General features: G+C 43.0%; 1 protein-coding gene across 1 annotated transcript; it reads right to left on the bottom strand.

Moving 5' to 3' along the window:
- Positions 1-8,863: 8,863 nt before the first annotated feature.
- On the bottom strand, positions 8,864-111,501 carry LOC115457648 (stimulated by retinoic acid gene 6 protein-like). Its single transcript, XM_030187175.1, has 18 exons — positions 111,426-111,501; positions 99,298-99,391; positions 92,841-92,938; positions 82,357-82,496; positions 75,426-75,546; positions 74,211-74,259; positions 66,912-67,040; positions 65,905-65,975; positions 61,048-61,162; positions 56,365-56,485; positions 41,342-41,417; positions 33,011-33,080; positions 32,730-32,778; positions 24,663-24,780; positions 24,302-24,421; positions 15,748-15,911; positions 11,395-11,532; positions 8,864-10,016 (listed from the first exon to the last, which is right to left on the bottom strand). Coding segments are annotated over exons 1-18 (1,905 nt in total). The 5' UTR covers positions 111,428-111,501; the 3' UTR covers positions 8,864-9,786.
- Positions 111,502-127,483: the final 15,982 nt, after the last annotated feature.

The following is a 127,483-nucleotide window of genomic DNA, read 5'->3' as shown; positions in this document are numbered from 1 at the left end:
AACTCAAAGCTCATATAGCTATTCTTATCCAAACAATTGTACTTGTGCATCCAAACTCCTGAGAACTTCTTCATAATCCATAAAGAGAAACATGCAACCGTTCTTCAACTTGTTGCTGTTAGATATCTACTGATTCATGCTGGTTTCTTCTTATTATAGCAGTGTAACCACACTATGACCCTACACGCACGTAATTCCTAAAAACTGCTGTAAGAGAAATTGTTGTATGAGTGCGTGTTTGTGTGATAGAATTGGGTCATAGTGGGCCTCTTGTGTAATAACCTCCTGTGGGTGTACCAGGAACCACTCAAAACAGTTCATAATGAGCTCTCGAATGTGGAGCTGCCAAATTACCCAGTATTAGGAGGGAGAAGTTTTGGCCAATCCTGGTTCTGAATTTATACCTCAAAACAACATATTATTTATAGTCCCTGATTCTACCCATTGAAATGCAGGGAATATCACTGAAGACCCATCTTTTTAAAAAGGCATACCATATAGAATAACAATTATAAATGTATACATCTCCCACATTTTTACTCAGATCTATTTTTATAATATCTGCTTGCTTTAAACTCTAATACGTTATTCAACATCTCTATGTAACAATAAGTGATTACGTTCTAATCTATCACCACCAAGAACGATTTATTGTAAGCCACATTGAGCCTGCAAGGAGGTGGGATAATGTGGGATACAAATGCAATAAATAAATAATAAATAAATACTACATCTCTTTCTCTGCACATATCCAACAGCCTGCTAAAACCTGTCATTTCTTTCTCTATAATATCACCAAAATTCATCTCTTATTTCTGAGCACACTACCAAAACTTATCCACACACTTATCACCTCATGCTTAGACTATTCCAATTTGCTTCTCACAGATCTCCCATTAGACCTCTCCTCAAGTCACTTCATTAGTTCCTATCCATTTCCGCCTACAGTTCAAACTCATCATATTAACGTACATATTAACAGCTCCTCAGTACTTCTCCACTCTTACCTTTCCCTACACACCTCCTGGGAACTCCTCATTGGATAAATCTCTCTTATCTGTACCCGTCTCCTCCACTACAAACGCCAGACTCCATTCCTTTTATCTTGCTGTACCATACCACTGGAATAGACTTCCTGAGTCAAACACATCAAGCTGTATTCAAATCTGTGCTAAAAGCCCATCTTTTGAGTCTGTTTTTAGCGCCTTACTCCTATTCACTTGTTCAGTACCCATGGAGGTTTTTTTTTTGTCATTCCCACAATAAGTAATTCTCTAATTCCTTATTGTCCTGTTTGTTTTCATTAGATTGTAAGTAAGCTCTGTCGAGCAGGGACTGTCTCTTACATGTTCAGTGTACAGCAATGTAGTAGCACTTTAGAAATGATGAAGTTGTAATAGTAGTATGATAGACTTGTCAGAAAGCCAGAACTAGCCTTAAATCTCCCTCTTGGAACTGAGGCCAAGATGCACTAAAGTCGTCATTAGAGCCGTTCCGTACCAAATTCCATAGTGAATCGGTATGCATCAAGGAAAGGGAATGCAAATGAGCTACTCGTTGTAGCTCACTTGCATTCTCTATTCCATCGTAAAACAGTCGGCCAATCGGCCGGTCGAGCATGCGCAGAGCAGCAAAGCGTTATGCTGGCTGCTCTGTGCATGCCAAATACGCCTTTGCCTCCCAAAGATCCCGCGCCGCTCACCGCACTCCCGCTGCAATAATAAAAACAAAAGTGCAGTTGAGGCCGGCCATAGAGAAAAGGCGTCCGTTTAATAAAGAACGTCTTTTTTGGCCGTGCTTCACTCAGCTGAGAGACCAGGAAGTCTCTGAGCTGATCACAGCGCGTTTAGCTTGGTTAACCGCGCTGTGATTGGCTCAGAGACTTCCTGGTCTCTCAGCTGTGAAGCACTGCCAAAAAAGACGTTTTTATTATTAAAAAAGGGGGGAATGGCCGGCCATTAAAAAAAAACCACGTCCATTTTGGCCCCTTGCAATAATAAAAATGTCTTTTCTGGCAGTGCTTCACTCAGCTCAGATACCAGGAAGTCTCTGAGTCAATCACAACGCGTTTAGCTCGGCTAAACGCGCTGTGATTGGCTCAGAGACTTCCTGGTCTCCCAGCTGTGAAACACTACAAAAAAAAAAAACATTTTTATTATTGCAAGGGGGGAATGACGGCCAAAATGGACGTTTTTTTTGGATGGCCAGCCATTCTGGCCGTCATTCCCCCTTTTTAATAATAAAAACGTCTTTTTTGGCAGAGCTTCACAGCTGAGAGACCAGGAAGTCTCTGAGCCAATCACAGTGCATTTAGCCGAGCTAAACGCACTGTGATTGGCTCAGAGACTTCCAGGTTTCTCAGTTGAGTGAAGTACGGCCAAAAAAGACGTTATTATTGCGGAGATGAATGATGGCGAAAACAGACGCCTTTTCTCGGTAGCCGGCCTCAACTGCACTTTTTTTAATATTGCGGCGGGGGGGGGGGGGGGGGGGAGGGGAAAGATGGCGAAAACGGACGCCTTTTTCCGATGGCCGGCCTCAACTGCACTTTTTTTTATTTTTGTGGCAGGGTGCGGAATGATTTTTATAGCGTTTTTTCATCAGTTTTCGATCCCGCACAGCCCCAACGAGAGGTACAGACCTCTTGTTACAGTTTCCAGTGTTAAGGCAATCAGAAAAGCTTAGTGCATCTCATTACAATAGGGTTTCTACACAATTTGCTCATCTGCATTCCGTTTTTGTCGTAAAATGGCTTTTAGTGCATGCCAGGGTTTACTACTTGTTCGTTAATGGCTCATTAATGGTTCGTTATTGGCTCGTTAGGTTTAATGCATCTGGCCCTGAGTAACTGTGCAGTTCTACTTAAGCTTCTACAGGCAAAGTAGTGTGATTGCTATTCTAAACGGGGATGAAAAGGGGTGGGGTGAAACGGTGGCACCGTAGAACGCTTGAAAGTTAAGTGTTGGCTTTTTTTCTGTTTATTGGAAGAGTTAATATGGTTCACACAAGTCTATATAGTTGAACTTTATGAAAGTGTATTTATATAAAACGAAAAAAAAAAACGGAGTTTTCAGCCCATTGATAGAAATTAAACACTGGTTTTCAACAATTAACCGTGTCTCACTAAAGGTTACAGTCCTTTAGTTTCTGAGGGCTTTTCTCCATAAACAAAAAAAGATTTTGCTCAGGGTTTTGAATATTATTTGCTCATGTCTACATTGTTTAAGTATTAGATTACCTTATATTTACATCCGTATTTGCTGCATTTTGATATATTGTCGTGCTTTGATAACAACCTCAGAAGTTTAGACCAAGGACAGTGCCGGCCAGACTTCTACAGTCTGTGCTCTTAAAATGGCAAGGACAAATCAAGGTCTTATGTATGAGCTTATCCTGTTGGGCAGACTGGATGGACCATACAGATCTCTATCTACCATCATCTACTATGTTACTATTTAAGCCCAGAGGCAGGGCAGAAATACTGAAGCCTGACCTGGTCTGGTTCCTGCTGGACCAATTAAAAAAAAAAGGAACTAAGGTTACTAGAAGTACAAGACAGAGCTAGGAGTGGGCTGGCTAGTTCCAGTGTCCCAAGAGACAGAATAGGTCCTTCTGGAAGACAGGTGCTCTCCTACTCAAAGGTCATTGGCTCAAGGCTGGATCATGACTGTCCTTTAGGGTTAAAAACAATATGAAATAATGCCCACTTAAATTTCCCATGTTGATGCTTTGAATCTTTACAGTCCCTGGCTCTTGTTCCATCTGCTGTGTTTCCACTATGAAAGCACTGGTCATAATAGAGGGGATTCAGTATATGGCACCTATAAAATCCACATGGAAAACAATTTCACCTAAGTGTATTCTATAAGTGGTACCTAGATTTAGGTGCGGTATATAGAATATGTTTAGTTGATACCTCATAATGCCTAAAGCTATGTGTGACCATTTACAGCAATGAAAACGTGGTATAAATCCTGGCATGTAGATTTAGGCGCAAAGGGCCATATCTACATGTGTAAATTTCAGAACTCCCAAGAAATGCCCATTTCCCCGCCCATAACCATGACCTTTTTGTCTGCACGTGTTAGAAGTTAGGAGCAGTGCGTTACAGACATATGCTTAGTGAGTGTCATAAATTTGAATTATTGCCAATTAGTGCTCATTATTGCTTGTTAAGTGCTATTATCGACACTAATTAGCTTGTTAGCCAAATAAGTTACACACGTTGTTATAGAATCTGCCTGGAGTTTGCTGTGGATCTCTAGAAGAGGGGATTCTATATATGGTGCCTACGAAATCCATGTGGAAAACATTTTCGCTAAGCGTATACTATAAGTGGTGCCTAGATTTAGGCTCAGTATATAGAATACGCTTAGTTGATATCATAGTGCCTAAAGCTATGCACCTCCATTTACACCAACGAAAACATGATGTAAATCCCAGCACGTAGATTTAGGCGCAGAAGACTATATTCTATAATTACACATGTAAATTTCAGAACGCCCATGAAACACCCATTTCCCTACCCATAACCGCACCCCTTTTTGTCTGCGCTTAGTAAGTTGTGCGTGCAAAATTCTAATTGGTGACTGGACATGCAATCTAGTCTCAGCAAATAAATAAACAATAGTTGATTTTGCACGCAATCTCAGCTGATATTGGATGTTTAGGTTACTTTTATGGAAGAAGGATGAGTTGTTTCCTAATTCTAAAAGAGTCTTTCCTAATGTCTTCAATATATGGGAGAGAAGAAAGAAATCATTTTGTGCAATGAGATTCAAAATATTTCAGTTGGGAGCACAGTTCTGCCTTAACACTTTCTGTGTAAATGGGTGATGAAATATTGTGTGGCACATTTTCTATAAACCCTCACAATTAGCATCCAACATCTGCAATAAATATCAGTTTTTGGTACCTAGATAAGTGTTTGCCGCTCCATTACTTTTTCTTCAGTTTTGCTTGTTTCTTTGAAGTCTGTTTCTTGAAATGTTTAATTGGAATTTCATAACCTTATCTGTGGATGATTTCTTTTTTTTCTATTTTTATGGTAATTATATGTTTTGTTCTTTTAGGAATAAGATGTATTTTTCTTGTGCATACAATTAAAATTTGTAAATAAAATAAAATTTTAAAGTATACTAAAGTGGAAGGATTATCAAGAACAAGTTTAAACATTAGGAGGTGTTTTCCCCGTCTTTTAGAAAATTCCCTGATGTATGAGAAAATATGTACACTCTAAACCCCTGCCCCCCTTCTACAAAGCCGTTTTGTAAAAGAGGAAGTGTGGGGTACCTGAGCTATCAAACACATTTTTCAAATACCTACACAGTAGGTTAATTCTTAAATGTATTTTTAAAAAATGTATTTGCCCAATTGCCTGTCATTGTTTTTCACAATGCCGTGACTCGGATTCGAGCCGACTCAGTTGCTGCAGCCACAACACAGAGTACTAACCACTATACGATCACAGCAAGGTACTTGCACTTTGAGTCTACGTTTCACCACTATGGTATTTCAATTCGAGCAGCATGTTGATGTCATCATTACTATTACAAGGTAGCTGAAGTGTTCTGTTCTTCTGCGCATGGCCAGATGTGGGGCGGAGGCGGCAGTGGCGTAGCCATGGGTGGGCCCGGGTGGGCCCAGGCCCACCCACTTTGGGTTCAGGCCCACCCAGTAGCAGCACACCTATGAAGTGTCTGGCAGGGATCCCTAATCCCCAACAGCTGAAAATTCCCAACAACTGTCCTTCCTGCATACTAGCCTTTCCTCTAATGTATTTCTGCCTATCCAGAAACAGGAAGTTGCATCAGAGGGAAGGCTATGAAGCCAACATAAGTGTGTATTAGTTGCTGCTTGCTGCCAGTGAAAATCTGCTGTTTAAAAGGTATGGGGGGAGGAGGATGTTTGAGAGACCATATGGCATGCAGGCGAGAGAGGGAGAGACCAAATCACTTGTGGGACAGGACGGAGTTCTTCTGCCCACCCATCTTGGGCCCAGGCCAAAATTGGGTGTCTGGCTATGCCCCTGAGTGGCGGAGCCAGTAGCTAAGGCAGACCTGGAGGAGGTACAAGGATATAGTCATGGTGCGCTCTGAAGCTATACACTTATTCATTCCCCAAACGCACACATATTATGGTACCGGGCGTTCTCTTCGTACTCATGTCCCCGTTACCGGAGTTCTTTCATGTTTTGCGGATCCTGCACCTCCCGAGTCCTGCCTCCTTCTATGGGCTTTGGGCTATAGTGGCACTGCCTCTTAGTGCTGGGGAAGGGGTCATTACTGTGCATCTCGAGTGGTTCCTGCTGGCTGGGAGTGGAACTGGCAGTGCAGGGACAGACACTTTCAGGTTCAGCGAAAGCTCAACCTGCCCTGAATAAAAAAAACCCTAACTCGGAAAATTGCCGCAGATTTCCAGAGGGTGAATGGCTATGCAGAACCTAAAAGTACTACCCCTGTATGCGGCTATCAGCAATTCTCCTTGGGGAGAATATCCGTGAGAAGGAGTATGTGTGAGAAACTATGGAGGAGGGAAGGAGTGTGCCATAATCAGAGGATTGGGGGGGGGGGGGGGGGGGGGGGGGAGGGGAGGGGACTGCATTTGGCATTTGTTACATGCTCCTTGTCTGGTGTTTCAGCATAGGTGGTGAGTGTACCATGTGAGGAGGAAGCTGACGGTGTGGAGGAGGGAAGGAATGTATATGTGTGTTTGCTCTATCAGAAGATTTAGCGGTGCAGCAAGGAAAAAGATACAGTAAAAACAATGCCAGCTAGATTCTCGAGGAGTTAATTTGCAGAACCATTCTGCCTCATTCATTACAGTATGGAGAAGACTCACAAAACCAAAATACCTCAGTTGCTCCCTGACTCAGGAGATGGACTACAGGCAACTCAGTGCAATGTTTCTGGCAGAAGGTGTAAAACAACGTTTTGAAAACATATTACATCATGGGCTCCCAAACACTGCATGCATGCTTTCAACCCATTAACAGTGTGAAAACAGAGTTCTTAATAAATGCATGTAACACTTTATTTAAAGATGTGTAAAGGAACTATTTAGTCGGCTAAGTGCCAGCACAAGCAGTTATATACTGTAAATACATATATTCAAGTGTAACTATCCATACAGGTAGCAGTACTGAAAATACATATTGTGTGCTGACCACTCCAGCATATATATTTAGTTTAGGTTCCTGTTTAGCAAGTCAGAAACTATTCAAATAGTGGCTGAATATTGCCTCAATCCTGATAATTTTGTATTCTAACCTCACCGCTCCCCAAAGCCGGCCCCTTTTTATACAGATTGAGTGACCCTTTACTATCAGATATATGGCCCAGTACTATGTGTGTACATGTTGTAAATAGTTAAGTTATATATTCACCAGTTGCCAGTGATTATATAACTTATTTGCAATGTTATCTGATATATTTGAAATTTGATAGTACCTGTGCCAAAACAGTGACCACAGGAATGCAATGGTAAGGCTCCTTGATCACTTATTAAAACACACATTGAAATTCAACTTCAGATCAGAGATTGTATTACATGCCTGAGTATGTGTGCATGTAAGGTATGTGCCAGTTGGGTTTGAGGGTGGGGATGGCATGTGAGAGGGATATGGAGCTCCCTCTAGATGGGAGACAGGGAAAAACACCTCCAGGAGCTGACGTATGTGACATTGTGAAGGGCTTAATCAGCTTGTCTAATAACAAGAGATTTTGTTTCATTGAGCCTAAACCCTCTCAGTGTTTCTCTGGCAACATTCATGGTGCCTGGCTTACAAGTTTACAGGTAAGAGCTTCTGCTGAGAGGGAAGGATAAGCCAGTGAGATGCCTGTCAGGGACAAAGGACCTCTCAGAATTTGCATAAAAACCAGGTATTGCCCATCAATTTGCCATGTGCAAGAATGTGAAAGCTGTATAGATGGCACAACAGCATTTGCAACATACTTTGTCTAGTGTTTCAGCTTAGGTGGTGACTGTGTGTGTGTACACGCTACTCAAGGGGGTGGGGAAAGAATAATGTTGGTATTGATACCCATGTGCCTTAGTAAGAATGGGTGTTTCCTATTTAGAGGGGCACTGATGATGCCTGTGTGTCTTTAATGTGAATAGGTCTCCCTTGTTTAATGATAAAGGGGAAAGGGAAATGGGACTTGATATACCACCTTTCTGAGGTTTTTTGCAACTACATTCAAAGCAGTTTATGAATATTCAGGTACTTATTTTGTACCAGGGGCAATGGAGGGTTAATGGAGGGTTAAGTGACTTGCCCAGAGTCACAAGGAGCTGCAGTGGGAATTGAACTCAGTTCCCCAGGATCAAATTCCACTGCACTAACCACTAGGTTACTCCTCCACTAGGCTACTCCTCCACTAGCAACATTTCATGTAGAAGCCTGCCCTTGCAGATCAGCAATGCGGCAGCGCAGGCTTCTCTTTCTGTGAGTCTGACATCCTGCACGTACAAAGAAAAGAACACAGCGAAGGTGACAAGATGGATGACGCCAAACAAACTTCTACTGGACTCAGAAAAAAGTTCACGTGCAGGACGTCAGACTCACAGAAACAGAAGCCTGCGCAGCCGCGTTGCTGATCTGCAAGGGCAGGCTTCTACATGGAATGTTGCTAGTGGAATAGCAACATTCCATGTAGAATCTCAAATAGTAGCAACAGAATCTCCAATAGTAGCAACATTCCATCTAGAATCTCATATAGGGAAAGGGAAATGGGACTTGATATACCACCTTTCTGTGGTTTTTGCAACTACATTCAAAGCGGTTTACATATATTCAGATACTTATTTTGTATGGGGGCAATGGAGGGTTAAGTAACTTGTCCAGAGTCACAAGGAGCTGCAGTGGGAATTGAACTTGGTTCCCCAGGATCAGAGTCCACTGCACTAACCACTAGGCTACTCCTCCACTCCTGATGAAGCCCCTGTGTCTGTAATGTGAATGGGTGTTTCCTGTTTAATGTTAGAGGGGTGGCAGCTATTTTTTGTTTGTTTAGTTTTTGGGGGTTGTTTTTTTTTTTTTTTTGCTTCTCTGCTGTTTTAGTTTTGTTGACTGTAGTTGTGGTCTTTAATGGCCAGCTCTTGTTTTTTTTATTTCTGTTGCTTCAATAAAAATTAAGTGTAAATATAAATTGTTGTTGAACTTATTTTGGAGTAAAGAAGGCTCTAAGAGCATACAATTCAGTGATACCTTGATTGCATTGCTCTAAAATGACCTGTATCATTGGTGGGGCCTCGAAAATTCAAGTCTCCCCTCCCCTTGAAACAAACCCAAAAAGCCTGTTTTCAGGTCCCCTAGGAGCTACTGGATAGTAATATTGATCATTTCCCATTGGTTATGCTGCCTGCACACACATGCTGGTCCCAGGGAGATTTACAGAAGATGTGAGAAACCGTCCTATATTAATTTGTAAATATCCAGTATGAAAGCAGAAAATATAGCCCCCCCCCCCCCCCCCCCCCCCCCCCAAATCAAGAACATTTTCTTTATTGGGCATATTTTGCTTTGCCCTTGACTTTTCTAAAATGCCTTTCTCTGGCTGGCACATCCTGTCACAATCGCTGAATTGGGCCTTGTTGCAGTTCCTGTCTGGTAAAGGTATCTCTTTGTGGAATCTGATTGTTGGTCCCAGCAAAAACTCTTTCGTGTAATGTTTATTCCTTGTTTGGACCCTTATTATGTTTGTTGAAAATGTCTGGAAAATAAGCACAGATCGTCTTTATGAATGTAAATGCTGGCTTCATCGCAAGTATCCCTAGGTTTCAGGTTCATTGACCTTGTCTGTCTTCTGCTCCTGTTCCTGGTGTATCTGATCCCCAGTGCTTCCTATTTCTGGAGTGCACTGTGGACATGATCTGACGTTCTAGTGCATCCCGGCCTATGGGGAACAAGCTGTTGTGTTGCTTCCGGTCCATGATGAGCTGGGGGTTCTTGAGCAGCGTGTAAATCAGCTGCCATTTTGCTGTGCATCGCTGCTTTCTGCCCACCTGCAGAGAATCTACAGCAAAGATGCAATGAGTACAGGGAACAACCAACACCATCTAGAAATCCCAAAGTAGAGCAGGCCTAGGGTATCTGACACCCTAGGTAAACCCTCAGCCATGTGCCACCTCCACCCAATCCAGCATTTCCCCTTCCCAATCCATAGTCTAGCATCTCCCTCACCCCTCCTCACTGTGGCTAGTATCTTTCCTCCCTCTTTCCTTCCCTTTGGTGCTGCCACCACCCTTCCTCCATCCTTTGCTATTTGGCCAAGCTGGAAGCAGCATATCACAAATTTTATGAACATCTATGTGCACTAGTGGCATAGCCAAACTTAGTATTTTGGGAGTGCCCAGAGTTAACTTGGATGGGCCCTTCACACCCCCCCCCCCCCCCCCCCAGTAGATATATAAAATACAGGTTTTTACAAATCTTCCCTTCAGCTCCCCCCTCCCAATCCAGCATCTCTCCCTCTCTCCCCAGTCCTCTGCCTGTGAACCGACATCTCCTCCTGTCTCTGAATCCCCCTTGCCAGTGTATCGTAGAGGTGTCTCTGGCAGCTACAGTAATTCATTTTTGCTTCTTGCCCTGGCCCACATGTTTCCCTGTACTAGGTTCTGCCAGTGAGGAAACAGGAAGTGATGTCAGCGAGAGTGAGATGTGGCAGAGGGAAGCCTGCGGGGCCAGCCCAGGCGGCAAAAATAAATCAATGTGGCTGCCTCTAAGTTACACTAGGGAGGGGGTTCATAGACAGGGGCAGATACCATGCTGCTGGTGGAGGAGAAGGAGGGAAAGGAATGTGGTGTCACCATTGGGTGGGCCTGTGCCCACCTGTAGCTACATCACATATGCACTCAAGCCCTGCTATGTCCCATTCCCTCTGCTGCAAATTTCATGTCAGAGAGCGCAAGACACAGCAGGGCTTGAGAGTGTGTGAGTGCTCAAAGGCCGGACCCACTCTGACAGCATCTTTCTGCGCTGCTGTCCTGCTGCATCAGTTCTGCACTGTTCCCTCCTCAAAGTCTGCCTGGTGGTAGGACTGGTCTTGACCTAAAGATTTTCAGGCCATTAAGATGGGGACAGACAGTGTGCTACTGGACAACACAATCCTGAATGAGAGGAGGGAAGGGTATCTGGCCTTGTAACTGTTGACTTTTTACAGTACCACACTGTAGAAGACCTGAGCTTGGATACACTGTCTGTAGAGTTTGGGTGTACTGTGTGTTGATATGGGGAAGGATGTCACATTCTTACATCGTACTTAATACCCTAATGGGATGATTGTGGAATGAATTATTGTCTCCTGGGGAGACTTTGCATCCTCCTAGCCTGGAAAATTAGGTTTTCTGAACTCTGCCTTTTACAGGCCTCACAGATGGAAGTTTATTTAGTACCTGCAGGTGTGGTTGCCTCTGACATATTATGTTGCCTCTTGACATCCCTTTCCTGTATCAGAAGGTGGCAGAATACCAGTACTACAGGGTGAGTCTGGTGTAGGTCCACCCGAAGCATCCCAATCCATGTGCAGTAACCTATGAGAAGGATAGGAAAAAGCGAGAGAGAGAGAGAGAGAGAGGAAAGGCACATTAGAAGGATAAACAGGTTTAGGATGAGAGAAAAATGGATAACAATAATAACATACACAAAGGAATATTTTCAAATCACTTAGATTTACAAAGTTATGGAACTTTGTAAGTCTAAGTGCTTTGAAAATGAGCCTCATAGACACAAAGCAGTAATACACTAACGACCAATATATACAATAACACAATGGTCAGACTCAAGCAAAAATAAAAATACTAAGCACTCATACGAAAATTCAAAAATAATAATACAGTACATTTGTGCATGCTTCCACTGCGCTAAGACATCCACACTCTGATGTATCAGACTTATCCAACTGCACTTCCTACCTTTAGTGCCCTGCTATGCACGTATCAAATCTTAACAGTCTGCGCAATGTGATGCCAATCTGTTGTCCTACTTTTCCTGACATTGCTGTAATATATGGGATCAGCATATAACTGAGAGGGTCAAAGTACACAACACAAGCAGTTAAGAAAGCAGCACAAAGGGCTCTCTAGATTGGAACAAATGTACTTTATTAATGACCCGACACATGCCGTGTTTCGGCATCACATACGCCTGTATCAGGGATCAGTCCACCAAGCACTACAGCTTTGGCACAATACAGTTTTAACAGTCCGCTCAAAGAAGTATTCCACTTGTGACTGTCTGGAGAATCCCTGTGCATGACTGCAGGCTATTTACCTTTTCATGTTTTGTTATAGGGAAGCATATTTTGTTCTCCCTCTAGCTGCCCCTGATGCATCCTAATAGGCGAAACATGGCCAAGTCGGGCATTGTTTTTATTATGTATCAAAGCTTCCACTTCTACCATTGCTTTGTGTGTTTTTGGTGGTCTGTTGCCCACAGTCACACTCATTATCAATTCATGATTAAATCAACAATGAATGTGATATTATATACTTTATCATGAGTCCTTCTGTGGCGTTGCTGGGACATAAACCGTAGAAGTCCGCTTGGCTCTATCCTTATGTTCCACCTACTGGAGTTGCTGTCAAAGCCCACTCCAGCCTATCCAAATCCGTCTTGTCATTTGCAGGACCCAGACCATAAAAGTCTGCCCAGCACTGTCCTCGGTTCTGGCTACCGAAGTTGCCATTGAAGCCTTTTCCATCTTATCCTAAACCAGATTGCCATATGCAAACACAGACCTACAAAGTCTGCCTGGCACTGGCCTTAGCTCTTCACAGCTAGAGTAGCCCTCAAATGTCACTCACACATCCACCCCCTGCAGCCATTTAGTTTTTTTGTTTGTTTGTTTTCTACCATCTCTTTTCTAAATAGAGTTCCTCTGTTTTCAACCTACGCCTTTTTGAATTCTGTTACTGTTTTTGTCTGTACCACCTTCTTCGGGACGGCATTCCAGGCATCAACCACCCTCTCTGTGAAAAACAATTTCCTGACGTTACTCCTAAGTCTTCCACCCCGCAACCTCATCTTATGTCCTGTAGTTTTATCGTTTCCCCTTCTCGGGAAGAGATTTGTTTCTATATTAATGTATTTCAAGTATTTAAACATCTGTATCATATCTCCCCTGTCTTTTCTTTCCTCTAGGCCAGTGATGGCGAACCTTTCAGAGACCGAGTGCCCAAACAGCAACCCAAAATCTAATTATTTATCGCAAAGTGCCATTCCCCCTCCCCCTCCCTGTCCCCCCTCTCTCTCATCCCTCCGAGTTCCAGGATCCCCTTTCCCTCCAAGTTCAAAAGGATCCCCCCTCCCTCTGAGTTCCACAGGGTCCCCTCTCCCTCCCAGTTCCAGGGCCAGAGTCCCCCCTCCCCTCTCCCTTCCTCCCACCCAGTTCCAGACAAAAGCTTTTGCTGAGCAGCCCGCCCTCCCTCCGTCCAAGTACCAAGGCCTCCCTCTGAAATTTAAGTCATACCTGGTCGGGGTTAAGGTGGCGTCGGCAGCAGTAGCAGTAGTGAAAAGCGTGCTGACTCGGCGCGCCTTCAGCCTTCCCTTCTGTCTCTCAAACTCTGTGGTCCCGCCCTTGCGGAAATAGGAAATGAGGGCAGGACCACAGAGCTTGAGAGACAGAAGGGAAGGCTGAAGGCGCGCCAAGTCAGCACGCTTTTCACTACTGCTGCTGCTGCCGACGCCGCCTTAACCCCGACCAGGTATGACTTTTAAATTTCGGAGGTGGGCCCTGGTGCTCGGAGGGTGGGGGGGCTGGAACTGGCTGAGGCGACGGTGTGCGTGCCAACAGAGAGGGCTCTGCATGCCCTCTCTGGCACGCGTACCATAGGTTCGCCATCACTGCTCTAGGCTATATATTCAAGTCTTCCAGTCTCTTCTCAAACGTCTTATGGCGCAAGCCCCATATAATTTTTGTCGCCTTCTTCTGGACCGTTTCTAGTCTTTTTACATCCTTAGCAAGATACGGCCTCCAAAACTGAACACAAAACTCCAGGAGGGGCTTCACCAGCTACTTTTACAGGGGCATGAACACCTCCTTTCTTCTGCTGGTTACTCCTCTCTTGATGCAGCCTAGCATCCTTCTCTCTACAGCTACCACTTTGTCACACTGCTTTTTTTGCTTTAAGGTTCTTGGACACCATCATCCCAAGGTCTCTCTCCTCGTCTGTGCATATTAGCCTCTCACCTCCTAGGATATACAGCTCTCTTGAGTTTCTACTCCCCAAATGTATCACTTTGTACTTTTTTTGTATTAAATTTTAATTGCCAAACATTAGACCATTCTTCTAACTTTTGTAGATCCCTTTCAGGCTTATTTTCGAAAGAGAAGGGCGCCCATCTTTCGACACAAATCAGGAGATGGGTGCCCTTCTCCCAGGGTCGCCCAAATCAGCATAATCAAAAGCCAATTTTGGGTGCCCTCAACTGTTTTCCATTGCGGGGACGACCAAAGTTCCTGGGGGCGTATCGGAAGTATAGCGAAGGCGGGACTTGGGCGTGCTTAACACATGGGCGTGCTCGGCCGATAATGGAAAAAAGAAGGGCGTCCCTGATGAGCACTTGGCCGACTTTACTTGGTCCATTTTTTCTTGCGACCAAGCCTCAAAACAAATGCCTTAACTGACCAGATGACCACCGGAGGGAATCGGGGATGACCTACCTTTACTCCCCCAGTGGTCACTAACCCCCTCCCACCCTCAAAAAAACTTTAAAAATATTTTTTGCCAGCCTCAAATGTCATACCCAGCTCCCTGACAGCAGTATGCAGGTCCCTGGAGCAGTTTTAGTGGGTACTACAGTGCACTTCAGGCAGGCGGACCCAGGCCCATCCTTCCCCTACCTGTTACACTTGTGGTGGTAAATGTGAGCCCTTCAAAATCCACCAGAAACCCACTGTACCCACATGTAGGTGCCCCCTTCACCCCTTAGGGCTATGGTAGTGTTGTACAGTTGTGGGTAGTGGGTTTTGGGGGGGCTCAGCACCCAAGGTAAGGGAGCTATGCATCTGGGAGCAATTTCTAAAGTCCACTGCAGTGCCCCCTAGGGTGCCCGGTTGGTGTCCTGGCATGTCAGGGGGACCAGTGCACTACAAATGCTGGCTCCTCCCATGACCAAAGGGCTTGCATTTGGTCGTTTCTGAGATGGGCGTCCTCGGTTTCCATTATCACCGAAAACCGGGGATGACCATCTCTAAGGTCGACCTAAATGTTGAGGTTTGGGTTGTCCCTGACCGTATTATCTAAACAAAAGATGGACGCCCATGTTGTTTCGATAATACTGGTTTCCCCGCCCCTTCGCCGGGACGTCCTGTGAGAACGTCCTCAGGAAAACTTGGGCGCCCCGTTCGATTATGCCCCGCCACGTGATTCTACGTTTATCTTAACAACTTATTTTCCACTTCTTTATGATTGCTATGATTTCATTAACCCTATGTTCCTTGCTTTGTTATTTATAATTGTCGTAAGCCATATAGAGCTGAATTGTTATTTGGATTGTGTGGAATATAAATATTAATAAATGAAAGCACTTGAATGGTTTTCATAAGCTTAGGAACATCTTTTGGTACATTTTCTTCAAAAAGTAAATAGTATAATAGTGTTCTGGATATGAATCCAAGGTCTCTTAAGGTGTTGGGTTAAAATGAGAAAATCAGCATTCCTGGTGAATAAATGCAACAGCTGAGGGGTCCCAGTCATACCATTAAAAAGTTAATATGGGGAAACTTGCTCTTTCCGGATACTTACCCATATCTATGCGCTCATATCCTCTGGGAAAAAGGGACCTGTCAATTTTTGCCAATAACCAGCTGCCCAGAAGAAGGCTGATAATCAGTCGAAGCAGACAGACGCCGAAACCAAGGATTACCGAATAGAACATAAAGAAATAGCTGAAGTTGTGGAAGGCTCGCCTGAAAATCAGCGAGAATAAAAAGTGTGAGGGCTTCAGTGCACTCTGTGAAAGTTCTGAGCATGTTCCTAAAAACCAAGGGGAAGGATGTGCATGTGGTAAGTGCTTTCTGTTTGGGCAATCTTATGTGAATAGAGATTGCATACATTGAACTCACATAACCGAAACCTCCAAATTAATCCATGCTAAGTGGATTTACATGCCTTAAAACACTTTTACACACTTAAGGGTAAATTCTATAAGTGTCGCCTAAAAATCGGTGCTGAAAATTTTACATGCTGAGTGCTATTCTATAAAGGATACACGCCTAATTGGAGGCGCTGACAATGACGCTTGCTAAAAGCAGATGTAAATGCTGGTGTCTAAGGGTTTTTTTTACAAAGCTGCGCTGAAAAATGGCTTGCGGTAGTGTAGGCGCCAGGGGCATAGCCAGACTTCGGCGGGAGGGGGGGTCCAGAGCCCGAGGTGAGGGGGCACATTTTAGCCCCCCCACGCCGCCGCCAACCCCCGCCATTGCCGACCTCCCCCCACCGCCACCATCACCAACTTTGAACCCCCGACGACGACCCTCTCGACCCCCCTCCCGCCACCAACCCTCCCCCACCGTCGCCTACCTTTGCTGGCGAGGGACCCCAACCCCTGCCAGCCGAGGTCCTCTTCTTCCTTCGTTCTGTTTCTGAGTTGACGTCCTCACATTGTACATGCAGGACGTCAGACTCACAGAAACAAAATGAAGCCTTGCAGATCGCAAGGCTTCATTCTGTTTCTGTTCGGTTTCTGAGTCTGACGTCCGACGTCAGACTCAGAAACAGAACGAAGGAAGAAGAGGACCTCGGCTGGCGGGGGTTGGGGTCCCCCGCAGCAAAGGTAGGCGACGGCGGGGGAGGGTTGGCGGTGGGAGGGGGGTCGAGAGGGTCGTCGGCAGGGGGTCCAGGGCCAAATTTACGGGGGCCCAGGCCCCCGTAGCCCCACTTAGCTGCGCCCCTGGTAGGTGCATGTTGTGGGCGTGCACTGATCCATTTTTCAGCGTGCCTGTAAAATGGACGTGCGGCAAAATCAAAATTGGTGTGCGTCCATTTTGGGTCTGAGACCTTACCGCCAGCCATTGACTTAGCGGTAAAGACTCACGCGGTAACCTGGCAGTAATGACCTACGCATATCAAATTATTTTTCAGACGCGCGTATCGGACATGCGCCAAAATGACATTACTGCAAGAGCCACGCGGTAGCCGTGCGGCAACTCCATTTTTACGCATGTTGGGCGTGCATAGACGCTTAGTAAAAGGGCCCCTAAATTAGGCTTAGTTCAGCTGAATTCTGCATGCACATAAAATGTTGGAATTCCCTCGGATGCACCATCCCAATATATGCATGCAGATCTATATAGAATACGATCTGTATGTAAATCCTAATTAAGGCTAGTTAATGCAATAATTGGTTGTTAGCAGACAAATTGTTGGCGTTGATTGACTTGTTAATCAATTAAATTATGTGTGTAAATTGGTTATGAACGCTGATTTGCACTTGAAACTTTAGTCGCCATTTCTAGAACCAGGGAATTAGTCACATTCTACAGGCCATATTGAAAATGAACACAACAATGTCCTTACAGTGGCCAAAAAAAAAAAAAAATCTGAAAATGATCTCAACACAAACCACATTTTTTTTCATGTACATCCCTAAAAGAGAGGGCTGAAATCATCTGCAGAATACAAATAGTGGCAGAACACTGAGTTTATCTGACTACTGTCTAAAAGGGAATATTTGGCCCTCATTTGGGCCATTTTGAAAAACTCACTGTGAGATTCTGCAGAAATGGGAAACTAAGGGGTCCTTTTACTAAGGTGTGCTGAAAAATTGCCTGTGGTAGTGTAGGCGCATGTTTTTGGCGTGCGCAGATCCATTTTTCAGCGTACCTGGAAAAATGCCTTTTTAAAATGTTTGCCGAAAATGGACGTGTGGCAAAATCAAAACTGGCACGCATCCATTTTGGGTCTGAGACCTTACCACCAGCCATTGACCTAGCAGTAAAGTCTCAGGCGGTAATGACCTACGCACATCAAATGCTACTTGGTGCACATCCGATACGCGCGTCCAAAAATAAAAATTATTTTTTTGTACACACGTATCCAATGCGCACCAAAACTGAAATCACGCAAGAGCCATGCAGTAGCTGGGCAGTAACTCCATTTTGGCGTGCATTGGGCGTACGTAGACGCTTATGCAGCTTAGTAAAAGGGCCCCTAAAACTCCAGTTTTACATCGGTTTCATCCACAGAAAAATAACCATGTCTGACATGTTTAAGTTTGCTCCTGTCTGGTGTTCAGGAACAAAGAGACAAAGGGCACGTGATAATCCTTCCTACCAGAACAAAAATGAGTATAAACTGTAGAACATGAATAAATTAATCAAAATTTTTGACAAATGCCAGCTTAAAAAATCTTATGTGTTTGAGCATTGACAACAGCTGGTGCATGTGTCTCTTGGGTGCTGTTTTAGCTGACTGATGCATGATTTACTGAGACTGCGGTTCTCCTTATTGTCTTGTGTATTAATGAAATCCGCCCCTGACCGCTTCATAGCAGACCTCACATCCCACATAAACTACATGCTTCAGCAAGGTCTCTTCCCTAAGGAAAATGGCAATATCCTATTCACTCCGATACCAAAAGACACCAAGAAAAAAACCAAATGAAATCACTAACTACCGTCCAGTAGCATCTATCCCGTTGGTGGTCAAACTGATGGAAAGCATGGTAGGAAACAACTTACAGATTATATAAACAAATTCTCAATATTACACGAATCAGTCAGGTTTTCGCCCCCTCCACAACACAGAAACAGTAGTACTCACTCTCCTAGCCAAATTCAAGCAGGAAATAGCAATAGGCAAAAACATCCTCCTCCTCCAATTCGGCATGTCTAGTGCATTCGACATGGTAAACCATAATATATTAATAAGATTACTAGATAAGTTCGGGATTGGTGGAAACATACTTAGCTGGATCAAGGGTTTCCTAACCACAAGAACATATCAAGTAAAATCAAACTCGAACATATATCATCACCGTGGAAAGCAGACTGCGGAGTACCACAAGGATCGCCGCTATCACTGATCCTCTTCAACCTAATGATGACCCCAATAGCTAAGTCCTTATCCAAACAAGGCCTTAACCCTTTCATCTATGCAGACGATGTCACAATATTCATTCCTTACAAATCTAAACTCACGGAAATCACCAACGAAATCAAGATCAGCTTGAACATCATGGACTCCTGGGCAAATGCATTTCAACTAAAACTAAACAAAGAAAAAAAACACACTGTCTCATCCTCTCATCCCTACACAGCGCAGATAACCTTACAATTATCAACACCACAGATTACACCCTCCCTATCTCAGACAGCCTGAAAATCCTCGGCATTACAATGGACCGCAACTTAACACTAGAGAGCCAAGTGACATCCACAACAAAGAAAATGTTCCACTCAATGTGGAAACTCAGATGTGTGAAACAATTCTTCCTGAGGGGAACATTTCGCAACCTGATACAATCAATGGTACTAAGCCATGTAGACTACTGCAATGGAATTTATGCGGGATGCAAACCTTAAAGAAACTTCAGACTGCTCAAAACACGGCAGCTAGGCTTATCTTCAGAAAAACGTGATTTGAAAGTGCAAAACCCCTTCGCGAAAAACTACACTGGCTCCCAATCAAAGAACGCATTGCTTTCAAAACCTGCACTCTGGTTCACAAAATTATCTACAGTGAAGCTCCAGGATACATGACAGACTTGATCGACCTACCAACTAGAAACACATCCGAATGAACACGAACGTACCTAAATCTGCACTACCCAAGCTGCAAAGGACTCAAATACAAATCAACTTACGCGTCCAGTTTTTCCTACATAAGCACACAACTGTGGAACACATTACCAAAAGCCTTGAAAACTACGAACGACAACCTAAACTTCCGGAAAACACTAAAAACTAACCTGTTTAACAAGGCATACCCTACCGATCCAACATAAATGCCTGATCTCTGCAACACAACAAAACTAAAGAACGTAATGGACATAACACAACTCTTCCGTTGTATGATTCCCTAGTGTGGCTGTGCCACATGAATTTTTTCTTACCACAACATCACTTTGTATTTGTTTACACCGGAGTCTGTAACGCCTCTCCGGTACTATGTAAGCCACATTGAGCCTACAAATAGGTGGGAAAATGTGGGATATAAATATAACAAATAAATAAATAAAGGTTGTTCTTGCATTGTTTTTTGCATTTCAACAAACGTTTTGACCCTAAAGGAACGCAAATAGCTGAAACATGGTCCATGTTCGGTCTGAATAGTTCATGCAACTTTCATTGGAGAATAAACTATTTTTATCTTGAAGATATTGGACTTATTTTTATTTCTTGGAACTGTTTTCTTCCACTCTGTGCTTGTCTGTTTGATTACTCCTTTTTTTGTGTAAAGCTTTTGTACTCGCATGTCACAGATCCTTGTAGATAAAATTTGGAAGAATGTTTACCAATATCTTGGCCTACTGTGAATATTCTCTTTAAAAACATGTTGTTTCTCATTACCCATTGGACACTAGCCCTCCTTATATATTGAAAACAGCTCCTAATTTTAAGAGTTTACTCTTTTGTTGGTTGCAATCAACAATGGCAGCTGGAAGTTTTTTTTCACATTTGGATGAAATTATAATTACCCCTATTATAAAGAATAATAAAGAATCAAAACAAACTATCTCTAATTATAGACCTATTGCTTCGATCCCCCTTTTTAAATTAAACTATTGGAAGGTTTGGTAGCCATGCAACTTACAGATTGATACCAGTTTTTATATCTTGCATCCCTCCCAGTTTGGATTTAGGTCCACTTTTAGTACTGAGACAGTTCTTTGTTCTTTGTTAGGTAATGCTCATCAGCTATTAAGTGACAGCAAAAAAGCTCTACTTTTGCAGCTAGACCTCTGAAGCGCATTTGATTTAGTTGACTGAGAGATTTTATTAAATATGTGTATAATGGGTTATGTCTATAATTGGTTTAAAGGATTTCTTATGCAACGCTCTTATAGAGTTAAGAGAGGATAAGTTTTCAGAGCAATGGTCCAACGTGTGTGGGTTTCCTCAAGGTTCCCCTTTATCTCCTACCCTTTTTAACGTTTACGTACACCCTTTAGGATTCTGTTTAGAGAAATTGAGCATTTATTTTTATAGTTATGTGAATGATATCACATTATTAATTCCTGTCAATTCTAAAGTTTCTGCATGCTTATATTTAATTCATAATATCTTTGACATTTTGGAAAATTGGATGACAGTTATATATCAGGCTTTGTTTGCTGTTGCTCCATTCAATCTGAAACATATGTTGACTATTTACCATCCAAGACGTGAATTACGGTCAGAGGCTGCTATGACACTTTCAACTGATATAGTAACTCAACTTTGGTATGCAGAAACATGTGCTACTGCCTCTATTCCTGCAGGGATAATGCTGTGGAATGCGCTGCTAGGTCAGCTTTGGTAATGTAGTAGTGTAACACAGTTTAGAAAATTGTTGAAGACAAAATTGTTTGTCATGGCTTTTTATTTTTAATTTGAAGACTGAATTCTTATTATGATCTGTTTTGTTTTGTTTTATGTTCTGTTTGTCCTGTTTGTCTGTCCTAATTAGATTGTAAGCTCTGTCAAGCAGGGACTGTCTCTTCATGTTCAAGTGTACAGTGCTGCGTACGTCTAGTAGCACTATAGAAATGATAAGTAGTAGTAGTAGTAGTAGTAGTAGTATATGAATAAAGTGAATGTTCTTTTGTAAACCACCTAGTTTAGATGGTATAGAAATTTTGTAAATAAATGAGACAGCATAAATTTAGACTGAATATGGAGAAGATGAAATTTATGCTTATTAGTAATACTATTAGTGCTGAGGAGAATAGTGTAACAATTAATAATACTAGATTCAATTTCTCTTCCTTGGTTACAGTACTGGAGGTACTCCTTAATACACCTTTAAACATTGCAATCACAGGTTAATAATCTGATACAGAAAGTATTTTATGTTATGCATAATCTTCGACACCTAAGAAAGTACTTTGAATCTGATCACAATAGCTTTGTAAGATTTGCCTGACTTATGCAATTTTAGCTATACATTGTTTAAGTTTGCTGTAGGTTTGTTAAGTTTTGTATTTCCTGGTGACTGTCTGGCTTCTTGGTTTTGTAATCCACGTAGAACCACAAAGTTAACTGCAGAGTAAAATTTTTATTATTATTATTAATCAAAAGCAGTCAAATATGCTGAAAGTAGTCCTGATCTCAAGTAAAATAAGCACACAGTACATCTCAACATTCAATAATCCTTTCAATGACATGAAAATCACATATCTTAGAAAGTGAAATTAACCTCTTCTCTTGATATGGAATATCTCTGATGCCACAACTGATAGTGTTTGACAATCTCATAGGTTTGATCATTTAGGAGAACTCTTTTGGGGAATATATTTACATTGCTCTTGTTTAGGGTTATCTTTGATAAATTCCCTACACTGCAGCATCCCCAGCCAACTTGTGAGCCTACCACTGTCATCGAGTTACTGGGCTCTTTTGTCTTTTAAAACATAGCTGTTTTGAGCACATCTATATTTCTACCTATATGAGTTTTATGGATGCAGGCAGAGCAATTAAGTTGCAATGAGGGTAGCCAATGTTACTCAGATTTTTAAGAAGGGTTCCAGAGGAGATCCGGGAAATTATAGACCGGTGAGTCTGACGTCGGTGCCGGGCAAGATGGTGGAGGCTATTATTAAGAATAAAATTGCAGAGCATATACAAAAACATGGACTGATGAGACAAAGTCAGCACGGATTTAGTGAAGGGAAGTCTTGCCTCACCAATCTAATGCATTTTTTTGAGGGGGTAAGCAAACATGTGGACAATGGGGAGCCGGTTGATATTGTATATCTGGATTTTCAGAAGGCGTTTGACAAAGTGCCGCACGAAAGACTCCTGAAGAAACTGCAGAGTCATGGAATCGGAGGTAGGGTATTATTATGGATTAAGAACTGGTTGAAAGATAGGAAGCAGAGAGTAGGATTGCGTGGCCAGTATTCTCAGTGGAGGAGGGTAGTTAGTGGGGTCCCGCAGGGGTCTGTGCTGGGTCCGTTGCTTTTTAATGTATTTATAAATGACCTAGAGATGGGAATAACTAGTGAGGTAATTAAATTCGCCGATGACACAAAATTATTCAGGGTCGTCAAGTCGCAGGAGGAATGTGAACGATTACAGGAGGACCTTGCGAGACTGGGAGAATGGGCGTGCAAGTGGCAGATGAAGTTCAATGTTGACAAGTGCAAAGTGATGCATGTGGGTAAGAGGAACCCGAATTATAGCTACGTCTTGCAAGGTTCCGCGTTAGGAGTTACGGATCAAGAAAGGGATCTGGGTGTCGTCGTCGATGATACACTGAAACCTTCTGCTCAGTGTGCTGCTGCGGCTAGGAAAGCGAATAGAATGTTGGGTGTTATTAGGAAGGGTATGGAGTCCAGGTGTGCGGATGTTATAATGCCGTTGTATCGCTCCATGGTGCGACCGCACCTGGAGTATTGTGTTCAGTACTGGTCTCCGTATCTCAAAAAAGATATAGTAGAATTGGAAAAGGTACAGCGAAGGGCGACGAAAATGATAGTGGGGATGGGACGACTTTCCTATGAAGAGAGGCTGAGAAGGCTAGGGCTTTTCAGCTTGGAGAAGAGACGGCTGAGGGGAGATATGATAGAAGTGTATAAAATAATGAGTGGAATGGATCGGGTGGATGTGAAGCGATTGTTCACGCTATCCAAAAATAATAGGACTAGAGGGCATGAGTTGAAGCTACAGTGTGGTAAATTTAAAACGAATCGGAGAAAATTTTTCTTCACCCAACGTGTAATTAGACTCTGGAATTCGTTGCTGGAGAACGTGGTACGGGCGGTTAGCTTGACGGAGTTTAAAAAGGGGTTAGATAGATTCCTAAAGGACAAGTCCATAGACCGCTATTAAATGGACTTGGAAAAATTCCGCATTTTTAGGTATAACTTGTCTGGAATGTTTTTACGTTTGGGGAGCGTGCCAGGTGCCCTTGACCTGGATTGGCCACTGTCGGTGACAGGATGCTGGGCTAGATGGACCTTTGGTCTTTCCCAGTATGGCACTACTTATGTACTTATGTACTTATGAGTTATCATTTGAAGGTTTTTTCAGTTAAGAGATAAGAAGACCAGAGCAGTTTGTTAAAGTATTTAAATAATGCACTTCCTGGAGAACCAACCAGATTGCAGATCATAACAGATTCCTAACTCCGCCCATAAGTCCCTGATGCAACTCACCTGTTGTTTATTGCTAAAGGCTTGTTACGGTCACTGGGAGAAATTTTATCTTGCAGAAAGATGAACTGGGCAGCCAGCACTTGCACAACTATAACTAATACCATCAGTACTATTCCAAGTCTAAAAAGGGGGAGAGAAAGATTCAGTAAATAATCAGATTGATCACACCTACCACTCTCTGTGCCAAGAATAGGACAGAAAGGAACAACACACCAGGGAACACAGACATGTTTGTTTTTTGCAGTATAAATCCTCTAAGAGCCTCACATCAAAGTTTTAACAAGATTAAGTCTTGACTACCACCAGCATTAAGAAGATAAAACAATAAAGTCTAGTAAATGGGTGCCTTCGTCTTACTCACAAAGTGTAACCAAAGCCCTGGAGCACCTGCATGCCCTTCCCTTGTTTTATTGGAAGCACAAACCAGAAGGTGATTAGGAGGCCGACCAGGAAGTGCAGAATGTGGAGCACTAGGTATCCTGTGGGAAAAGAGCACAGGCGTGAAGTTAGGGCTTTATCAAATATGTATTGCATTTCTTGTTTAAACTGGGCTAGTTTTCCTAATGAGTTTAATTTTTCACATTAGACCTGATCTGCAGGACTTCTTTTGCTATTTTCCATGAGACTTTCACGCCAAGGAGCAGGGAGGAACTGGATGTAGATAGAGTAGGGGCGAAGGTTTAGAGGGTGAACAACAGTAGAGACTGAGCTGTCCACAGTTGGGAGAAGAAAACTACAATCAAGCTAGTTGGTGAGGAGGGCGACCTTTGAGCTTTTGTAGAAAAAAAAGAAACCGGAGCTGAAATTCTATTAAAGAAAGCTGAAAACAACGTGAGCCCAGATTTCCTCAACATTAATCAAAAAGAAGCGAGTTGGAAGCTGCCAGCCAGGAGCCATGAGTTTTTCAACTCACTTCCCACCTTTTCTGAATTTACTCATTATTCCAAGAACCCATGCATTTAGGGGATCTTTTACTAAGGCACACTAGCATTTTTAGCGTGCACTAAAAATAGGTGTGCGCTAAATGCTAGAGACACCAATGTATTCCTATGGGCATCTCTAGCGTTTAGCGCACATTAAAAATGCTAGCTTGCCTTAGTAAAAGAGCTCCTTAGTCTTAAAGGCTCATGAAGTCCCCAGGAGGGTGGGTGAGTATCAGTGGTGTGCTGGTAAATTTTTAACAATGAACTCTCTCTCCAGGCCTAGCCAGCCCTGCAATTTCTTTTGGGGGGGGGGGAGGACTGGGGGGACAATGCATTCCCCTCTCCCCCCCCATGTAGGCACGCTAGACATACCTTTCCTGGCATGCTCCTCAGAGCAGGAAACAAGCTACGGAGAGTGGCGGCAGTCTATTTATTTTGCTGATGGGGCTTGGCATCCCTGCCAGCAGAGTAAAAGGGAGTTCAGGAGGGGACCCGAGCCCAAATTTCGGGAGCCAGTTGTTAAAGTAGCCATGGGGGGCCTACTTTAACAACCAGCTCTCACAATTCTTAAAAACTTAACAAATGGCTCTTGTGAGCCGGTGTAAGCCAGCTCCTGCACATCACTGTTGAGTATACACCTATGAAAGCCTTGGAGGTTGCCTTGTAGTTTTGAGGTCCCAGGAAGCCTACCTGGAGGTAACTAGACAGAAACTTTTACAGAATACTAGCTTAGTGCACATTTCATGCCTGCCAAAGGCGTAAAAACAAATGACATCACAAACTATCGTCCAGTAGCATCCATCCCCACTGGTAGTCAAACTAATGGAAGGCTTGGTAACCAAACAACTTAATCACTACATAAACAAATTCACAATACTACACAAATCACAATCTAGCACAAACATATCATCACCTTGGCAACCAGAATGCGGAGTACCGCAAGGATCACCACTATCACCGATCCTTTTCAACCTCATGATGACCCCATTAGCCAAGTCCTTAGCCAACCAAGGCCTTAACCCATTCATATTTGCTGATGACGTCACAATATATATCCCCTACAAACACAACCTGGCAGAAATCACCAGTGAAATCAAGCTCAGTCTGAACACATTGAGGCTTATTTTCAAAGCACTTAGCCTCCCAAAGTTCCATAGAAACATATGGAACTTAGCCTCCCAAAGTGCTTTGAAAATATGCCTCATTGTCTCATAATTTCATCCCAATATAACACATATAAACCCACAAACATAAACACCCCAGGTTACACCCTTCCTATTGCAGTCAGTCTGAAAATCCTTGGAGTAACAATTGACCAGAATCTCTCACTAGAGAATCAAGCGAAATCCACCGTAAAGAAAATGTTCCACTCAATGTGGAAACTTAAATGTGTGAAACCATTCTTTCTGAGGGAAATATTTTGCAACTTGATACAATCAATGGCACTGAGCCATGCAGACTACTGCAATGGAATCTACGCGGGCTGTAAAGAGCAAATTATAAAGAAACTCCAGACCGCTCAAAACACAGCAGCCAGGCTAATATTTGGAAAATCACGTTTTGAAAGCGCCAAACCCCTCCGAGAAAAACTGCACTGACTCCCAATCAAAGAACGTATTACTTTCAAAATCTGCTCCATGGTCCTTAAAATTATCTACGGCGAAGCCCCAGGATACATGAAAGATCTCATAGACCTGCCAACCAGAAACACAACAAGATCAGCTCGACCATATCTTAATCTCCACTACCCAAACATCAAAGGACTCAAATACAAAACAACATATGCATCCAGCTTCTCCTATTTAAGCGCACAACTATGGAACGCACTGCCAAAAACAGTAAAAACAACGTACGACCACCTAATGTTCTGGAAAAAACTAAAGACGAACCTGTTCCAAAAGGCATACCCCACCGACCCAACCTAAGAACCAGAATACCTGCTACACAACAATACCAAGAACGTAACGGACTCATCCCAACTCTCCCTCTTCCAACCTAATGTTTCCCCCAATATAGCTACCATATATGAACCATATTCTACCACAATCACACCTTGTACTTGTGCACACTTTGTATTTGTTCAGACCGGAACTGGCGAACGCCGCTATGGTACTATGTAAGCCACATTGAGCCTGCAAATAGGTGGGAAAATGGGGGATACAAATGTAACAAATAAATAAATGCTGGCACCCAACTGATGGCAGTCAGACATGCAAATGAAGGAGTTCTATAAAATCCCACCTAATTACTGGGAACACCTCTGACTCACCCATGCCCCTCCCATGTCCACGCCCCCTTTGGAGTTGTGTACTATGAAATTTAGGTGTGTATGTTATAGAATAGGACATAGGGCTGAGCCACGTATAACTCCTAATTACTGCCAATTATAAGGCCCTTTTACTAAAAGGTTGCTAATGCGGATGCGGACGGTAGTTCTGCCCCCACTGCACGCTATTTCTGCCACTAAGGAAATTTGTTCCATATTTTTTACTGGAGCAGTTACCCGGTGGTAATCGGGCAGTGCCACTTGCTGCCAGGTTAGTGTGGGAGACCTTACTTCCACTTCAATGGGTGGCAGTAAGTGTTCCCCCCCGAAATGGCTGTGCAACAAGTGCAAACTTACCACACAGACATTTCTTTTTTGCACCTTTTTTACCCGCTGCAGTAAAAGGGGATTCTGTGCATGGCAAAAACACACTGTCACTAGTGCAGGGCTCCTTTTACCACAGCTTAGCAAAAGGACTCCTAAGTGCTTGTTAACACCAGTGAATGATTGTTAGCACATAATTGGCTAATTAGTTTACTATGGGTCTGGGATCAAGAATTTGGGGGTTAATGCCTGTTATTGACATGGTGTAAGTGGGTGCACCAATGTTTGCACACTGTGAAAAGGGTCCACTGCTTCCCAGCAAGGTGGAGCCGTCTACCAGCCATTTTTCCAGATCTCACCACAATTGCAGACAGTGGCTAGGTCAAATGATTTTTATTATCAAGCCAATAACAGCTGTCACAAACTTCAGTACATAGGTTATCCCCAAACAAACAGGTTCCAACCACATAGGTTCCCAGTAAAGCAGTTAAATAAATCATGCTTCCAATAAAGCAGGTGAATAAAGCAGGCTTCCAAATAAGTCAGGCTTCCAATAAAGCAGGTAAAGGAAGCAGGTTTCCAAATACATCAGGCTTCCAATGAAGCAGGTTTCCAAATACATCAGGCTTTCAATAAAGCAGGTAACTAAAGCAGGTTTCCAAATACATCAGGCTTCCAATAAAGCAGGTTACTCTCACCTCCAACACCCTTCCAAACCCTCAGGAGCTGGCCATCCCTGCCTTGGAACTCTCCCACTCCATAGAGGCTTCTCCCCCCCTCCTGGGATTCCTCCCCCATCTGATCTACCCCCACCCTCCATATAATCCATCCAATCATCTTCTTCCCTCTCCATGGGCCCCTTTCTATTCCAGCTGGGCAGCATGGTATATTGATTGCGTATCCAGGGGAACTGAGCTTCTTCCCTCCGCCTCCGCCTAGTGGGTGACAAAATTATAGGCTCAGCCTGGCTATCCCCCCCGGCTCCCTCTGCTGGAGCTGGGAGTCCATTCCCTTGTCTCCAGACTACTCTCTGCCTCCCTCCTTGTAATGGCTTCTGGTACTTGTATTTCAGGGTCTAACTGCTTCATCCTAGCCGCCCTGGCAGTAGCCTTGTCACAACACTTACATTAGTGTTCTATAATGGTGCCCAGATGATGTTATAGAATTCGTGCTTAACACACTGCATTTTGGTGCCTAAATTTTGGTACATTTTATAGAACTGACCCTATATATGTTTTATAATATGGATAGTGCACACTGAAATTTTTTGTGTCACTTTGGATAGAAAATGACAAAATGATATAACACATGTTGTTAATGTTTTCATAGCATTTTTCACCCTAGTAATGGGAGTCTGTGGGAGTTGTTTTTATACTTTTTCCTGTGATGTTTTTATGATGTTCATTACAAGTTTCTTTGACAAATCTGGCCTTCTGCTTAGTGATGGGGAAAGAGGATGAAAGCTGGTTTAAAAAAGTTACTCATCATGCAATCATTTGGCTGTTTTCTGCCCTCTGGTGTCCTTTTAGGAGTACTGGTGACTTAACAACTGGGATTATTTCCAACACAACAACTGGTCCAAAATACAGCAGCCCAAATGAGTACTAAGTCAAGGCATTATGAAAGAATTAGGCCAGTTTTAAAACCCTTATATTGGTCTCTGCTAAAATTTCAATATTAGTTTAAGATTTTTCAATTAATGCTCAAAATTATAAGTGCAATGCTTCTATTTGATTTAAACAACCAATTTGGTTACTGTAGATAAATGTATCATCTTAGATCTGTAGAAGACTGTCTTACAAAAATTCCTCCATGGTCAGAAGTTAGATTAGCTGGCATTTGGAACAAGATTTTTTCAATAGTAATATGCACCAGCAAAAATGTTGGTTTGTTTTCAGCTCTTTTTCCCCCTGATATTAAGAATTTTGTGGTTCATTTCACACATTTGTTTCAATCTTTTAAGATTTTAACACACACTAATCTATTGTAAACACATTAAAACATAGGTTAATGTGCATTAAATTGATTTTACACACACTAATCCCCTCATTCAATAACAGATCACCTAAAGTTAGGTGGTGAATATTGTAGGTTACATGCTAAAGTGCCACATTTAGGTATGAACATTTACACCTTCTATTGGCATGGCAATGGCATAAGCTAGTGTGTCAAAATGTAGGCTTGTAGGGGTTGATATTTGAAGCAATTTAATCAACTAGAAATGGCTTCTGGACAGTTAAATTGCTTATTCAGGGCAGTCATATTCAGCGTCACTTAACCAGAAAATGCTGCTGAACTTAGTAACATAGCAGATGACGACAGATAAAGACCTGTACGGTCCATCCAGTCTGCCCAACAAGATAAACTCATTACATAAGGTATGATGTGATACTTCATATTTATATCTGATCTTGATTTGTCCTTGCCATTTTTAGGGCATAGACCTTAGAAGTCTGCCCGGCACTGGCCTTGTTCTAAAATTGCTGAAGTTGTCGTCAAAGCCCCTGAAAAGCTCCACTCCAGCCCATCTAAATCTATTCAGCCTCGATCAGTGCACAGACTGTAGCGCCCAACTCAAAACCTACTATTGTAGGGGGTGCCCCGGGGTGGAGTCCGCACTTGGCCAGCACTTACCCGGCCAAGGTGACCGCATAAATAGGACCACATAAAAGTCAGTCTTATCTTTATGCGGTTCACCATAGCCGGTTAAGTGCTGAATATGGCAACTGGCTATGGTTTCACTGGCTTTGTATACCTAGAAGTTCAATGCCAGAGCCCAGATGTGACCTGGCATTGAATTTCCGAGGATAATGCTGGCAGCGGTCAGTAAAATGCTGATCACTGCTGGTTGAATAGCCTGAACTAGATAAAATCCAACTCACTATACTGGACTACCAAAGACTGCTCTACCACGAATGAACTTTAACGCAATACCACCCTATCTGTAATTCCAATAATGAACTCTTTATAACTGACTGTTTAATCTACTACACGTCAATCATGTTCTAATGTAATACCATGTGTATCTCTCACTCCGGAAATGGCGATCGCCATGACGGAATACTGTAAGCCACATTGAGCCTGCAAATAGGTGGGAAAATGTGGGATACAAATGCAATAATTAATACATAAATAATAATAAACGCCAACTTAAGGGGGTCTTTTACAAAGCCATGCTAGCATTTTTAGCTCGCGGTAAACGTTGAGAGGCCCATTATATTCCTATGGGCATCTCAGCGTTTACCGCCAGCTGATTTTTTACCGTGAGCTAAAAACGCTAGCACAGCTTTGTAAAAGGGTCCCCCCCCCAGCTAGTATTCTAGAATTGAATCTGGGTGCCCAGATGCTGTTAGAGAATTAGCGCATAGCACACTATTGCTGGGGTTTACTAAGCTGCTAGTGTGTCTGGCTATGTGCTAGTGCCGACACAGCCCATTCACTTTGAATGGGCTGTTTCGGCAGTGCCGCATGGAAACCGCTAATGCGGCTTAGTAAACAGACCCCTATATTTTGGTACCTAAATTTTGGCATGCTTTATAGAATTGTCCCCTAAATGTTTTAAGGCCAGCTAGCAAACCAAATGCACAGTAAAGAATGGGAATCCCTATTTTTCATTTAATGGAGCTACGTTATGGACAGAGCTCCATAAATATGCTCATTTTTCCAAGACGCTTTTGTCCTTGTAGGAAGTCCTTAAGACCATACTATGTCAGCAAGCTTTTGCATAGTTTTAACAGCTTGTATTCCTGGGCCATACTTACCCCTCCTGTTTACTAACCCACGTGGCAATACCGACACAGCCCATTCAAAGTGAATGGGTTGTGTCAGCATTAGTGAACGGCAGCCACTGGCTTAGTAAACAGGTTAGAGAGCTCTTTTAGATTATTTCCAAGTTTGGCATAACAGGAGATATTGGTAAAGTTTAAAGTGAGAATACCAGCTGTTAATGTGATGGATGTTTTTACTCAATATAGGCTGAGGGGTCATTTTTTCCCCATGATTTTCTTATAAATCATTAGACTTTAATATCATTCTTTAATTTATGTTGTTTTGCTTTTCAATTTCTGATTTAATTTATTCTATTATATTGATTTTTGTTACCAATGCTTGTTATATTGTCTGTATTATTTTGCTGTTTTGTTGCTGTTTGATACTGTGTATGCAGACCTTGAGCATTGCTAAAATGGAAAGATGCTTTAAACAGAAATTGGTCAGGATGATGATGATTGACTTATTCATAAACATTTTTGAGCTTAAGATGATGAACAGTCTTTTTATTAACACAGAATGAAAACAAAAGTCCTTTTCAATTAAGGCCCAAACTTTTATTTTATTTTATTAATTAGCATTTTTAACGGGCAGTTTATATTCCCAGTTTGGTCATATTCAAGTGGCATAAACATGTTCTTGGTCTCAGCCAAAGACCAAGAAAAAAATTGTTTTGAACTAAGGTGTGCTGAAAAATGACTTGCGGTAGTGTAGGCGTGGGTTTTGGGCGAACACCGATCCATTTTTCAATGCCTGTAAAAAAAGGTCTTTTAAAAATTTTTGCCGAAAATGGATGTGTAGCAAAATCGAAATTGCCGCACTTCCATTTTCCTCCAGCCATTGACCTAGAGGTAAAGTCTCACATGGTAACTGGGCAGTAATGACCTACGTGCATCAAATGCCACTTGGCGCGCATCCAATGCACACGTTCGAAAATAAAAATTATTTTTCAGCCGCACACATCGGATGCATGACCAAAATGAAATTACCGCAAGAGCCACGTGGTAGCTGGTTGGTAACTCCATTTTGGCGCATGTTGGGTGCGTGTAGACGCTTACGTGGCTTAGCAAAAGGGTCCCTTAGACATTGCTTCTAATCCAAGAGAGTTTTTCTATATGTACTAGTTACATGAAGGCTTTTAACTTACCCCACAGCAAATATGCAATTTGATTCCCAGTGTAACGGATGCTGGCTGCCTGAAAAACATAGGGTTCAAATGTTGTTGAAGGTCTCAGGCAGTTCTACTTTTCAATATAATCAAACTATGCAGATTGGCCCAATCATTAATATAAATGAGATCATGCATGCAAATCTACTGTATCTCATGGATATTCATCAGGGTTTTGATGGAAAACCAGAGCAGTGTGCAGGAAAAAGGACTGCAATTTAGGTTGCTCATCCCAGGAAGTTCCTTAAGATGTTTCTCACCAGTACAGCAGGAGACCTTTTCAAAGGAATGAACTTCATCTTGCCTTCAAAGAGCGCTCTTATTTGTTCCCTAAAAGCCCGACACAAGGAATACACAAAGGGTATACAGATTCATTAAGCAAAGCAGTTTTTAAATTTCTCTCCATCTCTTTAAGGACAAGTCTATAACTGCGCCTGCAGTTACGCATGCTATGTGTGGGTAACTGCAGGAAAAGTGCCCCTTAGACAAGGAGTCATTCACTTAGGCAGAGAGGGACATTGGCATGTCCTACTTATGCATGAGTAGGTTGCTTGCTGTACTTAGGTGAGCCCACTTATGCCTGCCATTGACCTGCTGTAAACCTAATCCATATGCCGATGTGGGTTATGCTAGTATTCTATAATGGGATCTGGGTGCCCAGATGCCATTATAGAATAGATACTCCTCCCTCTGTCTTGGGGTGCCCAAACTAAGGTGCCAAATTCTAGAATTGCCTCCTTTATATTTTAGTCAGTATTGATTTTAAGCTGCCTTGGTGCATGGTGAAGGAAGGTACATCAAGGTTTAAATAAATATAAACCATAAATATGCAATTCATAGTTTTTCATCCTGAGGCTGATCGCTTCACCATGGCTACGTCTGTCACGTGCTTGCAAATAGTACTTCTGGAGCAACCCTTGAATGTTGGCAGTGCTGTAAGAGACCCAGGCGGTAGAGCAGGGGTCCTAAAATCCTGTCCTTGAGGTCCAGAACATAGCCTGGCTTTCAGGATTTCCACAATGAATAGGTATGAAATCTGTTTGTATGCAATGGAAGAAGTGAATGCAAATAGATCTCATATATATTCATTGTGGAAATCCTGAAAACCAGGCTGGGTTCTGGACCTCGAGGACTGGATTTGAGGACCCCTGCTATAGGGGATGTACAAAAGAGTCTCTTCACCTGAAGATGAAAGCTAGAGCTCTGACTAAGCTGTAAAATGGTGAATGTCAGAATCTTCTGTGGAGAAAGTGGTATTTTGTCACTGCAAAAGTGACATTACCCAGAACAAATTGTAGCCAAAGGTTTTTACAGAACCAAAGGAAGTCTTTTTATTCAATTTTCCTCTTATGGGATGTGATATATTGAAAAAGGCCTGGATTAGTTAATATAAATGGGCTATTTTAACCATGAGAGGAAATGAAAGTTGTTGAAACTGTTTCTGTTTGGAGATATTCTAAATCCTGGAAGGAGTAAAAATATATTTAGGTTTGAGTGCACAGGGAGGTGAGTAAAAGGCATGCATGTACCACAGTGAATAGCCCCTTGTGGGCAGAATGGAAGAAGTTAAATGTGTGTCTATGGTGGTGATTCTGTGTCCTGCACAATTTGAATACCTTTCTATGAGTCATAACAAAAACCCCATTTTAACACCAGAAATGTTACATTTTATGAGAGCTGTTCTTCATCGAATCCCAAACCACACGAGATATTCACTATCCGGAGTCCAAGAACATAGCTTGAATTGAGTTCATTCTACTAAAAAAATCCAAACAAACCAGCCAACATTTCACTAATACATCTAATAATTAATAGACTAACCCGGAGGTTTGTAGAGTTCATGGTACCTCTTTCCTACGTCTCTGCACTGGTGTAGTGCTTTCTGCCTATGACAATCTGTTTGAGCAGTAAATGAAGGAATTATAAAGATCTCCTATAGCAGTGCTTTCCAAACTATATTGGGGTTGTGACCTGGGCAGTCACACCATAGGGTGTCATTAGTCTGCCACCCAGGGATCAAATGCTTTCTATAGCTTTGGGAATTGGAGTCACAGACACAGAAAAAAAGTATTTATTTCCCAAACTTTCTATACCGCTCTAACCCTTTATAGAACAGCTTGTGGAAGTTGGAAGGGAACGGGAACTTGATATGCCACCTTTCTGTGTTTAGGATGAAAGTGGTTTATATACAGGTACTTATTTTGAACCTGGAGCAATGGAAGATTAAGGGGCCCTTTTACTAAGCCACGTAAGCGTCTATGTGTGCCCAATGCATGCCTAAATGGAGATACCGCCCGACTATCACGTGGCTCTTGTGGTAATTTAATTTTTGGCGCGTGTCCAATACGTGTATCCGAAAAATATTTTTTATTTTCAGGCACGCATAATGGATGCGCACAGGTCATTAATGCCCAGTTACTGCATGAGTCTTTACCGCTAGGTCAATGGTAAGATCTCAGACCCAAAATGGATGCGCGGCAATTTTCATTTTGCTGCATGTTCATTTTTGGCAAAAATTTTAAAAAGGCATTTTTTACAGATGCACTGAAAATTGGATTGCTGCGTGCCCACACTACGCAAGCCATTTTTCAGCATGCACTGTGACTTGCCCAGAGTCACAAGGCACTGTAGTGAGAATTGAACCCAGTTCCCCAGGATCAAAGCCAGCTGCACTAACCACTAGGCTACTCCTCCACAGTGCATACTGCTGATTCCTGTACCCAACTCTGGGTGCTAGACTTACACCTGCTGAAAACTGGTGTAAATCCTAGCGCTCAAGTTGGGTGCACTGACCCATTATTCTATAACACTGCTCACAGCTTTCTGGAAAGCCCATGCCCCACCTATACCCTTCCTATGGCCATACCCACTTTTGAATTGTGCACTATGGGATTTAGGTGCCAAGCTTTATAGAATATATCCAAATTTTACAATGATTCCCAAGCACACTTTAAACTCATTAATAGCTCAAGAGTATGGTGAGTGTTGTGAAGGATCTTCAGACTTTGTGCCTCTTAATTGCTAAACTTGAGTTTTTCAAGCAATCAGATGCAAATCCTCATTGATCCATTAACACGTGAAAGAGCTTTTTTCCCAAAAAAATATTTTTCTTTCATGATTATTTTTATTACTTTTTAACCTCAATTTTTCAACTGTCTCCTGTTCCATTGCCACTAGGAACTGATTCTTATCTCGTACAAACTAATGTTAAATATTAAACTTATTCAGCTACTTAGCTGGCAACTGGCAGCAAAATGTAAGCACAGGAACCTCAAGCTTTATAGAACAGCACACAGCCAGATGCACATGCAAATCCTAAGTGGTGCCAGTTATCGTCATTAATCAGGTGTTAGCGTCCAGTTATTGATGGTAAATAGCTCATTAGCTAATTAAGTTGCATGTGCATCTTGGAAGTGCACCATATATAAAATCCAGGAGTAAGCGATTTCATCACTGACCTGCGGGGTACCACAAGGATCGATACTGTCTCCTATTCTGTTCAATATCTACCTCAAGCCACTAGCTGAGCTGATTCGGTCAATGGACACTCAGTTCTACATCTATACGGATGATGTGCAGCTACTCATACTCATACTGACTTACCTACAGCCTTGAATAAACTGATTACCTGTCTAACAAGAATTCAAGAATGGGCTAAACACAACAAACTTTGCCTGAACCCAAGTAAAACCAAGTTTCTCTGGGTCCCTAACACAAGTGGATACACACCTGACATCAAAATCTCTTTTGGAAAGTATGAACTCCTCCTCAAATCACAAGTCAGGAACCTTGGAATACAGTTAGATTCAACATTTACTCTGATTCCCCAAATACAAGCAACCTTCAAAAGCTGCTTCTACTATTTGTGACAGCTACACTGCCTCTCTCCTTACATCGAGAAGGTAAATCTTATCCCAGTTGTGCATGCCATATCATCAAGACTGGATTACTGCAATGCACTATACAATGGTCTGACTACGAAGGGCCTGCACCAGCTCCAGTTGATTCAGAATGCAGCAGCAAGACTCATAGAAGATTGCAAGCGATGTGACCACATCACATCATTTACACAAAAACGTCTTTGGCTACCAGTACAATACAAGGCTAAATTTAAAACTGATCTTCATGGCCCTGAAAAGAAATGGCCTTGAGTACCTGAAGAATAGGATGATCCTCTACACACCGCCAAGGACGCTAAGGTCCCCCCAAGGACTATCACTAACCACACAATCTCCAAAAGACATTACATGATGTGATACCTGCAAGCGAGCCTTCTCCGGAGTAGCTCCCACACTCTGGAATACACTGCCTGAAAGGCTCCGCTTAAGACAAGACTATCTCTACTTCAGGAAGCAGGTGAAAGCTTGGCTCTTCAACCAGGCCTTTAATGGAAGAAGTAACTAACTTGTTAGTCGTACTCACACACACACACACACACACACGCACACACACACACACACACACACACAAGGAGTGACTGGGGCTGCACATACTACAGCAGGACATGTTTATCCACTTCTACCCTAGCTGAGATAATATTTAACCATCTCTCTGACCTCATGTGCAACTTTCTTTAAATCAGTCACCTTACTTTCTAACTCTTCTTACTCTCTTATCTACCTATATATTTCATCTTTGCTTTACTCTTCACTATCAATTAAAATGTTCTATTACATACTGTGTTGACATTGTAAGTAGTATACCTTGCCATACATGCGAGACTGAAAGATAATGAGAATGGTTATGTGGAAAGTGAGGAGGATAAGGCGAATGTGTGCTAAACAATTACTTCTCTTCAGTGTTCATGGAGGAAAACCCTGGTGAAGGACCGCAGTTGGCTGCTGAAGGAATATTTGCGAATGAAGTCGATACTGCACCATATACGGAAGAAAGAGTTTATAAACAACTGGAGAATCTAAAAGTGGACAAAGCTATGGGGCTGAATGGGATACATACCAGGATACTGAGGGAGGTCCTAGCGGGACCTCTTAAAGATCTATTTAATAGATCTTTAGAGATGGGAGAGGTTCCATGAGATTGGAGACGAGCGAATGTGGTCCCTCTTCACAAAAGTGGAGACAGGGAGAAGTGGGAAACTACAGACCGCTAAGTTTCACATCGATGGTAGGAAAATAATGGAATCACTGCTGAAACAAAGGATAGTTAACTTTCTAGAAGACAACAGGTTACAAGACCTGAGGCAACATGGCTTTACCAAAGGAAAGTCCTGCCAAACGAATCCCATTGACTTCTTTGACTGGGTGACAAAAGAATTGGATGAAGTCCGTGCGCTAGATGTAATCTACTTGGATTTCAGCAAAGCCTTTCATACGGCCCCCCACAGAAGACTCGTGAATAAGCTGAAAGGGCTGAATTTAGGACTGAAAGTGGTGAACTGGATAGAAAACTGGTTGACCCGCAGGTGGCAGAGGGAGGTGGTAAATGGAATCCGCTCGGAGGAAAGGATGGCGAGCAGTGGGGTTCCTCAGGGGTCGGTGATGGGGGCCCATTTTGTTTAATATATTTGTGAGAGATATTGCTGAAGGATTGGAAGGAAATGTTTGCCTTTTTGCGGATGACACAAAGATAGCCAATAGAGTGGATACCCTGGAGGGAGTAGAAAACAATGAGAAGGGATCTCCGAAAGTTAGAATAATGGTCGAGGGTCTGGCAGTTAAAATTTAATGAAAATCTAAACACAGCCTCACACTAGCTATGTATATAAGATATTTGACACACTGTTATCACCCCGTCAGGCATCCAACATACAATGCGTGGGCCCGGCAGACCATCATCTGGCTTGAAAAAAACTCCATACCACTTGCTACCACTAAGGTTGTAATCCTTCTAAGTGTGGGTAGATGCGGAGTATCTAACTCCCTTCAACACAGAATTTCTTTAGATCAATTATTTGCTGTCCTACTAATACAGTCACTATCATATATATAATCAGTCTTCTCAGCCTTGGTGTTCCCGCCAGAAACCACCTAGCCAGATGATGGTGCGCCGGGCCCACGCCTTATAGTCCGCAGTGTCAGGCTGGCTGGGTGGAGTTACTGAGGCTTTTTTCTCCACCATTGTATGTTGGATGTGTGACGGGGTGATAACAGTGTGAGTGTCAAATATCTTATATACATAGCTAGTGTGAGGCTGTGCTTAGATTTTCATTTATCACCTATGCTTGAGTGGACTATTAGTCATTAGACAGTTAAAATTTAATGCCAAGAAGTGCAGAGTGATGCATTTGGGGTGTAGAATCCCAAAAGAGAGATACTGAATAGGAGGGGAGAGATTAGTAAGCTCGACTCAGGAGAGAGACCTTGGGGTGTTGGTGTCAGAGGATATGAAGGTGAAGAAACAATGTGACAAGGCGACAGCCGCGGCTAGAAGGATTCTAGGCTGCATAGAGAGGGGTATAACCAGCAGAAGAAAGGAGGTGTTGATGCCCCTCTACAAGTGAGGCCCCCACTTGGAGTATTGTGTTCAGTTTTGGAGGCCGTATCTGGCTAAAGATGTAAAAAGACTGGAAGCGGTGCAAAGAAAAGCTACAAAAATGGTATGGGATTTGCATTGCAAACCGTATGAGGAGAGACTTGCTGAGCTGAACATGTATACCTTGGAGGAAAGGAGAAAAAGGGGTGACATGATACAGACATTCAAATATTTGAAAGGTATTAATCCGCATACGAACCTTTTCCGGAGACGGGAAGGTGGTAGAACTAGAGGACATGAATTGAGGTTGAGGGGGGACAGACTCAGGAGTAATGTCAGGAAGTATTTTTTCACTGAGAGGGTGGTGGATACATGGAATGCCCTCCCGCGGGAGGTGGTGGAGATGAAAACGGTAATGGAATTCAAACATGTGTGGGATAAACACAAAGGAATCCTGTTTGGAAGGAATGGATCTATGGAATCCTAGCGGACATTGGGAGGCGACGCCAGTATTTGGAGAATAAAACTGGTGCAGGGCGGACTTCTACGGTCTGTGCCCTTAGAAAGGCAGGGACAAATAAAGTATTACGTACCATGTAAAATGAGTTTATCTTGTTGGGCAGACTGGATGGACCATTCAGGTCTTTATCTGCTGTCATTTACTATGTTAGTCAAGTTACTTTGTATTGTTATTGGAATACTTTTACTGCTGTAATTGCCTATTGCTCATGTTTGATCTATTCTTACTGTACACTGCCTTGAGTGAATTCCTTCAAAAAGGCAGTAAATAAATCCTAATAAATAAATAAATAAATAAATAAAATAAATGTTATAGAATAGACCCTCACACAAACAGCAGAAGAATCCCAAACAATCTAAACAGGAAAACAAAAAACAAATTGGGGAATGACCAGTCAAATACCAGCACAAGGGCAATCATTTATTAAAGATAAAACAGACTCGATGCAGTCCTGAGCATTTTGGTGCTAGTGCACCTGCTTCAGGAGCCAAAACAATTCAATCCAGTTGACGTTATAAAGTAAACATTCAAGTATCCAAAAAAGGACTGTGAATGTAACAACATCAACTTGCTAGACCGGTAGTCGATTGGAAACAACAAGTAAACCCAAATGGCATAGTCAACGACACAACTACTACTACTACTACTATTTAGCAGGCACTTTACAGAACAGACCCTAGGACTTATATGCATAATTTATAATTAGTGGTGCCAATCATGCCCATAAGTGCTATTATTCTATACGTGTACAATTATAGAATTGCCCTTTTTACATTTTGCATATACTGGACTGGATATGACTTCATTTGTGTGAGTAGAGAATGTCTGAGGAGAGACAGAGTGATGGGCAACTACCAGGAAAAGTGTTCAGTGCACCCAGGGCTTTGGAATGAGTTAGTGCTCCCCCTCGCCCCCCCCCCCCCCCCCCGCCCGTCAGAAGCTAAAAAGTAATTCCTCGAGATGTTGTAGTTTATTTTATTATTATAATCCGCTTAGAACTTTTTAGTATTAAAAGAATATAAATGTTATGCTATGTCCTCTACACCTGCAGAGGCTGATGGTGTCTCAGCTCATGTGAAGTAGTTTTCCACAAACTGCTTTATTCTGCCTAGATGTGTGTTTGGGTTGGGGGAGTGGTAATGTTACCTTTATTGTGTCCCTCCCCAGATGACTTACTAGATGTCCTCCCATCACTACTTTCCAATCCCTTTCCCTACTGGCCAGGGCCTGGTATATCATCTCCATAAGTCACCCACCCCACACCCAGTGAGTCCCCATTGGAACAGAACATTCAGCCATGATGCTCCAGGCTAGCACCACCATCTAGCCTAGTGGTTAGTGCAGTGGACTTTGATCCTGGGGAACTGAGTTCAATTCCCACTGCAGCTCCTTGTGACTCTGGGCAAGTCACTTAACCCTCCATTGCCCCTGGTACAAAATAAGTACCTGAATATATGTAAACCGCTTTGAATGTAGTTGCAAAAAACCTCAGAAAGGCAGTATATCAAGTCCCATTTCCCATTCCCATCTATGGTCACGTTGCCAGATAATTTTATTATTTTAGAAAGCAATGCGGGGAGTATCTCTATATTCCATTAAAGACACACTACAATAAGTAGAGCTGACAGTTCAAGGTTACCTATAACAGGCCAGTAGATGAAAGACATAGATCACACTAAGAAGCACAGCAGGGAATGTGGAGTAAAACCAGGTCTCTGTGGAAAGACAGAAAGGGAGATAAAGAGTGATGGGATGGGAGTGCATGGAAAACAGCTGCACACCTTACCCCACCCCCAGCTTTCCACACGTACAATCTTTTCTGTTGCCTCTTCCTGGTTACTAGGAGCCAATGTATATTGGTTTGCTCTGGTTTGCTGAATGAAATACACCCAATCTGACCCACAAGAGCATAAGAGCATACAGAATAAGTGCCATAAGAATAGCCATATTGGGTCAGACCGATGGTCCAACAAGGGCCAATCCAGGTCACAAGTACCTGGCAGAATCCCAAAGGGTAGCAAGATTCCAGAATCCCAGAGAGTAGCAAGATTCCGGAATCCCACAGAGTAGCAAGATTCCATGCAGGGTCAGGTCAGTGGTTCATCGAATGCAGCATCCGATCTCTGACAATGCCTAGTCTAGGTTACTTCAGTATGTAGGAGACCTCTTCTCTATTGTTCATGGTGATTTCTAGCCCTGCTTAGGTAATAAGTGTTAATACATCTATCCTCCGAAAACTTCTCCCAGTTATGCTAGTAACTTTCAGCACATCCTCTGGCATCAAATTCACAGCTTCACTGTGCGTTGATACAAATTTTTTCTTAGATTTGTTTTATATGCTATCAGTTAGTTTCTTGGACACCTGGTGTAACCCCCCACCCCTTGATATTGATTCTATGGTGATCAGCGTTTTCTTAAACACCATTGCGGTCGGTAAAAAAAAATCAATCTGGATATTCAGCAATAGTATCCAGATAGTGGCTGTCGCTGAGTAGCTGGACTTGGTTCTGACCAGTTGTGCTATCCGGTTGGTGGATATTCAGACTGCTAACCGTATAGCTATGTGATTAAAGTTAGGACAACCATTTTTGCTACACCCATGGACTGCCCCTGCACTATCTGGATAGTGCCAAGACAATCAGAAAAAATAATTCAGCAGCATTAGCTGGCTAGTGCTATTGAATATCCTTCTCCCTGGCACTTATCTGGATAGGAGCCACTAATACCCAGATAAATGCCTTTGAATTTGACCATATATCTATATCTATATATATATTGGGGGTCAATGTTCAAAGGCATATATATATAGTCAAGTACTATTTGAATATGTGTCCAGTCAAATGCCCGCTTTAATTATGTACTCAGTAATCACAATATTATATACTGCAATATATATATATTTGGATACTACTATGGTTATTATAATTATATGGTTATTATAATTATTCACCCATATGAGGTATCTTCAACCATCAGAGGCGGTACTCCGTTTACTGGCGGTACACTATTATCAGTTTTCATATGGTGAATAGTTCCCATCTTTCTCGTCATTGGTCGTGATATAGAATGCCTATACATATTTCTTGTTGTTTAATGTTCTTAAATAAATTCCTTTAAATACCATTTACTTATAGAAAAAATATATCTTTACTTATCTTTTAACTGATCCTGATATCTTATCAGGCTAGATATCGGGGCTGCATACTGACACGTGTTTCGCTTATTCAGCTTTGTCAAGGTATGCCCCTAAAAAGAGAAAACTAGATCAGTAGAAAATCAGAAACAACAAAGACTGTCTTATCATCCATTATGAGTTAGTTCGATAGTCTGTTACCTTTATGTCTCAAAAAAGAGTACCTGATCCTTCAACCCCTTCAGCCAAGATGGCCGCGCTGTCTAACTCACAGTTTTTAAAGCCGAGGTCACATGGCACCACCAGCCAATCACAGGACTTGTCAAATCAGAGACATCCATTCAATCTCCCTATTAAGCTCATTGGGTTTGAGTGAATTAAGTTTGAAAATCCAGTTTTGCTTCTTATAGTTAAGAGTCTTTTGATAAACATATCCTTTGTGCAAGATACTACTCAAATGCTACGTATTGGATCAACCTATTGTTATGGCTAACCTGGATGTGTCTGTGTTGTATATAAATATTCTGCAAGAATCAGCTTTGTTCCTTATTGAAAAAGTATTGAATAAATGTAGCATGCCATCTAGACTCCCGACCGCATTGCTAATGGATATGGCTACATTGGTTATTTGAAGAAACTATTTCTGGTTTGAAGAAACCTTTTATGAACAAATCCACGGCGTGGCTATGGATAAAACGGTTGCCACTGCCATGGCAACTCTATACATGGCCGAATTTGAAGAGAATAAGTTATATGGATCAATTCAATTTGAGAATGTTTGCTTTTGGAAGCGCTATTTGGATGATATCTTCTTTCTATGGAAAAGCATGGAAGACCAACTATTACAGTTTGTCCAATGGTTAAATCAATTAGATTCTAATTTACAATTTAAATTACATTATTCCATTAAGTTTTTGGATCTCCAGATCCAAAAGAGACCTGATAGTTTCTTTATTACGTTGTAGAGGAAAGCTGTAGATCGTAACAACTATTTGAGATTTCATAGTTTTCATCCATATAAACTTAAAGCAAGCCTCCCAATAAGTCAATTCTTGCGTCTCTGTAGGATATGTTCCACGACAGATGAGTTCAAAATTGAAGCAAAAAAATTGACAAAGCGATTTTTACAGCGGGGATATCCAATGAAAATAATTAAGAAAGCATATTTACGTGCTTGGTATGCACAAAGATCACTTCTATTACAATATAAACGACCAGCCAAAATTGATAAATTAATCTTTGTCATGCCCTATTCTCAAGCTTCAGGTTTTGTAACTAGGGCTATTCATGAACATTGGCATGTGCTTCAATTAGATCTTTGTTTTTCTGATCACTTGATTATAGCTGTACAACATCGTAAAACTATAGGAAAGATGATTAAAAATAAAACTCAAAATATGATAAAGACACTAGATGCAAAACACAGTTACTGTGGTTCATGCCAATGGTGTGGTTTGACTATGGAAGGGGACAGCTGGATTGATCCACATACACACTATAAAATTCAAGCTTATAGGAACACTAATTGCGTTACTAGAAACGTAGTGTATATAATTCAATGCCCTTGTGACAAAATTTATGTAGGGAGAAGCAGTAGACCTATTAAAATTCGACTAACAGAGCATAAATCAAAGATCTCTACACAAGCGGATGAAGCTCCACTGAAGCTCCCAATCTCCTTATGACTACTCCTCAATCTTTTCCTCTCCATCCTTCCCACTCCTTTCCCTCCCAATCTCTTTTCCTTTGCTCATCCTATATTTGTTTTACCTCTCCATGTTCAATTTACATATCCTTATAAAAACCCTTATTACTATGTTTATTACAACTTGTAATACTCTCCTTCAAGACTTTGTAATTCTATTTGCTATGTAAGCCACACTGAACCTGCAATGTCTGGGAAAGCGCGGGGTACAAATGTAATAAATAAATAAATAAATAAAATCATACCATAGCCGATATGTGCAAGGAGAATTATAGATTCAATCGTAAAAGGGAGGGAGGGAGGTAATTTAGAGCAGACTCTTAACTATAAGGAGCAAAACTGGATTTTCAAACTTAATTTAGTTGAACCCAATGGGTCTAATAGAGAGATTGAATGGATGTCTTTGATTTGACAAGTCCTATGATTGGCTGGTGGTGCCATGTGATCTCAGCTTTAAAAACTGTGAGTTAGACACTATGGCCATCTTGGCTGAAGGATCAGGCACTCTTTCTTGAGGCATAAAGGTAACAGACTATCAAATTAACTCATAATGGATGATAAGACAGTCTTTGTTGTGTCTGATTTTCTACTGATCTAGTTTTCTTTTTTTAGGGGCATACCTTGATAAAGCTGAATAAGCGAAACACCTGTCAGTATGCAGCCCCAATATCTAGCCTGATAAGATATCAAGATCAGTTAAAAGATAAGTAAAGATACATTTTTTCTATAAGTGAATGGTATTTAAAGGAATTTATTTAAGAAAGTTAAACAACAAGAAATATGTATAGGTATTCTATACCATGACCAATGAAAGGTGGGAACTATTCACCATATGAAAACTGATAACGGTGTACTGCCAGTAAATGGAGTACCGCCTCCGATGGTCTGAAGATACCTCATATGTGTGAATAATTATAATAACCATAATAGTAATAAAAAATATATATATTGCAGTCTATTTGAATATATAACCATCTCCTAACCTGTTCCACAGGAGCCTAATGTTTAGAGCAGCAGGATGGGAACTAGTAGGTCCAAGTTCAAATCCCATGATAGCTCCTTATGGCCTTGGGCAAGCCATTTAATTCTCTTCTGGAAGCACCCCCCTACCTATGTTGGGGCACATCTGAATCTGGAATCTGTTCATCTCTCCTGATTTCATAAACGTCTAGTCATTGCTTCCCCAAGCTGAAGAGATCCCTCACCTGTTTGGCTTATTCTCATAGAGAAGCTGTTTCATCCCCTTTATCATCTTTATTGCACTATTTAAAGAATTTTTAAAATAGTTTTGCAATATAATTTTTGTGAGAGGGCAACAAAAAGAGCCCACAATACTCACAGTGTTGTCAAACCATAGGTCTTCTTGGAATCTAGTTAAGTTTTGCTATAGTGCACAGTTGGGGTGAAGTGATCCTTAGTTATTTCAGTCCCATTGGTGACATAGAGGGGCATAACCAAACGGCACCGGCCAAATAGATGGCCAGCCATCTATTTGGCCGGTGCCGCAAAAAGCAGTCCCGAACCGTATTATCGAAAAAGATGGCTGGCCATCTTTCGTTTCGATAATACGGTTGGGGCCCGCCAAATGTCAAAGGTTTGAGATGGCCGGCATTGGGTTTTGCCCATAATGGAAACTAATGCCGGCGATCTCAAACCCTGCCAAATCCATGGGTCATGGGAGGAGCCAGCATTTGTAGTGCACTGGTCCCCCTGACATGCCAGGACACCAACCGGGCTCCCTAGGGAGCACTTCTAAAAATTCAAAAAATATATATAACTAGCTCCCAAGTGCATAGCTCCCTTACCTTGGGTGCTGAGCCCCCCAAATCCCCCCCAAACCCACTCCCCACAACTCTATACCATTACCATAGCCCTTATGGGTGAAGGGGGGCACCTACATGTGGGTACAGTGGGTTTTTGGGGGGGGGGTTTGGAGGGCTCCCATTTACCACCACAAGTGTAACAGGTGGGGGGGGATGGGCCTGGGTCCACCTGCCTGAAGTGCACTGCACCCACTAAAAACTGCTCCAGGGACCTGCATACTGCTGTCAGGGAGCTGGGTATGACATTTCAGGCTGGCATAGAGGCTGGCAAAAAAGTTTTTTTTGGGGTGGGAGGGGGTTGGTGACCACTGGGGGAGTAAGGGGAGGTGATCCATGATTCCCTCCGGTGGTCATCTGGTCAATTGGGGCACTTTTTTGAGACTTGGTCCTAAAAAAAATGGACCAAGTGAAGCTGGCGAAATGCTCGTCAGAGCCGGCCATCTTTTTTCCATTATCGGCCGAAGCCAACCATCTGATAACCACGCCCCCATCCCGCCTCCCATACCCTTCCGAAACGCCCCCTTTAACTTTGGCTGGCTCTGCGACGGAAAGCAGTTGGAGCTGGTCAAAATCAGCTTTCCTTTATACCGATTTGGCCAGGTTCAGGAGATGGCCAGCCATCTCCCGATTTGTGTCAGAAGATGGCCGGCGATCTCTTTCGAAAATAAGCTGGATAGTCCAACATGGAGCCAGCTGACTTGAGGTTGGCACCATTTTTGATTACAGGACGGGCAGGGCAGGAGTGACTTGGGATTGCTTAAGCGGCCCCTATCCTTTGGACTGTACTACTATGTGATAAGAGGTGTGTGTATGTGTGTGTGTGTGGGGGGGGGGGGGGGGGGGGGAGCTGAAGGTGCAAGCCAGTGGGGATGGGATTTTTTTAAATGTTTTGTGGGTGGCTTTAATTGGTGTGGGATAGAGTTGGCTGCCAGCTTTTAGGTAGTGTTGTAAAAAGCATGGACTAAAATGTTTCAATGTCCACTAGTGATAAATCTGCATTATTATAAAAAAAAGATCTCATAAATTAATTCAAACTTATACTCAAAATTTCTCAATAATTATACAGATAGAAACAAATGCTTCTATTTCTAATAATGTTTAATGTGCTCATAAATTTTTGAAAGGACTGTCATAGACCGAAAGGTCCAAAAATGTCCACAAGGCAACTAATCATCTCACTTTTATTATTATTAATTTTTTTGTGCCATAATGTGCAAATAGATAAAACTTGAACTTAAATGAACTTTCTTTGCCAAAATTGTTTTGTAATAATGCAGTGCCACAGCTTTTCCCATATATAATACAGTGGTTTTACTCCCATTGTTATGTGATAGTATTTCCTGCACTAGTGATAAATAACAGACACTAAGACACCCCCGCCCCCCACCACACATACACACCCTGAAATAGACCAGATTTAAAAAAAAAAAAAAAAGGTCCAATAAATAAAAGTGATAACATTGAGAAGAAAAAAAAAATAAGAATTTCTTGCCCAGACACTGCTAATATCAATCATGCCTCGCTTAAGAATGAGCCCATCATACTTTCCCATTGCTTCCTTTGAACTGCGGATATGCAGTGGATGTGCATGGCAACATAACTGGAATATAATGATGGGATTCTCATTAGGTGATCAATTTCAGACACCCAAACTGGTCCCTAGTGAACGAGTGCACATCACATCCACACACCATGTAAAACAGCAGATAGGGAACAAGGAAAGAGTGAAGAGATTCTGTCTCAAGGTTCAGATAGCATTGTTCTGTTTTGGTTCACATCAGCAGAACCTCCTGACAAAACTGCCAATTCTAACCATCATAAGAGGGCAGTTTCCAAAAGCCATTTACCTTAGTTAATGTGCTCTGCAAACATTGCCTGCTATCCCTAAGGCTCACAGTGAGCCAAGGTATTCCCAGGGGTTGGAACTACAAGAACATTCATAGGTTATAGTTAGAAAAGGAGCCACAGAAAAAGGAGATTCCACAGCAAATGGTGAAAGGGGATTCTAAAACTTCAAATTATGTTGGAGACAATGTAATCGAGTAAGAACATGTGGTTGACTTGTCCCAATATTCAATATTTTTGGAAACAAGTCCTCGTGATTCTCTCACAGATTACTAATATACCTATAACTAATTCTGCATTAGGAATGCCGTTGGGAGAAGATCCTGAGTGGATAATACTGAAGAACTATAAAAGATTGATTTCTGGTATGTTATTGGCAGCAAGAAGTATAATTGCAAGATACTGGGAAAGGCTGACTCCTCCTTCTGTTACATAATGGTTTTGTAAAGTATGGGGAGTTGTGAATCTGGAGCAAATTACATATGAACTCCAGGATCGCAGGCATGTTTTTGATGCAGACTGGGCCCCTTTCTTCCGCTATATAAAAAATTCTAAATTTTAATAAGACTTGAGTTGATGGTACTATTTTTCTCCAAACAAAGGGGTCCTTTTACTAAGGTACGCTGAAAAATGGTTTGCGGTAGTGTTAGGCGCGTGCTGATCCATTTTTCAATGCGCCTGTAAAAAAGGACTCTTTTAAAATTTTTGCCAAAAATGGATGTGCATCAAAATCAAAATTGCCGCACATCCATTTTGGGTCTGTGACCTTACCGCCATTCATTGACCTAGCAATAAAGTCTCATGCGGTAACCGGGCGGTAATGACCTACGCGCGTCAAATGCCACTCGGAGCATATCCGAAAATAAAAAATTATTTTTCGGCAGTGCATATCGGGCGTGCGCCAAAACTTAAATTACTACAAGAGCCACGCAGTAACCAGGCGGCAACTCCATTTTGGCACGTGTTGAGCATGCGTAGACACTTACGTAGCTTAGTAAAAGGGCCCCAATGTTACTCTTCTTGCGTATTTATAATTTTGTGCAGAGTCTGGGAACATTTAGTGGTCCTTTTACAAAGGTACGGTAAAAAGTGGCCTGTGGTAGTGTGGGTGCGTGAAATTGCCACACACTGAGGCCACTTGTTTCTGTGGCTGGAATTTCCATTATTTTAAATGGAAGTTGTAAATGGCCGTGTGCTAAAAAAAATATTGGTGCATGGCAATTTACTGCCTGAGCCCTTACCGCCACCTATTTAGAAGGTGGTAGGGGCTCACCTGCTAACCTGGTGGTAATCAGACAGCACATGGCAATGACTGATTATTGCCAGGCACGCCTATACTGCGCCCCCATGCTAGAAAATAGAAAAATATTTTATGGCATGGGAAACGCCACGCGGCAAACACAAAACCACCGCAGGGTGCCTGGGTTCACCCCACAGTGGCGCTATTTTACCATGTGCTACATGAATGTTAGCCCTACTGTGGCTTAGTAAAAGGGCCCCTTAGAGATGTTATTGGTGTAGAGAGGGCGGGAAGGAGTTATTGTAGTTTAAATAGATGACAATGTAGTCCTTAAGATTTTTTTTTTTAATTTCTTGGAATTGAAGATTTGTTTGTCTTATGGATGCTTTAACATTATTTAATATATATTTATAGTTGCATCTCTGTTTTAAGATTATTGTTCCTGTTCCCAATACTATTGGGCAATATAACGCTAATTTTTAAAAAGGGTACTGGGGCGATTCAGGAAACTGCAGCCTGGTGAACCTCACCTCAGTGCTGGGTAAAATGGTAGAAACTATTATAAAGAACAAAAATACCCTTTTACTAAACCACATTAAGCACTAATCCACACTTAACACAGGGAAAAAAGGTTTCCTGCAAAACACATTAAAGCATTTTGTGGTAAAATGCTTGTCAGTACGCATTAATTGTTAATTATTTATTTTTTTGGTAATTTTTTGGGAGGGGGGTGTGTCATGGGCAGGGAAGCATTATCCAGCTAGTCATAGGAGCCAACCTTTCAAAATTATTGGGGGTGCTAAGCCCAATGGAAATAATCCCTTCCTGGACACATACAAGGAATTTTTCCAATATTGGGGGTGCTGAAGCACCCATAGCACCCACAGAGTCGGCTCCAATGCAGCTAGTGCGTTTGCATTAGTGCATGCTAACTAGCTAACATGGATTTAACACTGGAACACTTCCTGCCTCCTAGATAGAAGGTGATATGAGCTCCTGCATTAATATTTTACTGGTACCGTACACTAATTTGAACATTAGAATGCGACCAAAAAAAAATATATTAAAAAGCCTGTAATTATGCTGCGCTGAATCTGGCCTTAGTATACGAGAAAGTCCCATGTTAAATGTGCTAAAGCCAGAGTCTAGCATGGTTTAGTAGAAAAGGTCCCTGAAATTACTGAACAAATAGATAGTCATGGTTTAATAGGACAAAACCAAAATGGATTTAGCCAAGGGAAGGCTTACCTCACCAAATTGCTAAATTTTTTGAAGGCGTGGATAAAGGTGAGTAAGTTGGTATTGTATGTCTATATTTTCAGAAAGCATTTGACAAAGTCTCTCATGAGAGACACCTGAAGAAATTTAGAAAATCATGGAAGAGGAGGCAGTGTCCTCTTGTGGACTGGGAACTGGTTAAAGGATAGGAAACAGAGAGGAGATTAAAAGGTCAATGTTCTCAAGAGAGAAAAGTAAATAATGGAGTATCACAGGGATCTGTACTGGGACTAGTGCTTGTTAACATCTTTATAAATCAAATTTGCAGATGATGCAAATTTATTCAAAGTTGCTACAACACAAGTGGATTAAGAGCAATTACAGGACGGCCTTGTGAAACTAGGAGACTGGGCCTCTAAATGGCACATAAAATTTAATGTGGACAAGTGCAAAGTGCGGAAAGAGTAATCTAAATTATAACCACATGATACTAGATTCCATGTTGGGCATCACCATCCATGAAAGTGATCTGGGAATCACTGTGGATGATAGTTGAAATCTTTTGCTCAGTGTGAAGGGAATGGGATTTGATATACTGCCTCTCTGCGGCTACATTCAAAGCAGTTTATATAGTACATACAGGTACTTATTTTGTACTTGGGGCAATAGAGGGTTAGGTGATTTGCCCAGGGTCACAAAGAGCTACAGTGGGAATCAAACCCAGTTCCCTCAGGATCAAAGTCTGCTGCACTAACCACTAGGGTACTCCTCTAAGCAATAGAGAATAAAACAAATAATATAATATCTCTGTACTGCTCTACGGTGCCTCTGCACCTTGTGTAATGTTTGTAATTCTAGTCACCACATTTCAATACAGATATAGCGGGATGGTACAGAGAATGGTGTTCAAAATGGTAACGGAGATTGAATAACTCCTCTATGAGGAAAGGCTAAAGAGATGGCTGAGGGGAGATATGGCAGAGGTCTAGAAAATCCTGATTGGTACAGAAGGACAAACAGGAATCAATTGGTACATTACATCTAGGCTTTCACATTACATCTAGGCTTCTATCTCGCTACCTCCTTTCAGTTCTAAGAGGGTTCCATACCAAGAAAGACCGAACATATTTCTGGGAAATTGTAAAACTCAGATAAGAAAAAACTAAGTACAAATTTTCTGAATAAGTTTTTATATACTTCCTAAAAGAAAGATATGACTGTGATATAAAGAACATTCCAGCAACATCTTTCCATAATCAGGCCCCTTGAACAGCTAAAGATTTCTCAAAAACTGCTAATCTTTTCTTTCCTTTAATGGATGGAAATGTAAGGAAGTTATCAGCATTACATCTCTGAGCTCTATATGAAGATGCAAACTAAAAATGAACAAGCATATAGGTGCCCTTTTGCTAAGCTGCGTAGGTGCCTACTCGCACCCAACGCACGTCAATTTGGAGTTATCACCCGGCTGCCACGTGACCCGAGTGGTAATTTTGTTTTTTATGTGCGTCTGCTACGCACGCTGGAAAATCATTTTTATTTTCTGGCATGTGGCGGAAATCAGGCGGTAATCAGCATTCTATGCATGTAGATGATTACTGCACGGTTACCGTGTGAGACCTTGCTGCTAAGTCAATGGGTGGCGGTAAGGTCTCAGATCCAAAATGGATGCGCGCCAATTTTTATTTTGCCGCACATAAAGTTTTGGCAAAATGTTTTAAAAAAGGTCTTTTTTACAGGTGCGCTGAAAAATGGATCTGTGCATGCCTAAAACATGCGCGTACACTAGCGCAGCCTATTTTTCAGCGCACCTTAGTAAAAGGACCCCATAGTTAGGAATCTGCCCTTGTAGCACTTTAAAGAGGAAACAAGCCAACTTAAATGAAACTTTTGCTGCAATAGGCAACCAGTGAAGCTTAATATAGAAAGAAGAAACACTATCAAACTTTGACAAACCAAATATCAGTCTAATTGCCATATTCTGTACTGTTTGTAGCCTTCTTAATGAACCCTTGGAACAGCGCAAGTAAATCGGATTACAACAATCAAGAGATGGTAACAGTAAAGAATGTACCAGTCGCTCATATTGATTAAATTCAAAAAATCTCGTAATAATACGAAGCTTCTTCATCAAGAAGAAACACTTTTTAACTACAAATTTAACTTGTGATTCTAATGAAATAGTACAATCAATTTGAACCCCCTGAATTTTAATAACTGAAGAAAGTAGAAAATCAACTTGTTGACTGTTTCACAAAGTACAAAGACCAGTGGACATGCCATGAAGTTACTAAGTACTGAATTTAAAATTACTAAGAGAAAGTATTTTTTCACTCATCTCATAATTAAGCTCTGGAATTTGTTGCTGGAGGATGTAGTACAAGCTGTTAGTGTAGCTGGATTTATAAAAGGTTTGGGTAAGTTCCTGGTATAAAAATCCATAAACTGTTACTATGGTAGACCTGGGGAAAGCCACTGCTTATCTCTGGGTGTCGATAGCATGGAATCTTGCTGCTTTTTAGGATTCTGTCACTGGCAGACGCAGGATACTGGGCTTGATGAACATTTGATCTGACCCAATAAGGCAATTCTTATGTTCTTATGAGAAGGTGGGGCAGGGGGGAAAAGAGAAGGAAAGGAAAGAGGGATGCTTCAGTATAGACATATTTTGCATATTCAGTTAGTAGTAATTCTTGTCCAAGGAGTAATGCACTACCTTCTCTTACATGAGCACTCAGTTATGGAATGCATTACCTACAGACTTGAAAGCAATCAACGAAACAACTATCTTTCAAAAATCTCTGAAAACATTCTTCTTCAATAAGGCCTACAATGAGAGCCTATTACCTCACTAAGTCACCTCACCAACCCACTCAATTATGAACGCCCACCTTCTATAAATACCCTAATCACTCTCTTCCTTCTTCTCTCTTCCCTTCCTTGATTGCTTCACATTACTAACTGTATCTGATATCCTGGAATAACAATGTTAACAAATCTATGTAAGCCACATTGAGCCTGCAAATAGGTGGGGGAATGTGGGATACAAATGCAATAAATAATAATAATAATAGTTAATATTAGCCTTGGGAGCAGCAAGGAACACAGGGTTGGATTGAGAATTTCGGTGCTCAAAGGTGAAGTTCTCCTCCATGGCCCCCTTCTGATTCTTCTCCTTCCTGCCCTTCCATGGAATCCCCAGGTTACCTCCCTCCTGTACCCCTTATGCCCACTTCCTGGGCCCTCCTGTCCCCTATTTTAGCTGGTCCAGAGTACATGAATAGCAGCAATAGGAGGGAAAGTCAGCACAAGGTCTGGGAGGGGTGTGGGGGGGGAGGGGAGTTCACAAGCTTTGTGGTGGCACCTCTCCTTGGATAGATTTCCATGGTAACAGGAACCATATGGAAGGAGGAGGCTGGGTTAATACACAACCTGTATACAGGGGGAGAGGAGGGGAGACCATGGTAGGGGGGGGGGGGGGAGAAAGACAGAGAGAGCAGTGAGCCAGTAAGACCTTCTTGTAGCTTAACAGAACATTTGGCTGAAAGCCAGGAAAACCAGAGGTCAAATCCCACTGATGCTCTTTGTGATCTTGTGCAAGTCACTAAACCCTCTACTGCCTAAATAGAAACTTAGGGATCAATATTCAACCTGTGGCAATAAGGCGCTAACACCACATAAAACACTTAGTATTCAATGCCAGGCCTAATCCTGGCACCAGCACTGAATAACAGAGCCATGCCTGCCCCGGAAGTTATCTAGATGTCAGCCAATATTCAGACCTGTACCAAGATAAAGTTGGGACAGCTTTTTTGCTGTCCTAAATTTATCTGGGCACTTACCCGATTAGCAGACCGAAAATCACCACTAACTGGATAACTCCTGGTTCCACCCACAGGGTGAGGCAAAAAAAAAAAAAAAGTACCCCCCCCCCCCCTACACTTTTTTTGCAGTTTTCTCAGCAGCCACTTAGAATTTCAATGAGAAATTTTATATATTTATTTGTTTATTTAGATTTTGCTCACACCTTTTTCAGTAGTAGCTCAAGGTGAGTTACATTCAGGTACATTGGATATTTCTCTGTCCCATACTTATTTAGTCATCATACATATGTCTTTCTATTAAACAACATTTAATTATCTTAAGCTATGTTGATGTTACTGACATTTTAGTGTTACTAGCTAGTGATTTTTTTGCATTAAAAATGTTCAAGCTAAAACACAGCAAAATAACTTTATTCAATGAATAATATGCCAGAATTTTGCGTCAGTGTGAATGTTTAGAGTGTCCATCCCCAGCTTCAACACAGGCCTTCAGTCACTTTGGGAAGTTCTTAACAGCCTTGTCGATTGTTCCCTGTGATAGGCTGTCCCAGCTTATCTGCAGCGCTCACTTGACTTGGTGATTGCGGTTTTAGGTGGACCTTGTGATAGGCTCCCAACATTGTTCTCCAGACAAAAGTCTACATCACTGTGACATCATTAACAAAAAGCTGATACCCCCCTTTTTTTTTTTTCCAAATAATGGTAATGTTACAGTGCAAGCATTTTTGAATGCACGAAAATTGTTGGGTTAAGCTAAAAAGTCTGTAACTTTGCCATGTTTAAAGATAATCTCATTCCTCTCAGCACATAAACATGGATAGTAGCAACAAATAAAGCTGTAAAATTTCATGTTGAAATTCCAAGTGGTTCCTGAGACCACAGCAAAAAACTCAAGGGGCGGGGGGTTACTCTTTTTGCCTTACCCTGTAGACTCTGCTCCTGGACTGTCCCAGAACTACCTAGATAGTACCGCAGTGGTCTGCCCAGATTTTGAGCAATAGTATCCATTTATGTGCCACTGAAAATCTGAGGATTACTCAGTTGTCTCTAGCTGAATACTGGCCTTTTCAATTGTGAGCCTTCTGGGGACAGAGAAATACCCAATGTGTCTGAGTATAACTTGCCTTGAGCTACCACTGACAAAAGTGTGAGCTACATTCAAATCCTTCTTTCTTGGTAATTTTCAAGCCCCCTCTCTATAGGTGCCCCAGTTAGTCACCTTGCTGAACCCCCCCCCCCCCAACATGTGATGCAGTTTTGCCATCTCTCCATGCATTGAAAGTACAGAACTTATTTGGCGCCTTCAGAATTTCACACTGCAGGCTGGTGGCTTGGCTATATTATCTGGGTTTGATATTCAGCCAGCAGACTCAGTGTTTTCCTAACCACAGCCAGCATATATGCCTAGAATTTCAATGCCAAGCCATGTCTGGACTCTGACATTGAATTTCCAGGTTTATGGAGCCACTGAAACCATAGGTGGGAAAATGTGGGATAAAAATGCAATAAATAAATAAATAACTGATTAAGTTTGACAATCAGCATTTAACTGGCAATGGTGAATTGCATAAAGGTAGGACTTTTATGTGGTCTTATTTATGCAGCTACATTGGCCGGTTAAGTGCTGAATATTGGCACTTAACCAGCCAAGTGCTGACTGTGCCCCAGAATGCCCCCAAAATACCTGGTTTTGAGTTTGGCACCAATCGGTTAAGTGTCACTTAAAATAAGTGGTTAGCCCAGAATAATCAATTTAACCAGCCAGGACCCTTTCTGGCCGGTTAAATCACTTTGAATATCAATCCCCTCTATGTATAAATCTGGGCTTGCCTGGATGAAGAATTGTCAAATACTGAAGACGCTTGAACTCTGACCTTTCAGAATGAATAAAATCTTGTTGGTGTTGTTAATATATGATACATTCACAGTGTTCAGAATCCAGGAATCTAATATCTTCATAGCTTTAGGTGAGAGGTAAAAATCTGCCAGGATGAACTGTAAAGTAATAATAGGGTTAATGGTGAAAGCAAAAGGAAGGGTTCGTTCAAGATAGAGAGAAGGAATAAGGAAGATACAGACCATTACCAGTAATGGGAACAGGGGCGGAGAAGTAAGGGGAAAGACACAGTTACCAGAGATCAAAGCATGTAGACCAAAGTGAAGGGAAGGATAGCAAAGCTTATAACTTTTTGAGACCTGCTTACCTGAGTTGGGTGGTGAGATGAGGGTGGGGGAGGGGAGGTTGAGAAGTTATACATACCATCTCTCTGCCTCTTTCTTCCTCCCCCATGGAACTGTATCCTGCTTAATTAATATTCTCTATCAGACTACAAAATGCTCTTGCCTCCTTTCCTATGGGTTTTTGGTTGTTTGATTTTGTTTCTGTCTTTCTCTGATCTCCTTTTTCTTCTCCCTCTTTATCTTTTGTTCAGTAGTAAATATTTTAGCCTTCTTTCTTTCTTTCTTTCTTTCTTTCTTTCTTTCTTTCTTTCTTTCTTTCTTTCTTTCTTTCTTTCTTTCTTTCTTTCTCCTCTTCACATTCTTCCTGCCTGCTCGCCTTTCCCCGTTCCCCTCCTTTCTCCAGCATTCTTCATCTCCGTCCTTTCATATTATGCCCCTGGATTCTTTCATCACCATCACCTACATATACATTCCAGGGTTCTCTCTCATGTCCCTCCCCCATCCTCAGTTCACTCTTCCTCTTTCTCTCTTTCAATATAGGACCTTTCCCTCCCCTCTCCTTTCTAGTCTTTTCTCCCCAGCACTTGGTTTCTTTACCATTTTCCATCTCTTATCCACTGCCTGCCTCTGCTTTCCTCTGACCTTTATTGTCACATCTTTCACCTATTTGTCTCTTCCTTTACTAATTTCTTTCTTTCTCCCATCCCACACTCTTGATGTCTCCCTCTCTCTCTTCTTGCTCTCCCCATTCTCTCTCTCTCCCCATTCTCTCTCACTCTCTCTCCCCCCATTATCTCTCTCTCTCTCTCTCATTTCTCACAGTGGAAATGGGTCGTCATTAGAGCTGCCAACTGGCTGTATTTTTCAGGACCAACAGAGGGGACTCCTAGTTTCTGATGAGGACTTCCCTGAGTACCTCATAGAGAAAGGCAGTCACAGCCTCCTTAGGAGAAGATGTGTAGTCCTGGACCTTGAGCATCCTGGCCCTGGGCTCATTCTCCACTTCCAAAGGAATTGGAATGGCATCAGTCATTTCCTTTACAAAAGATGGAAATTAAAGGTTCTCCAGAGGAGACTTTTTCCTTTCAGGTGGAGCAGGGGCGTATCTGCGTGGGGCCACAGGGGCCTGGGCCCCCGCAGATTTTGCCCCGGACCCCCCTACCACCGTTAACCCTCCCTCCCTCCCCCGCCTACCGCCGTCACCTACCCCCGAGGTCCGCTTCCTCCTGCCGGCTTTTTAAAATATTGCTTCAGCTGGCGGGGGACCCCAACCCCCCGCCAGCTCAGCCGCGGTCTTCTTTAACTTCTTCATCCTTGTCGTGCTGAAAGCTGCATGCATCCTTAGTTCCAGTTGGACGGAGTCTGACTGCTGCGACGTCAGACTCCGTCCAACTGGAACTAAGGATGCATGCAGCTTTCAGCACGACGAGGATGAAGAAGTTAAAGAAGACCGCGGCTGAGCTGGCGGGGGGTTGGGGTTCCCCGCCAGCTGAAGCAATATTTTAAAAAGCCGGCAGGAGGAAGCGGACCTCGGGGGTAGGTGACGGCGGTAGGCGGGAGAGGGAGGGAGGGTTAACGGCGGTAGGGGGGGGGTTGACGGCGGTAGGGGGGCTATAATGTGCCCCCTCACTCTAGCCCCTGCCCCCCCTACCGCCGAACCTCAGATACGCCCCTGAGGTGGAGGCGAGGGTTCAGAGGGAATTCCATAGGACTCATCAGAGGAAAAGTACCTTGGATCTTCTTCTGAATCCCATGAGTGTTCTCTTCGGTGTCAGACAATACCTCCCAATGGAAGCATCGAGACCGAACCTGCCTGAATGTGGAGGAACACATTCTCAAGAGTGGCGTTGAGAAGTCGGCTCCCACCTCAGCTCTGACAAAGCTTCCTCCACTGATGTCGAGGATATGCCAGCTTGGGTGGCAGTCGACACTGGGGCCGCATGTGGCATCAATGTTGGAGGCTCCACTGCAGGCTGGGGACGCAACGGGAAGAAGGGTAGGTGCACATACCCCTGATGCTGATGCACACCGTTGCATGAAGAATCTAGCAGCTCAGGGAGCAAGGCCTGGATGCACTCGAGGGCCAGTACTGGGAAAAGCTGGGGTCCCAGCTCAGTTACAGGTTGCAGAACTGCCAGGGTCATATAGGAGCAGGGCTTTGGCTGCTGGGACACCGATGCATTGGCATCTCCTGTATGGAGGAGGAGTGGTCCTCTCAATACTGACACTTCTCAGGTGCCGAATCCTTCAACGCCTTGGAGCTCCTGGTACCATGCGTCGAGGGCGACCGATGATGATGCTTCTTGGCCTTTCTCCGAAGCGTATCACCGAGGGATGTCGGATCCACACTTCACCTCGGGGTTGGAACCGATGATGGACATTCCCATGGGCTCTGCACAGTAGGAGACCTTGAGGCAGGTGGAGACCCACTCAATGTTTCACTGCTCCTAGTGTCTAAGGGTCTAGCAGCAGCCATGCTTACCAACGCTCCTGATGCTGACGTAATGATCGACGTCGATGCCAAAGCCACCGACTTCAATGCCGATGCCAACACCACGACCTCAATGCTAATGGCAACATCAAGGAACCGTACTTGGTTCCAAAAATCCTCTCTTGTTGAGCCACTCTGGAAACCTGGGTCCTCTTCTTCATGCGAAGACAGAAAATACAGTTAGTAGGGCTATGGTTGGGCCCAAGACACTGCAGACACAAAAAATGTGTGTCTTTCCCAGAGATTGTCCAATTGCACTGGGTACAGTGCTTGAAGCCACTGGGAACCTTCGTGGACATGGAAGGAAAAACTTCCTCAACTAAATTAAACAAAGCAATGGGGCCTGAAAAAGGGGCAAAAAAAAAAAGGAAAGTTCCCGGCCAAAGTGAAGGCCTAAAAGCAGCCTGATGATGATGGAAAATAAAGGAAACTTAAACCCAGGCAAAATCACAAAAACTTAAAGGAAAAATAAAAGGATGAAGGTTCCACAACAGGAACACATTTAAGGAGAAAAAATAAACAAAAAAGTAGCTCTCTAGGACCGAGCGATGTGAGGAGACGGTAAGAAAACATGCCCTCTCCCTACCACAGTAGAAAAAGAACTGAGGAAACCGCATTCTCGAAGTGGGTGGGAAGACATTTGCCCTCGTTAGACTTTGGTACATTCCGGACTGGGCGATATGGGTTGGCTTCACCCACTTGTGAGAAAAAGAACTTGTGAGAATTATAAACCTGCTTGTCCTTGAAGAATCAGTGTTTCAAAAACTGTAACTAGTTCTTTTTTCACACTCTTCAGCCTGTGAAGGTGAATCTTTGCTTTTTCCCATGCATTGCCTTCGAAAAAGGGGGTTACACTAAAAAACAAAACTACAGCTTCATACATACAGAAGGGTAAAAGCAGGATCACATCAGTCTACCCGAAGAATCTGGAGACAGTGGGCATCTGTCATCATCATCATAGGGATCCACTCCCTACTTTCAGCTGGGCGATGACCATGGCTTCATACCAGCTTGCTCTTTCTTGGCTCACCCTATCAGTCAGCAAATCAAATATTTTGCTGACACGAGCAATGGTTTCATGCCACCAGACATCTGACTGACTTATGCGCAGAGCAAGCAGGGAAGGAGCAACGTGCATGGGTTGGATGCAGATAGGGCAATCACGTTATTTGGATTAGGGCAACCATGTTATTTGGATTTCTTTAGAGAGCAGCAGCCCTCCTTTGTCTTGCCACTTTCCATGCCGGGATATCCTGTCTCCTCATTCCTATCACAGCAGTGTGCTGAGTCCAGGAACAGACAAGTAGGGGAAAAAGTGATGGAGAGGGGAAAAAGGAGATATAGAGGTTTGTGGCAGGCACCAAAATGATTCATACAAATCTGACTGAAAGCCCAGCTTTCCCTGCCTCTGTACCCCACTGCATACACCACCCTAGAATAGAACTCATATGCTACGTGTGGGAAGGATACAGTTACTGAGTGTGCTAGCAGACATTTGTGATTACGTACATTATAGAGTCACGCAAAAAAGAGCACAGTGGGCCTCCAAGAGTGGGTTGACTGCCAAACTTTATTGAAAGACCCAACACGAGCTGTGTTTCAGTGGAACGCCTGTATCAGGGGTCAATGTAGCTGTATGAGAGATAGAAAACTCACCCTACACTTTGTCACCTCAATACAGAGCCCTGGCAGCGGTTTTGTTCCTAATATTGAGAGCATTAGCTACATTGACTCCTGATGCACGCGTTCCACTGAAACACAGCCCATTCCAAGTCCTTCAATAAAGTTTGGCTGTCAATGCACTCTTGGAGTCCCATTGTGCTCTTTTTGCTTGGCTTCATTTACTGTGCTTTGGTTTTCCTCTCTCCTGTTGCTGTGTACTTACATTATATAAGCAGATGAGGCATAACACAGCTGTTATAATCATCCTTAGGGGAAACTTGAAGTTGGGATCCCAGTTGTAGATTCTTTGAAGGATGTTTAATTTTTTCGCATCATCTCTATAAATAATAATAATAATAATAAAGTCCTCCCACAATCATACCAGTGAATTATATATTCTACATTTGGAGAGCTCTTCTCTGATCAACCCATCTTATTAACTGTAACTTCCTTATCTGGTATATGTATACCTACAAAATGCTGTCAAATGAAACACCCCTGTTTAAGGCTTTGGGAGAGAGAACTGCTGAAAGGAGGGGGGGGGAGGTAAATTGTGTCTTTATGCTTGGGCAGACTAGATGGACCATTCAGGTCTTTATCTGCCGTCACTTACTATGTTACTATCTAGTTCCCTGTGTTCCTTTCCATACTCATAAACCTCATAATTCCATATAGTGCATTAAAAGTTAGGTGCTAATTAGCACTCAAACTGAAATTAAGTGCCAAAATGGGGTGCAACAGCATTAGGTGACTAACCAGCTTATTTTCGAAAGAGAAGGCCGGCCATCTTCCGACACAAATCGGGAGACGGCCGGCCATCTCTCAAGGCCGGCGAAATCAGTATAATCGAAAGCCAATTTTGGCCGGCCTCAACTGCAGTCCGTTGCGGAGCCGGCCAAACTTCAAGGGGGAATTTCGGCAGGGTACACAAGGCGGGACGGGGGCGGGACGGAGGCATGGTACGAGATGGCTGGCTTCGCCTGATAATGGAAAAAAGAAAGCCGGCCCTGATGAGCATTTGGCCGACTTTACTTGGTCCCCTTTTTTTCAGGTCCAAGTCCCAAAAAAGTGCCCAAACTGACCAGATGACCACTGGAGGGAATCGGGGATGACCTCCCCTGACTCCCCCCATGGTCACTAACCCCCTCCCACCCTCAAAAAAAACAACTTGAAAAACTTTTTTTGCCAGCCTCTATGCCAGCCTCAAATGTCATACCCAGCTCCCTGACAGCAGTATGCAGGTTCCTGGAGCAGTTTTTAGTGAGTGCAGTGCACTTCAGGCAGGTGGACCCAGGCCCACCCCCCCTACTTGTTACACTTGTGGTGGTAAATGGGAGCCCTCCAACCCCCCCCCCCCAAAACCCATTGTACCCACATGTAGGTGCCCCCCTTCACCCATAAGGGCTATGGTATGGTGTAGAGTTGTGGGAAGTGGGTTTTTTTCGGGGGATTTGGGGGGTTCAGCACACAAGGTAAGGGAGCTATGCAACTGGGAGCTATTTTAATGGGTTTTTTTAATATTTAGAAGTGCCCCCTAGGGTGCCCGGTTGGTGTCCTGGCATGTCAGGAGGACCTGTGCACTACAAATGCTGGCTCCTCCCATGACCAAATGCCTTGAATTTGGCCGGGTTTGAGATGGCCGGCCTCGGTTTCCATTATCAGCAAAAACCGAGGCTGGCCATTTCAAACCCGGCCATCTCCGACATTTGGCTGGCCCCAACCATATAATCGAAACGAAAGATGGCTGGCCATCTCGTTCGAAAATATGGTTGGCCCCGCCCCTTCGTTGCGCCGTCCTTGGAGATGGGTGCCCTTAGAGATGGCCGGCCCCATTTGAAAATGCCCCTCCACGTAATTTTTGAAAGGCAGAATTTGGACATTTTACACTTCAGTTTGTCCAAATAGCAAGAGGGTATGTTGGAGGCATGTTTTGGGCAGACTAGGATGGGCCCTAAATTAGGACATCTTTCAACAATAATGGAATGGGAAGAAAGTCCAAGTCAAAAAAGAAGGACATTTTTATCTAGACCTGCTTCAGTGGCATCCAGGATACAAAATGGTGCTCTGAGTGATCAGCTGACCACTGGAGGGATGACAGCATAACCTCTCCTTCATCTCCCAGTGGTTACTGACCCCCTCCCATCCCCCTAAGAGATGAAAGTGACAGTGAATACCAGGCTGTATGACAACTTCAGTTATTATGACCATTCCTCGTAGAGCAATAAGCAAGTGTAAGAAGTAACCTTAGTGTTCAGTACAGTGGACTCTGAACAACGGGACCCAGGTGTAACTTCCACCTTAACTCTTTTATTTCTGTACAGGCCCTCCTGGAACATAGAAATACCTACTGTACCTGAATTTATAAGATACCTGCAAGCGTGATGGGTATTGTAGTGGTGTACCTTAAGGTACAGTAGGTTTTTATTTGTTCCTGGAAGGCTCACAATGACATATAAAGGAATTAAGGTAATATTTGTACCTGAGTCTCATTGTTTACAGTCCACTGCGCTGACCACTAGGCTGCCCCTCTGCTCTGCAGGGACGTCTGTGTGGCCGCTTTACAAGTACAAATGATGCCAGACAGATGTCTTTGTGCCTGCCGGATTGTTGTTATTATCAACTATTATTGGTTGTTTTATATATATATATATATCTATATCTATATCTATATATATATATATATATATATATAGATATAGATATAGATATATATACATACCAGTAAAAAAGGCCTGTTTTGGTATGAAATGAAACAGGCACTAGCAAGGTTATCCCTCTCTCCCTCCCTCGCTCTCTCCCTCTGTCCCCTCCAAGTCCCATGGCCCCCTTTCTTCCCTTCCGATTTCCAGGCCCTCCCTCCCTCCCTCTCTCTCTCTCCCTCCCTCTGTCTCCTTCCCTCTGTCCCTCCCCCGAGTTCCAGTCCCCCCTCCTCTCTGTCTCACAGACACGTCCTTGCGATGCCTCCAACCGCGGCCTCCCCTCCCCGACACTGGCCCCGCCTATCCCCCTACGTGCACGTCACCCCCCCTCCAAAATCACCAACCCCCCTCTGCTACCCTCCCCCCTCTTACCGGGGTCCCGGCGGCAGCAGTGAAGAGCCTCGCGAGTCTGCTGCCTTCCCTTCTCTTCGCTGTCAGCTCTGACTCTGGTCTCGCCCTCATTTCCTGTTTCTGCAAGGGAGGGACCAGAGTCAGAGCTGAGAGCGAAGAGAAGGCAGCAGACTCGCGAGGCTCTTCACTGCTGCTGCCAGGATCCCGGTAAGAGGGGGGGGGGGGGGGGGAGGGTAGCAGAGGGGGGTTGGTGATTTTGGAGGGGGGGGGGGCGACATGCACGTAGGGATGTCTCTGCCCACTCCCGCTGTTCTTCAACGTGCGTCTCTCACTGGGATCGTAACCCCCTGCTGACGTCAGGCAAGCAGGGTTCTACTGCTGGCCAGTGACATCAACAGGTGGTTACGATCCCAGTGAGACACTTTAGAACGTTCACATAGCAAATTATTATATTAGATATTAGATACACACACACACATCTAGTAGCACTATATAAATGATTAATAGTAGTAGTAACACATAGACAGCAGCAGATAAAGACCTGTACAGTCCATCCAGTCTGCCCAACAATATAAACTCATTACATATGGTATGAAGTGTTACATGATAGAGGGCACAATCTGCATAAATCCAGCATTGTCCAAGGATCCAGTCATTTCACAGCATAAATATCTTTTATCATGACAGGGGTCAAGTAGTCAATGGTGCTATGAACTGTTGCCTAACAGAGGATCTGGGGTTTTTCTTGCCCCATACTGATGATCCATAAACAGTTTCATTTCTCTTCGATTTGCATAAGGCATGTGCTGCACTGAGCCTCCTTCATCTTCATATCACAGGGTGTGTTCAGCCAATCTGGTTGCTACAATGACTGTCACATTCTACCTCTTATATCCTGCAGAGTTATGTACTATACATGGACATGGAAAGGAATTGTACAATTTTCAGTCATACGGTATTGCATATCCTGATCCACTCTAAGGGATAAAAGCATAAGCACCAACATTTCACAATAACCCTGCCCTGGACACAGTGAAGAAACTTTTTCAATACTTGAGCAGACCTGACAAGTCTCCTGCATTCAGCGGGAGACTCCTGTTTTCACGTTCATCTCCTGCATGCTCGCTGAGGAGCAAAGAACTTCCGCTCAGCAACCTCCCCCTTTATCGGCAGCAGGAGATGCCACATCATCTCCTGCTGCGTGGTACCAGTCTTACAATAAGAGCTGAAAAATCTCATAGTTTCTATTGCATTCATATCATATGACTAATATAAATTTTTACATTTATTTTACCAACCTATTTAATCACATATACATTATTCATCATACATTTACATGTTTATTCCAACTAACATACATATCTAAAACCAACTCAAATGATGTCCACCATTTTCTCTTTTCCTCGAGAAAGTTCCAGTTACAGCTGCACTGATTATACACACCAAACCACGTGTGTATATAAACTAGAAAAGTCTTGTAACCACAAGTATAACTCTTGTTAAGGCTCTGCTTTGTAATTTTTCCTCTTTTGACAGCATGAACTTTGTATTTTTTTTGCACTTTGGTACCATCTTTACCTATTTTTGTGTTGTTGAAATTACTCAGTGTTGTCTTCCGTAAAGTTGATTTGTTTTGGAACACCCAGCATGCAGAAACCTTTATTGGAAGACTGTGAGTTTGATCCCCTTGGGACTCACAGCTTATCCCACTCCCCCTAAAACAGGGCTTCTTAACCCAGCCCTTGGGACTCACCCAGCCAGTCATGTTTTCAGGATAGCCACAATAAATATAGATGAGATAGATTTGCATTCACTGCTGCCACTGTATGCAAATCTTTCTCATGCATATTCATTATGGCTATCTTGAAAACCTGGCTGGCTGGATGTGTCCTGAGGACTGGATTAAAAAATCTTGGCCTAAAAGAATTTTAATCTGGGGCTGTTAGAAACTAGATGTTTTTTCACAGTACGCAAATATGGCCCAAAACCAATACAGGGAGCAGGTGCTTTTACAAATAGAATAAACGTACCTGTCACATTTCCTTCGCAGCAACAGTTTGACATGGTTAAACTGATGACCTATTAAGAAAGGTTCTTCCTCCTAGAACGTGATTTAAAAGAATAAAATGTTGGGTGACATGGTGAGGGCTTGGTTTATTAAGCTTCCTCTCCCCCCCCCCCCCCCAATTGACATAGAGAAAACTTTTGGGAAATCAGCTTCTAAGTTACTATGACTGTGATAACATCCCAGAGGATCTGATGGCAGTGGTAGGGGGAAGTATCCAGGTCTAGGAGCAGGGCCGGTCCTAAGGTCTCTGCCGCCCCCCTGCAGACTATGAGTTGGTGCCCCCCCCCCCAGCGTGCCCCGCCCCCCCAGCATCTCCTTTCTCTCTTCTCCCACCCTGCCCCTGTCCAGCAATTCTCCTTCGCTCCCATCCCCCGCCGCCCTTGGTGCTTTAAATCTTTAATTTACCTCCATTCCAGCAGCCACGTCATTTGAAAGCCTTGCCCTGTCTCTAGCCTTCCCTCCCTTCGTGAGTTCGTTCTGCAGTCCCGCCCTCGAGGAAATGACATCAGAAGGCGGGACTGCGGAACGAACTCACGAAGAGAGGGAAGGCTAGAGATGGGGCAGGGCTTTCAAATGATGCAGCTGCTGGAACGGAGGTAAATTAAAGATTTAAAGCACCAAGGGCGGCGTGGTATGGCGGCACAGCACCGCAACAGCGCCCTTGAAGGCAGGCGTCCCCCCTGCGGCGCTTACCCCACTTACCGGGTTTGACCGGCCCTGTCTAGGAGGAAAAGGAATTGTTATTATATGGTAATCTCCCTGAAATGTGATTCCAGTTTTTCTTCATTGATTTTGTCTTTTCTTTTCTTTTTATTATTAGTATTCAAGGAAAGGCTCTATAGTCAATGAACTAAAGTGAACCTGAATGGTTCTGTGTCTACAAGGACTGGAGATTGACACTGACATTAGAAGCAGCTAAGAAGGCGTATGATACATTTCATGGTGTCTCTTTTCTGGCAGTGCACGTACCTCAATATGTTCTGCTCGCTGACATGCTACCATAAATTTTACAAACATATGTATGAAGCGTCCCATCAAAAACAAACAGCAGAGCAGAGATGGCAGGGGCATCAGTTTGTCAAAGGTCATCCATGAATCCTGGGAAAGGTGAAAAGGCAGATAATGTGAGAAGCACAGAAATCAGTATTTCCTGACTTTTATCTCATAAATGCAAGGAAAGTTCATGAATGGTAACTAGAGATTGAAGGGCTCAGGGTGCTAAGAAACAAAGGCACACAACCTCAAAAGTAGAAATTATTTTAAAAATCCTGTGTACTGATACTTGTGTATTGTTTCGGGTTGTCCTGCAACCTGTGTGGGGGAGCTCCCTGAATTTTCTGTGGCACAAAATGCAGGGATCACCCAGCCAGCATGATTTAACCAGGGGGTGGGGACAACCTCTCCTGTCTGGTTAAATCATTTAAAATATTGGCTTATTATATTTTATTAAATAGAAGTATGCGTGGAGGCAGGAAGGGTGAAGATGGGTACCAGTTTTGAGGAACTAAAGAGTGGAGGAGGGAGGACAAGAACCTGCTGAAAATCTCCCTATTAAAAGTTACTCCCCTTTAGCAGCTCTGGCAATGCACGGAATTTGGTATGTTCAAAACTAAGCATGTTATTTTTTAGATTTTTATTTACGGGACCATTTGTGTCAATATTTTCATCAGTTTCCGGAGGATGGGGCTTTGTGTGTCTGCACTCCATCGAGAACTATGTAAATTGTATGTGGCCAACAATTTTACTGCTCTACAAACCCGCTGGTGTACTCATCTGGGTATCCCTGTAGAAGATTTAGATTTGCTTAAGAGAATTCCAGAAATTTCAGTTAATGCAGAACTTTGGGAATGTCAATATTTTTCCCCAAGAACAGGCTTATAAATCAAGAAGGGAAAATACGCCAATATATCTTAAATGCTCCTAGGGAAGAACGCGGGAAGAGTGGGAGAAAAAGTTAGTCGGAGACCCTCGGAGGAGGAGTACCTATGAAGGAACTGAGAAATCCAGCAAGGAATTATTTTTTTCATGCTTTTTGGCCCTGCCCCACAGTGAAAACTTTTTGGCATGCCCTGGCGCACTATTTGGAGGGTTTGTTGGCCTACCAGATTGTTCTTTCACCAGTGGGATTTCTTTTGGACAAATATAAAGTGTTCAGGCTACTCCGTCAGATATCGTATGTCAATGTGATGTCTGGAACTCTCCTTGCATTTTTACCAAAGGTAAATCGTGCCAAACAAATCTCATTGAATTCTTTCACTGGGTGACCGGAGAATTGAGAATTGAATCAAGGACATGCTATAGATGTAATCTACTTCGCCTTCAGCAAAGCTTTCGACACGGTTCCCCACAGGAGGCTCTTGAATAAACTTGACAGACTAAAGATAGCACCCATAGTGGTGAACTGGATTAGGAACTGGTTGACGGACAGACGCCATAGGGTGGTGGTTAATGGAATTCACTCTGATGAGGAAAAGGTGAGTAGTGGAGTGCCTCAGGGATCGGTGCTGGGGCCGATTCTGCTCAATATATTTGTGAATGATATTGCCGAAGGGTTAGAAGGTAAAGTTTGACTTTTTGCGGATGATACCAAGATTTGTAACAGAGTGGACACCCAGGAGGGAGTGGAAAACATGAAAAAGGATCTGCAGAAGCTAGAAGCATGGTCTAATGTTTGGCAATTAGCACTGGTGGTTAGGAGGCAGGGCTAGTGGTTGGGAGGCGGGGCTAGTGCTGGGCAGACTTCTACAGTCTGTGCCCTGAAAATGTCAGATACAAATCAAGGTCAGGTATACATATAAAGTATCACATATGAGTTTATCTTGTTGGGCAGACTGGATGGACCATGCAGGTCTTTTTCTGCCATCACTTACTATGTTACCATGTTACTATGTAATGCACAAGGCCGGAGTATCGGGGAAGAAGGTTATACTTAGAGTTTGGACTACCTCAGAGGTGCCTTCTTTTTGGGCCTGGCGTAATCAACTTCATGCGTTGGTGCAAGTTAATAAACAGATTTAAACAAATTGTGCATTGTTGAAGAATAGTAAGAAGAACAAAAAACACTTAAAAAGAATTACAGGGATCCAAACCAGATAGAATTATAAAATAATTAAGGCAATAACAGCCCGATGATCAAAGGTAAATGCTGATGCTAAAGGCCGCTAGCACTGAACTAGCGCCTACACTTAGTTTCACACCCATGATCATTGGGCAAACAGTGCCAGTACCCCTCAATACCGCAGAGCTCATTTAATTAGATTTAAATGAGCTCTGCTCTGATCGTAGGGGCAGAATAGCGCTTTAACCCTATGCCAGTTCAGAACTGGAGTTAGGGTTAAGGCTCTGTTCCTGCCCCCACCAGTCAGAGCCTGTCAGCCTGGGCTGTCACCGTGTCCAATTGGACCCTCAGACCCCCATCATCACTTCATTCCTGGTGGCCTAGTGCCCCTGACCCCCCTGCCCCGATACATGGCAAAGAGGGCTGAAGGTCTGGTGGATCTCCAGCCCCCCCCCCTCACACCCAAAAAACTATCCCTGGTGACCCAAGTGGTCTGCCAACACAACCCCCCCACCCGCCCTGGTGGTCTAGCGTCCAACATCCCCCCATACTTCCATAATGGAGGAGGGAGTAGCACACTCCCTCCTCTTCCAGCATAGCCTTCAAAATAGCAACACCCTCCCCCCCCCCCCCCCCCCCCCCGAGGGATGGACATTCATTTGCAATGATATCGGAAATATCAATGACATATTCCATGCCATTTGCATGTCATTTTCCAACTGAGCAGAAAAAACATGAAAGGGGACGGGACTTGATATACTGCCTTCCTGTGTTTTTTTTTTTTTTTTTTGCAACTACATTCAAAGTGGTTTACATAGTATATACAGTTATTTATTTGTACCTGGGGCAATGGACTTGCCCAGAGTCATAAGGATCTGCAGTGAGAATTGAACCCAGTTACCCAGGATCAAAGGCCACTACACTAACCACTAGGCTACTCCTCCACTCCATGAAAATTAATGATTTATCATTTGCCAATAATAGTGCACACTCTTTCAACAGAATGTACACTCTTTGCAAAGAGGGCACCCATTGAGCATGTGCAAACCACCTCGCTTGCATGCACAGAGTGCACTCTTTCTGAATGAGAGTGCCCTCTTTGCACATAGGGGCCCTTTTACTAAGGCATGGCAGTCCTAACGCGGTCCTACCAAGCGCTCAAAGGACACTTCTGTGGGACATGCTGAGGCACTCCATGGTAGTTTTCCTCTCAGCGTGTGCTAATCCCACACTAAGTACATAAGTAATGCCACACTGGGAAAATACCAAGGGTCCATCGAGCCCAGCATCCTGTCCACGACAGTGGCCAATCCAGGCTAAGGGCACCTGGCAAACTTCCCAAACGTACAAACATTCTATACATGTTATTCCTGGAATTGTGGATTTTTCCCAAGTCCATTTAGTAGTGGTTTATGGACTTGTCCTTTAGGAAACCGTCTAACCCCTTTTTAAACTCTGCTAAGCTAACCGCCTTCACCACGTTCTCCGGCAACGAATTCCAGAGTTTAATTATGCGTTGGGTGAAGAAATATTTTCTCTGATTTGTTTTAAATTTACTACACTGTAGTTTCACTAGAAAATACTTTTAATTTTCCAGCATGGGAGGCATGCCCATGGGCAGAGAGGAGGTGTGCCTGTACTAATTGGGTAGCACGGGCACAATACCGTATGCTACCTGATTAACACAGGAGTAGCACAGGAGTCCTTACCGCCTCCTATATATGTGGCGGTAAGGGCTCCCAAAGGTAATGACCACACGCTAATGGGGAAATTAACGTATTGCCATAACAAAAAAAATATGACGTGATGACCATTTTACCGCCACACTAAAAGTGGTCTCAGAATGTGGAAAATCCATGCGCTGACACCACACCAGCCGCTTTTTAGTGAGGCTTGGTAGAAGGACCCCATAGTGCGCTCTCTTTCAAAAGAGTGTACAGTCAATGAGTTTGCACCTGTGATGAAAAAATGGCCAGACAAAACCAAAGAAAATAAACATTCCTGGAAACAATATGAGAAGTGATACGAAACAAACCATTTTCTGGCTGCACATCCTTAATCTAGTCCTTTAATAAGCAACAGTGCACTTTCAAGGATAACACAAATAAAGAGGCTCCTGTCAGCAACATCTTAGCTCTTAACAACAGAAATTATCTTCTTGTCATTTGGGTATCATATGAAATGCTAAGAAACACAAGATCTTATAACTCAGAAATAATACATCTCTGGCTTAAAAAAAATCTTTAAAAGCTATTTCCTGTTTGTGTCTAATGCAAATTATACAATCAGAATAAAAGATTTCACAGCCTCATCCCCGATCAAGAAAGCCAGTCAAACTAAGACTATGGGCTCCTGGTGGCAGAGCAGGTGGTGGGAGGCGGGGCTGGTGGTTGGGAGGCGGGGCTAGTGCAGGGCTGACTTCTACGGTCTGTGCCCTGAAAATGGCAGATATCAAGGTAAGGTATACACAAAAAGTAGCACATATGAGTTTATCTTGTTGGGCAGACTGGATGGACCGTGCAGGTCTTTTTCTGCCCTCATCTACTATGTTACTATTCAGCTTATTTTCGAAGGAGATCGCCGGCCATCTTCCGACACAAATCGGGAGATGGCCGGCGATCTCCTGAACCCAGCCAAATCGGTATAATCAAAAGCCGATTTTGGCCGGCTTCAACTGCTTTCCATCACGAAGCCAGCCAAACTTCAAGAGGGTGTGTCAGTAGGGTAGTGAAGGCGGGATGGGAGGGACGGGGCGTGGTCAAGAGATGGCCGGCTTCGCCCAATAATGGAAAAAAGAAAGTCGGCCCTGACGAGCATTTCATCAGCTTCACTTGGTCCCTTTTTTTTCAGGACCAAGCTTCAAAAAGGTGCCCCAACTGACCACCGGAGGAAATCGGGGATGACCTCCCCTTACTCCCCCAGTGGTCACCAACCCCCTCCCACCCAAAAAAATATATTTTTGTGCCAGCCTCTATGCCAGCCTCAAATGTCATACCCAGCTCCCTGACAGCAGTATGCAGGTCTCTAGAGCAGTATTTAGTGGGTGTAGTGCACTTCAGGCAGGTGGACCCAGGCCCATCCCCCCCCCCACCTGTTACACTTGTGGTGGTAAATGTTAAGCCCTCCAAGACCCACTGTACCCACATGTAGGTTTCCCCCTTCATCCCTAAGGGCTATGGTAGTGGTGTACAGTTGTGGGGAGTGGGGTTTGGGGGGGATTTGGGGGGCTCAGCACACAAGGTAAGGGAGCTATGCATCTGGGAGCTATTTTTGAAGTCCACTGCAGTGCCCCCTAGGGTGCCCGGTTGGTGTCCTGGCATGTCAGGGGGACCACTGCACTACAAATGCTGGCTCCTCCCACGACCAAATACCTTGGATTTGGCCGGGTTTGAGATCGCTGGCATTAGTTTCCATTATCGGCGAAAACCGATGCCGGCCATCTCAAACCCAGCCATCTCTGACATTTGGCCAGCCCCAACCGTATTATCGAAACGAAAGATAGGCGGCCATCTTTTTCGATAATACGGTTCGGGACTGCTCTTTGCGGCGTCGGCCATATAGATGGCCGGCGCCATTCAATTATGCTCCTCCACGTTACTAAGCTACAGTAAGCACTAGCACGTGCTTAACTGCAGTTGAAAAGGGCTTTTTGCCTTATACACTAAGGCATCTCATAGTAATTTTGCTATGTGCACAAGCAAACTGTGCGCTAAAAAATTATTTTTAGTGTTCTGCAGAAGGGGCAGAGAGTGGGTGTTTCTGCGTTAATCAGCATATCTGCATTACCATGTGCTGATTTGTGCAGGATTATCGCACAAGTTCTTACAGCCTACAAAACAGGTGTAAGTGCTCCTGCACTATTTTTTTTGTTATTGGCCAGATGCGAATGGCAACATTAGCGTGGTGATTTGATTTTGTGAGACAGCCTTCACCCGAGTCTCTGAGGAAAGTTCTAGACTAAAACTCACGGCGTCGGTCGTTTTGAAGTGGGGGAGTCAGGCATGATCTCTACTTGTAGAGTTTGGTTTTCCATGGTACCTTAGGAGTTCTTAAAGTCTGCGGACACCGGGCTCACAAGTTAAATACTTTTTTCATATTCTTATCACTTTGCATTGAGTTTCTATTAATATGTGTGATTATGGTTTAGAAGGTTTAATGGCAGTCATACATCTTGCAAATTAATGTTCGTAATTGCACTTTCACTCCATTGGCAGAGAGCGGCCCAATGAAAGAAATGCATTATTTCACCTTTTAGCGGTCATTAGACTTGACTGCCACGTTGGTGATAAAAAAATCTGAGGTCGCTCCTCCACCACTTTACATGTACATATATAGTGTCTTCTTCTGGTTTTGTTTGATAAACATTAGTGCATGGCTATTAATTCAGAAAATGGAAGATTGGCCATTTTCTAGCTGCACTAAAAAATGACCTTAGTGTGCAAGAAAAACCTGTGTAAGGGTGTAGCTTAGGAAAAGGAGCTTTATGGAAAGGTGTCCTTCAGAGAATTGCCTCCTTTGTGTTTTAAGTGCTACTACTACTACTATTTAGCATTTCTATAGCGCTACAAGGCATACGCAGCGCTGCACAAACATAGAAGAAAGACAGTCCCAAGTGCTCTACAGTTGCTGTATTTTTGCAGTTTTTCAGGCATCTGCTCTTAAATTCTTTCATACCCAGCCTGGGGGCATCCCTGACCCAGTAAGAAGAGGCCAGGGCTACAGACACAAATTCCTGTATAACCCCAGCCCCACCCCAAGGAACACCTCCCCTCAATTTGTGTAAAGTCGCACATCTTCATAATGGCAATTAATAAAGCCCAATTACATAATTAAATAAAAATACCCAATAAATACAAAATACATACATAAATCCCAATAAATCCCACTCAATAAATAAATAAGCAAATACATAAAGAAGCATACAGACTATCTGCATGTTAATTTAAAGTGCATATCAGAAATGCAATTTCTACACATATATTTAGGTTTATGTTTATTTGCAAACTTGATATTCAAGACACACATCAAGGCAATTCATAAAGTTAACCCATAAAGAATTAATTATCAAAACTCTTCTCTATACATCATTATTATATTTCAAAATGTGTCATATGATGAGTCACACTGCCTTGATTCTTGTGAAATACATTTTCCTGTTACTCAAGGAGACAACAATAGTCCCATGGTAGATTGAGTTCTATAGTACTTACAGATGAATTCTTCGGACACTGAAAGAGATCCACAACCTGCACACAGAACCTGGAACAAGAACAACCCACACAGCTTTCAAATCAGTCTTAATGTGACAGGAAGCATTGCGTGCACCAAAAATGTAGAGGCAATACTATTCATATGGGACTAAATTCAGTAAGGGGCCTTTTTTATTAAGCCGTGGAAAAAGGTGGCCTGCGGTAGTGTGAGTGAGTGCCATCGGTGTGCGCTGGGCTATTTTTTACCGCAGCTGGGAAAACAGGCTTTTTCAATGGGGCAGTAGATGGCCGTGCACTAAATTTAAAAGCAGCGAGTGGCTATTTACTACCTGAGCCCTTAACGCCACCCACTGACCTAGTGGTAAGGGCTCATGCGCTACTCGCGTGATAATCATGCAGCGCATGCCAATGTGGCTGCCCTGTCAGTTACAGTGGGGAATGCTCCCATAGTACATTATTTTCTACCAACTTTGGAATTACCTCTGGGTACCTGCACTACCCCGGCAGCACTACCGATTCTGTGCACGCTACCCATGCATTAGCCCTACCGCAGCTTAGAGAAAGGGCCCCTAAATGACACCAAAATGTGGGTGCAGAAAAAAATGCCCGCTGAGCAGTATTCTATAAATGGTGCTCCGAGTTGGCCAATATCTGAAGCTGAAGAGCTTCAAGTCTAGTTAAGTTTATTCTTTAGCTTCAGATATTGTTCACACAAGTGACTTTTGCTGAATTAGTGTCCAGAATATTCTTTGAACAATTTGTTATCAAGAGATGCTCCGAGTTGGCCGCCATTTATAGAATAGCGCATAGCACTGGGTTCCACGCTCAACTTTGGGTGCGAGGATTTACAGCAAACGAAACCTAAGTTAGGCGCGGATCCCCCAAATTCTATAATCCTGCGTGCACTTTTAATGAACACCTCTAACCTGCCCATGTCCCTCCCATTTCCTTTTCTGTTGCATGCTGAAAAAGTTACGTGTGCATCTTTACAGAATAAAGCAAGATGCAGACGTAAATCCAAATTGTTGCCCATTAGCGCCCATAATTGATTGTTAGCGCTCATTTGGAGCTAATAAGCTTATTACTCAATTAAAATTGTGCACACAAATTGATTGCATGCCCAAAATTGCACACACAATTTTAACAGCCATTTATAGAATTTGGGGGATAATAACTATCAACGGTGAAAAAGAAAAAAAACCCAATTCAAATTACCAGCTGAGGGCATACAGAAAGCCAAGAACCGAGCCAATAAGCTTGTGAGTGGTCGCAAGACAGGCAAAGAAGGGGTAATAATCCATTCCAACTTCCAGAGCAGAGAGCAGGTACACAAACACTGAGGAATAAGAAGGAGAACTTCAGGAACAAGAACTGCCTTTACTGACTTATTTGTAAAAGAAAATACATGAAATCAGCACAAATGGGGCAATTCTATAAATTGCCATTTGCTTAATGCCAATTCTATAATGGCATCTTGGCACCAAAATTCAAACTAATATAAAGTCAGCATTGGCATGCCCATATTTAGGTGTGCCCTTTTACACCATATCAATGGCAAGTGTAAGTGAATGTGGTAAAGGCGGTTAGCTTAGCAGGGTTTAAAAAGGGTCTGGGCGACTTCCTAAAGGAAAAGTCCATAGACCATTATTAAATTGACTTGGGGGAAATCCACTGCTTATTTCTGGGATAAGCAACATAAAATGTATTGAGCTTTGTTAGGATCTTCTCAGGTATTTTTGACCTGAATTGGCCATTGTTGGAAACAGGATGCTGGGCTTGATGGACCTTTGGTCTGTCCCAGTGTGGCAATACTTATGTACTTAATTCATAGTATTCCATAAACTATACATGTAACTGGGAAACACACCCAAAGCCTGGTCATGCTCCACCCATATTTGTGCCCTTCTTGCAGTTAGGCACCTTATAGAATTGCACCTACTAATATGGCTAATCATTTCTATAGTGCTGCTAGACATACATGACACTGTATACATTATATGCAGGTACTTTATCTGTCCCTAAGGGGCTCACAATCTAGGTTTTGTATGTGGGACAATGGAGGATTAAGTGACTTGCCCAAGGCAACAAGGAGTTGCAGTGGGAATTGAACCCAGGTTGCCAGGATCAAGGCCTGCTGCTAGACTACTCCTCCTCTCCTCCACCTACTGCACATAGGCCCCTGTCAATTAATGGTGCCTTTGATGCATGTAAATGGCACCAGTTTATAGAATCGTCCTGTATTTATTTATTTATGACATTTATATCCCACACTTTCCCGCCCATGGGCAGGCTCAATGTGGCTTACATTAGTTCAAAAAGGCTAACAGCAGTATAGAAAGACACATCAATCTAGTAATAAACAAACAGACACATTAAGGGCGAGGCAGTCAGTGGGGAGAGACAGAGGGAGAGAAGAGGGAGAGAGAGCGGTGGTAAGGAATGCAATACGGTCACATAAAATTCTATTAACTTTGTATTTCAAATTACTATGTAAGCTACATTGAGCCTGCATTATGTGGGAAAGCGTGGGGTACACATGTAATAATAATAACAACAGTAACAGGTCAGAAAACACTAGGGCAGTGCGGGGCTACAGCGTAAGCTTTCCTGAATAAAGCGATCTTCAATGATATTCTGAAAGCCTGTTGTTCGGAGGTAGCTTTAACTGAGTTGGGCAAACCATTCCACAAACGTGCGCTGATGAGGGGAAAGGTAGATGTGTGGCTGGTTTTATACTTGAGGCCACTACACGAGGGGTAGTGGAGATGTAAGTAGGATCGGGAAGATTTGCACAAATTCCTCGGTGGTAAAATGATAAGATTATCCATATAAGCTGGAGCTTCGTCGTAAAGGATTTTGTGCACCAGGGCACAAATTTTAAATGTTATACGATCCTTAACAGGTAACCACTGCAGTTTTTCACGTAATGGTCTGGAGCTGACGAACTTCGATTTACCATAGATCAATCTTGCAGCGGTGTTCTGGGCAGTCTGTAATTTTTAAAGAAGTAGTTCCATACACCCTGCATAGATACCATTGCAGTAATCAAGATGGCTCAGAACAAGAGACCACACTAAATTGCAGAATACTTCTCTAGGGAAAAAAGGTTTTATATGTTTCAATTTCCCAAGAGAGAAGAATACCTTTTTGACAGCTGCATTAGTGTGTTCTACCAGAGTTAGATTTCTGTCAAGTATTACTCCTAGAATTTTCAGAGACGCAGAGATTGGCAGGTCAAACCCAGGTGCAGTTAAGGTGGTAGGATTGTACTTGGTGTAAAGTGGTGTGAGTAGAAGGCAATGGGTTTTCTCTGTGTTGAGCTTCAATTTAAAGGAGTTCGCCCATGCACGTACAGTTTGTAATTCAAGACAGATGGTGGCAGATATATGATTTGAGCTCTAGCAGGTTCACCTCATTTATGCCTTGTTTGCTGGGATGGGTTTCAGGCCTAGAGAGGAGATACTGCTGGGATTTTGATCTATTAATGCTTTTTCACTGGTGCACCCTGAAAAATCTTCCCCTATATAAGAATCAGGTCCTACATTTGAAAGAAATTGCACATGCTTCCATTTTGAAAATTATGTTAAGGAATTCATGTAAGCACAAGGAATTACTATTGTATTGGCAAAGTTTTGTGCAAACAGTGATAAAAACCAATTCTCTTTTCAGTGCTGTGATATTGAGTAAGTCTCTACTTTGCAAAATCCGTGTGCTATGTAAATAGCCAAATATTTGCAGATTATGAGTTTGTAACAATTTTTCTCTTGCTTTGGAAAAGATGTTTACAGTAGGCTGAGTTGGTGGATTGTTGGTTCTCTGCTGTGGAGATTTACTCCTGCACATAACTTTGCCCTGTACAGGCCTTAGATCTATAAGGAAACCAAGTAACCCCCCCCCCCCCCCCCCCGTATTGCCTCATTAGGTGGAGGCACATGTTTATTTATTTTATTTATATATTAAGATTTATTTACTGCCTTTTTGAAGGAAATCACTCAAGGTGGTGTACAATAAGAATAAATCAAACATGAGCAATAGGCAATTACAGCAACTAAATATTCAAATAACAATACAAAGTATAGCATAGTATACTACTTACAATGTCAACACAATACATAATAGAACGCCTCTGGAGGAAATCTCACACCCTTACTGACTTCATTCACTTCAAATTCATGCTATCCTCCTTCCAATCCTCCCTATTCCTCGCTAAGCAGGACTATTACATCCAATTGACTAATTCCCTCAGCTCTAACCCTCGTCGTCTCTTCGCCACCCTCAACTCCCTCCTCAAAGTGCCCTCTGCTCCCACCCCCCCCCCTTCACTCTCTTCTCAATCTCTGGCCCACTACTTCCGTGACAAGGTCCAGAAGATCAACCTCGAATTCACCACTAATCCTTCTCCTCCTCTTCAGCCTATAACCCACTCTCTCATCCAACCTACCCAGGCCTCCTTCTCCTCCTCTTTTCCTGCTATCACCAAAGAGGAAACCGCCCATCTCCTCTCCTCCTCGAAAGCCACCACCTGTTCCTCTGACCCCATCCCCACTAACCTACTTAACACCTTCACTCCTACCATCACCCCCACCATCTGTCATATCCTCAACCTCTCTCTCTCCACTGCAACTGTCCCGGACACCTTCAAGCATGCTGTGGTCACTCCACTCCTCAAAAAACCATCACTTGACCCTACCTGGCCCTCCAACTACTTCCCCATTTCCCTCCTACCCTTCCTCTCCAAGATACTTGAACGCGCTATTCACAGCCGCTGCATTGATTTTCTCTCCTCTCATGCCATCCTCGATCCGCTTCAATCCGGCTTTCGCCCCCTACACTCGACAGAAACGGCACTATCTAAAGTCTGCAATGACCTATTCCTCGCCAAATCCAAAGGTCACTACTCCATCCTCATCCTCCTCGACCTCTCCGCCGCTTTTGACACTGTCAATCACAACCTACTTCTTGACACACTGTCCTCCCTTGGGTTCCAGGGCTCTGTCCTCTCCTGGTTCTCCTCTTATCTCTCCCATCGTACCTTCAGAGTACACTCTCATGGTTCGTCCTCCTCCCCTATCCCGCTCTCTGTTGGAGTTCCTCAGGAATCTGTCCTTGGGCCCCTTCTTTTTTCAATGTACACCTCTTCCTTAGGCTCCCTGATCTCTTCTCATGGTTTCCACTATCATCTTTATGCTGACGACACCCAGCTTTATCTCTCCACACCAGAAATCACTGCGGATACCCAGGCCAAAGTCTCGGCCTGCTTATCCGACATTGCTGCCTGGATGTCCAACCGCCACCTGAAACTGAATATGTCTAAGACTGAACTTATTGTTTTCCCACCCAAACCCACTTCTCCTTTCCCTCCACTCTCTATCTCAGTTGATAACACCCTCATCGTCCCCGTCTCATCTGCCCGCAACCTCAGTGTCATCTTCGACTCCTCCCTCTCCTTCTCTGCGCATATCCAGCAGATAGCCAAGACCTGTCGCTTCTTCCTCTATAACATTAGCAAAATTCGCCCCTTCCTCTCCGAGCACACCACCCGAACTCTCATCCACTCTCTCATTACCTCTCGCCTTGACTACTGCAACCTACTCCTCACCGGCCTCCCACTTAGCCATCTATCCCCCCTTCAGTCCATCCAGAACTCTGCCGGATGTCTTATCTTCCACCTTAACCGATATACTCATATCACCCCACTCCTCAAGTCACTCCACTGGCTCCCAATCAGATACCGCATACAGTTCAAGCTTCTCTTACTCACCTACAAATGCACTCGATCTGCGGCCCCTCCTTACCTCTCTACCCTCATCTCCCCTTACGTCCCTACCCGTAACCTCCGCTCTCAAGACAAATCCCTCCTTTCAGTACCCTTCTCCACCACCTCCAACTCCAGGCTCCGCCCTTTCTGTCTCGCCTCACCCCATGCCTGGAACAAACTCCCTGAGCCCATACGCCGTGCCCCCTCCCTACCCATCTTCAAATCAATGCTCAAAGCCCACCTCTTCAATGTCGCCTTCGGCACCTAATCACTACACCTCTTCTCAGGAAATCCAGACTGCCCCAACTTGACATTTCGTCCTTTAGATTGTAAGCTCTTTTGAGCAGGGACCGTCCTTAACTGTTAATTTGTACAGCGCTGCGTAACCCTAGTAGCGCTCTAGAAACGTTAAGTAGTAGTAGTAATTGACAGTGAAGAGTATAAGCAAAGATGGAACATATAGATAGGTAAGAGAATAAGAAGAGTTAGAAAGTAAGGTGACTAATTTAAGAAAACGTGCACATGAGGTTAGAAAGATGGTTAAATTTTATATCAGCTAGGTAGGAGTTGATAAGCATGTCCTGCTGCAGTATGTGCAGCCCAAGTAGAGATAGTCTTGTGTTAAGCGGAGCCTTTCAGGCAGTGCATTCCAGAGTGTGGGGGCTACTCTGGAGAAGACTCGCTTGCGGGTATCATATCATGTAATGTGACAACAAGTAAGAGTAGGTATGGAGTGCGTTACAGCTATGCCAGGTAGTTGAAGATTAATGAAAAAGGAAAGCTCAGAATGTTGTGGGGCTCTGAGTTTGGGTCCAATGATTCCAGGAGAAGACCTCTAAATTCTTCAAGGAGTAAGGACAATTGTGGAGGGATACCATGGGGAATCTCAAAGCTATTCAAAAAGAGAAGAAGCGTAGCAGGCTCCTTAATCTGCCAGGGGTTGTTTTTCTAGCAGTTTGTAGAAGTGGAAGGGACACAAGGGATCAAGATGGATCTCTGGAAACTATGAAGAAATGTTTACCAAGGTTAAACTACAACAAGACATAGTACTGTTGATGTTTGAAACAAGTGAAAAAAAAAAAAAGAAGTGCTTTGCAAATTTTCAGGTGAGAAGAGAAATTACACAGCTTGGATTTGAAGAGATTACAATACAAGGGGAGTCTAAGGAGAGAGATCCCTGGAATAACCTGAAGGGGTATCTGAAGTCAAGGGAGGCATCTGATTTATTCAAGTAACTTTGCCATTAAAGACTGACCGAATCTAGCTTTATTTTGGTTACAGTGCCGAAACTGGTCCAAAATCCTTTTTCTGCCTGGTTTCGGTTTCGGCCAAAACTGATCATGTGTTTTCAGTGGAAGCTGAATTTGTGCTTTATCCTGTTTATTTCCCTCCCTCCCCCTCCAAACAAGTTACCTTTCCCCTGCCCACCTACAGGGGCCCCCCCTTGGGTCTATTTTACAATCCCTGACGTTCTAGGGGTATAGCCAGCGCAGGAGTTATCCCCAGTCACTCCTGTCCATGCTGGCTCTGCTCTCAAAATGGCTGCCATGACCTCTAGTGGCAATTGGCAGCCATTTTGAGAGTAGAGCTGACATGGGTAAGAGTGACTGGGGATCACCCCTGCCCTGACTACACCACTAGACCACAAGGGATTGTAAGGTAGTCTGGGGGGGTGGGGGGTGGAGAGAGAGAGAGCTACTCTTTGCATTCTTTTTATTTGTGTAATGTGATTGTAAGTAATGCAGTTATGATCTTTCATGGTAGTTTATACAGTAAATACAGTGCTCCAAATAAATGCTTTTGATACAAAAGTTTAGCAGGAATTTAAGTCTGTAGATTTGGGATGGAAAGCTCCTTAGGAATTAAAGTCTCTATATAGATATGACATCAGCAGTCACTCCAAATGTCAAAGTCAGCCATTGTAAAAGCACTGTAGCTTTTAGATTCAGTTTTCATTAGCTGAGGTCCATGTGTGCGGAGGCTATTTTGATTGGAGGTAAAATATGGTCTTTCATTATTTAAATTATTATATATATTCTGGCTTGGATACTAATTGGGTGATTCTAAAGAATTTCCAGGCTCTGTTGGGAGCTCTTGAGGAGCATCACACAGGTGCATTTGCAGCTGTGATTCTCCTGCTAACATTTATGTGGTCACAGTTATACCAGCCGTAGACCTGGTGTAACTGCAGTCAAATAAATGCAGAAGGGACATGCATAACTTACAGTCTTCTGTGTAACTGGAACCTGCCCATGCTCTGCCTATTTATTTATTTACAGGCAGAGGAGGAACAACAGAAAAAAATTAAACATAAAAAAAAGATTAGATCCTTTGGCATTGTAACCTTTAAACCTCTTTTAAGGAATGGAGAATAGTTTGGTATCATACCTTTGCCCCAGGCTGGAATATCAAAGTTAAAGTAGTTGGAATACTCATCGAAGAAAAGCAGAAACATTGTACTAGCTGTTGCCCCCCAGGCCGCTCCGTAAGACCAGCGATTGGAGTAGCTGCTCAGAAAGTTGACTGGCCTGCAACAATAAAATTTAAAGTGTAACAGTTTGAGTAGCATAGCTGATCTAATTTCAGCAGCATACATAGAAGGTCACATACATTACACATGTGACACATGCACTGGCCTTGCTCTCACACTCACATGACAAAGGGCTCGCCTCTCATGCATTTTCAGCCGTCATTGCAGTGCTGCAGTAGTAAAGTGACTGGGGCACCGAAGAGAGAATGAGATCTCTTGCTACTCATCAGTGGCGATCAGGCAGTAGGGTCCCTCCCCTCTCTTCCCCAGCACCTCTTCCAAGCAAACTCTGCCCCCCCTCCCAAAGAACCACACATGTCTGAAACCTCATCAGCTACAAGGGTAGCAATGTCAGCAGGAAGCAGGGGACCTTTCAGCTTAAGCCAGTGGTTCTCAAACCTGACCTGGGGGACCTCCAGCAAGTCAGATTTTTAGGATATCCCTAATGAATATGCATAATACACAATATAGGGCTGTTCTCTCATATATTAGTCAATATCATTCCACACATTAATACTATGACTAATTTTCAAACATGTTCAAACATTTTTTAGTACAAATATCTAACACTTTATTCCAATATTTAAAATCTCACATAAGTATTAACCATATGATCCTATCCTGAATTATATACCTCGATAAAAATTCCCCCAGTCAATAATTGAAGCAGTTGCTCTCATATGCACTCTCATATGCACTGTCCAAATCAAACAGAAAGTCCTTCCTCAAGAGCATTAGTTACCAATGAAGTCTTTTCTTTTTACCTAAGGCTGGAAGTTAATAGCAGTTAACTATGCGATTAACGCATTAATCACCAATCATGATTTAAAAAAAAACTAACAGCGATTAAAGAATTGAATCTGCTGCAGCATCTCCTGTCTCCTCCAAACATCTCTTCTGCACTTTTCCATTCCCAACCCTTGTCCTCAGCATGATCCAGCATCTTTCCCTCAAACCAGGATTCAACTCTCCTTGAATAAATCTTTGTTAGAACTTCTAGAAGGAATTCCTTCTGCTCCAACTTAAGACATCTTCACACAAATCACTTTGATTTGGACAGTGCATATGAGAACAACTGCTTCAATTATTGACTTTGTGGTAATTTTTATCAGGGTATGTAATCCAAGGTAGGATGGTAAGGTAGGGTGGTATGGTTAATACCTATGTGAGATTTTATATTGGACTAAAGTGTTAGATATCAGTATTAAAAAATGTTTGTACATGTTTGAAAATTACTCATAGTATTAATGTAATAAATACGTATGAGAGATTTGCATGCTTGTCTTCTCCATTATATACAAATATCTCTCATGCATATTCATTAGGGATATCCTGAAAACTCAACTGTCTGGTGGTTGCCCAGGACAAGTTTGAGAACCACTGGCCTAGATCATGCTGGAGACCTGCCCTGTTCCTACCCACTCCAGAACAGGTAGTCTGCATCAGAGTGGGTGGAGACACTATAGGCTTCCAGCCTGACCTAGGTTGAAAGATCCTGCACTATCTTTTTGACAACTACTCCTGGCATGATTTCTGGCAAGATAGGGGAACTGCAGGGAAGAAAAAATGGGACAAGGTAGACTGCAGCAGCAATGGGAGGGGTGAAGGAAGGAGAAAGAAAGAAAGAAAGAAAGAAAGAAAGAAGGGAGAAGGAAGATGATAGGCCACTGAGATGACAGATCACTGTGTTGGAGAAGAAGGGGCTGGGATACATTGAGGTAGATTCAGGACTGCAGGGGGAGGAAGAAGTGGGAGAAGGGAGATCGTGGGCTATGGGAATAGAGGGAATGGAGAGGAAATTATGCTTACTAGGAGAGGGAAGACAAAAAAAGAGATGCTAGACTTGGGGATAGGTGCTAGACTTTGGGGGAGGGGGAACAGAAAAAGAAATGTCAGGAGAAAGGAGAAGAGAGAAAATAGCATTGCAAGGGGGGAGTGAACATAGAGAGGGGAAATACTTGCACATGAGTATAACAGGCAAATCTTTCCACATTTATACACCAAATGCATCGCATGAAAAACCTCTTTCATTGGCATTCAATCTCACTCATTGGAGGGTACATTGCAGTCTTTGGATTGGACCACCCTTGACATCTCTGTTACAGCTATGTATAAGCAAATAATATGAGTGTTACTATGTATGTGAATTTGTTATAAATTAGTTATGTATTAGGGATGTGCCCAGGGCAAAAAGCTTCGCTTTGTTTTCAGTTCACAAAGCCTTTTTTTTCCCTCTGATTTTCAGCCTTTTTTTCAGTTCATTTTATACATTCGTTTTAAGCAACAATCGTTCAATGCTTACCATAACATATTGTGCATTAATTCACAGGTTAATGTGCACTGAATCAATTCTACACTTGCTAAAAGTTTTAAGGTACACTAATGATTAATATGCTGTGATAAATTCACATACAGGATAGTTGGGTTAAGGCAGTTTCAGTCTGAACTACAAGTCCCAGAAGGCATTGCAGGCAAGGAGCCAGGGGGTGAGATGAGAAACCCGGACTGGACTCCTAGCTGCAATGGGGGAGGACATGGGTGTAGGCTAACAGGAGGTGTAGATTGGCTGCCACTAGGGGGAAAGAAAGCTAGGAAACCCTGTGTGCAGGAGCTCCTCATTAGGCTAATGCTCAACTCAGCTGGTATGGGTGTGTAGAGAAGCTAATGAGTGGAGAATGATTGGTTATGAAGGCAGAAGCCAGGGATTGATTAGGCAGGTGGGAAGGAGACCCAGGAGAGCAGCAGTGGAGAGAAACAGGAGAGAGAAGCAGTTGCAGGCTGAAAACCCTTGGGCAGGGAGGTCCCTAAAGTATTTGCAGGCTGAAATTCCTTGGGTGAGAGGAAGTCCCAAAGGTATTGAATTCACTGTGAAGCTGATGCAGGGGAAAACCCTTGGGTAGAAGAAGTCCCTAAAATATTGAACTCTCCTGAAGGTAGAAAATGCTGCTTGGTGACTGAACTGTGATGATGAATGGAAAGAACTGTTTGTCTTGGGAATTGAATTACTGTTTATTGTGCACTGGATAAAGAGCCCAGACTGGAGCCTATAAGCCTGTATTGAATCCTGGTATGTGCTATGCTGCTGTGGGAACTGTGTACTAGAAACCTGCATGGAATAAAGTCCTTGAGTTTGAAGTTACTGATGGATATCTGTTTCTTCATTGTACCGGGAGCCTGTGGTTAGAGGAGATTGTTCTATCCCTGGCTGCACAAGAGAGGTACCTGGTTATAATGCGTACTGGTGAATGCATATCTGCATTTTGTGTTATGTTTGTTATTCATTATGTATGTGAATTTGTGCCACCCCAAGAATTATTAATAGAGCAGGTAAATACATTTTTTGAAATTATATAGATGGATAGATATAGATATAAAACACCATTGTGTATAAGAAAATATACTATAGCAATAGTATTGTTTATTAGTAACTACTATGGTACTTATTTTAGAAGCTCTATTTGTGATTTGGACATTTGAAAATCAGCATTTAAACATCCATATTGCATGGATGTCCAAACACCAACTTTATAAATCCAGTATATGGACGTCTAACACTGCAGTATATCCATATGGCAAGGGGGAGTGGTCTGGGCATGTTTGGGTGGAGGGAGAGGGCAAAATATGGCTGTCCAGCTCTGATTACAGAAGGGGAAGGGTTGCCCATGTTCAGAAAGATGGATGTCTGCATTTAGACCTAGTACTTGATACATCCAGGTTACAGAAGGGTGCTCTGATTGAGCAGTTCTCCACTGAATGGTAGGTAGTTTTCTGTCCCTGGACTGCTCACAATTTGTATGCTCATTGTAAAAGAGCGCACCTAATTTTATCCGTGGGAGAAAGGACCATCAATTTTACAAACTGAAACTTCCTTTATGAACAGGGCAAAATGTATTAATGTCTAAGTCAGTGGCATCAGTGGTATACATACCTCCTGTCAGATCCAACCTCCACCTTAAAATCCTCTCTGCTGCAGTTTTCACCTGGGCAGCGGCATTGGCACTTATAGGCTGCCTGCCATCTGCACCAGGACTTCCTCTCTGAACTGTCTTGCCCCTTCTGACACAACTTCCTAGTTTGTGAAGGGCAGGATGGTTCAGGGATGAAGTCTTGGTGCAGGCCACAGTCAGCCTATGAGTGCTGCAGTTATGCCCAGGTGCAGACTGCAGCAGAGGATTTTAAGGTGGGGGCGACAGTGAGGGGGTGGCAAAGGGTAGCGGATGGAGATGCATCCACCATAAAAAAAAAATCCTAGCTGCACCACTGGTACATGTGGCAGCAGAGGAATATCCATTTTGAGGAAAATCCATTTTATAAAATTGCCACTACAGCTTTTTCACAAATCTTCCTCAGGAGGAACCACCATCAAATTTGTTCTACACCTCCAGTGGCTGCATGCCGGACTGAAACTCCCTTAGGGCTGAGCCACAGATGCCCTAAGAGAGTTTCAATCCGGCATGCAGCCACTGGAGGTGTAGAACAAATTTGATGGTGGTTTCTCCTGAGGAAGATTTGTGAAATGCGGTCCTGCATTGAGGAGCCGGCATAACAACATGAAACAGATATGGTGGACTGTTGAGTTAGTCACCGAGCACACAGCACCTGTATTGTGATGCATACTAATGACTGGAGGTGGCGTATTTGAACAGCCAACGGAGGTTTAACGGACATACAGAGTTTGTCCATGAAGAACAGTCATCCAGCGTTTATGTGGAAACATTTTCACTGCGTCCATGCGGAAGGCGTGGCGTTTGTAGGAAAAGGACCATTTAGCTGGCAGGACTGAGTTTTGATTATTTGAGTATGATATAATGTATAAGCATGGCAAAACATATGCACAATACGAAACTGTATAAGTATGCAGTTTAAAATGTAAAATCAACTGTTTTGTATTTAAATTAAATACAGGTGTGCAAGGTGAGCGGAGGAGTGAATGTGTGAGGTTTTAATAGTAGGCAGCAGTGCTAGTGAGGTTAGCGGGCATTGCAATATAACAAAATGTTTTTGTGATAAAGAAAAAATACTGGAGTCTTTGTGTAGTTGGCATAATAGGACTTGCATTACTGATTTCATTGGGCTGGATCAGACACTACAAATCCCACAGTGCTTTGGGATATACCTTCAGAACTAGAACTGGCCAAAAAGTCTGAAACTGGGTAACTTGGCATCTCTGCCAAAGGCTAGAGCTTGTTAGCCAATCAAAGGGCTAGAATCTAATGGTAGTTCTGCCCCCTTTTTTCCCCTCACTATGCTTTATTATTCTGACACTTCCCCTTTTTTATTATTTTATTATTTTTAGAGTGTAAACTGCCTAGATGGCAACGTGGTGGAAGGGATAAAAAGTGTGTAATAAGCTTGGAAACTCAGTCATTGGACAGAGTAACAGCTTAGCTAATTAACAAATCGCTGGTAAACAGAAGAGTAATAAATACTGAAAGAATAACTGTCCAATCATCAAGAACTACAATATTTTCATAAAAATACAGTAATATTAGGAACAAGCATCGAGAGTGCTGGAGAAGCAGGGCCGCTGATAGGGGGCAGGGGGGGGGGGGGGACAAAATTCCCTGGGCCCCCTGCATTGAAATCATCACAGAACCTCACCTGTCACCTTTGTGACTGAAAGCGCAGCAGCGGCAGATTGGATTTGCCTCCTTTCAGGCCTTCCCTCCCTGTGTTCCACCCTAGTCTGATGTAACTTCCGCGAGGGCAGGACACAGGGAGGGAAGGTCCGAAGGGAGGCAAATCCGATCTGCTGCTGCTCTTTCAGTCACGGATGTGGCAGGTGAGGAGCTGGGATGATTTCAATGCAGAGGGCCCGGCCCGGTGGCGGACAGAGGGGGCGGGTGGTGACTGCAGCACGGCGGCCCGGGGGGGGGGGGGGGGGGTGACGACGACCTCGGGGGCAGTCTTGCCCTGGGCCCGGCCCAGTCTCTCAGCAGTCCTGTGGAGAAGTGTAGGAAAATCCCTTGGGGGACAGATTACCTAGATAGCAGGTGATTGTATAGGCTTTTATTTCTAATTGGGGGGGGGGGGGGGCCTGCAAAGCTATTGCTGAATAGTGCTGTTGACTTAGCTATCTCCTTTTACCACCATGTTGCCTTTTCACTCTCTCCTTTCCCCCTGCTATTTTATTTCCCTTCTCCTTCTGTTTTTAATATGTAAACCGTGGTGATGCTTATGTCAAGGTCAATGGTGGTATATCAAGTGTGATAACTAAAATTAATTATATATATCTTTTATTGTCATCCACTGAGAATCGTAGATATTGCAGGCTGTACATGTTTTAAATAAGTAAATAAAGCTGGTGGTCCTGAAGGATCTGAAGTAGAGATTGAGAAGGACCTGCCAAAAAAATGAGTAGACCATTGCACCAATGTCACTTTGCACAAATGGAGGTAGCTCAGTGATTATATGAGGGCTGGACTGACAGTGATCTGGTCCCTCATGCAATAAGGGTCATGGGCCCCTAACTACCTATCAAAAGTGATGATGAGGCTCATTTTCAAAGCACTTAGACTTACACAGTTCCATAGGTTACTATGGGGCTCAATTTCAAAAGAGAAAAGTGTCCAAAAAGTGTCATAAAGCACCATTTGGATGGATTTCTTGTCTAAACGTCCAAATCAGTATTTTTGAAACGTGTTTTGCAGATGTTAATCTTTGCATTTCATCTGCAGTGCATCCAAATCACAAGGGGGTGTGTCAGGATCTTTCAAAAGGGAGATTAGGGTTGGCTTAGGCTGTGCCTAACACTTGGATGTTTTACAGCCATAATGGAACAAAACGAAAATGCCTAGGGTAAAATCTTCAAAGTTTTGGTCTAGATCTGTTTTCAGAAAGAATAAGGCACAAAAAGGTGCCCCAAATTACTAGATGACCACGGGAAGGAATCAGGAATAACCTTCCCCTTACTCCAGTGATCAGTGACCCTTTCCCACCCCCCACCCCAAAATGTGAATAAAAATAGTACATACCATCCTCTATGATAGCCTCAGATGTTATAGCCAGGTCCATTAGAGCAGCATGCAGGTCCCTGAAGTAGTGTAGTGGTCAGTGCAGTGCACTGTAGACAGATGGTCCCAGGCTCGTACCTCTCCTACCAGTTACACTTGTGGTGAAAAATGTGAGCCCTCCAAAACTCACCAGAAACCCACTGTACCCATAAGGGTGTCCCACTCACCCATAAGGGCTATTGCAGTGGTGTACAATTGTGTACAGTAGGTTTTGGGTGGGTTTTGGAGGGCTCAGCAGACAAGGTAAGAGAGCAATGGTGAGATGTGTACCTGGGAGCTTTTATATGAAGTCCACAGCAGTGTCCCCTAGGGTGCCCTGTTGCTCTCCTGGGATGTCTGAGAGACCAGTCTGCTAAAAATGCTGGCCCCTCCTACATTCCAATGGCTTGATTCTCTACATTTTGAACTTGTTTTTGTTGTTTTTTTTTTTTTTAAATGACCTTAAAAGATAAACACACAGAGCACAAAACCTTGTTACAAATGGTATTTTCGAAAAAAAAAGACATTTTGCTTTTTTGAAAATGGCTAATTTGCTCTTCAGATTTGGGACATTTTGCACAAAATGTCCAAAGTCCGACTTAGACGTGATATCAAAAATTTCCCTCCAGGTAACTTTATAAGTCTAAGTACTTTGAAAATATGGCTTTGAATTATATGGAAGCTAGGGGAGAGTGGGTCACCTACTGCTGTGGGCCCTCAGGTACTTCCCTATTGTTCCAATGGGGGAGGAGGAGTAGCCTAATGGTTAGTGCAGTAGGCTTTGATCCTGGCAACCTGGGCTTGATTCCCTCTGCAGTTCATTGTGATCTTAGATCGTGAGCCCCCAGGGACAGAGAAAGTACCTGTTCATAATGTGTGCAGTGCTGCGTTCATCTAGTAGCACTTTACAAATTACTAGCAGTAGTAGTATGATCAGTCCACCCCTGGATTATATCAAAGTGTAAGTTAAAATAGTGGCTGTAAATATAGGGCTGGATTTAATGACTCAAAATGTTATGAGATGATCTCCAGTTATTTTTATTATATTTTTAGACATTTTTATGGAATTTTGCTTTGGTTAGTATTTTTAGGATTGTTTCTTTGTGAACAAGGAAAATCAACAAAGTAGAGCATCCTTTCAGTGTTATATTTCAGCATAGCAGCCTGTGTACTAAAGTGTGTTAACAGTTTTGAAAGTACTAATGTGGGTAAAAAGTGCTATTAGCACACAGAAAGCTAGTTGATGCACAGTAATAATGCTTTTAATGTATGCCAACCAGTCTGTGAGAGCAGATACGCAAAAAACTATGCTAATAGAAATGTCCTAGTGGTGGAGTGATGTAATTACAATTGAAATTTAGATGAAATTTGTCATGGGCACTGGCCTGCCACTTGAACTCGCACAACTCAGGGAATTCACAAAAATAATAACAGTTCTAATTTTATTATTTTTGTGAATTCCCTGACTGGTGTGAGCTCAAGTGGAGACTCAGTGTCCTTTGACAAATTTCATCTAAAATTCCATAAATTGTAATTACATCACTCCACCACTAGGGCATTTTTAACCTAAAAAGAAGACGATGCAAAACTATGCAAAACAGCTTGTTAGTTGCTAGTGCAATGAAAAGGTGCACTCATAAAAATGCTTCTTAACTATTTCTTGGTGGGTGCTCTTAAGTTTTTGTGATACTGTCCGTATAGGTATCATTTGCATGGCATTAACACTGACCTTGAGTATGTGCATTACTGGCTGATGCTCGTGCACTTTAGTACATTAAGCATCACATTCTCTGTCTCACCATTTATAAAAGGGTTGACTTTGGATTTGACACTAGTTAGTTATGAGCCATTAGCATCAGCTTTTAATTACAATGTAGTAATAAGAAATATCAAATGAAGAAAAATGATTGCTGGCAAAAAGTTTCCACTCAAAATCAATAGATAGTGATCAATTGCAGCTTACTAATCTAGTCAGGGAATCTGTATGAGCAGTTCTTAATTATTCATCATATCTTACTGATCTTATCCATTAACGGAAAGAAAAAGAGCCTCAGTTGTTGCTGAAACCAAAACAGCATTCATAGGAACTGCATGGTTAGGCGTTCTCAGCTCAGCTGCATTTAATCATTGGCTCCAAAAACCCTCCTTATCAGATATATAGACTTTTTTCTCTTTTTATTTATGATTTTTATTATTTATCAAAGTTTTTCATCCAAAATTTAAAACTCCTTATTTTTTTGATTTCCTGAACAAATCTAGTGGATCTAGTCAAACATTCACATATTTCTCAATCATTTACAATTTTTCACTCGTTGAACATCAGAGAGAATAAGAGAGACTTATCTTGTTATTGGACTGTCCCAAGGGGAGCCCGTTTCACATCCGCTTCTTCAGGGGAAGTCCTCAGTTAGTCTCATTCTCAGTAGCACCGCTCTCTATTCGGCTGAGCAGTATGAATGGAGAGCGGTGCTACTGAGAATGAGACTAATTGAGGACCTCCCCCTGAAGAAGTGGATGTGAACGGGCTCCCGTTGGTACAGTCCATTAACAACATAAGTCTGTCTCTGATGCTCAACGAGTGAAAAATTGTAAATGATTGACAAATACGTGAATGTTAAATTTTGGATGAAAAATGTTTTGATAAAAAAATATAAATCATAAATAAAGAGTCTATATATTTGATATGGAGGTTTTTTTGAGCCGATGATTAAATGCAGCTGAGCTGAGAATGCCTAAACATGCAATTCCTATGAACGCTGTTTTTGGTTTCAGCAACAACTGAGGCTCTTTTTCCTTCCATTAATAGATAAGAACATTAAAATATGATGAATAATTAAGAAATGCTCATACTGATTCCCTGAACAGACTAGTAAACTGGGATTGACCACTATCTATTGATTTTGAATGTAGTAATAAGAAAATACACAGACTGATTCTATAAATTGGTGACTCAGTTTAGGCGCCCCAACACCATAGGCTTAACTTCAATTCTATAACAGCATCTTGGTATCAAGATTCCGTTATAGAATACTAGCATAATATTGGCATTGGTGTGCTAATATTTAGGCATGCTCTCTTATGCCATGTTAATGGCAGGCTTAAGTTGGCAAACCTAAGTGTGTCAAGAGACACACAAGTTATAGTTTTCTATAAATTATAACAGAGAGACCACCTCTCCATGCTCTGTCCAGTTAGGCTCTACGACATTTTGGCGTTAACATAGAGAAGCACCTAGTACCTTTCAATTAATAGTACCTTTGATGCCTGTAGGTGGTGCATACCTCTAGGCACCAGTGTATAGGCTTGCCCCAATAGTGTGCTCTGATTGTATGTCTGAGAGGAGTACTTACACCGTGATACCAAACCTTTGCTCCAGGGGGAGCTTGTCGTCAATCTTGTGTGGCCGAGTTCGCCTTTGTAAATATGACAGCAAGAGAGTTATGAGAACCTGATAAAAGACAAAGACTTTTTGTTAATATGTACTGTCATCGCAATAAGATGACATTCTGAGCTATCTGACTGGTTTATTGAACTCTATGCAATGCCCATGATAACTGTTTCTTTGAAAATAACACTTCAAGGACCCTTTAAAGCCCCTAAAATAAAAATATGTAGATTACAATAGCAGAAATCCTCCCTGAAGAGGGCTTTACTGGGTTAGACTATCCAAGGTTAAGCTCCTCCTTAACTACTAGTAAACTCCCTGCCCATAAAGATTATGGCACAAGCAGTGAACAATATTGTGTAAATAAAAAATCATTACATGTGTGGGACCAGCCTTCTGAGTCATCTTTCAGTCTTATATGACTGTAAATGTCAGTGCCAGAATGTGTGGTTTTCTTAGAGCATGATAGTGACAAATAGACAACACAGTTAACATTTAAGCAACAGGGTTCAGCAAGGTCTACATTGTTAGGAATGATTAACGTACCTTGGGAGTATTATAATTAGATCTTCTATTCTAGGTGTTTATAAATGATAAACTCAGTTATTTTCCAGCTAATTAGGGATTAATTGTGAGTACAAAAATTGGTGTTTACCAGTGTTTTTCTGCCACAGGGACTATTGTTTTGTACTTTTTCTAGTGTAATCAAATTGTAAATGCAGAAAAGGCACGTAAATGATACAAGACAAACCAGCGGAAGAATGAGAGAGGACTAGGGGAAATTATATTTTTCCAGTGTTTATCCAATAAACACCTACATATTTTAGGGCCTCTTTAACCAAACCACACTAGTAAGTCTCACGTGGCAAAATGCCAATGAAGCCCACTGAAAGTGAATGGGCTTTGTTGGCATTACTGTGCCAGGAATTGCTGGCACATTTTTGGTAAAAGAGGCCCTTAAAGTTTTTGCACCGGGGTATTTATCAATTAAAACATAAAAGCAGAAGCCCTAATTATAAGTAGACTGCAGACAGCACTTAGGGGTCCTTTTACTAAGCTGTGGTAAAAAGTGGCCTTAGTGTGCTTTTCCTGTGCGCTAAGGCCATTTGTACTGCAGCCAGAGCAAGTGAAGATACTTACCTGTAGCAGGTATTCTCCGAGGACAGCAGGCTTCATATTCTCACGTGTGGGTGATGCCGATCCACATCGCCTGGTCAACGTGAATCGGCGTCATCCACATGTGAGAATATGCAAGCCTGCTTGACCTCGGAGAAAGCGAAGATACTTACTTGTAGCAGGCTTCATATTCTCACATGTGGGTGGATGCCGATCCTCATCACCCAGGCAATGCAGATCGGTGTCACCCACATGTGAGAATATACAAGCCAGCTTGTTCTCGGAGAATGGCAATTTTCCGACTTAATGGCCATGTGCTAATGTTGCCTTTAATGGGTGGCCATTACCAAAAATTAGTGTGTGAGCACTTATCAACACCCACTTTGTAGGCATTAAGAGCTCACATGCTAATCCCATATTAATCAGTTAGCGTGCAGTAATGTGGCTGTGCTAACTGCTTCGCACTGTCACGCCCCCCTCCGAGTAAAATAAAGAACAATTTTTTAGTATGTGGTTTGCGCATGCACTTTGGGCTTTTACTGCAGGACACCTCAGCACATCCCGTGGTAAATCCTTATAAGCTGCAGTAAGCACGCACTAGCGCTTATTGCAGCGTATTAAAAGGAGCCCTAAGTATTACTGGACTAGATTCACCCTAAGTCAGGGGTTCTCAACTCAGTCCTTGAGACACACCTAGACAGTCGGTTTTCCAGGATACCCACAATGAATATGCATGAGATAAATGTGCATACCATGGAGGTAGGGCATGCACATCTTTCTCATGCATATTCAGTGTCGTTATGCTCATATTAGCCCTCTCCTCAAATCACTTCACTGGCTTCCTATCTGTTTCCGCATACAGTTCAAACCAGGGGCATATCTGCGTGGGGCCACAGGGGCCTGGGCCCCCGCAGATTTCGCCCTGGACCCCCCTACCTTTGCTGGCGGGGGACCCCAACCCCCCACCAGCCGACGTCTGATTCCTCCTGCCTTTAAAAATATTCCTTCAGCTGGCGGGGTCTTCTGTTCTTCGTCCTCTGTGGCGTGCTGTTCATTCAAAGAGCTGCAATCCAGTTTCGGAGTCTGACGTCGCTGCACGTTGTACGTGCAGGACGTCAGACTTACAGTGCAGTGACGTCAGACTCCGAAACTGGATTGCAGCTCTTTGAATGAACAGCACGCCACGGAGGACGAAGAAGACTCCGCCAGCTGAAGGAATATTTTTAAAGGCAGGAGGAAGTGGACGTCAGCTGGCGGGGGGTTGGGGTCCCCCGCCAGCAAAGCTAGGTGACGGCGTCAGGGGGGTCGGTAATGGCAGCAGCGGGGGGGGGGGGGGGCTATAATGTGCCCCCTCACTCTGGCCCTGGCCCCCCCTACCGCCGAACCTCAGATACGCCCCTGGTTCAAACTCCTCTTATTGACCTATAAGTGTATTCACTCTGCAGCTTCTCAGTACCTCTCCACTCTCATCTCTCCCTACATTCCTCCCCGGGAACTCCATTCACTGGGTAAATCTCTCTTACCTGCACCCTTCTCCTCCACTGCTAACTCCAGACTCCGTTCCTTTTATCTTGCTGCATCATATGCCTGGAATAGACTTCCTGAGCCGGTACGTCAAGCTCCATCTCTGGCCGTCTTCAAATCTAAGCTAAAAGCCCACCTTTTTTGATGCTGCTTTTAACTCCTAACCCTTATTCACTTTGTTCAGAACCCTTATTTTATCATCCTCACTTTAATATTCCCTTATCTCTTGTTCTGTCTGTCCTAATTAGATTGTAAGCTCTGTCGAGCAGGGACTGTCTCATGTTCAAGTGTACAGTGCTGCGTACATCTAGTAGCGCTTTAGAAATAAGTAGTAGTAGTATCATCCTGAAAACCCAACTGGCTAGGTGTGTCCTGAGGACTGGGTTGTGAAGCTCTGCCCTAAATATATATGATTGCTTGACAAATAAAGGGGATCCTTCCACTAAGCTGCAGTAAGCATTGAGGGGCCCTTTTATAAAGTGCCGGTAAGCCCAATGCAGGCTTACCGTTCGCTAAAAGGGAAGTACCGCCGGCCTACCTTAGCAGCCCAGCGGTAGTTCTCTCCCCCCAGCGTATGCTGCAAAAAATTTACATTTTTGTAGCACCAGTGTGTACCTGGCGGTAATCGGGCAGTGCTGCACGCTGCCCGGTTACCACTGAGTTAGAGCAGGAGCCCTTACTGCCACCTCAATAGGTGGTGGTAAGTGCCCCCCCCCCCCCCCCCACTGAAATGGCCACACAACCATTTCTTTAAGAAAAGGGAAACCTGCCCTTTTACCCACTGCAGTAAAAGGGGGCCTTGGCATGCATCAAAAACACATGCTGATGCCAGCACAGCCCCATTTTGCCGCAGCTTCGTAAAAGGACCCCTAAGTGTGTTTACTGTAGAAAAAATGGCTTCCCATTGGGGTACACTCAGGCATCTCATGGTAAGATTTGGATGTGCATGCACTAAAAACTAAAATGTATATTTTAGCACTCTACGCAGGTCTGGATCAGAGAGTGGGTGTGGTTCTGTGCTAATCAGTTAGCTGTAACTAATTAACATGTGCTTAATGTATAAGCCCTTACCACCTACATAATGAGTTGAAGTACTGACTCACACACTAATGGGAAAATAACACATGGACATTAATACTAAAGACAGAAAACATGTCATTTTACCCCTGCGGTAAAAGTGGCCTTAGTGAGCGGGAATGACCCACATATGGGCCTCTAGTGGCATCCCTAGCTTGGTTGCCACCCAGGGAGAAGCAACCCCCCTCCTCCAGATGCATCCCCCCACCCTCTCTCCCTCCTCCTCCTCTGAGCTAGGGGGCACGCTGAGCAGTCGCATGGCTGTCAACTCTGCCAGTCCCCTGCCCCCTCTCATGTCAACTTCCTGTTCCGGAGCAGGGAACCAGCAGAGTCAACAGTCGTGCCGCTGCTCATCACACTCCCTTGCTGCCTGCACCTGGGGCAGACCGCCAACACTGCCCCACCTTTGGTACCCCACTAGGGCAGTCTAAGGCCACTTTTTACTGTAATTTGGTAAAAGGAAGGAGAAACTAGCACAATACCTGAACAATGTCAAGTCAGTATTGTTTCCTGACTAAAGACCTGGAAGGTTAAATTACTGCCAATGATTGACTCAGAGAGGTCAGGACTGCCATCAGATCTTTAATATGTGAATAGCACTTTCCTGTTTATTCCCAATCTCTCTTCTTTGCTTTAGAACATCCTTAGGCAGCCTCATTTTTACAATTTATACATGAGCTCACTTGGACAAATTCCCCTGAATCCAGGCAAGCTTATGTTGTCATATGCTGATATTTTTGTATTGGTCCCTATTGGTCAGGATGTAGGCCTTACCTCTTCTATTATTGATAATTGTATTAGGAGAATTAGTGATGATTGGTCAACCTCTGTACAACTTAAATTGTTTATAAGACCAGAATTATATGGTTTACTCTTAATCCATCTAGCATCCCTTAATCTATTCTAAATTGTGATGGATTTTTACTTAGGGCCTCTCTTATATCGTAAGTAGAGAGGTGTGGTAGCCGTGTTAGTCCACCCTTAAAGGTTATCAATAGAAATCAAACAAAATAAAACATGGAAAAGAAAATAAGATCAGAATTGTAAGTGGTAGCCAAAGGATTTGCTTATTTCCGATCTGACGAAGAAAGGCAACCTTCGAAAGCTAATCAAGAAATGTATTATGTCCAATAAAAAGGTATCATCTTATTTTCTTTTCCATGTTTGATTTCTATTGATGGCCTCTTTTACCAAACTGCACTAGCAATTCCCATTGGCAATGGCAACAAAGCCCACTCAGCTTGAATGGGCTTTGTCAGCATTGCCATATGGAAATCGCTAGTGCAGTTTGGTAAAAAAGGCCCTTAATGTTGAAAAGTTTGGGGGATGCTTTTGGATTCTTCTCTCACCACGTAACCCCAGATTAACAGTCTGGTTCGGAAAGTTTATTTTAAGATGAAGCAATTGTGCTTATTGCGCTCTTAGCTTCTGAGGGACCATTTCAGAATCATTGCATAGCTCTCAATTATAGCCGTACTCAATTATGGTAGTTCTTTATATTTAGGTATAACTTCTAAGCTGATGTACCAAATTCAATTGATTCAACATTCAACTGCTAGACTGATTTTTAGTTGAAACAATTTTTATTGAACATATCACAGACAGAGAAATGCATGCCAAAAACAATACACAGACTGTGTTCAATATTTTTGTATTCCTTCCATCTTTAATTCCCCCCCCCCTCCATCTAGAACCATTTTAACGTATCAAACTCAATAATATATTAATAACCTGTACCTAATGCATACTACCAATATCATTCCTTCCCTGTCATCGAGAAACTACCTCCCTACCCCCCTCCCTCACATTTTGCCTGAGTAACCTCCAACTCCCAAATTCAAGGAACATCGATCTCATTTATTTAGCTTGAGTTGCTGGAGTAGAACTAGCCAATGCAGTAAGTTTATTGAGAATATAACTTCTAGCTTTAGGAGACATTACATTAAGATATCCTATCCATGTTAAATAAAAGTTGTTTTGTCTTTTGAAATTGAGCAAAGAATCCTGGAGTTCCATCAGAAGTAAGGCATGAAAGCGATTACGCCATTGCCAAAAAGAGGGGGCCCGCTCCAGAGTCCAATTTACCAGGATACATTTCATACCAACCAGATATGCCTTATGAGCAAGTGCACTCTGATGAACTGTTCCTCCCTCTACCGGGGTTTGACATCCCAATAGAATACATGGCCACCATGTGACTCCTCTGTTGAGAGAGCTGCATTAGTTGCTGGTACAGGCTCAGATTTATTTCAAGGTATTATGCCCAGTTTTTAAGATCTTGGAAGGCACTTGCCCAGAGGGTTTATCTCAACTGGTGAAAATATTAAATTCCAATACAACTTCTAGGAGTTGCAATCAATTGCATTTGGTTTATCCTATGGTAAAGCAAGAGATTTAAGGCTTTATTTTCTCATTCTTTATTGTTTTTAGCAGTCCGATTTTGGAACAATTTACCTATGGAATTATATTTAATAAGATTTTATTATTCTTTTCATAAAGTTCTGAAAACCCATTTGTTTACTGAGTTAGGTAAGATATGATGTTTGTTTTAGTCAACTGGTTATCTGTTTTTTAAATTCCTGGTGCCTGTATCAGTATTTCTTTAATTATTGTATTCTCGCCTAGAATCTCAAATTGAGGGAGTTGGCGGGTGATTAACATAAAACACACATCAAAACATAACATAACATAACACTGCTGCTTACCGCAGGAATGAGAGCAAAATGGACAAACAGATCCATTTGGATGAATGTTGTACAGTTTTCCTTTCTCTGTCCATCTGTCACATTTGATGTAAACCTTGAGAGGCAAAGAACAGGCCATGAGTGAGACAGCCACCCTCCTCTGGCTCTGCTTTTCATATATAGCAGGGGCATAGCCAGACAGACCTCAACATTTGGGGAGGGGTCCAGAGCCCAAAGGGGGGGGGGCACTGTTTCACTAAAACCGAGCATGCACACAATGTGAGGGGAAGCAGGGCAGGCAATGCGCAGAGAACAGCACTAAAGAGAGGCTTCAGCTGGCAGGGTTGGGAAGTGGGGTCCCTCGCCAGTCAAACCAGAGGCCCCCGGATCCAATTTGGTGGGGCCCAGGCCCCCCATAGCTCTGCCACTGATGTATAAACTATTGTAGGGGCACAGTACTGAATTGTTGCAGCTCTGTCAAATTAGTTTAAATGATCCCCATCTGAAGAGCTGGCACCTTGCTATTTTAATTCAAGCCTTCTTGTTACCTGTTTTGGGTCTATTGCTCTGTTTGACTAGACTATATGCTCCATTGTCCCCCGGATTCTATATAAGGTGCAGCGAGTAGCGCACGTTAAATTGTGTATGTGGCTAATTTGTGTGCGCTACTCAATTGAGTAATGAGCCAATCGGTGATTAATTGGTTGATAACAACCAATAATCATCACTGATTAACAATAATTGGAATTTATGTGCGCTTCTTTTTGTTGTATTCTAAAAAGAGGCACATGCAAATTCCAACACGTGTAGCTGAAAAGGGGGCATGGCCAGGCAGGAGTGTGGACATGTTGAAGGCATTACTTAAATTTACACGTGCTGTTACAGAATTCAGGGGAATGCGCCTCAGGGGCGTACCCAGACTTCGGCGGGAGGGGGGTCCAGAGCCTGAGGTGAGGGAGCACATTTTAGCCCCCCCGGCACCGCCAACCCCCCTGTCACCAACTTTAACCCCCCCCCCCCCGCCATTGCCGAACGCCCCCTGCCACCAACTTTGACCCCCTCCCGTCGCCAACCCGCCGTCACCTACCTTTGCTGGCGGGGGACCCCAACCCCTGCCAGCCGAGGCCTCTTCTTCCCAATCCCGCTTAAGGCTTCGTTCTAGTCTGATGTCCTGCACATTGTACGTGCAGGACGTCAGATTCGCAGAAACAGAACGAAGCCAGGTTTTCAGTGGCGTAAATGGCCACACCTAAATGTAGGCTCATTCTCTGGTCCTATGCGCTATTCTGTACACCACACTTAAATTTAGGCATGCTATATAGAATAGTGCTAGGTGCGCCATATAGAATAGCATCTAGATTTTAGGCGCCATTTACAGAATCTGGCTCACATGTGTCTGTAAAGCACTATGGGTTCATTTTACTAAGCTATGGGGAGCACTAACATGTGCTTACCACAGCTTAAAAGGACTTACCATAGAATATGCTGAGGTGTCCTGCGGTAAAATTCCAATGTGCTCATGCAAGCCACGCGCTAAACAATATTTCTGAATTTTTCTCAGAGGGGGCTTGTCTGGGGGTGGAATGTGGGTGTGACAGCCATTAACTGGGAATATATAAAATCAGCCATATCTGGCTATGTTAAAAATGGCCTTAGCATGTGGGAACGACCTATGAAGGGCACGCTAAGGCCACTTTTATCGCAGCTTAGTAAAAGGACACCTATATAGTGCTACAAGAATATTAGAACATAAGAATAGTCATACTGGATCAGACTAATGTTTCCAACCGTGGCCAAGCCAGGTCACAAGTACCTGGCAGAATCCCAAAGAGTAGCAAGATTCCATGTTACCAATCCCAGGGCAAGTAGGGACTTCCCCCCATGTCTATCTCAATTGCAGATTATGGACATTTCTTCCAGGAACTTGTCCAAATCTTTTTTAAACCCAGATATGCTAACTACAGTTACCACATCCTCTAGTAAAGAGATGCTCAGTTGCCCACTGCCAGGGTGGAGACCTTATGGGCAAAACCTGGTTTTGAACTTACATCCCAATTCAATGTGGGATTGGTAGGGCCTCATCCTGCCCACTGAAATCAATGCTTTAATTCCCATAATGCAATGCTTCTCAACCCAGTCCTCAGGGCACACTCAGCCAGTCAGATTTTCAGGATATCCACAGTGAATATGCATGAGATAGGTGGAGGGGCATAATCGAACGGAAACGCCTATCTCCATGGGCGTTTATCTCCGAGAACGGGTCTGTGAAGGGGCGGGCCGAACCGTATTTTCAAAAAAATGGACGTTTTTGAGCTGGGCGTTTGTTTTTCTTTAGCGATAATGGAAACTAAAAATGCCCAGCTCAAAAACGTCCTAATCCGAGTCATTTGGTCGTGGGAGGGGCCAGGATTGGTAGTACACTCGCCCCCCTGATATGCCAGGACACCAACTGGGCACCCTAGGTCAGTGCAGTGGACTTCAGAAAAAGCTCCCACATGCATAGCTCCCTTACCACGGGTGCTGAGCTCCCAAACCCACTACCCACAAATGTACAACACTACCATAGCTCTTAGGGGTGAAGGGGGCACCTACATGTGGGTACAGTGGGTTTTGGAGGCCTCCCATTTACCAGCACAAGTGTTATAGGTAGGGGGGGATGGGCCTGGGTCCACCTGGCTGAAGTGCACTGCGGTACCCACTAAAAGTGCTCCAGGGACCTGCATACACGCAGGCCTCTAGGACTTGTTACTGCTGTATAACATTGGCACACCAGTTTACACCTGAAGACTAATCTCTCCGAAAACGTCCTTTATTGGACTAAGCATGCTTACTCACAGTTAACTGCAGATCAGAGGTTGTGCCCCACCACTGGCAACGAGTCTCCCTGGTAGTGAGATTAGCAGTAGGTCAGAGCTGGCAGAATGCTGTACAATGCCCTCTTTCAGCCACATTCAAGGTAAGAGGTAAGTTCTCTAACGTGGCTAACACATGGAAGGGATCTAAAACTGGCTTACAAAAATGGCCACTACCTCATGGACTATCGGAAACACAACAGGGCACACTCTGACCCAGTAGGCAGGGGGAAAAGCACCATGGGAGAAGAGCCTACCAACTACCAACATCGTGAGACTGTAACACAAGCTAATGAAATCATGGAGCCCAATACCCTACACCCACCACAATGCAATGCTGATGTGACCCTGTAGTGCACCCGAGAGCCACATCTGACCCAGGGAAAGGCTGTGACAGGATCAAACATATTCTGCTGTCATGGAGGTGGGTACGGCATTTGAGGCTGGCATAGAAGCTGGAAAAAGTTTTTAAAGTGGGTTTTTTTTGGTGGGAGGGGGTTAGTGACCACTGGGGGAGTCCGGGGAGGTCATCCTCGATTCCCTCCAGTGGTCATCTGGGCAGTTGGGGCACTTTTTTGGGACTTCGTGAAAAAAAAGGGGTCCAAAAAAAGTGACCCAAAATCACGGTAAAAACGCCTTTTTTTTTTTCCGATTATCAGCTAAAGACGCCCATCTCTCCTCGGCTGATAACCACGCCCCAGTCCCGCCTCTGACACCCCCCCCCCTGTCAACTTTATTCGTTTCCGCGACGGAGTGCAGTTGGAAACGCCCAAAATCGGCTTTCGATTATACTGATTTGGACGCCTTTGCGAGAAAAACGCCCATCTCCCGATTTGGGTCGAAATATAGGCATTTTTCTCTTTCGAAAATAAGCAGGATTGCATACCAAGAAGACAGTGCATGCATATCTACCTCATATTTAGTCATTGTAGATATCCCGGAAACCCGACTGGCTAGGTATTTCCCCCTATGAATGGGTTGAAAACCACTGCCATAATGCACATTTTAGGCTTCTGAGATCCAGCCTCTCTTCTTTTTTGTCTTCTTCTATTCCAGTGTTTCTGTGCTGTCTCTTTGAGGCATACCTAGCCAGTTGGGTTTCCAGGATTACCAAAACTGAATATTCATGAGAGAAATCTGCATATATAGTTTAAACGATAAACTGAAATGAAATGGTGCAGGCCCATAGATGAAGACTACTGAAAGGGGGTAGGGTGGAACTTTGTTTGTTCTGTTTATTTTTCTTATTTAATTTTTTATTTTGACTTGTTTTCATTTCTTAAAAATATAACAATCCAAAACAAACATCAAATAAAATCACAGAAATGGGCAAACAAAATTAAATGAAAAAAAAAAAAAAAACCTTAACAGTATTAATGGTAAGGATGGAATTGTGAGAGACAAAGGGAGAGTAGACGCTTCCATGACCTCAAAAAGTTCCCTAATATTTTGTCATCTCTGAAAATCAATCAATTCTGATGAAAAATATTGTGAGCAAAATAGATATTTTAGTGCAATTCTTCAAAAGAAAATAGTTTAGTGGTTCCTAAACCAGGTCCTGGAGGCACCCTAACCAATCAGGTTTTCAGTATATCCACAATGAATATTCATGAGAGAGATTTGCATGCAGTGGAGGCAGTGCATGCATATCTCGCTCATGAATATTTATTCTGGATGTCCTGAAAACCTGACTAGCTGGGGTGCCTCCAGAACCAGGTTTGGGAAGATAGTTGAATGTCCTGTGAGCAGCAAACCTCACTTGCAGGAAAAATGAGAGTGGTCTACGCCAGAACTTCCCAAACTGTGGGTTGGAATCCCAAATGGGGTTACAAAACCTGTATTTGGGGTCCCAACATGGATGGGTTCTCCTTAGATACATCATTATTCTATACTTCTGGGGGGGGGGGGGGGGGTCTCACACAAAATATTTGGCTACGATCATGGGGTGACAGTCACAAAAAGATTAACAATTCTTTTCTTGGTCTTCAAAGTTAAACCCAGATCTCCTCCCTTTTTGGCAAGGTTACTGACCCCATATGCCATATGTTCCTCTACACATCTTTTGTTCACCCCATCAACAATTATTGGTCATACTATCATTCCGGCACGTCAGATATAACATTACATGTGAGTCCATTTTTCCAGTTGTGGGTCCCACCCTATGGAATGCATTACCTCTTTATCTCGGGTCACAGGCTTCTTTATCTCAGGTCACAGGCCTCCCTGACTAAATTCACAACAGATCTTAAAACATATCGCATATCTTTCTGAGGATGCCTTTATACTACTCTAGGACTATCCTGAGACTGGGCCTGTCAGGCAGTTTAGACCTACTTCCCTTCTCTGTCACCAGCTAATACCCATCTTTCTATCAAATAATAGAGTTCTGTTTCCTTCCTCCCCGTACTATTCTTCCCCTCTCATAATTTCCTTTCTTCTAGCTCTTCCCTATTTTAGTATTGTAAAGCACAGATATTTATTTATTTATTTATTTTTTGATGTGTGGGATAACAAGCCTTTAATAAACCTGAAACCTTTCAATGCTCAGATGAACATAGTCTCTGTGTGCAATGCAGCCAGCATTTATATGTGAACACACATAGTAATGTTAAAATGGGAGATGGTATGAAACTTTTAACACATGCTGATATCATTTTACTGGTTTCGGCAAATGGTTCTAGAGAGAATTTGATTTATATGATCAAACAAGGTACAGAAGAAATAAAGCAGTGGTCTTTTTCAGTTAGATTAAAACTCAATATAAATAAAACCATAATCTTATGGTTTAGTATGAGCAAAGCTAAGATTCCCAGTCATGTTTCTTGTTTGGATGGTTCTTTGTTGTCGTTTGACAGAAAGTCAAGAATATTAGAGATTATTTTGGATTCCTCTATGTTGATGAATGCCCAAGTTAAACATTTGTTTCCGAAAGTTATTTTTAAGTTAAAACAATAAAGATTAGTTGTTCATTTTATTTCAAGCCATTTTAAGGTACTCGTACAGTTATTTTTTGTCTCAATTAGAATATTGCAATTCTATGTATGCTAGAATTACAAAAAACAGTTGACTTCAGATGCTCCCAAAATACAGTGGCTAGACTTATATTTCATAAAGTTAAATATGATCCTGTATCCCCTCTGTTCATTGAGTTTCATTGGCTTCCATTAAGAGTGAGGATAATTTTTAAATTATGTTGTTTTGTTTTTAAAATATTAGACAGTAACTGTCCTTTGGAGCTGGCCTCATTATGCTAAGAACTGGAAAAACGCAATGTAGTTGCACTTAATTATCTTATCTTGACTTGAAGGCTCCTTCTTTTAGAGAGATTAAATTTAGAAGTGTTAGAGAAAGGTCTATGAAATGGTGAGATTTTGGAATGCACTTCCAGTAAATTGGAGAGCACTTCCATCATATATTTTGTTTCAAAAACAATTGAAACCTCATTTGTTCTCTGAATTTTTATTATAGAGTTGGACTGAGGGAAGGTGTTATTATAGTATCTGTTATTGGTATTTTATTGAATATTCTATTAACCTGCTTTGAACCTGTACTCGGGGAGAGTAGCGGGTTACAAGTGTCCATCATCATTATCTTCACCTTCTGAATTGCATTAGGGAGATACAGATCAAGATGGTAGATGTGAATTAGTCAGGTTTAAGGCAGCGAATATTGAAATATGGCATTAGCCTAGAAAAAAGAAGGGTGTAGCTTCCATGCATATTGGCTGCACTTGTGTTTTCTTATGTAACAATGATACTGTGGCTTTCCCTGAAACACATAGTTACAAGTTACAACCTTAAAAGAAGAAAATTCTCTCTTAATTGAAAAATCTTTTCTTTTTTTTTTAAATGCTTTATTAGCTTTTAACAAACATAATACTCTTTTATGAGTGTCAATACACAGAAAAATTATTCAAAATATGAAAATACAACTTATTCCTCCATTTCCACTTACTATCGTCCACAACATTACTTCAGGTAAATGATCCAAGATAAGGAAAAAAATATTCTTACTTACAATTAAGCAATCTCAAAACGGTAAATCAAAAGAAGCGTCTATCTCAGGTGGTTGCCTCAAGCCTGCTTACAGTATTGCATATGGGACTAGACCTGTACTCTAATCTCTTCTTTGCTTATTAGAAATTCTTCCAGCTGTTTTGGGTCAAAGAATTGATATTGTTTAGATTGAAATATCACTCTACAGATGCAGGGAAACCTCAGAAGAAAGTCAGCTCCCACTGCTACTGTTCTAGACCGCAGCAGTAGGAACCTCTTACGCCTCCGTGTTTCCCTGGAGAGATCTGGAAAAAACTCTTATCTTTGAACCCAAAAAATCTGAATCTAAATGCCTTAACGAAAGTTTGAGTACTGCATCTCTATCAATTTCTAAAGCAAATGTTACAAGTAAGGTTGTTCTCTGTGTAATTACTTCAAGAGATGTTTCTAGAAATGTAGTCAAATTCATTGCCCCCTGTACAGGTAAATTTTCAGATGATTTAACATCCAACTGAAGGTAAAAGGCTCTAGTTATTGGGGGCAATGATGTCTCTTGCATTCCTAGCATCTCAACTAAAAATTTTTTAACCATTTGAATAGGAGAAATCAAAGGCGATCTGGGAAAATTTATAAATCGAAGAGTCAATCTTTTGGACTGATTCTCCAAATACTCAAGTCGTCTTGAAGTGAAGTTTTTCTCCTTAATTGAAATCTGTTCAAAAAGTTCAAGTTTTCCAGTTCTTTCAGTCAGCCTTTTGACTTCCAAGGCCTGAGAGTCATTAATTTGAAATTGATTTAATGCAGTCTCAGATAATGCTCTAATTGTCTCCGTATTCCGAGAAATCAGAGTTTGTAAAGCAGTTTGAGTGGTAAAAATCAAGTCCCAAAGTGACTCAAGCGTCACTACAGCATGTTTCACTATCTTCCCCATTAAAAAGTCCGGTTGAGGGGCTTTAACAGCCTGTTCCAAAATACTCACTATTTTTGACAAAACTCCATGAGTTGTTGTTTGTTCCGACTCTCCCAGGCTGTCAGCTCCAGTTCTTCTCTCCTGTATGCTCCCTCCCTGAACATTCTGCATACCAGTTCGGTCCGAGTCATCAGGGCTCACAGGAAGAGTTTCCCTTCCGGGTCGGGGTGGCGCTGCACGCTCGACAGGGCTCAGGGAAGCCCCGTCCATACTGCTGTTTAACGTTGAAACGCTGACTCCGGCAGAAGGAGACTATGCCGCCATGGGACCAGGAGCAATACGAAACTGATCCAACGTCGTCTGTTGGAGCCTGGGCACTCCGCTTGGGACAAGGGGAGCCTCCCGAAACTTGCCTCTCCTTTTCCCCATCACTCAGATAGGTAAGGTGCTCGTTTCAGCGAAAGTCGGTACAGCCTCGTAAACGCGTCTGTTGCCGCTTCTTACACCGCCGCCATCTTGGATCGCTCTCCCTTCAGGTGCTGCTCTCCCCCAGGCTCTCAAAATATTGTCTTTATACCTTTTTGATTGAAATGTCCTACTTGCTCATAGTTTAATACACACATTAGTCATTGCCATGTTTGATAATGCGACTATGGCCAGAGTTTAACTTGTAGACAGAAAGGAAGTGGAACTGTGGAACCTAGGGAGGGGCAGGTGGGCCTTGGGCAGAGAGGAACTGCAGATGAGGGGATGGATTAGGAGTACAGTGACTCTGCTTTGCTCCACTCTCATCCCCTCTCCTCCTATTACCTGCAGGCAGCCTGTTGCTCTGAAGTCTGAAAGGAAGTGGTGGAAGTGAGTTCCAGGCTGTTCACCCAGAAATTAAGCTCTTGCTTTAAAACAGATTTGATGTGCAAGATTAGCTTACTTTGACAGAATTCTTTCCCGGTGACTGCACATAAAGTGCCTGTGCCTCTTACAGAATTATCTTTTGATATGTCTGGCTGACTAAGGGCATTGGAGCCTGCAGGGAATCCAGTTTTCTCTGTGCATGGCACAGTTTGCTGCTGGTCTGCTGATAATGTAGCTGATGGTTTTCTTTTGTATGTGTGCCTTACATTAAGCATGGATTGCTGTTCCCAGCTGGGTGAGGCGTGGATGGGGGTACCTCCACTGTTCCCTCTAAGCTGAGCAGGAGTCCTCCAACTGTATTGCTACCACTGGGGGGCGTTGCTTCAATATTGTGTTTTCAATTACTAGGAACAGGCAGGTTCCCTGGAGTCCTGCAGAGCTTCCCTGTCCCTCACTATTGAAAATGTGGTAGTGAAACAGCACCCCCCACTTGCAGGACTGTAGGTGCAGGACCCCCGCTCAGCATAGAAGGAACAGCGGACACCTCTTCCGAGGATGCAATGTTACCTGGCAGCCTGACGTGTGTGAAACAGTCTTAGCAGCATGGGAGCTGATAACACAGACTGCTCTGTTACTGGTATGTAAATCAGGGGAATATCACCTTGAACTCACCCTACTCTTATCTTTCATTAACACATATATTAATAAATTGCAGCCTAGGATTTCTTTTGGAATCTAATTTATCATTTAAAGCTCAGGTTCATGCTGTTGTTCAGAACTCCTTTTATTTATATATTTGTGTGTGTGTGTGTGTATATATATATATATATATATATATATACCACCTGCAAGCCTGAAAGCTATTGAAGTGGTATATATTGCCTTTAGTTTAAGCACCCATTTATTTATCCCAACTGATCCTGTACTATGCATCTTGTCTCCATCTACATATTGGTATTTGGCCCCTCATCTATATGGTAGCTGTATTGTAGAAAAGCATTAGTATCATAGCAATGTTATTTGAATGTTCTTTTAGTGTGCTTATTAGATGTTCCATCACTATTATGTTTATATCATATTATTTCTCTGGTATTTGAATTTCAGTGCTGTTAAATGTGTATATTTTTGATCCTGTTTCATGGTAATCCTATTATTAGGTTTTGATTTGCTGTTTTGTTTACCTCATTCATTTATGCTTGTTCTTGTTCATTTTACTATTGTTATACTGTTAACAAGATTGTAAGTTTGATATTAAACTATACCTACTGTACACCACCTTGTGTGAATCTCTTCATGAAGGCGGTTAATAAATTCCAATAAATTAAATAAATAAATATATTCAGATACAGGAGCTATTTTTCTGTCTCTGGAGGGTTCACAATCTGAGTTCGTACCTGAGGCAATGGAGGGTTAAGGGGGAGGGGGGATTTGTAAATCATGCTCAAAAATGGGCACTTGAAAAGATCAGCACTAAGCTGTATTTTATATGGGCATATGCACTCTTTATAGAATAGCACTTAGCACTGGTTCACATGCCCAACTCTGGACGCCAGACTTCTACCTGCTGAAACCTGGTGTAAATCTCGGCACCCAAGCTGGGTGGAGAAACCCAATATTCTATAACACTGCACACAACGTTTTGGAATGCCCTTGCCCCTCCCATGGCCACGTCTCCTTTTGGGTAGAACGCTATGGAATTTAGGTGCCCAGCATTATAGAGTCACAGTTACTTTACCCCAGCAAGCAGTCTTAAAGTATAAATCTCTGATGTCATCAAACTTGTGATTATATTCACATTTTAACAGTTATATATATAATTTAAAAGAAAAGGATTGCCAGATATCACAATGCAATTGCTGCCAAAAACAACTTCTTAGTGCAGCGTTGCATACTCCTCACGGTTCCACAATTTTTTTAATGAATATTTTTATATCAAAAATTGAAAAGCCACATAGCTTAGAAAGCTGCATTATAGAATAGCATACAGCCAGATGTACATGCAAATCCTAATTGGCGCTAATTAATGTCAATAATTATTGATGGCTCCCAAATCTGGACACCATATATAGAATCTGAGGATAAGAAACTTGCCCAAGAAGTGAGCAGCCACAAGTAATTAAGATCCTTTTGCAAATTAAGGGGTACAATGGAAGTATCCCTGAGACTGAACCTCTTTGCTTATTAAGAGCCCTTTCACAAAGCTGCATTAGGTGCAAAAATGGCCTAGCATGGGATGCGCTGAAGCATCCTATGTTAGTTTTTGCATGTGTGCGTGTTAACTGCGCAATCTTTTTTTGTAATTTTTTTTGGGGTACATCAGGGGTGGAGAGTGGGCATTCCTGCTCTAACAAGTTAGCGTATCTCCATTACCATGCATTAACTGGTTAGCGCATAGATAATGCGGGACCCCTTACCATCTCTAAAATAGGTGGCAGTAAGTGCTCCTGTGAGAATTTTTTTTAAATAGCCATGTGCTAATGGCAAAATTGGTGAACTGCCATTAAAGAAATAAATAGAACATCGGGGGGGGGGGGGGGGGGGGGGGTTATGGTTAAGGTAAAAATGGCCTTAGTGTGTGGGAATGATCTGCATAAGGTCATGCTGAGGCCAATTATTACCACAGCCTTGTAAAAGGACCGCTATGTAAATTAAGAACAGTATGTCTGCTGATGATTTCTGATCAGCCATGTTAAGTAGAGGAGTGTGGTAGCCGTGTTAGTCCACTCTTAAGGTTATCAATAGAAATCAAACAAAATAAAACATGGAAAAGAAAATAAGATGATACCTTTTTTATTGGACATAACTTAATACATTTCTTGATTAGCTTTCGAAGGTTGCCCTTCTTCGTCAGATCGGAAATAAGCAAATGTGCTAGCTGACAGTGTATATAAGTGAAAACATTCAAGCATTACTATGACAGTCTGACAGGGTGGGAGGATGGGGGGTGGGTTGGAGGTATGCATGGGGACATCAAAGCATATCATTGATATTCTAACAGGATGGGTGTGGATAGGTGAGGGGTGGGGTGATCAACAGACATACAGCTTTATGGTTTATAGTGGGCTAGGAACCCCAGATCCTTGTTAAGTCCTTTCTGTTGGGTGTTAAAATATTCAATCATTCTGACTTCAAAGGTCTTATGAATAATGTATTTGGGGCACTATTCAGTGCTGAATTAAATTGAATATGAATATTCGGTACAGCCCTAATTAGTAGCTTCACATGTACCTCCTTGTCCTCATATGAAATGTTCTTTATGTGATGCTTAATCCAAGAGCAGATCAAAATCAAAGCAACAGGACCAACAAATTCAGCCAGTGACTACCAGTCTCTAAAAGGAATGCATGGGTCAGCTCCTGTTTCCAAGCATGCTAGAAATGTCTCAGTCCAGAAAAACTTATGAACGGGAGCTGAAACATGATTCACTCTTTCCTGGAGACACATGAGGCCTCTAACCTGACTCAGAGCCTTCCACAACTTCAGGGTCCTTTCAAAGTCCCTTCCCAGTCCTTTGATTCAGTAAAAAGATCATCTACTCACATGGTGGATGCCAGGAAAGCAGGGTCCCTCTTTTGCTCTGTGGCATGAGGCTGGATGTAGCAACTGAAAAGGCAGCAGTGGCCAAAGAGAAGGAGGAGGGAGTGCCTGCAAATAGTTTTAAATGACTGGGAAACAAGGACTCAAAGATTAGGTTTGGAATTATCAAACTTGAGTAAACAACACTGAAGCACTTTTTAGAAGTAACCTGCTTGGTGCAGCCAGAACCTGTCTCAAGTTTATTGACTATTCAGAGCAGCCAGTCTACAAATGATTTTTGTAGGCTCTTTAGTTTGTCAGGAGTGCCTTTTCCTGCAGACCTCAAGTATAATTATTCGGACCTATTCCATGCTGAGCACAGACAGAGCTACTGAGTGATGTCACTTTCTGGAGGAAGATTTTAGGTTAGCTAAAGAGGCTAAGGTTCTTCAGTTTGGAGAAGGCTGAGGGGAGATACGACAGAAGTTGATAAAATGCTGAGTGTAATGGAACGAAACGCTTGTTTTACTCTTTCCAAAAATACAAGCTACTAAGTAGTAAATTTAAAACAAATCAGAGAAAATATTTTTTTTACTTAGGGGTCCTTTTACTAAGCCACGCTAAAGAGTGGCCGGTGCTACTTTTAGCATGTGGATTTTTCAAGCGCTGCAGCCACTTTTAGCGCAGTGGTAAAATAGCCGCTTTTCAAACTTTTCCATTAATAGCCACACGCTAATTTTCCAATTAGCCTATTTAGTAGGCACTAAGGGCTCCCACGCTAATTGGGCAGCATGCAGTAACATATCCACGTTACCCAATTAGCACAGGGCCCACCTACTCTCCGCTCATAGACACGCCTCCTGCGCCAAAAAATAAAAATAATTTTTTAGCGCAGGATTAGCGTGCGCTGATGGGCAAACTACCACTATTCCCTCTAAGCTGCCTGTGCGGGAGTCCTCCAAATACATTGCTGCCAGTGTGTGTGTGCGTGTGGGGTGGGGGAGTGCTTCAATATTGTGTTTTTAATCACTACAGACAGACAGGTTCCCTAGAATCCTGCAGAACTTGCCTGTCCCTCACTATTAAAAATGTGATCGTGAAAAAGCATACCCCACTGGCAGGTCTGTAGCTGGAGGAATTAACATAGAGGTTTACAGGGGACAGTGCACACTACCACAGGATGCCTCATAGATGCTCAAAACTCCAGCACCGTTCCAAACAACGCTGTAAAAATACCGCTGGAACAGCACAGAAGAACAATTCTGTAATGCTCAGTGCTGAGATACAAATACAGGCTTGCTCATTTGAGCTTGGGCATAGGCCGGGGTGGAACTTACTCCGGTAGGCCATAGGGTGTTTAAGCCAGGTATTACCAAGTGTCTTTTACCAGTCTGGGAGTCACATTTTATTCTCACTCCAAAACACTCTTCACTCCCAAGATGATATTTTATGTCAAACAACTTTACTGAACTCTGCAACAGGCAGTTGATTCAACTCCACAAGTCCTTATGTACATCGAGTACCTGGTTGAAAAAGTGGAGTAGCCTAGTGGTTAGTGCAGCAGACTTTGATCTTGGGGAACTGGATTTGATTCCCAACGCAGCTCCTTGTGACTCTGGGCAAGCCACTTAACCCTCCATATATATATACACTATGTAAACTGCTTTGAATGTAGTTGCAAAAACCACAGAACGGCGGTATATCAAGTCCCATTCCCTTCCCTTTCTGCAGTGGCGTACCAAGGGGGGGGGGGGGCGGTGGGGGCGGTCCGCCCCGGGTGCCAGTGGGTGGGGGGTGCTCCGCTCCCGCCGCCTCCCGTGGCCGTTCCCGCGGTGCCGCACATTTAAAAAACCGGCGAAGCAGCGTCGCAGGCAGCGCCTCGTGCCCTGCTTGTAAAAAAAAAATCAAATCTCCTCCTCGTCTTGACGTCGACTCGGGCCTTCCAATCAATTTGATTGGAAGGCCCGAGTCGATGTCAAGACGAGGAGAAGGAAGGAGATTTGATTTTTTTTTTACAAGCGGGGCACGAGGCGCTGCCTGCGATGCTGCTTCGCCGGCTTTAACGGGACTGAGGTGGGGAAGGAAAGGGGCGAAAGGGACTCGGGTGGGGGTGTTTAGAGGGGAGAAGGGGACTGGGGTGGGGATCTCAGAGGGGAGAAGGGGACTGGGGTGGGGATCTCAGAGGGGAGAAGGGGACTGGGGTGGGGGTCTCAGAGGGGAAAAGGGGAGGGGAGAAGGGGACTGGGGTGGGGATCTCAGAGGGGAGAAGGGGACTGGGGTGGGGATCTCAGAGGGGAGAAGGGGAGAAGGGGACTGGGGTGGGGGTGTTCAGAGGGGAGAAGGGGGCTGGAACTGGGGGCTGAAAAAAGGGGCAGAGAGAGAGAGGGGACAGATCCTAGATGGAAGGGGGAGCGAGAGGGAGGGCAGACCCTGGATGGATGGGAGAGGGAGGGCAAATGGTGGATTGAAGGGGCAGAGAGAAAGGGCAGGCAGTGGATGGAAGGGACGGCAGAGAGGGCAGACACTGGATGGCAGAGAGAGAGAGAAGACAGATGCTGGATGGAAGGAAGACAGTGAAAAGAAGATGAGGAAAGCAGAAACCAGAGACAACAAACTGTAAATAAAATATATTTTTTTATTTTTTTTGCTTTAGGATAAAGTATTGTAGATGTGTTAAATGTTTATAATAGAACATGTAAATAAGGTAATCTTTTTATTGGACTAATTTTAATACATTTTGACTAACTTTCGGAGAACAAAACCCCCTTCCTCAGGTCAGGATAGGATACTGTAACAGCACTATACTGTACTGACCCGAGGACGGAGGTTTTGGCCTCTGAAAGCTAAATGTATTAGTCCAATAAAATGGTATTATTTTACTTTCTATATTTGTTTTATTTCTATTTGTTAATTTGTAAAGTGGTGATTGGTACTTGTTAGGTTTTTTTTTTTCAAATTTACATCTGCTGTCTTTATATTTTGCACAGTACTAGGGGACAGTTTCTGTTTCTGTGGTGTTGCATTGTATGCAGAGTCTGGCATTGGGGGTTCAGTTTAATTTTTGTCTAAATAGAAAATTTATGATTACTTATTCTATAGTGGATTAGGGTGTATCTGTGTTTGTGAAAAAGACATGGCTTTCAGTTGGCATTGACTGTGCAGGATCTACGATCTGTACTATTCTGTCTGGTTTCGTTTTACAATAGGTGAATTGATGTTCTAGTGCTCACTGTAGTGTTTAAGATGCTTTCCTTTTCCTTGTGTGACTCGTAGAAATGACTGCTTATGGTATGGTAGAATTGCTCTATAGGTCCTGAGTGTTTTGTATTCTCGGCATGCCTAGTACTGGATTTGGGGGGGGGGGGGGGGTGTTAAAAAAATGACCAGCCCCGGGTGTCAACTACCCTAGGTACACCACTGCCTTTCTGTCACTTCAAGACTATTTGTTATAGTCTCCTTTACGTAATAAATGTTTTCTCTTAACAGTCTTAAAATATATACAAATCTACAATTCCTCCAGTTCTTTCACCCATCCCTTAAGGCTGTATAATCTTGCAGTGCTGGTTGTCACAAGCTAGCTCCTCCAGGATCAGACCTCCCTCCAGAGATGCACTACCACAAGCTGCACCCTCTGGCCCTGAACAGGCTCTTGCTCCCAGGCTGGACTCCCCTTCACCCACCCAGAGCACTTCTCATACTCCAGTTATTGCTGTGGTTGGCAATAACTTCCTCTTCTATTCAGCCTTAGGTCACATTGGCCTTTCCGAGACACCCCTTCTCTTCATGGGTCCCGGTGGGATAGAAGCAACCAAAGACCTCATGTTTCCCCAACAGCAATATTTATTACCTCCAAAACTCCTCCCCAGCTGCCACTCAGCAACCAAGAACATTTCTCTCTGCACTTTCCCCAAACACTCCCCTTGGGGCTGGGCTTCTCATTCACTCCATGCTTCCAACCAGTTCCCTCCCCTCAGTGACTCTAGGGAGGGTTTCCATTTAATTTAGTAATCCACATATAATGGGTGATTACACTAATAAAAGGATAAATGCAGGCTGCGTGCGCATACTTCTTCCTGTAGTAAGCAGATCTGTTCCCAGAAGGGAGTTACACTTACACAGATGTTTCTGACAATTCAAATGATAGATGAACCCAGAAAATCTGTGTGCCCCAAAAGGAAATGACAATGTATACTTTCCTTGGGGTATCTTCAAAGCCGGCTTGCTTATACTTTTGCTTTGAAAATCCGGCAAAATCCTCGCACAGAAAACGGTGTGCATAATTTCTTTCCCGTGTAACACAATAAGGAGTTTTATCTATGGGATTTTTGAGATACTCTTGGGGCAAATAGGTGAGTCCTATTAATTATTTAAAACTATGCATATAATTTTGCCTTGAAAAGGATCCACAGACATAGCAGGTGAAAATTTGCACAGGTACTTTGTCATAGGGCAGTAGTCACTTTTTTTTCTCTGATTACTGTAGCAAACCCCAAGGGTGAAAACAAACCACAGGGTTTTCCCTCATTTGGACAATTTAATTATCTGCTCCTAAATTGTTAATAGTCTCGATTATCTGACCTAAACAGGACTGACTCGCAGTGCCGTAGCGAGGGCTAATGGCACCCAGGGTGGGTCGCCGCTGCGCACCCCCCCGGGTGCAGCATGGCGCGGCCCCCCTCTGCGGCGCATCCCCCCCGGACCGCATTATTTCCTGCGGGAGGGCCGATCCGCCCCAAGTGCACGTCACTCGGAGCTGCGTCAGCCCCGCTGGTTCCCTGCTCTCTCTGCCCCGGAACAGGAAGTAACCTGTTCCGGGGCAGAGAGAGCAGGGAACCAGCGGGGCCGGCACCCCGCCCCCCCGAGCGTGTGCACCCGGGGCGGACTGCCCCTCCCGCCCCCCCCCCCCTTCCTATGCCACTGCTGACCCGTTGTCAGATAAATGAAAAGTCAGAAAATACTGAAAACAATGGTAACCCCTCAAACAATGCAGAAACAAAGGCAGTAAAAGCAGGGTCCCTGTTCACAACGGTGGTAAAAATAGGGTCCCGGTTTTGGAAAACGGAAGGAGAAGCCAAATCATGTCAGAGGGAGTCTGTCAGATATGCCGGATGATTGGATCAGTGAAGGTCAGTTAATCGAGACTGTACTGTATCTGATAGGATTGCTAGACATCAGTGGTATTCACTCCCAGATTTTCAGGGCCATCAATGGATCAGGTTTTCAAGAGTTCCCTAATGAATATGCATGAGATAAAATTGCATACCTACTAGCTCTATTGTAGGTATATCTCTCTCATGCATATTTCATTAGGGAAAACTTGACCCATTGACTCCGTTCTGTTGATAAATCTCTCTTATCTGTCCCCTTCTCCTCTACTGCTAATTCCAGACTCCATTCCTTTTATCTTGCTGCACCTCATGCCTGGAAGAGACTTCCTGAGCCTGTACGTCTAGCCCCCTCTTTGGCTGTTTTCAAGTCCAAACTTAAAGCCCACCTCTTTACCACTGCTTTTGACTCCTAACCACTGCTCACTTGCCGTATCCTTTCATCCTCACCTCTTTATTCCCTTACCCTTAATTGTTCTGTCTGTCTGTCTTATCTAGATTGTAAGCTCTTTGAGCAGGGACTGTCTTTTTGTGTATGGTGTACAGCGCTGCGTATGCCTTGTAGTGCTATAGAAATGATAAGTAGTAGTAGTGGTGGCCTTGGAAGATTGACAGTGAATACCATTGGTATAGGTAGGTTTCGCAGCCATCGCCCAAGGGAACAGTAATAAAATCCAGGCTACTGTTGCAATATGCTGTGAACCAAATTAACTTTCTTTCTACTTTATCTTAAAGATAAGAGCCTTTGGCTAGGAGTCAGACAACTGAACTTCTTAGCACGTAGGTTAGAGAAAACACAAAGACCAAAAGCCACATAATAATTGCTCCTTACAAATGTTCTTTTCAAAAGACTACTGCTCCAGTTTAGATCCCTGTCATTTTTTTAAAAATCTGTTCATGAACAATAATGCCAAAGATCTCTGTCTTTTTAACAAACTAATCATTTTTGGCTCATATCAACTGTGAGAATTCTTGTTGAAAAGGAAACATTTTTAGCTTTGTTGAACTGATCAACAAGCCTTCATTATTTGTTATCTAAGTTGGGTGACAAATAATGAAATCAAATGTAATTCTGTGTACACAGCAGGATCCATTAACTCTTTCCTCCCTCTACCTCATTTTTGCACTGAGTAACGGAGGTGAAATGAGTTGAACCGCATCTGCTGCTCCACTTCCCAACTCCTCAAGACATTGTACTCTAACCAAAACTATACCTAAGACTGCCAAATGGATCCAGGTTTGCAGGACAGGGTTGATCCAGTCCTGGATTTACCAGGGGAACTGGGTTTGATTCCCACTACAGTTATTTGTGACTCTGGACAAGTGACTTAACCCTCCATTGCCCCAGATACCAAATAAGCACCTATATATAATATATGCAAACCGCTTTGACTGTAACCACAGAAAGGTAGTATATCAAATCCCATCCCCTTGCCCTACCCCAGTAGTGCATGCTAGACTTGGTCTTGCTTTTCTTAGGGAATGTAATGGGGAAATCAGAACTACAAGTCCCTGCATGCAATGGGGTAAACCCAGGACTGGATAAGCCCTGTCCTGCAAATCTGGATTCAGTTGACAGTCTTAACCTCAGAGGCAAAATACTAAATGATGATATCCCTTATCAAGCTACACCCAGCCACCAAAAGCTGCTAATTGGCAATTTATACAGTAGATATCAAAACTACAGTAATTAGAGAAATTTGTAATATGCATAGGTGTAGTTTGAAGTGGGCCTAGTGAGGGGGTGATTCCCCCTCCAAATGTCACACGGGTTAATGCTGAATTGGACCCTTGTCTCCACTGCTAATCTTCCCTCCCTATCAAAGCAAGCAAACTACCCCTATGGTGGTTAGTACATCAGAATATCATGTATTGTTACAAGCACTGTTCCTGCTAAACTGAGTGGGAGACCTTCACTTATAGCCCTGGCCAGTGGGGGTGGGGAATGCTTATTCAGTATCACATTTTCAATGGTGCTGGACAGGCAAGCTTTGCAGAACTCCAGAGAACATGCTGAAAACATAATATTAAAGCACTGCCCCCCACTGGCAGCAATGCAGTTTGAGGACTCCAGCTCAGTTTAGAGGAAACAGTGGTGGTTACAAGATTTATGACCAGAAGTAGTTTCTGCCTTTGGGAGCTTGTCAAAAAATGTATTAAGTTAGTCCAATAACTTTTTGTTTTATTTCTATTTAGTGAAGATACACTGATATGGAATATAACAGACTTGGTTTGATTGTAAACTGATGTGCTCTCAATATCTTCCTGATAAACTGCTGACTTTACCTCTTATTCTATCTTATTAAAAAAAAATAGACCTGTCCGACCTCTAAAAGTTTCTGTCTTCATCCTATTGCCTATAATTTAAAATTTTTGTTGCATTGTAATTTCATATTTTTATGCTGGTATTGTTTTAAAGGTGCTTTTATTGAACTGTGTTTTGAATTTCTGTGCCAGTGATTTCATATTTTTATGCTGGAATTATCCTAAAGGTGCTCTCATTAGAACTGTGTTTTGAACCTGTGCCAAGTGACTTAATCCAATCAATTTGATTACACAGAATTTGGTAACTCTGGAGTTTGTCTTAAAAGTGTGTTTATTAGAATTGTGTTTTGAATCTTCAGTGCCAGAGACTTAATTCAATCAATTTGGTTACATAGCATCTGGTGACTCATAGACAGCAAACCTCTGGAGGAGGGGCAATTGTATACAGCTGTGTGGTAAAAGAAAAAAACAGAACTTAAGTTTACCTTGAAAGCTGTTTGAGCTAAGCTGGGCATTTTCAGACTTGGTTTGATTGTAAACTGATGTTACCTGCGTTCTGCTCTTAATATCTTCCTGATAAACTGCTGACTTTACCTCATATTCTATCCAATAAAAAAAATAGACCTGTCTTTTCACATGCAGAGGGTCTGACTATATAGTCCCACCCACCCCTAGGTGAATTCCCTTGATATACGGCAATCAAGGAACAAGTATCTTCATTATACCATAACTGGTCTATCCTATTCCTTGTCATCCCCTATCATAGTTCACCTTGTCACTCTTGTGAATCACATCAACATGACCTTCATTCAGTGCAATACATGCTCTGCTTTAATCCTAAGGCAAACTATCTGGAACCTTAGAGCTTGTCCTATCTGTCTCAAAATATCAGCTTTGAAAGATGAGATCAACAAACTCAAGAAAGGAATTAGCTACAATTAATGAAGCATCCAAGATTATTCAATTCCCAGCCAATTTACCACCACCACCACCACTATCTCATAGAATGAAACAACAGAGGAATAGATAGGTCACAGTAGGCTCTGGTAGACTAAGATCTGTGACACAAAAGCACTCATCCTCCCAACCTTTGCCCCTGTCAGATTCTTTTGCTGCGCCGCATCAATCATTATGATGCTGAAAAAAGAAGTACTGTGGTGGAACCAGAGGCAATGAAAGTAGCACAATCCAAGAAACATCCCACAAACAATGATAGATTGGTGAAAAGCAGAAAAGTCTTACTGCTCGGAGACCCCATTATCAGAGGCGCTAACTTAGGAGCACTGTTCAAGGGTTCCAACCTAGTGAAATGCCTTCCAGGATTTATTTATTTTTGTTACATTTGTTCCCTGCACTTTCCCACTCCTGGCAGGCTCAATGCGGCTTACATGGGACAATGGAGGATTAAGTGACTTGCCCAGAGTCACAAGGAGCTGCCTGTGCCTGAAGTGGGAATCAAACTCAGTTCCTCAGGAACTGAGGCCACTAGGCCACTCTTCAGCTACCAGATGTACCGACCAAATACTGAAAGTGATCTGAGAAGAGAGCAAGACTTAAAATACTGATGTTGTAACTCACCTGGGAACAAATAACCTGGCCAACAATAGCAAGTTTACAGCACAGAGAGCATTGCAGGAGCTTGGGGAAGGACTGAAATCTTTGGTTCGGACTGCAGCTTTTTCTGAAGTAATTCCTACATGGGGGAAGGGAGAGGAAAGACTACTCAAAACAGTGGAATTCAATAAGTGGCTTGAGTCTTGGAGTAAGGAAGGTTTTAGATACGTAGGAGCATGGGGTAATATGTGGAAAAATAACAGGCTGTACTGTAATAATGGGCTACATCTTTCTGTGATAGGAAAAAGGATCCTTGGGAAGAAATTCAGACAGTATGTTTCTAGACATTTAAACTAGAGGGTGGAGGTGACAAAAGGAAACAAGGGAATCTCAGAATAAACATGAAGGCAGAGGGAAAGGTTAACTAAATATAGAAAAGCACCTAAACTCACTAAGTACATGGAAAACAATGAGCACAAATGCTCGTAGTCTAAGTAAAAAGGTTCAAGACTTGCAAGCCCTGATGTTTGAAGAAAACTTGGATATTGTTGCTATTACAGAGACGTGGTTCAATGATTCCCATGATGGGATGTGACCATACCACTCTATAATCTTTTTAGGATGGATAGAGAGGGCCGAATAAGTGGAGTGGCGCTGTATGCGAGAGACAATACCAGAGCAGCTGAAATGCGGGGAACCTGGGGAAAGGAAGAAGCTTTATGGATCATCCTGGAAAGAGAAGATGGAACCTGCATCCACACAGGGGATATCTACAGATATCCGAGAAGCTAGACAAGGATCTGATAGAAGATATTCAAAAGATTGGTATGAAAGGGGAGGTGCTACTGTTGGGAGATTTCAAATTGTCTGATGTGGATTAGAACATCCCACCTGCAGAATCGGAAAGAAGTAGGGAGATTGTGGACGCCTGTTAAAGTGCCTTGCCCAGACAAATGGTGGGTACCCACTTATGTAATAGTGATCATCACACCATATGGTTTGATATAAGGGCAAAGGCGGAGTACGGATGCAAACTGAATGTACTGATTTTGATAAAATGGGGGAATACCGGAAGAAAGAGCTGTTGGCAAAGGAAGGTGTAGGAGAAATGGAAAATCAGTGGCCAAAGCTAAAGGCTTCTATGAATATGATCTATGATCTTTATGCAAGGAAAGTAAACAAAAACAAGAAACAGGGAAGTGTATATGGTTCTCCAAACAAGTAGCTGAAAAAATAAGTGCAAAAGAGGCTTTGTTCAAGCAAACAAGAGGACCACGGAAAAGATTATCGGATTAAACTCAAAGAAGCGAAGAGGGAAATATGGCTAGCGAAAGCACAAGCGGAAGAAAAAATGGCTAAAGACGTAAAGAGAGGTGACAAGACCTTTTTCAGATATATTGAAGAAGGAGAAAAGATAGGAATGGAACTACAAGACTGAAAGATAATGAAAATGGCTATGTAGAGAGTGATGAGGATAAAATGAACGTGCTAAACAATTACTTCGCTTCGGTGTTCATGGAAGAAAATCCTGGTGAAGGACTGTGGTTGGCTGCCGAGGGAACATTTTGGGAATAGATACTGCGCCATTTATGGAAGAGTTTATAAACAGCTTGAGAATCTGAAAGTGGTCATATCTATAGGCCAGATGGGATACCTCCCAGGATACTGAGGGAGCTCAGAGAGGTCTGCGATAGGAGACAAGCGGAGTGAAGACAAGGAAGAAGTGGAAAACTACAGACTGGTAAGTCTCACGTCGGTGGTAGGAAAAATAATGGAGTTGCTGTTGAAAGAAAAGATAGTTAACTTTCTAGAAGCCAACGAGTTACAGGACCAGAGGCAACACAGCTTTACCAAAGGAAAATCCTGCCAAAAGAATCTTATTGACTTCTTTGATTGGGTGACCAAAGAACTGGATGAAGGTCGTGCGTTAGATGTACTCTACTTGCATAGGCGCCCCGTATAAGAGGCTTGGGGAGAGCCCAGCTGTGAGCTTTGCGGCGGCTCCACCTGCCTCCCTCTCCAAATGTACCCCGAGACTCCCGACGACGAAATCTTCTGCTGCCACTGCTTCTATTGAGCAGCGCAGTGGCAGCCGCTTCTCTCAGAGCCAGCATAACATAAGAAGAAAAAGAAGCGCAGGGCTGCAGCAGCGTTCAGACATGCGCTGTCAGCTTTGCTGGTCTCTGCCCCGTGACGTCAATTTCCCGTTCCGGGGGCAGAGGACCAGCAGAGCCGACAGCGCCTGTCTGAACGCTGCTGCGGCCCCGTGCTTCTTTTTCTTCTGTCAGTGCTGCTGTAAAGAAGCCCGGGCCGGAGGGAGAGAAGAGAACGTGTGGAAACAGTAGGAGGAGAGAGAAGGAGAGCAGGGGAGAGCCAGAGAGCGATAGGGAAAGAAAGAGGGGACATGGAAAAGAGCAGGGGAGAGCCAGAAAGAGATGGGGAGAGAAAGAGGGGCCATGGAAAAGAGCAGGGGAGAGCCAGGGACATGGAAAAAAGCAGAGGAGAGCCAGAAAGAGATGGGGAGAGAAAGAGGGGCCATGGAAAAGAGCAGGGGAGAGCCAGGGACATGGAAAAAAGCAGAGGAGAGCCAGAAAGAGATGGGGAGAGAAAGAGGGGCCATGGAAAAGAGCAGAGGAGAGCCAGGGACATGGAAAAAGCAGCGGAGAGCCAAAAAGAGATGGGGAGAGAAAGAGGGGACATGGGCAGGAGAGAGAGAGAGAAGCTGCTGGGGAGAAACTGGGGGAGACCCTAGCTGTCAGACTGAGAAATGCTGGCTGGATGAAAGGAGGGAGAAAGAGGAAAAATGCTGGAAGGAGGGAAGAAACTGGTAGGGAGGGAAAGAGGAAAGACACTGGAAGGATGGGGTGAGAGAAGACATGCTGAATGGAAAAGGGTCAAGAAAGAGAACTGTCTAGAAGGAAGGGGAGATAGAGGAAGACAATGGATGGAAGGATTGGGAGAGGATAATGGGTGGAAGGATGGAGAGAGAAAGAGGGATGACACTGGATGGAATGGTAGGAGAGAAAGAGGGAAGGTACTGGACATGGATGGAGGGGAGGGAAGTATATGCACATGGATGGAGGGGAGTGAGGAGAAATGCTGGATATGGATGGAGGGGAAACTGTTGAATTTAAGAGCTGGATTGGGATACTGAAGGATAGGGACAGGGCTACAGATGGTAGACAGGACGCATAAGGACACAGGAGGATGGTGGACATGGTGAGAGAAAAAATATCAAATGGAAAGAAGACGTTGCATATAACAGAAGACACTGGGACCAAAGTGAATAGAAAAACTAAATGATCAGACAACAAAGGTAGAAAAAAGTATTTTATTCAGAATTTATTAACTGGAATATGTCAGCTTTTGGAAATGAACAATCTAATTGGACACAGTTTCAGCAAAAAAATCTCTACAATAGCAATCATAAGCTGAACATTTCTTGGATTACTAATCAAACTATTAAATGGTATCCATCTTTTTTTATATAAAATAGTATCTTCTTATTTTTTATTTTTCTTTTTCTTTCAAGCAGAGAAAAGACCTCATAAGTCCTAGCTAGGCGTTGTTGTGTATCATGTACTTAAACGTCAGCATTTTTTGGACTCCGTTTTAATCCTTGGTCTTAAAAAACTCTGCTCATTTGTTATTCAATATCAGACATCTATTTTTCAATATCGGACATTGGAAACAGTATTTAATGTTACTTAGCTTTTTAATATCTTGCCCTACGGGGCTCTCCGTTTCGCTATATATATTAAGCTTCCTCAGGGGGCCAAGCAACTTATTCGGCTAGTCACGATATCTTATAACATGGCGTTTCTGCTCCTATGACTCCGGTAGTGAAAAGCCTTTTCACTACCGGAGTCATAGGAGCAGAAACGCCATGTTATAAGATATCGTGACTAGCCGAATAAGTTGCTTGGCCCCCTGAGGAAGCTTAATATATATAGCGAAACGGAGAGCCCCGTAGGGCAAGATATTAAAAAGCTAAGTAACATTAAATACTGTTTCCAATGTCCGATATTGAAAAATAGATGTCTGATATTGAATAACAAATGAGCAGAGTTTTTTAAGACCAAGGATTAAAACGGAGTCCAAAAAATGCTGACGTTTAAGTACATGATACACAACAACGCCTAGCTAGGACTTATGAGGTCTTTTCTCTGCTTGAAAGAAAAAGAAAAATAAAAAATAAAAAATAAGAAGATACTATTTTATATAAAAAAAGATGGATACCATTTAATAGTTTGATTAGTAATCCAAGAAATGTTCAGCTTATGATTGCTATTGTAGAGCTTTTGGAAATGTGCATCTGTGATATTTTGCATGTAAGTTTCAATTTTTCTAGTATTGCTCCATGCTGAATCTGACTTCTTGAGGTAACTTTCCAGTTTTGCCTTCATATCTGTTGTCATGTGGTTTTCATGTGTAATCAAGGTGCAGTATTCTACTAGTGTGTAGTATTTACAGCCCATTTTGGGTTTTTTTTTTGTTTCACTAGGTTGTGTACTGGTGTTTTAGAGCCCAGTGTAATTACAGTGCTGCCTTTCCACGCATAAGGTTGTAGCTCGTCCTGTCCTTGGAATTAGTGCTGTTATGGTTTGCTAAGGTTATGAGTGTGTTTTTGCACAAGTTTGTGTATAGTGTTTTGCAGTGGAGAGATTGTGTATTGCCCTTACTGAGGTGGCACCAAAACATCAGAAAGGGTTTTAGAGCCTAAATCATGACACACTACCTCTTGAAGGATCTACATATAGTCAGTGGTGTGCTGGAGCAGGCTCTCACAGGCTCGCAAGAGCCGGTTGTAAAGTTTTTAAGAATTTTGGGAGCCGATTGTTAAAGTAGGGCCCTCCATGGCTACTTTAACAATTGGCTCCCAAAATGTGGGCTTGGGCCCCCTGCTGAATTCTCTTACTTTGCTGGTGGGGATGCTGAGCCCAGTGCCAGCCAAGTAAATAGACTGCTGCTGCTCCCAGCTCCTTGTTTCCAGCTCTGAGCAGCAGGCTGGGACTTCTCCAGCATGTGTGAGAAGTTTCAGCATGCTGCTCAGAGCAAGACATTGGGAGTGGTGGCAGTCCATTTATTGGTTGCCAGCAAAGGTATGCCTAGCGTGCCCACACAAAGGGAGGGAGGAGAGAGAGGCAAGTGTTGCTCCCTACCCCCACCTGGCCACCCCTGGCCCTTCCAACTGCAGAGCTGGCTACATCCCGGAGAAAGAGCCTGTTAAAAATTTACCAGCACACCCCTGCATATAGTCGTTCATAAAAGGAGCTCATTGTGAACACTATCCACCCTAAAAGGGTGTTTTGTGGCTCTACATGAGAATTGTGATATTATGATCCCTTGTTTCATATTGTTGACGGTCTGCATTTTCCATATGGGTGGTATGTTGGTTTATTAGGGTCTGCCCAGTGTTATGGTACAGTAAGGTTCTGAGTGTATTTTTGCATAATTTTGTGCATAGTGTTTTACAGTTGAGCAATTGTGGTTAGTACATGCTTTGAGCAACCACTTTATTCTTTGACATATGATACATATTTAATATCTAAATGTAATAAAAGGTATTAATTGTGACTTTTACTTATTGTTTTTCTGTGTTGTCAGACAATTATGGATGTAAGCCCTGCCCCTGGCCGCACCCCTAACCCCGCCCCCTTTAGCCTCCTCAAACAGTTGGGCCACCGACCGCCTATGTCTACTTGGATTTCAGCAAAGCCTTTGATACAATCCCCGACAGAAGACTCGTGAATAATCTGAAAGGGCTGAACTTAGGACTAAAAGTGGTGAACTGGATAGGAAACTGGTTGACCGACAGGTGGCAGAGGGTGGTGGTAAATGGAATCCACTAAGAGGAAAGGAATGTGAGCAGTGGAGTTCCTCAGGGGTTGGTGCTGGGGCCAATACTGTTTAATATGTTTGTGGGAGATATTGCTGAAGGGTTGGAAGGAAAGGTTTGCCTTTTTGCGGATGACACAAAGATAGCCAATAAATACCCTAGAAGAGGTAGAAACAATGAGAAGGGATCTCCAAACATTAGAAGAATGGTCGAGGGTGAGGCAGTTAAAATTTAATGCCAAGAAATGCAGAGTAATGCACTTGGGGTGCAGAAAACCAAAAGACAGATACCGAATAGGAGGAGAGATTAGTAAGCTCATCTCAGGAGAGATACCTTGGGGTGCTGGTGTCTGAGAATCTGAAGGTGAAGAAACAATGTGACAAGGCGACAGCCATGGCCAGAAGGATGCTAGGCTGCATAAAGAGAGGTATAACCAGCAGAAGAAAGAAGGTGTTGATGCCCCTCTACAAGTCATTGGTGAGGCCCCACTTGGAGTATTGTGTTCAGTTTTGGAGGCCGTATCTTGTAAAAGATGTAAAAAGACTGGAAGTGGTGGAAAGAAAATCTACAAAAATGATATGGGATTTGAGCTGCAAACCGTACGAGGAGAGACTTGCCGACCTGAACATGTATACCGTGGAGGAAAGGAGAAACAGGGGTGACATGGTATAGACGTTCAAACATTTGAAAGGTATTAATCTGCAAACAAACCTTTTCTGAAGATGGGAAGGCAGTAGAACTAGAAGACATGAATTAAGGCTGAAGGGGGGTAGACTCAGGAGTAATGTCAGGAAGTATTTTTTCATGGAAAGGGTGGTGGAGATGAAAATTGTAATGGAGGAGCGGCCTGGTGGTTAAAGCACCAGTTTTGCAATCCAGAGGTGGCTGGTTCAAATCCCACTGCTGTTCCTTGTGATCTTGGGCAAGTCACTTAACCCTCCATTGCCTCAGGTACAAACTTAGATTGTGAGCTGTCCTGGGGCAGAGAAATATCCAGAGTACATGAATGTAATTTACCTTGAGCTACTACTGAAAAAGGTGTGAGCAAAATCTAAATAAATAATAAATAAACATGAGTGGGATAAACACAAAGGAATCCTGTTTAGAAGGAATGGATCCACGGAATCTTAGCAGAGATTGGGTGGCAACACAGGTAATTGGGAAGCAAAACTAGTGCTGGGCAGACTTCTAGGGTCTATGCCCTGATTGTGACTGATGGAGATGGGAAGATGGTAGAACGAGAGGACATGAAATGAGATTGAAGGGGGGGGGGGCAGACTCAAGAAAAATGTCAGGAAGTATTTTTTCACGGAGAGAGT

This window comes from Microcaecilia unicolor, chromosome 1, assembly GCF_901765095.1.
Source record: "Microcaecilia unicolor chromosome 1, aMicUni1.1, whole genome shotgun sequence".
In the NCBI taxonomy this organism is placed as follows: domain Eukaryota; kingdom Metazoa; phylum Chordata; class Amphibia; order Gymnophiona; family Siphonopidae; genus Microcaecilia; species Microcaecilia unicolor.
Note: the sequence above shows the minus strand (reverse complement) of the source record. Positions and strands in the feature narration are given on the sequence as shown.

Bases quoted from the DNA above. Each gene is read 5' to 3' on its own strand.
- LOC115457648 (XM_030187175.1), bottom strand. The intron at 56,486-61,047 runs GTAAGTACACAG...ATTACTTTACAG, and splicing joins GCCTCATCTGCTTATATAAT to TTCATCCTGGCAGATTTTTA. The intron at 24,422-24,662 runs GTGAGTAAGACG...CCCCCTTTTTAG, and splicing joins CAGGGCTTTGGTTACACTTT to ACTTGGAATAGTACTGATGG.